The sequence below is a fragment of the Helicoverpa zea genome, chromosome 1 (genome assembly GCF_022581195.2).
Source record: "Helicoverpa zea isolate HzStark_Cry1AcR chromosome 1, ilHelZeax1.1, whole genome shotgun sequence".
Taxonomy (NCBI): Eukaryota; Metazoa; Arthropoda; class Insecta; order Lepidoptera; family Noctuidae; genus Helicoverpa; species Helicoverpa zea.
Window position 1 is genome coordinate 15,088,161 of NC_061452.1, and position 144,179 is coordinate 15,232,339.

The 144,179-nt window shown below is 38.4% G+C and overlaps 1 protein-coding gene across 1 annotated transcript; it reads right to left on the reverse strand.

Annotated features, from left to right (window-relative positions):
* Positions 1–1,372: 1,372 nt before the first annotated feature.
* On the reverse strand, positions 1,373–116,325 carry LOC124629657 (Down syndrome cell adhesion molecule-like protein Dscam2). Its single transcript, XM_047163170.1, has 31 exons — positions 115,773–116,325; positions 77,394–77,562; positions 41,537–41,679; positions 29,544–29,705; positions 22,021–22,170; positions 21,562–21,679; positions 20,922–21,132; positions 18,138–18,348; positions 8,884–9,037; positions 8,189–8,337; positions 7,931–8,021; positions 7,279–7,460; positions 7,025–7,170; positions 6,801–6,936; positions 6,594–6,713; positions 6,331–6,507; positions 6,111–6,255; positions 5,869–6,017; positions 5,479–5,686; positions 5,191–5,342; positions 5,044–5,114; positions 4,600–4,837; positions 4,355–4,482; positions 4,099–4,267; positions 3,848–3,974; positions 3,523–3,695; positions 3,221–3,403; positions 2,236–2,424; positions 1,879–2,067; positions 1,601–1,787; positions 1,373–1,412 (listed from the first exon to the last, which is right to left on the reverse strand). The coding sequence occupies exons 1-31, from the start codon at positions 116,323–116,325 to the stop codon at positions 1,373–1,375; spliced, it is 5,220 nt and encodes a 1,739-aa protein (XP_047019126.1).
* Between the last annotated feature and the right edge of the window lie 27,854 nt (positions 116,326–144,179).

Sequence of the window (144,179 nt, forward strand, 5' to 3'; positions counted from 1 at the left end):
AACTACGTGTAATATAACCCACGGCCGGTGTGTCGCTTTTTTTGCTCGAACTTGGCGGACACACTGCCGTGTATCTAGATTATTTACATTATTGATTAAAATGAAAATGTAGATAAGTTTATAGCTTATTATCATTTACTTGCACAAGCACTGTAGCCGATGTACCATAGTGGGTACTGTGGGCATGCCCAATACCCTAAACTTCTTTTTTATGTACTCCTTAGCCCCTTATGTACTTCTGCTATGTACTTCCTTCTATACTCCTTTATACATATACTCCCTTATGTCGGTGCTTATGTACCACCTCACTATAGTGCTTTATGTAGTCCCCTGTCTACTTATGTACTCTCCCCATATACCTACTTCTTCATGTATTACCATTAGGTTCATCGCACTTTGAAAATTGGTGCGAGAACCAGATATTGGATGGTGATAGTGATCGCAATATTTGACTCTTTTCTAGTTCCAAAAAATTACATATTTAGTAATTAATTATTAGGTATCGAGGTATGTAGGTACCTGCGTGTTCATGATGCAAATGATGATGCGGCGGCGCGGCCTGCAGCGGCGCGGGCTCGGCGCGGCCGAACATGCGCAGCGTGCCTCCCGCGCCCGCCGCCGCCGCGCCCTCCTCCCCACCCGCGCCTGGCCCTGTCGCGCCACCCGACATGCTGAACGTAGCGTAGGGGCTTATCTCGTACATCTCTGGAAGAGCCGTCATGTTCATCAGATTATTATATGTTACATATACAAAAGTATGGAAGGAGATGCTGCGCCGACCCCAAATAAAATTCTGATAAGGGCAGGAGCATGATGATGATGAAGTTCATCAGATCATTATAACTATTATGACGATGTGTAAATAGTAAGAAATCTATGTAAATGCATGCAGCTACCTACATGCTGCCGACCATCTACCAACCATCATGAAAACTTTAAAGTTCATAAGAAGTAAATAAACTCAAAAACGTTTATTCAAATTAGGCTGATAAATCAGCACTTTTCTAACGTCAAAATATGTACCTTGTTGGTCTTTCTTCCCAATAGGATGTTTGATAGGCGATGAGGTATATACTTGCTGACAGTTGCGTCGGTTGTCTCTCTTCTCTACTGATTTGTCTTCCTCTTCTGAAATGTCTCCCTGCTCGTAGCCTTTTCTGAAGCATGTTGTTGATGGACTGAAACAGCATGTATTACTTTGACTTTTCCAATTCATTTTCACCGAGCAGTTATAATATTTTAGCAGAACTCTTTGAAAGTTAAATATTATAACTACCTTCGTTTATAAGCAAGTGCGGCTAATAAAAGTAGCGCAGCCAGTAGACCACAAGCTGCCGCCACCAGCACAGCAGTCGCTCTCTCTTCGCCTTCTTCACCGCCTGGTGGAAAATGAGCTGGTGCTGGTATACGGTCTGGAAGACAAACAAAATAACTTAGGACCTAAAGAGTTCCCAATACAAATAAATTGCAGAAGTTTACTAAAACTTTTAAACACTTGCCTCCTTCTTCAGTCAATGTCGAAAAATAATAATTTCCCAATGTAGTCCCAGCAGCGCTTGTAGCCACCACTTTCAAATGGTACCAGGTCGCTACTGCTAACCCACACATGACTGTAGGTTGTGCAGCCGGAGATACCGTCTGAGTGACCCACGAGGACTCTTCAAAACTCCTCACGGAAACCGCGAATTGGGTGAGAGGACAGCCATTGCTGTCCCAGGTTAGTAGATTAAGACGGACGCAGGAACTATTGGTTGTGATCAGATCCTTTTCTGTTGAAGCCTTTGATGCTGTAATCATACAAATAAGATAGCCGTTATAATAAAAATCCAAGACTTACTAATTAGTTATTTTTTATGAGTTATTTTTATTTCTACTTACGTCCTCCTTTGGTGGAAACTATCAGCTCTTCGCTTGCTGGAGAGGATCCCACCGCGTTATATGCAGTCAGTCTTATCTTGTATAAGGTTCCACATGCTAATCGTTCCAAGGTGTGCGTTCGGGAATCGGCTGGTAACCGTGTCGAGTGCCACTTTGTTTCGTCCGACCGGGAGTATTCTATTAGATAGCCTGGAATTGAATGCAGATTGTGCAGATTATGGTCATGTTGACTAAACGACCTCAACAGCTTGCAGCTTGTGGTCAAGCTTTTCTGACAGTTATGTAAGATTCTTATGCTAATTTCTTCTTCTAAGCTGACCCTGTCTGGCGGGTGTCAAGTATAAAAGGCGCAATTACCGTGTAAGCTAGATCCTCCAGTATGCGGCTTGTCCCATGCCAGCGTGAGTCTGGCAGGCGCCGCAGCAGCGAGGCGCAGGCGCGGGCGCGCGGGCGGCGCCAGCACGCGCAATTGCCACGCCGCGCGCTCCTCGCCCCACGGGTTGCGTACCGTGCACGTGTAGTTGTCCTCCGAACGAGCGTCCACCGCTGAGGAGATATAATGATTAATGTTATATGGACTGTGTGAGGAACGACTTGTGGTGCAGGGGAAAGTTGAAGGCACAAGAGGCAGATCACCGATGCGTTGGGTTGACCAAATAAAGACGGCACTCCACGGTCCACTTCACATGAAGTGGACCATTGAGTGTCGTCGTGCCTTGTGCATTTGCGCAAGGAGAGCTACAGTGCGAGAAGAGTGGCAACGAATTGTGAAGCTTGCTACCACCCCTTTTTTTTTATTTTTTTTTTGTTGTCGCTGGGCTAAAAATGCTATTACGCTAAAAATGCTATTACGACCACGACCACTCTGTCAAGAGTGTGACTACAAAGAAGAACATACGAACTATCCATTTGGGTAGGTTTGCAATATAATAATAATGTCGGGACACCTTTTTCACACACGGTCGGTTAGCCCCATGGTAAGTTATTAATTAACTTGTGCTATGGGTGCTAACACAACTGATAAACTACATATAGCTACATATATACATATTTATAAATACATATAGTAACACCCAGACCACGGCTAACAAGCATGCTCATCACACACATGTCAACCGAGCCGGGAATCGAACCCGGGACCTCAGGTTCGGCAGTCCGGCATGGTGACCATTGCGCCATCGAGGTCGTCAAATATCCATTCGTTTCCCACGAAATATAACAGTATCAAAGCAGTATGCCAAGATAATTGCATCGTTATCTCACCTGACCTGTTGCGTGAAATCCAGGTGACAGAATATGGACGGTTGCTTTTCAAGCAAATACATCAGAAGGCGTTACTTACCCAATATGACGAGGTATGATCCATCAATGAGATAGTTGTCGTCATGCGCGAGTGGTGGCGCGGGGCGGCGTCGCGCCCAGGCGCGGTGCGGCGCGGGTGCTCCTGCGGCACCGCAGCGTAAGCGCGCGCGAGACCCGGCTTTTACTTCTACACGACGACCGAATGATGTTATCTTTGCGGGCGCTGGAAAATTAAACAATAATATCACTTAATTTTCTCAAACAGTCTTCATATTCGTGTCCGAAGCTATGAAAGGACATCTGAGCCTCAATCAACTGTTACAGTTATTATGTAATATTCACCTCTGGCATTAGGCTTCCTCGCCACAATAGCACTCATTTCTCCTTCTCCTGAAGCGGTGGCAGCCGTCACCCAGAACTCGTACACCTGGTGCTCCTGCAACCCTCGGACCTCCACCTGGTACTCCTCATCTTCATCTTTGTGGAGTACGGTCATCTGGGAGTGTTGGCCTGTCCTGTTAATTTTAACACGTCAAATATATCGTAGTTAAAATAAAGGAAGACCAATTACACAACAGAAATCAGGAAGGAATGTATTGAACCACTTCATGTGAACATTGCAAGGGTCAGATGGCCCTCAAAACAATAGAAAGTAAGTCGGAGTTACCTCTGCGGTCTATTGTAGACGGTGTAGTGTTTGATCTTGCCGTTTTTCTGCAGTGGAGCTAACCAACTCACAATCACTGTGTCTTCAGAGTTCGCAGCTGCTTTGATGTCCATTGGAGGTCCTGGGACTGGAAATATTTTGAACACAATTAGAATATGTCCATGAACTGATCAAAACAGTATTGCCGATAAAATTAAGAAAAGTTGTTACAACATGTATGTATTTCATCAAGATTACTGTGAATTACTCACTATCTTCGTGTGTGATGCAGTAAACTGGTTCAGAAGTAGGTCCCGTCCCGGCAGCAGTTCTGGCGCGTACGGCTATACTATAGTTGGCGGCTCTCTGTAACGCCTGCAATACTGTCTCCATGCCTCCCGAGCGACGGGTCTCCACCTGGCTTTCTAGTTCATCTACGGTCTGTGAAGACCAAATAGTTTAATTAGTAAGTTTGATAGAATATGGCTAAAGGACCATAAAGGGCACTTCCTGTAATTCTAAACTTGCCTCATAAAGCACTTCATAGCCCAGCAGTACTCCTCCCCTCAGTGCTGGCGGTGGTGGCTCCCACCACACGCGTATGGACTGTGCTGATAGTGCCTCGCAACGAACACGCTCTGGTGGAGCCTCCGGAGCTGGAACATAATATGGTAAATGATAACAATTTGTTGTTTGAAAGCCTGCCTTCCCTGAGAAAGATCGAAGACAACATAAAATGTGTGTTTCAAAAATATTATCCAGCTTAAGCTTACCTCCTTCTAACGTAGTGGCAGTGAGCGGCGAGCTCGGTGGTCCGGCGCCCACAGCATTGAACGCGCGCACGCGCACCTCATACTGCACGTGCGTGCGCAGCGCGACCAGCACGGCGTGCGACGCGCCCCACCCTGCCGCCGTCAGCGCTGACGTCTTGTTGTCTGCCACCATGGACGCCTCGTGCCAGGTCACCACGTAGCCTAGGAGCTCGCCGTTCCAGGATTCTTGGGGAGGTGCCTGTTCAAATATAAGTTCTAAATTGGGTGTTGGGATGACTATGGGTCAGTAAACCAGACTTAGAAAGAAAGCAGACTTAATGCATATACTATCGCTTAGAGGTACCAGTAATGTTGCGGTACTAGAGCCAGTGGAACTGGACTGCTGAACATGGACTCCAATGGCTCTATTAAAACTACACTACCACTTTTAGAACTATATATCACCTGCCATTTGACGAGCAATTCTCCTGGGGCAGTCGCTTGCACTTGTACGTTATGGGGTGGTTCGGATGGAGCTGAAAATAATTTCCTCGTTATTTTGCTTTATTAGTTGAATATTTGAATAAAGTCTAAAGTTTATTTTATACTAACCTTCTTCTAAAGTCTGTACAATGACAGGATCAGAGTAATCACTGTCACCAATAGCATTGACCGCAGCCAGTCTCAAGGCATATGCAGTGGCTGGCCTCAAGCCTTCCACTCGATACTCCAGATGAACCTCTGTTGTAGAATCTAGGTCATGTCTGTAATCATAAATTGTCATCAATGATGCTTGTAGGACTTTGAAGGTGAATTTATTGTTATCGCTGTGCCAGAATGTACAAAAAGTAAATAACTTAGAGTCTAGATTTCTAAGTCTAACAAACAAATTCGTCTCACCTCTCAAGCACCCTGTCAACAGGCACATCCCTCGTAGGTGCATCTGCCCAGTCCCCCGCATCAGGTCGCCTCGCGTCCCCTACAACTCGATACTGCAGGCGATACAATAGTACTCGCGCGTTGCCGTCGTATCCGCGCCGCCAGGATAGCGACGCGCCGCGACCTGAACGCCTGGATACATGCAGTCCTAGGGGAGCCTCAGGGTACTCTGGAAAAAAAATAAAATAGATGAAGAATACAGAAAATTATAAACAAATTCAAGTAACTAGCAAATATATTATGATGAACGTGTGTACGCACGAAAACATTTACACCATACAGGTACACAAGTCACATAACATAATATGTCACACAATATGTTCAAGACGTCACATATGTAATCGACATTACCTTGAACGGCCAGATAAATAAGAAGCTCGTCTCTGCCGTACGCGTTTTCAGCACGACACCGATATACTCCCGAGTCATGACGCTCAGCGTGTGCTATGCTCAACTGCGAGCTCACTCCACTTTCTGACCGCTTTTCTGATACTGATACCCTGGAACAGGACATTCATTTGTGATTACCTTGCTGATTGATTAATTGAATATTTTTGCGTTTGTAATCAGTCCAGACATTTAAAGTCAAGTACCTGTATGTGGTCAGGTCCACTCTTTTCATGTTATGTGTCCACTGTAGCTGTATGGGAGGGTCGCCACGAGCATCGCACTGAAGTGTCGCCTGCGCAGTCCGTTTCACCGTCATGTTGCGCGACGAGAACTCGAAGTGTGCTGGTTCTGTTAATAAGTGAAATTGTAAGTGATTCATTTTTTCTGGTTGCGCTCTCTTTAGGTGAATTCCATCTTACCTACCATTGACAGAAACTGCAATAATCTTGGACAACCCTCTTCCTATCCCGTTCTCTGATCGACACATGTATTGACCCTCATGATGATGAGCAGCCGGAGCTATGCTGAGAGACCCATTGGGAAGCATGGAGAACTGAAGGTCCAAGTTTGATACTGGTCTAAAATCACTAACTCCCGAACCTGAAAGTGGTTGTAAAATCGTATTCTTATAAAAATCATCAGCAGCACCAGAATTGAGGACATATTGAGGACAAAATAAAACTTACCATGGCCTTTAAGCCAGGAAACTCTTGGTTCAGGGTATCCTTTCGTAGCACAGTGTACCAAGATTTGAGTTCCTAAGAGAGCTGATACGTCTTGAGGCTCATATACCCATGATGGGGCCACTGGAATTTAATGACCAAGACTGGGTTAACACCACACCTTATGAAAAGACGAAACCTTAAGAATTAAATATAAAACTTGGAATTTACCTTTCACCGCCAATCTGGCTGTATGATTGACTTCTGCAGCAGAATTACTCGCAACACAGGTGTAGTCTCCACTATGCTTTGACGTTACATGAGAAAATATCAAGAAACTGAACTCATCGAGGGATTTTTCCTGAACCTGAAAAATAAGGAAAAAGGGGGTGGTCCAACTTTGGTGAAAATCATAAAATTCTTCCCAGTGAACCACTAAACTAGGAGTTCCTCACCTGTAAACCAGTAGGGATATGTTGGCCATCTTTTAGCCAAGAGAAGTAGACTGGTTTGTCACCTGACGTTATTCCACATAATACTTGTATCGAACTGCCTTCAACCAAGTCAAGTGGAAACGAAAACCCCGCTATTTTTGGTGGATCTGAAACCGATTATTCCTCATGTTTATCAAAAATTAACTATTACCTAGATGAGTCTTCAACGTTTTGAGTTAGGCAAGGTCAGATCAAAACGACGTTTTCTTGCTTACTTCTGACAAATATCTGGACATCCTTCTGGGCGTACTGCCCTGAAGGCGCAGTGACCCTGCAGGAGTAGACCCCTGCATCAGCGGGCTCAGCAGGCCACAGCAGCAGCTCACCACCAACTCCTGATAGCGCGCGCCCGCCGGTCGAGCTCACGTCCATGCCTCCGCGCTGCCAGCGAATCTCACTGGGGAAATGTAATAGTAATTTTATGATGTTGCTAGTTTTCTACTTTTTTGGTTATTAAACTAAAGATTTTTTTTCATGATTTCTTTTTTCTCTTTTTTATTTAATAATCTTAATTTATACATAATTTTCCAATTATATGGGTAACCGCCGGTTTCAACTGATTCCCGGGGGCACTACTTCCAGCTCAAAACCTATAACCGTCTCTATTGTTGTTACTATTGTTTCAGTCATTTTACCACGAAAACATTAGATATAGAAACACACTTTCGCATTATAAGTAGCAATGTCATATTCATGAAGATCGATAGTTGTTTTGAGAAGAAAATGTAGAGTAGGGAAACACTACAAGAAGAAAAATAATACTACAAGTCATAACGTTGAAGTTACGGACACAATTAAATTTCAAACTACGAAAACAAAACAAAAATGAAACTTATAATTTTACTAAGCAAATGCACCTCCATCAACCTGATTGGAAATCCGGAGAATGGGCAGTAGATGGTGGTGTTCACGCCCGCCACCACGCGGATGGGCCCGATGCTCCGTATCGATGGAGGTCCTAGAAAATGCGACAAATAGCATTAATCCCCATATACATACATATGTCCTAGAAGAAACAGTCATAGAAACAAGCAATCGAACCAAAGTGATTAATACATGAAATAAGGATAACAGCAAAAGTTCAATAAGTGTCCTCGTTAAGGGATGGCGGATGCTTATGCTTACCATAAACGTTAAGCCTGGTAGAATGTTCGACAGCGCCCCTGGAGTTGTGTGCCCTGCAGGTGTAGCGGCCTCCGTCCTCAGGCCGCACTGACGTCAGATTCATGTAGCTCACCACGTCGCCGTTTGAGTTCATGAACTGGGATATACTCCTGAAAACAAAACATTTAAAACTTGAGGAAAAAGATTTTTGATGTAAAAAGACCGTTGGAGAGGTCAAAAGCAATACTTAAATTAGCATCTTTAACTTCCACGTAAACAAATATTATTCCAACAAAGACTAGCAATGCCAACAACAACATAACAGAATAACATGTAATGTAATTTTATGCCCAAATAGGAAAGTTAAAAACCCTGGGGAAGCGTTCTGCGAAAATTGAAAGAACTTTTTATGTACGAACCTTTACTTAGATTTGTTTTTCCAATATGTTGTGTGCCTATGATTCAAATATTTCTGGCTTCAATTGATTTGATTATACCATTGAATTGTTTGCTGATATTCATAAAGGAGGTATCAATATAAAGATCCTTTTCTTCCACAGTCCTGGCCGAGACATAAATCAATTATCCCCATAAGTTGATCACAAGGACATACACAGCAAGACTGATAAGCTATCCCGGTCTTTTGAGTATTGACCTATTAGACTCAATATTAAGGTCCCATTTACTAGTAAAATTATCCTTATGGTCCTACTGACCTTTGCGGCGTGTTATGCTCCTCAACAGCCTGTCCGTCCAGCAGCCAGGTGAACCTGGGCGGCGGGCTGCCCGACGCAGCGCAGTGCAGCGCCAGCGACGGCCCCGGGTGTAGCGCCTGCTCGATGAACGTGTAGTGCAGTTCCGGTGCCGTGTCTGGAATTATAGAATGGAGAAGATTTTGTAAATATATATGAGATGCTCAAAAAAAATTAAAAATTGACTATCAAAAGATATTTGAACATTAAATGTGACTCGGGTGAACCTTAGTGCATTTTTAGTTTGTTTTATATGTCTTTAAACCTTACCCTAAGTATCTTGTAAACTAGTTCCCCTGTTTTTTCATCAATCTTCACAACACCACATGGTTTGCTCTTATGCGTAGATGAAAAATCAAGATGCCACGTTCAGATGCGTTTCTCTATTTGTTATCCTGATAGCCGCACAGGCTTATAATAAGTAGCAAACTAATATAATGGCCACAAACAAGTCTTCCATCACAACAGAATCCAATCAGTGTGGTCGGAAATGTATGGCGGTAGTTTGTCACGGATCATAACGGGTATCAGCCATTAGCGCGGATTTATCGCACTCGTGACGCTCACACATCATTGTTTATGTTATATGTTCCATACACACCATGTACTGGACCAACGGGACTCCCAAGTAATCATTTGATTGTAGTAAATATTTGACCGTATAGTCTCTAGATCATAAATATAGCACCAAACATATCTACTTGTTAAGCATGATACAGCGGCAGATGCGTCGATCTACTCAGTTCGTTTTATAATGTTTCGTGTTTATAGTTGTAACAATTTTACGGGAGTCGTAACAGCGAGTATTAAACGTTAAGAGGGTAGTTAATGGAATGCACTAACCGCGTGCATTACTAATACCCGAGCTGCAGTTAGCTCCCCGGCCACGAACAAACTGTAATGTTGGGGAGTGGGCTCGTAACATAGACTGGTATTCGAGACGCCACTTGGTGTGAACATGTTTTTAATTCCTTATGGTTTGTGCATGTTTCAGGTAGATAAGGCTATAGATGATAACCTTCAGCGTATAATAATTGTTGTTAGAAAGAAACAAACGTTAAGACAAAATATATTTTGCAAAAGGCATAATAAGCACAAACAATAATGATCACCTATCATAATTATTTTACCTCGTGAAACAAATATTCATACGAAAATAATCTACAAATGTTCAAACAATTATTGCGATAATTAAATTCTTAACAACGGCTGTTATAACAGTCTCTGAATCCCATTTAAATATAAACCTTCATATTACTTCAAAACCCAAATTATAATTTGAGCAAGGAGTAGCCATTACAAAGCTCCGTTAATCTGGCTGCATCCAGCTTCCAAAACATTTCACTAAGCCCCGCAGTCCGCATCCAGTCATAAATCTTGGCAAATAAATTCAATTAGCCGCAACACTAACATAATAACGAATGAATACAATGGCTGGCGGAATTATGAGGGTCTAAATTGTGAGCGGCCAGCGTTTCTGAGAGCTTTATTACAGGCCGTACCGGACGCCGTGACAGACAATATGTCAGCCGGTGGCGCAACGCTCTAGACACAGCGGGGGCTCGGTCACTAAGTGGGGAATGTGATGAATTGGACTAGGCGCCATTGAGCGAAGTTAGTGTTAAAGGCTAAATGAAATGGAAGTAATGGTCAAGTGTATGTTAGACAGCGAAGATAAAGTTAATATTTTGTACAATTCAAATTTATGATTATGGTTATCCACACAATTCTACTGCACTTTTGGCAGCGTTGAGTCAAATTACTAACCCCTTGATACAGTAATCTATTACCAATGACCACGTTACCAAAACAAAAGACAGCCCCCAAAACGCCCGCCCTTCCCCACTTCCTATGTGTTTTTGCTGGGAAGAAAAGTGGCGCAACAAACTCCCCAACCTATTTAAACTTAACAATGAATCTTACATACTTGTGTAACATCCTAACCTATAGGTTTAGTATCAATTAATTTCGCAATCACCATTAAGTTGAGCAAGCTCGCTACCGCTGATCACTCAGACCACAGCCAGTTGGCAGAGCGCCCGCTCACAATGCTAGCTCTTGTAAACGTTGCATCGTTTTGCGCGAATTTATATCAGATGCCGCTGATAGTCGGCTAATTGTATAATTGTGTGCGACGCGCTTATCTGCCGCCCGCTGGACGCCGAGCCTTATGTGTCCGGATGGGATAATGTACGGCCGTTTACACGTTATTGTATCGTTTTTAGGTAAGCCTTTTAATACACTGGTTATGGGAATTAACGTGTATTGTGGGCCTTTTATTGAGATTGGATTAAGTGACTTATTTTGGTAACTGAACATTTATAAACCGACCATTTGACATATTATAATAAATAAATAAATAAATAAAAAAAAAATAAAAAAGCCCTTTATTCCGAAAATAATAATACTAATATACATTGAGTTTTTCTTATAATATATCCCTGACTTCGGCGTGCCTATTGGCAAAGGCCTCCTCCAACAATTTCCACTGTTGCCTGTCCTGAGTAACCCTTCTCCAGTAAGGACCTGCGGTCCTCTTAAGCTCATCTTCCCATCTAGAGTTCTGTCTTCCTCGGTTTCTCTTACCATCTCTCGGATACCACTCCGTTACCTTCCTGCTCCATTTTCCTAGTTTATCACGCATCATATGCCCTGTCCACCTCCACTTCTGTTGGTCGACTCGTGTTAGTACGTCCGTGAGTTTTGTTATTGACCTTAGGTCGTTATTTCTTATCTTATCCTGTCGTTTATAACCGGTCAGGCTTCTCTCCATTGCTCTCTGTGCTACTGCCAGTTTTTCTCTTAGTGCTTTTGTGAGGGTCCAGGTTTCGCATCCGTAAGTTAGGCAGGGAAGTATACAGGAGTTGAATGTCTTTCTCTTCATTGAGATTCCCAATTCTTTAGATTTCATTATTTCTTTCAGCGCCCAGTATTTCTTCCATCCGCTGGCTATTCGGAGGTTGATTTCTTTTGTCATTTGGTCTTTAGTCGAAATGACTTGACCCAGGTAGATATAGTCTTCAACATATTCCAGGGCACTGTTATTCACTGTTATGGTGACCTTTGCAGTGTTTGTCATTACTTTGGTCTTACTGGTGTTCATTTTAAGCCCTACTTTAATGCTTTCTTCGTTCAAGCTGTTTATCATACTTTCGAGGTTTTTAGGATGTTCGTCGAGTAGAATGAGATCATCCGCGAATCTTAGGTGAGAAACCTTTTCTGAAGCCAGCTTGTTCAACTGGTTGTTGGTCATCTAGTAGTGCGCTGATTCTTTCCAGTATTATTTTCGCAAAAACTTTGTAAACATTTGACATCAGGCTTATCGGTCTGTAATTTTCTATGTTTTCTTTGTCCCCTTTTTTGTGAATTAAAATGATGTGGGATTTTGTCCATTGTTCTGGAATATGTCCGCTTAGTAAAATTTCGTTAAAGATGGTTGTTAGGATTTTAGTAAGTTCTTCTAATGTTCCTCTCATCAGTTCGTTAGTAATTTTATCCGGTCCCGGAGACTTTTCTGTTTTTTGACTCCTGATTGCCTTTTCAACTTCGCACTGTAGAATGGCAGCTACTGGTTCATAGGTTGCTCGGTTAGTCTGTTCCTTAGCAATTTCGTTGTAGTGTCTCGTTGTTTCGGTATCTTGTTTAGAATAAAGTTGGCGGTAAAAATTTGTAGCTAGGTCATTGATGTTCTGCCGTATCGCTGTAGTTTTCAACCTTTTTTTGAGCTTGGGTATCCATTCTTTGCCTGATTCTCGTAGTTCTTTAAGTGCTTTTTTCACGCCACCTGTTTTCTGGATGTGGTACTCTAATGTTTTCAACCTTTTTACTTTGCGATCTTTTCTTATGCTTTCTCGATTTTTTTTGCTAAGGTCTGAGATCAAGTTTCTGTTTTCCTTTCTAGATTGGTTGGTCATAAGCTTTTTTCTTTCGTTGATTTGTTGCCGGGTATGTTCACTGAATTGAGGTTTATTGCCTTTCATATTGTTGCTACTTCGGGTATTAAGGTATTGTAATTCTTTTTCTAGAATTTCGTATTTCTGTGTAGTGTTTAGTTGTGCATTGTTAATTTGGTTTTCGACTTCCTTCAATATAATATTATTAGACTTATTCGGGCAGGGTTGCCTTGGTTGGTGATTTATATTTGTTTTAATATGATAACGTGACATTTTTGGTTGGCTTACTCTAAGAGAGCAGCGGACCATACGGTGGTTTGTATTAAAATTGAGATTACTTATGACAGTAGTGTCGGTAATAGTTTTTGGGAAGTTGCTCATTGTGTAGTCGATTTCGTTTTTGGTTGAGCCATCAGGGGAAATCCAAGTCCATTTGTTTCTTTGGTTCTTTTTAAAAAAAGAGTTTAATGCTGATAAGTTGTGCTCCATTAAGAATTCAACCAACTTCTGTCCGTTGCGACTTCTCTTTCCATACCCGAACTTGCCCAGTACATACTCATGTATATTTTGCCTCGTTCCAATCTGGGCATTGAAATCTCCCATCAGGATTATATGGTTATCGGCGTTGCTTTTTATAGCCAGTGATAGTTCCTCGTAAAAAGCTTCAAGCACAGGTAGATCAGCTTGTTCGGTTGGTGCATATGCCTGTATTATAGCCCATGGCTTTTTGTACCCTGGTAGTTTTATGTTCAATATGGCCAATCTGTCAGAGATTCCTATAAGTTCTTGTATGTATTTCTTTAAGGGTTGCTTTATAAGGAACCCTACGCCTCTGTGACCGGCAATTTCCCCTTCAAAGGGGAAGGGGAAATTTGACATATTAATAATGTCTAGATATATCAATAATTCCCTTGCAAAGACAGCGACTATCCCTATGAAACCCCGGAAGATGGTAGAACCGAAGCCTTAGTAACGAGAGGTCTGGATTGCGTCTTGCGAGGTTGAAAATTATTATCGTTCAGCAAACCTGCATCCAACTTTTCTGTCAAGCCATAGAAACTCTAATACGTTCATTTTACCTGAAATATTTTTTGTGTTTATTTACTTTACAATAAAAGTCTCATTTTATGGGAGTTAAAAAGCAAAAGAAGTTCATAAACGCATTTTAATAACTACAATAATTATTCGAAAGTTTAAACAATCCAGGTTATAATATCACAGAAAAAGCGAAAGCGATTATATGTTCTCAAACGAGTTTAATTTTAAGTAGATTTCAGAAGCTTGAAGCTGTTGCCAAACTCAAGCTTCAGTTTGGGTGAAAATATTTAAAACAGGGCCTCGCGAAGTTTTCGCGCGAGAAACTATCCGGCGCGAATGTAGCTCTTTCTCAAGAATTAACGGCAGCTTAGCTGCAAGCTCTGCTGCAGATTCTATATAATGAGTTTATTTATATCATGTTATAATTAGGGATATATATTTTTTGGTTTAGTTTGATGAAATGTAAATTGCAAAACTTGTTTGTCAGTGTATTTTTGTTTTACATGAAATTGTTATAACAACGTTACAACACCCACAAAACTATTGGTAGGTAGGTATATAATATGTATGTATAGTATACACCAGACTAAATTCCAACTAAATGGTTAGAGAATTGTATTACATTCAATCCGGTCTACACCAATGTATTCCGAATATTGTGTGGAGTGTAAACCAGACCATAGTTATTTTAATCCTTTAAAAAGCTTCACTATGTACATACAATTCAACAAAAACAATAAAACAAAATAACTAACTCTATAGCTGTGATACTAATCCGGGCAGTAGGTAAAATATATGAAGTCATAGATCGTCTCTATTATTCCATTAGAGCTATCGGGATTATCCCACAGTTTGACTTACGGGCTGTCCGCGACATTATGGCGCGAGTTATGGCGACCATAACCGCGCAGTGGGCGGTCTACTTAGCTATACGTAAGTTGAGGTTCCTGCGATAGGAAAATGTTGAAGGCGATTAGATGTCAGATGAACAAAGACTCGAAAAGTATTTGTGATCTTGGTCATGAATAGGACTCGTCTGTGACAATTTGCGAGATCACATACAAAGATTTTACATGTAAACACTTAAAAGATTTGTCGATTTGCTTCGTACAACATTTCAACCAAATCGTGGCAGACGAAACAAAAGATGCTATTCAGTAGCATACAGACTTTTGTATATCAAGCTTCTGACTTTAAGTTAAACCTAAAGTTATTTTACTCTCAAAATATTCTGAAGCAGTTTTACCCACTGTGCATTTTCGTTTGCAAGCGAATGACAAAATTCCAACAAAATAAGACCGTTTGCACAGTGTGTAGTTTTCCTTACATTTCATTAGAATACACAGTAGCAGTATTGTAGAGTAGTTCGGTGCACAGAGGAGGTTTTACTTAACTAAAGGCTTAGAATGTCTTAGTTTTATGCACTCTTTTCCTTTATATGAAGAGAGCGCGAGAACTGAGTACGTACTCGCTAAAGATGTAGCCTAGAATGAAGCTATGTTACTAAGATTTTGTAGCGGAGCAAAAAGGTTTTTGATCTTAAAGGAGTTCTTTTGCTAACGCGGCTTTTGCAGTCATAATTGCCTTTCTTCTGTGTGAAAGGAAATAGGATTTTTGTGTGGGTACGCTAAGCGTCACACAGAATATTACTACCACAGCCGATGAAATATAGATACTGTGTAGAGCAGTTTATGAAAAAAATGTGGTCACTATTTTACGAAAAGGAAAGCTCATTTGGCACAGTTTCAGAAATTAATATGGGACAACAATAAAAAACTGAAATTCTTATTCAACAAAATCTTGTTCATTTGTAAAAATGTATTCCTATATGATGTAGTAAAGATATGTTTATGTCTTTTAACGTAATATTTCCATCAGTAATATTCATAAACAGCGAAGTCGCAAAGTTTTTGAAGCAAGGCTTGAATAGGATTATAGGCCCGGGCCGCGCGTATATTTCTTACTTTGTGGTATTAACTCTGTCACGCTGCGTATTTATGATATCGGCTATTTTTTCCTGTTGCTGAATATTTTACAGCTGCTTCACGAACATAAGCCAACATCATGATAATGTACGGTTAAGGGTTGAAGGTTTGCACAAAAAAACTTATCCGCTTCATTGTAAAGCATTTTAAGGTGATGAAGTTAATGACCTACATATTTCTATCGCAGTTCGGAATTACTGCTATAAAAAAGACTAATTAATTTGTTTGAGATTAGTCTTTTCTGTTTGTTTGCATCTAAAAGACGATTCCCAGATTTTACCAATTTACTTTGATGTGTCGAAAACTTTATCCTGTATGACCTAGTTTGTGTAAATTCTCAGGATTCAGGTATGTTCTAGTATGGACTATGTCTTTGTACAAACATGTTTGATGCCGGCTATCTATAGCCAAGAGAAGTGAACCGTATCAAGTTATAACCCAGAAGAGGCATTTCTATAGCCATTCAACTGTAGACGTGTAATGGAAAACCTAGAGTATTATTGCCAGTTTAACAGGTTTTTTCGGTGTTTTCTAGATTTTTAATGAATTTCTTATTAGTTTTGTAAAAGAAAATCAAAAAGAAATGTTACTGCATATGTCTGTGTTGAAATGCTATTGACTTAAAAATCTCTTCTGATCGATGATCAAAATCGCAGAAATAAAACGTCTTTAATAGGCCACCGTACCAAACTCACATGCGGCAACAGCAGCGGCAGTCAGGCCAGTCATTACAGCTGTCGTTAATCAATAACCCACGACACACGACTGCACCGCACTGCATCGCGCTGCACTCCGCAGAATTACACCAGTTGTAATTACACGGCAAGTGGCCAATCGACTCTCAAAGGACGTTAATCGACCAATCAGAGACCAATTTTCGATTCGAGAAACGAATTTTTTGTTGTTGCGCTCTGTGCGGTATTTTGATTTGTGACATTTGCAGGGGTTGCAATTGCTCTGCCTTTAGTGTGGAAATGGCGTTAGCTACCATAGAAGTATTGAGAGAAAAATTGCTGAAGTACGGAAATAAGCAGTTTACTTGTAAAGATAAACTGATTCATGTGAACTCGATTAGTTGTTCGGGTCGCTTTTACTGGTATCAGGAGATGGTGAAACTTACTACCATATGAAAGAACACAACATTTCCATTAAAGATACACTCACCGAAATCATAATATATATTAGGTAATATCCAATCTATCTTCTTATACTACTAATACAAAAATAGAAATAAAAGTGATCTGGTTATCCCAAAAATACAATACCAAAACTGGCAAGTCCTAAATAAATACGTGAGCATAGCCTTGAACCGTCCATTAATTCCAAATGGACCCTCGGCATGGGGCTAAACATTTGTTGAAGGGAATTAATTCCGTAAGGACTATCGAGTTTTTCTGGGACGAAGATAAAATAAATAAAGCTGTTACGGATATCGACCTTTTGTATTTGCTCTCGAAGAGTACTTAACACATGTTTCTTTTAGTTCCAAAGTAAGTCATATAAATATATTTTAGGTACCAAAACAGCCCTTACTTTTGTTAAAAGAAACTAAATACATAAACAAATATTACCATTGAAATAAAAATACACAAAACTGATGATTGTAACGTAGGTCGTCGGAAATTGAGACTTCATAATATCAACGTGACTAAAAGAGGTTTTGAACGAATTTCAAACTGCGAAGATAAAATAAATAGACTATTTCTTGCTGAGTCAAGAGTGCTCGTAGAGGTGCGCGCGAACAAAAACATTTCAAGTGGAATTAACACTTTATGAGGAGGCCTAACAATGAATGATAGAATTGGGGCGAAACTGATTAGGGTACAGGTGTACATAGCCTTCTAGATGTTTCTAACTGGGTTTATATTTTTATCCAAAAAATCAATCAAGTATCACAAATTGGTGAAGCATGAGTGACGGGTATTGTCACGATTATGACGGGATTTTATGACCAAAATATAAAAAGCTTTTAACTCGATTTGTGCTTTCAATGACCTCATTTATTTGGAATCTATATTAGGATCTAATATTACCTAGAAAGGCAGTTAATACAACTACAAATATTTTGTCTCCTTTTTGTTAAATCCTGTCTACTTTCCCTATTTCCAAATCCTGAAAGTACTCGAGGACTTGTAATAATATATTGTTTTAGTTTAGTGGCTTGGTCAGTGTGTACACACGTACACACTGACCAAGCCACTCCTACGCACACAAAGTTCCAACAAAGTGCTCTCGAGATACTCACAGCTGTTCCATCGAAGGGTACTATATACTAAGTGTTTTTCCTTAAATATTTCCTTACCTCCGAGTCTCAGTTCAGCAGCAGCCTGAGCGCTGTCCAGGTCCCTCTCAGCGAAGCACTGGTACATGCCGCGATGTGCCCTCACCACGCCGTGCACTCTGAGGACTCGCTCCCCTCCCCCCACCGGCACTCCGTCATGCAACCACCTCACACGAGCATCACCACCTTCCACTGAGCAGTTGAACGTTACTGAGCTCCCTGAGTTTGCTACCTGTAGAAGATTAAATACATATTTCAGAAAAATAATACAAATAAATTTTGTCTTTCTCTAAATGGAGGCTGTGAGATTAATTCTGACTACAAAAATACATAAAAACCCTGCTCCTGTATTCGATCCAGACCCAAAACAATTCAAATATTCCACCTGCATTGTATATCCGGGTCAAGCCAATAGTCCACGCCCGTAGCGACAGGTGACAAAAAAGACGAATTAACCCAATTACCCCAACTGTTGGAACTCGATAAACACGCGACAAATACGAGCGAGTTCAAGACGATCCTTCGTGTTCGACTTCATGAATAATTCAGCAGGACATCACCTAGTGACTACGTCACGCGGCGTGTCGGCTCAAACTGGATTATTAGGGCTGCTAGCAAATGGTAGGGGCACGTGCCAAACTCTTTGATGCGTTGTTGGATTACTTAGATTCAATTATTTTTCGTTTTGTTGAGATATTTTGCTGGGTATGTAACTTACTTCTACTTTCTTGGCACGAGGTATTTAAGTACTTTTAGATAAGCATTCAAATAAATAACATTGTTAAGTCAAGCATACTGTGCCACATCTAGGTTAGTTTGAAAAGTATTTCTGTGAGCTTTGAATGTGATTTCGTATTTCTTGTGTAAATGTCCTACTATTGTTGTTTAGGGTTGGTATATTTTTTCGTAACGACCTATTCTTATACAGTATCATGGAAGTATATTGTAGTAGGTATATATCAACATAGTCTGGTTCCTGAGGATGCAAGAGAATGGCTTACTCTGTGCCGGGGCACGGCAATAAGGAAGTGAACAGGGAAGTCATAGTATAGCCTACCGATAGTTAAGAAAATCTCTCAGTTCCAAAGGTTTGTATCCCTGTGCCGATTGTGTCGGTGACAGCCCTGCGACCGGGATATTGGCTGGGAACGCTATTCAACATAGTACGTGAATAATTTATTGTTATGGTCAAACATATATACGTTACATACTCTGGGGCTTAGTAGCCTGGGTAAACTTAGTAGCAATATGAGATATACGACGGACACACTTACTATTAATAAAAACAGAAAGAGAACTGTTAAGTTAGTAGTAATATTTATTTATGCTTTGTAGTAAGAATATGCATAGTTTGTAAAGTTATGCTACAGTTACTTACCCTAATCAAGTGAAGTTCGGTTGTTTTAAGTTCATCAATTTCTGAGCCGAGAGCTATTACCAAACTTTTGATCTGAGATAAACTAATGAAAACACTTTTGTTGAGTTCTTAATCAAATTATGTACAAGCAATATTTACTTGTGAATTAAATTACACGAATCAAGCTTGTTTTATTAAATTTGATGGGCTGCGTACCCAGACTTAATTAAAATCCAGAGTAAACGTTTTATATCTGAAACAATACTCTATGGACTGTCTGCTAAGATATTGAAGTGTAATTGTTGTTCTGACTTGTGTTTACATCATATAGTTTTAAAGTTGCTTCGATTATTTAATTAATTAAAATTCAAGTTTCTTCTTGAAAATACCAAATATGACTTTCAAAGCCTCAGACATTTTAGTTTTTGGTATTGTTAAAAATATTCGCGAGTGCATTGAAACTGCCCGTATTGTTCAATACTATTGTCTGTCAGTCGTTCAATGTTCTAGTTAACAGTTTTACATTTTTTCCATACAACGCATTCCCAGAACATTAAAAATAGACGAGTAAATCGCGTCATTCAATCCGAGCGCTTGCAGCGAGCCGTCCGTAGTGGAACATACAAACATTTTAAATATCCTCTGTATTTTATATCGAACAGAGAATCGCCCGAAATCTAATAAATGTTAACGAATTTTACATGGAATATTAATTAATGTTCTACAATTTCCACGTTTTATGCAGCGGTTAATTCGAAAAAAGAATGATGCTGTTGAAATTCAGTTATTTCAACGTATAATTCCACTTTGAATTGGTTCAGAGTCTAGGCAATTTCGATCAAAATGTTTTTTTTTTTATTCATGTGCAATGCAAGTAAACTAAACCGATTAATAAATGAATGCAAAAGATTGATTTTCAACAGATAAAACTAGTAGAATTGAAAACAGTGTTCCGCTTGCACAAACAGTGCGGGCAACTTGTCTATATTCGATGAGCGAGCGCGCCGGGATCACATCGCGCTATGTGTCTCGTCTGCTCTGTGATCTGAATACTTATTTTTCAATTTTTGCAACGTCACCCGCCGCTGACGGGAATTTAGCTCCTCCAAATACAGATGCTGGGACGTTCGGGACAATTGTGTTTTCTGTTAGCCATCCTTATGTAATAAAAGGAAATATTCAGAGGTTATTCTTGGCCTGAAACGTACGCTATTTATTTTCTGACAAGTCGGTATAATGCGATAGAACTGTGCGAATTGGTCAGGTTCTAAACGTAGAATGTCTGAACATGATGTGAAAGTATTGGCGGATTAGTATATTAACTAATAGGTATATTAGTATATTAGTATATATTTTAGCACTAAGTTCTATTCAGTTAAACGTAAGTACGTGAGAGACGGTGACAGAAAAAGAAAATTCAGTGGTATATTTCACAGTTCGAAGCTTACCTGCAGCTGAGGATGCACACTAACAACCAGCCTCGACCGAACCCTCAGCCTGGCATCCCGCCGCTGTTCCCCGAACTGATTGTGAGCCCTGCACGTCCACACGCCGCCGTCAGACAGCTGGGCTCGACGGATGATCAGTACCTGGTCTGACACCGATATCCTGATGCTATTGGAAACGGGGCTTAGACGACCGTTTGAGTGGCGGAACCAGCTGAAAATAAAGTATACCGTGACTATCAAATATTTATTTATAAAACAACAAAAATGTTGTCACAATAAACAGTAGGTTAGTAGGTTAGGTAGGCTATGAGTTTAGGTAAGCAGTTTATCTTTTAAGTAATCAAACACGTGGAAAAAATTTTTGTGCTCTGTTGAAAGTCGTATTTTAGTAATACATTTATTCTATGCTGCCTAAACAGCTGCCCGTCGGGTGGGAATCACGTCAAGTAGGGTTTCTGACTACGGCAATCTTTCACGAAACATTTTCCTTTATAGATGAATGATTTCCATTTGATCAATGTAATACATTCGTTGGCTTTTGCACAATGAAACACACTTCAAATTATTGTTGGTCAGCTGTCTAAGCTACGATTCTTACTTTGCTTAATAAAGTTTAGTTTCTCGATTCAATATGACTTACCTATAAGTTGGAGGAGGACTTCCGATTGCACAGCACACTAGTCGGATGTCACCACCTTGGGGAACCATTTCGTCTTCAGAAACCGAGAGCATTCGCGGTGCCATACTTGATGAGGCATCTGGAAGAATTTCAAAATTTGTCCATTTACATGCCCATAGCTAATAACGTAACTTACTACTTAGCTAATATATTTGATAAATAAAATACAACATATCATGATTCATGAACATTTACAGTGACTAAAGAAAGATTATAATGAAAAAAATGTCCAAAAGCAGGTGATGTCTGCGATTTAAAAAAATATAGGTATATACCATGGATCAAACTCTATATTGAGTTCCAAAGTTTCATAACCATTTCACCATTGATGGCCTTCAAGGTGAGCTCAAAGACCCTCTTCCCTATAGTTCCTCCTGATGAACAACCATATCTACTTGAGCATATTTCCTCTGTACTCACGTGACACGGTGACCATAGCCGAGGGACTCCGCCGCTTGTCTCCAGTGAGTGCGTGCTGCGCCTCACAGGAGTACGAGCTGACGTCATCAGGCCGCGCGTCCCGCACCACCAGGATGTCGCTGCGACTGCCTCCCACGATGTACTGACCACCTAAGGACAAGAGTAACTGGTGTCGGTGACTTTAGCGATGTTTACAGTATGAAGCTGTTCATGTCTATTCCATGGTTATTTTATCTGACTGAAATCGGTGGGTTATAGACGGTATATTGTGCAAGGATGAGGTGTTTTTCAAGATGTATTAAATCTCGAACAGAATGCTAGTTTATCAGTAAGATGCAGTGTATAAAATCACGCATCTCGTAAAATATACGACAAACAGAGTCAATAGCTATAGAAAGTAGGTACTGTCTCGTGATAAAAATTCTGCAGCAAACATTGCAGCAACCTTTCAAATCGTTAAGACCAACAGCATTTATACTCCATTCATTTCGTGGATTGCATCAGATATTTAGAAATGTTCTAAGTTTCCGGGTGAACAAATTGAACAAAAGGGCAATCGCTGCTTATACGCCGTCCATCTGTTTGTCCGGATAACAACGTGCGGGTCAAAGCACGGCGCACACAAACAAGCTTTCTATTTGATTAAACTGCAGCATTCGCTTTCGATACATCCATCAACATCCTACTACCGCTACTACTGGGAACTGGAAATGACATACAATAGACACGGATTCCAGGAATGGACGACGTACATTGTACATACATAGGTACTTTGAAAGTAACATTGTGCAGAAGGAACACTTCGGAAAAATGTACCAATTTCGTTGGTTCTTAAGATAACGCATTTTTTTTCTATCTTAGGTTCCTTTATTTTGTCCTTAGTTGCATATAGGTAATCGGTTTAGCCGTTAAAGTTGTATTGCTCTCATATCATTTTCTTTATCAATAGCCGTAGTTCTGTTATATGATTATAGATTCGATGAAGTACCATTGTTTGGTATGCAGCTTGAACGAAGTGCATCTAACTATAAAATTAAAGATACCTATCTAAACTTGAAGTTCCCCTTTATCCTTTCATTCGTTTCTCCGTTCAAACGAATTAGATGGCGCAAGTTTATGACGGAGGAGCTTCTGAAACCGTTTTATGTATAAGGTAGTAAAACGCTCATGACTTTGAAATTAGGAGACAACTTCGATCGAGTGCACTTACCCATTTATAGCGCGGGGTGACACCATTTGACCGACGCGACGTACCCTCGTGACGGACACTCGCACACAAATGCCTTTGTGAGTTACAACGTATAATATACCCGAAGGTGTGTAATATACATATAGATAGAAAGCGCTTTCTGGTGCCGTGAAATGAAACTTAGGATGTTTCGGGAGAGCAAAGGAGAACAACGGACGGTCATGTTTATAAAGCGATGTTTTACGTAAAATGAGTGGTTGAATGAAACTAGGATTATTTTTGGAAGTAAGTAGGAACATACTTGAATAGTATATCAGAGTTTTTAGTCGTTTACAGTCTATTACATTCTTAAAATAAATTCTCAGAATATTTGTGGGTTTACAAGATGTTATTACATTATAAGAATTAATATTTAATTAATTATTTCAAATACAACATTTTTTTTATGAATTTACTCACAAGTTGCAACAATTTATGAGTCCATTATTTCTGACTATAAACTAAAAATAAATCACAGTGATTATTTTAATTCAACCCACCTTTAAAAACAAATTGTCAGTAAAGTGACCTCTAGCGCCGGGTCGCGAGCACTTGTGTGCCGGAGCGTACGGCATCTCGGCGCGCCGTTTACGATCAGATAAGTTTGAAGCGAGACTTTTTCAATGAATTCTAAATGCGCGACTACCTCGGCCATCCCTTCGCTCGAGCGCTTTGTTTCACCATTGTACTTGTTAACTGATCCAGTCGATACTATTGTTACTCTGTTTGGCTTTTTAGTTTTTAAATGAAGTTTTTTTTTTGTATTTATAATTTGTTTTGAAGTTGGAGCTTAGAACAAAGGTTGGAGTTAGTTATGATAAGTTTTCTGGTACCTACGCATTTCCAACTTTTTTTGTCAGCTGATTCAGATAAGTTTGCGGAGAAATTACAATAATTTGAAGTACCAAAAGCAACAATCGTGTCACAAGATAAACAAGTACCTACCTATTTTATTTTTTACCCAAAAAAAGTAAAATGTATTATGTTCCAACAATGCCTTAATTACAACGTGTCAAAAAGAAAGCAAGTGCCTCCTTCAAAATTATATAAAAATAATTGCTTGGTTCCCGTTCCTGAGTACAATTGTATCAGTGCTTACCTTGTGACGTCACAATGCATGACGTCACCTTGTCCGGCGGCGCGGAACAGTATAACGAAGTTTTAATTAACGCGCCCTTTTGAGCCCTTTGTTTGTAAATATTATTGATTGTCAGTACAATAAAATAAACTCGTAACTGTGCTGTGTGAATGGAGAATATTCGTATTTTTGTTTATAAAATGTTTTAATTGAACTTGCAATTGTTTTACATTTCATACGCAAAGGGAATATAGGTAGTAAGTGAATGTTAAAAAGTTATTATCTCATACAAATAAAGGGAAACTCGGAGCGTAAATGTTTGATTTCACCAATTATGGTTTTTAAGATTAGGTAAATTAATAGATTGAACCGCTACAAACTTTATCAACTGAAGTAAGAAAATTAAACTTTAGCGGACTGGAAAAATAACATCAAGTAAGTAACAAAAGCGAGTAGATTTATTGTAATTGTTTAACTTTCAATAACTCTTTCTTGTATAAACATTTCGATTTAACTTTAATCAACTTAGGATAACTTGCAGATAAGGCAAGTTATTATCTTGGGAACATTGTATTCATGGTATCTGACACTCGTTTTGAAGAAATTACTTTTTTATACTAAAGGAGAGTCATGAATATCAATTTATTATATAAATTAGTTTCTTTGAAGAAATTTAATTAAGCAGAGACAGAAGTGGGCCATGAACAACAAGAAAACTCACTCTTGAATAAAATAAGAAAGTCCTGATTTACTTTTAATTTCGTTCTGCAACTTGTTAAATTACTTTTAAGAGAATAATTTTATGGTAAATTTTGTAAAGTGTCTGTCTCGGTGGGCGATGTCGCTCTACTGTTTAAACGTTTCTGTCACAATTTATTTTCAACTGTTGGCTACTTTAAAATATTTTTAGTTCTAATTAATTAAATTAATGAAGTTAAAATATTTTATACAGTAATAACGCAGGTCTAACAGTGCGTAACGCTCCAAAATATATTTCTTCGAAAAAGAAAACAATAACTTTTTCTTAAGGAAACACTAAACCATCACCCCATAATGGATAAACAGCATCCATATCGTCAGTAATCGAGCATCTCATACATTTTCCTTGATAACCCGAACGATCCGCAACGGCCTCAAACACACAACTTCGTCCAGAAATTAACTGATCCTTTATCGCAGTCTTAACTTGTTTTATGTTCACTTTACGTACGGTACGTCATTCAAATAACCATAAAAGTGAATGTCTGAGCTGTTAAATGAATGTATATAGTTGTCTGAAGGAGACGCGATGGGTTACGCGAGATAAGCCGGAGCGTCTGCTACAACTCGATAAGGCCACAAAAAATACACTAAAAGCCAAGATGTTACCTTTTTAATTTGATTTATGTAAACTTCGCGGTTTATGGCACTTGAGGGGAATATTTAATAGGTTTTGAATTTTTATAATTAAGGATTAAGGTTTTAAGAAAATCTTTAAGATTAGGATGAAAAAGCTGGTGATGGAAATACGATTAGGTTATATTGCACATTGGCAAAAGTGAATAGTCTTTTTTTTTATTTATTTTTTTCTGTAGATACGTAAATACTCCCCAAATCCCTACTATTCTAACGCACAAAAATTCGTCCAAAGTAGCAATACATAGAATACATTGGCTGTTTATTTTGCGGAAAGTAGTAAAACTGAGGGAGATGTGTTAAATGACGCTTGTACTAAACGAGCTCACTCATCATGTATTGTAGAGATTAAACCACGCGGCTCACTGAATCAGGCTTCATCTCAAATAATTGAAGCAACATTTCGTTAAGTAAATATAATTATGTACCTAAGCGTATTTTATGTGGCATAATGCTAAGCATCTATCAATACCAATATTATTCGCAGGCAATTGGATCTATAGCTATCTATGCTAACCTAACAAAGCAGTGCCTGAACTTTCAAGTTCCAACAATCTGAAACTTCATCACAGCAAACAAGCCAAAATTCCGGCACAATATCTCAGACTCACCGGTAACCCGAGACAATTATTCAAACCCGCAGTTGACAAACAATAAATAAATGTGAAGAATGGCGCGTGCCGTGTCCCGGTGAGTTCTCCAAGTGGCGGATATTAAATCAGGCGCGCGGCTAATCTGCATAAACGCCCGGCACTCGCTGCATCTGTCACGCCTCACTAGATGCGGCAAATTAGCCTTTTTTTGTTTTACTCCTACAAGTTTCTACTAAGTGCTGCTAAGATATATAAGATTAAGTTTGAGAAAAAATATGGAGTAGAGCTAGAATGAAGATAAAAACTACTTCATTTTAATTGCCATATTTTCAAGGCGTTAGTAAATGTGCCGTGATATTCAAGTTGTCTGTTAAGCGTCTAGTGCCGTAACCAAAATTTACTAATTAACTTAAAGTCCCGCACAAAATGGATCATTAAGCAAATCGCTTCCAGCAGAAGCTGCACAATTTTATCTGTTTAAGCAAAGAGTAGTAATTCGTCGCAACTGCATCAAAAGCGAACATTAAACTTGCATTAGCGGCGCTTAACTTTTACGTAAAGTTTGAATCTTATTGCGCCGCGCACCGACTATTGAGAAAAGTTCTCTATTCAATTTGTACTGTTCTTCTTTATTAACGGACTGTGCAAAGAATTCAGTAGAACCGTGGAATGCTAATGTGCAGTAACTGCTGGCTGACACAATGAATTCCTTTGCTTTATATGAGACTTAATATCTACGCAAATCTTCAACGAGACAAGAAAAAATGTACAAGTATATTTTATTGCTTTGATACGTTCTTTTGTTGAAGACAAAGGACTGAAAACGTAAACAATGTTTAATGAAACACTCGGAGCCCATTAACGAAAAGTAGGTGACTTTGTTCTGCTTACTGATTCTCGGAAGAGATGTTAAGTTATCGGCTCTCGGGAGACGGATTAGCAGTCAGTGTTTACTGAACAGACAAGTTTGTTATTATTGGAAAGGTCTTTGTCTCGACATTACATTGGATGAAACTAATTATATGTGATGATAAATAGGGGATATATAACGTCATACTTAAGTGTACTTGATTAGGTAATAACCATAAACTGTACGCTTCAAATATTCTTCTTTTTTGCCACCATAATCGACTAAAAGAGTTCTTGCGTTGGAAAGTAAAATGTCCTTAAAGTTTTAAGAATTTACATTAAGAAGGCATTCCTGGATTCTGATGGTTTCAGACTCAAACTGTATGCCTAATTAAGTATAGTCTTCTTATCATTGATTGATGCTACTTCCTACAGTTTCCCTCATCCCGCTGTATCATCCTGAAGGACTGTTGAGTTCAGTGAGCCGCACTGATACCACACATATTAATTAGCGTTATCTTTTGCACGATTATTAGTTCAGTAGACAATACCAACCGCTAGGATAATCCTATAATATTCACTGATTGTGGGAAAATTATGTTATCCGATTTTGAGAAGCAGTTGACGTGACTAAAGATTTTGATACGGGGACGAGCCCGCTTAATTTTGTTTTTGGATAGGAAATATCGATCTGGTATAATATCTTCAGACAATAAGTTTAACCGGTAATCATTTAGGTATATAATAGTAATAAATTAAAGCTATTTCAACGCTACCTATATCACACGATCTTAAGAGCCGTCATATTAATTAAGATATTTGGGCCAAAGACGGACTTAGTCGATAATTGTGTAACGCAGCACGCCGGTGTCGACCCTTATCGTGCGCAGTCGGCTAAATGGACATTTTAGTGGCCTTTTTGTGAAACTGTTTGTGTTTCGCTGCTCGTCGAGATAAAGCCGAGATGCTGTCTATTTAGATTTAAAGATTGCTTACGCTTCGTTATTATCTCGCGGAAGTTGTAACAGTTTACAGAAGGAGATTGTTTACATTTATAACAGTGCACTCGACAGATAAGCGGAAAAAACAATGTTAATTGCTTTCGGCCCTTCTTAATGGAAAATATTGTAAACTAAAGTTAAGAGCTTTTCCTTTTAAAGATAACAGAGATTATGTAAACGCAGCATGAATAAAAATAAGCAGGAAAGATGAACACAAAATGCCGAAACCGCAGAACATTAACAAAAGTTCGTGAACAAATATAACTTGATCTCAAAAAACAATCTCCCGGAAAAATGTCCAAGAAGTTGAATGAGTCATTACCTCGAGGAGTAATCGAAAAAGAGCGGAAGCGTCCGTAAATGAAAACATTAATCGAATTTTCTGGTTCTAATCGAGAAGTCGGAACTCATAAAGCAAGTTCAAGTCCCTTGTTCCTGTCGCCGGCAGCCGCGCTACACTCGGATTAACGAAAAATTCTTAATTTTCTCCTTTCGAAAGCAATAATCGGCCGTTTGGCCCGCTCGCTGAAATTAATTTCGATTTTATAAGGTCCACGTCGCTATTGTTGGAAACTTTCCAGACGAACGTATCTGCTGGGAGTAGTGGACGCTGCTATTGGGAAACATGTTTGACAGCAATGAATTCCCTTGTTTGGAATCAATAAAAACGTTCTTGGATTGTAAATAAACATAAAAACTTTGGCGCCTATTACTCAATTCATTTATATTTGGTTCTGATGAAAATAAAAAGTTTTATCGAATTCTGAATCATATTTGATGGGCTGCTGAAGTTCTTCAGATTTATGATTACAATAACAGAACTCAAATACTTTTGTTGATGATTGAAATTCACGAATCCCTTGTGTTCAATGTTACTTTCTCTATATTTACAGAGAATAGTTTGGTTAGTCAAATTTATATCACTGATAATTTAAAACTTTCTATTTCAGCTATAATTTATACAGTATAATTTTAACTGTGTAACAAAATTTGTTTTATAACTTCTATAATCTATGTACTAGAGAGTTAAGATGTAGTTGAATGAAATAAACACGCATATTTTAACGTTTTTCTACATTTATAGATACATAGGTTTTAAAATTTTCAACGTTTTCAACCTGCCGACGAACTTTACTATGTATGTTAGAATTTTAACACGGAATAAAACTTATAGTAGATATTCAATTTTTACTTAAAGCAGAATAAGGGCACATGCACAAGTAGTTACTAAACGAAGTCTAAACTTAAACTTGATATAAAACTATATAGGAAATCACTACTCAATCTTTACTGCCGCAATAATCTGTATACTTCATCATCTCAATATTGCTTTCTTCAGCTACATTACAAGCACAAACTTTAGCTATTTATCCACTTACCAGCCTCAGCAGCTAGTGGCTCCAGCACCACGCCGTCCTTGAACCAGCGGGAGACGCTAACGTGATTCCTCACGATGGACGGCACGGTGCAGGTGAGGAGTGCCGCCCCTCCCGCCACGCCGTGAGAAGACTGCACCCGCACGTCCCACGGGATGTCCATTACTGGAAGATAAGGAGATGGTTAGAGGATGCTGGTGGAGAAGTAGCAATGTAATGTGATAGAAAGTAGGTAGGTTTCGAGCGGGGCCCACCAGGGCCAAATACATAAAAAGCCTAAGAAGGAACATGAAGGGTTCGCTGCTAACCCATGGCGGGGTAACCCACGCTGCTAACCCATCATTGATGATTTTCCGTAAAAAAAAAGTAGGAATATTTTGATCATTGTAAAACTGAATGGCGTCCAGCGATGTTTTATGGGCGTTTTTGAATACCACAGTGTGTACGAAAATTGAGAAAAAATATTTATTTTTTAATTTCAGTGCAGCCATGATGAGTTTTACTGCACAATTTACTGTCAAACTATTTATTATGAAAATATTGCATGTGATAAAGTGCTGCCAAAATTTCCATCATAATTGCCTCATTTGTAAAAACAATCCTGATAATAAACCAAACAGAATCGGTAATTAATGTCTGGGAACAGCCGATCAGTTCATTAGCGTCATGCGTATGTATGTGTGTGTGTGTTACGTCACAACCAATGCACGTTGCAGGTTAGGTTACGTGACCGAGTACACAGAATTGTTGTAATTACTGAGATATGCCAGAATTCAGGCCAAATGAGATGCTCTTAGCTAAGTAAACAATGGAGTTGGAAAATAGGGGTTGGTTACTTGGATTAGTTCTCGAATGCTTAATTGGTTTTTGAACCTCGTAGCTAGCTCGCTCGATGAAGAATAAACTTTATTTTTCAAATCTGGTAAAAACATTAGCCACATGTCAACTGTATGATGGTAAAAGCTACAACAAAGGTTCAGCCTAACACTTATGGGCCAAGTGTTGTCGCGTTACGTCACAAACGCAAACTCTATCAGCATAATCCTTTGATAGCTCTCATAGATCAGTGTGTCACTCATTATCCGACGCTCCCCCCCCCCCCGGCCCGCACCGCCCCCTCCCCCCGTAACGATGACATGACATCGAGTGACGTCATTAATTAAACGCGGCCCACGTCCAGTGGAATTGGGTTAGCGGTTACTGCATGCATCAATTATGTGTAGTTTGGACGCCCATTGTACGGTAGGCTTCCGAGTTTACGTAGGACCTAGTTACTTTATTGTTTAATAGTTCATAATGGGCTACGGTGTTATTTGGTGGTGAATAGACTACTTTGGAACACTTTGGAAGTTTGGAAATGGCAAAAAAAGTTTTTTTTTGCATATATTCATAGCACTCGCACTAGCACTATTTTGTGATGACGTCTGTACTATCTTTAAAAAATCGTGGTGGCCTAGTGGGTAAAGGACCAACCTCTCAAGTATGAGGGCGCGGGTTCGATTCCAGGTCAGGCAAGTACCAATGCAACTTTTCTAAGTTTGTATGTACTTTCTAAGTATATGTTAGACACCATTGACTGTGATTCGGATGGCACGTTAAACTGTAGGTCCCGGCTGTCACTGAACATCCTAGGCAGTCGTTACGGGTAGTCAGAAGCCAGTAAGTCTGACACCAGTCTAACCAAGGGGTATTGGGTTGCCCGGGTAATTGGGTTGAGGAGGTCAGATAGGCAGTCGCTTCTTGTAAAGCACTGGTACCCAGCTGAATCCGGTTGGACTGGAAGCCGACCCCAACATAATTGGGAAAAAGGCTCAGAGGATGATGATGATGTCTGTACTATCTTTAAAAAAAACATGTTCACGACGAAAAAAGAAAAAAAGTTTCTCTGAAAATAAAATTCTCATTTTGATGAAAAAGTTTCAGCAAAAAGACTAGTAAAATATTCTTTTAAACGATATGTAATGTTATTTAACACATTGTCAGTTTCAAACACACCATTCGTATCCAATGTTTTATTTTGTGAATTGCCTGAGACGAAGTAATATTTTTCAATAGATTAAACACATTTACTTGTGTGATATAATTTATAAATAAACTGTACCTACATTCTTACAAACATTAGTCAAAAAAATAAATTGATGTAACAAAAGAAATACCACTTGGTTTTACAAGAATAAATATAATAGTTCTAGTAGCTGACAGAGGTCCTAAACCCTGAAAATAAATATTTATATCTGTTTGGAGAGCAGGAATATTAGTCACGTATCAACAAGAAAGTTTAGCCTCGTTGCGGGAAACAAGACAGATGGCTCTCACCTGATAACTGACGGAGTTGTTTCTCACCAAAATGAAATGATAAAAACGTATTTACTATTTCTTATGATTTCTCGTAAATAACACTAAATTCCATATTATCGGATCCAGCAATATTAGAATCTTCACGACTTATCGTTCGACTTTAAAATATTCTTTATGTAACAGAGGCGGTTATATTGAAACACATACACACATGCCACTGACAGTCAAATAAAAACTCGTCGACCATTCACATAGCAAAACAAATAATAAAGTACTATAGAAGTACTATTACTGTGTGTACCTAATATCAAACTCTTTAGCAAAAAGTATCGCTAATACGATTATGTAAGTAATAAAAATAGTTTTCTCAGCATCAATCTTACTTTATGAACAGACAGACATATTAAGCTGTTGGAATATTTTTTTGCGTCTATATTTCTCTTGAACTTATAGATTTTCGTTTACTGTTAGAAAAGGTATAAAGAAGTGTTAACGTTTGCTTTGAAGTGGTATTAGAAAAATCTGTAACTGTGTGTAATCGGATTGCTCCGGCGGTTCCATACTAATCCAATTATGGAGACTGGAGGTGAGGCGGCGCGCCGGGAATTCTGTTTTGCTGTCTGTCCTGACTTCAGTCATCATACAGATGTTAGTTACGTTTGGTTGTGGCTATCTTACCAATATTTTAGGTAGGTATCTGATTTTAAAGTACGGCACGTAGTACTAATTTCCCACAAGTTTATGATACACATTCTGAAACATTTAAGTATTAAGGTAATCCTGATCATCAAATGACCTGATCTGACGTTATAAGTAAAAATAACAAAAAAGTATATTATGTAGCATTTTCTTGATATGTTATTAGTATTATATGTAGTGTACATATTTATATAGTTATATATATACATATATATTATTATTAATTTAATTGTGTATTGTAATATATGGAGGTTTATGTTTCATACTAGTTTTTCGGATTTGTTTGCACCTACCAACGCTTTCTCTCCGCCACCCAAAGGTAGACTGGTAGAGAACGCCTAAGGCGTTAAGTCCGCCATTGTACTATTTGTGCAAGAAGTATTTAAAAAAAATAAATAAAATAAATACATTGTTTACAAGATTCGAAATCGCAGCAGCATCAAACTGGCAACAACTCAAGGAAACAGATAAGACATTGTCTCACCGTCTGTCAGTCAGGCTATAATCAGCTTACCCCAATTCGTCGTCAGCAGTGCGGAAACCATGAAATTAATTAAAACTCCAAATTGAAACAGAAGCAAGTAATGCGTGGGTGAGGTGACAGCAATCAGGTAGCACATTAGTGGAGGATCCAAGGAATTACCCTCCTCACGCCGTGGGTGCCAAGAGATGTGACAGACAATTATTTATATTGTTTCTACAATTTCTTGTTTGCTGAAAAGGCATTTGTTTGTTGTTTGGCTTTGATTTACTGTTATCTATAGGTTTTTTCATGTAAACATTTAAATAGGTATATATTCATCTTTTCTTTAACATTAGAAATTTTGCCTCGAGCAATGCATTCTTATCTGTAAAAGTTACTGAGATTATTAAAATTAAAATACTTGAGTTAAGTGCAAAAAATAGTTATCAGATAAAGAGGACACTGTGTCAACATTTCCCTTAATCCTGCATCATCCTTCACATGCCCAATTAAGGCCGCATAAACAAAGCAGTCAGTCAAAAATAATAAGATGTCACGGCCCACTCGCGGGAGATCCGGCGGTAATGAAATCCGCGGCGAGTCCGCCTTGAATAATAAACATCCACCGGACTGTGATTTCCCTCGCCGCCGATGCTTGCAAACAAAATGTTGCTTAACTGAAGCATTAGTCTGTCAAGCAAATGAGTATGATACTGTATCGCGCAGCCAATTATCGCTGCGGTGGAACTCCAGCTGTTTCGTTTTACGAGGTAGATCTCTGGGCGGTCGTTACGAACTGTATCTACATACAGTGGTGGAAGATACAATTTAAATTGTCTGTTCTGTATTAAGGTGCGTTATAAACTTGATGTATGGACTGCTGAATGATGTTATTAGAATATGTTGGTGTATTATATCCACCTTTAATGTGATTTATCGTTTGATAAAATTAATTGATGTTTAGGATAATTTTAAAATAAGATGCATATTCTATTTTCGATGACTATATAAAAAGTAATTTCGGGACCTTTGGGCAACAAACAGTACTTAGTTGAATTTTTTCTCCATAAAAATTGTATTTGTAGATATATGGCTATGATATACAAACATCACAATTATAGACATAAAAGCTTACGACTTAAAAATACCTTTTCTGATCGCGTGCACATTTTTATCTCGGGCCAGTCAAAGTACTATGACTTTTATGGATAAAGGAAAAGGGTGAAGACGGAATTATTTCTTACGAAAACAGATGCTTCAAAACGACTTTTATCCGTGAAATGAGCAAGGAATCTTTTGCTACAAGGACCCATCAATTGATTGGATTACGAATTGTGGAAACGAGTGTTAATCTTTTTCTAACCGAGTTTGAATAAACATTGAAATGCCGCCAGAAAAAAACGAACAGATTTGAAATTGGAATTTTCTGTAATCGGCTCTTCGCGATTTATTCTTACCGGATAAAAATTCAATACTTCATTTCCTGAATGGGCGCTTGTGAAATCGGTTTCTTTAATTAATTTCTTTTTGTGCGACATCAAAGCCGCCTAGTTGTTTGTAAATTAAAAACGTGTTTTCTGCCGTTCTCCGAGGATTTACTCCATAAACAAACTCGATTAATTTTTGTATAAGAAATAAATAGATTTTATAAGACCAGTTTTCTTCCTGCAAAGGAGCAACGCTTTTTTTAATTATTCATAATATTTATTGGGTTCTGTTTCGGGAAAACAATAGGGCTGAAGGAAATTGAAATTGTGGTGGGCGGAGAGACGCTAGCGCGGTGAAGGCGTTTACTTGTACATGTTTTATTTCGAGGCGTTATGTGAGCCGGGATTATAAGATGTCTTAACAAAACATATTACGGCTATTAGAAAACGTGTCTAAACTTACAACGAGAGTACGTACATGACATGTACTATACGTTATAAAGTTATTTCCGTAATATGAAAGCTATGCATATCTCCATGCCTCGCCCCTATAATCTTATGGGTTTGTAAACGTTTATAGCGCAGTCCCCCCCTCACTTACCGCGGGTACTCCATTACGATACGGGGCCATTAAGGTTGCTAACGATAAAAGTTCTATTATAAAACGCTTAGCTATTTGTGGATAATGCGCGAACAAATAACTACGGAATATTGCTCGGCACAAGTTGAACAATTCTTGATAATGGTCGGCTAAGTAACTAAGTTATAAATTATCTTACTGCAATCGAATTTAAATAAGTAATATAAAGTTTGAACTGCTATAGAAGATATCTTATTTTCAAATCAGGCTACGTCGCGTCGATTACAAAAACATTCAGAATTGGAAATAGTTTAAGTCCTCATTTGTATATAATAGTATTGTCCCCCGCACAACGATCAGAGAACCATAACTGCCTCATACATATTCAAACACTATACAAACGAAATCCCAAAAGGTTTCCTCATATTTTTACGACATGGCGACGCGTAGCTGCATACAAATACTATAATCATAACTACAAAAGCCGAAATAAGGTGCTATACAGACAATAGTAGGTTTCACCTCAAAACTCGGCGGACATCGTAATGTATGTAAAGCGAGCGGCAATAAGGAACATCTGGCGGGGCATTACAGCGGACCGTCGACTTTCCGACTAATTAACTTTTCTCGAGGAAATGTTACAAAAACTCCACTTAACATTCTAATCACATTTTTTTCAGTGAAGAATAAATTTGGTTAAGTTCAATACGAAGTTGAAATGTGCGGTCAGTGAGTTAGGACTGGTTTACAGATGCTTTTTTCTCGTAACAATAACTTGGTAATGGCTGTTTCGGAATTGTTTATTACCTGACCTTTGGATGGAACTTCGCGGAATAATAAATTGTATTATGAATACATGTATTACTTTTGTGAACTGTATTTGGCATTTTCGTTTCAGTCATAACAAACTTTTGCGTTTAATAATTTGTTTGCTACCAGGTATATGGCTACCAGATATTTTACCTAAGTACATAGGTACATACTTCGTTTATCATCATATATGTATATCTATTTTCCTCGCAGACTACAACTACAAACACAACATTGCTAACCATTGCAGCTGCTTTATGTGAACGATATCAAAATGTGATCAGCATTCCTCTGTCGAGAGTGGTGTTCGCTGTAACAGCTTATCGTATAAACTATACTAGCTTAAATAATTTATTTCACTGGGTTTCTATGAAGTGTTTGCAGCCATTGATTGAAGTGAACGAGGTTCTCAAGTTTTGCTATTTCACTTTTAAGAAATAAACAGTATCTTCATCAAATAGATAGGTTTCACAATTACGATTCACACATTGCCTCATACTCGTAAAACTAGGGCAGTCTCATTAAATCCTTACTCTCATACAATCTCGAAATGACTCCTCCCCGCAGCGTGACTCCGCCACACACACAGCTACACACAGCTAGACAGGGCGCACATCAGCCCTCAGCCCTTACGTGACAGTTGCTTAGTGCGCGCACCCTTCAGGCCACGGAACAAAAGCCCTTTTTACTGAACAGCAGCTGGAGGGCCATTAATTCCACTCCCAGCAGAAGGACTTTTGGAAAATGCTCAACTTCATTTGTTTAGTCCCAGTTATAAAGCGGGATTATGTTTTGTGTAATTTCAATAAAGTCCCAAGTATAGAGCGCTTTGATTTACTAAACCATTATTCGGATATCATTTCAGTAGTGTCAATAAAATTGTTCTCAAACGATTCAAAGATTGTTCATTACATTCGTTTCTTAGATATTAATTTGAATAGCATTCAGGTTTTCGTTTGCTCTCTTCTGTAATAGATGTTTAATATAAAGCTTTTGCTTGCTTTCAAATACCTTTAGGTTGCTGAGGTAATTAAAATTAATTAAATATTCGTTACGGTATCTCCAAGCTCAGAGGTTTGCTTGAAAGAACTGCTTTAGTTCAGACGAACTTATATAAATAAGGTTAGCAATAAAACGTAATTCAAGCTGCTATCGCGTTTAAATTAAGATTTTTGCTAAATATTCAATATACTGAAAAGAAATCCGGCAGTGAAATCGGCACACACGACAAAACAGCGTTCAATCTCCGCTGGTTGGCGTAAAGCGGGGCTTACACCGTATCGCTATAGTGGCCGGGCATTGTTCGCGGAGCAAAAAGAGCCGTCGAGTGGTCGTCGAGATACCGCGAGTGGCAAATCGGCTGATACAAGAGCGGCCGATAAGTGTTGCGAGAAAGCTGACGATGGAGATTGTGTACCGGCGCGGCCGGCCGTATTGTGCGCAAGTAATGGTTAATAGCTGATGGATTTACTACACTGATTAGTGATTGAGTGTGATGAATGACTGTAGTAGTTTATAGCTGTTTCTCGATATTAGTTGATCAATGAACAGTTCAAAGTTAATGCTCTGTGTTTCAAAAAATATGTTGAGCAAATCTTTAAATCTCAGAAGTGGCAATATTTTACTAACAAAACATTTGTAAATTTTCCGCCATACGAGTTAGGATCTATCCGCTTACCAACATAAGCCATTATCTCCATCCCATCAACAAAAAATCGACTGCTGACCCAAATCTCGATCCCGCCTAATTCCTATACCTTAACATCAAAAAAATCCCGACGAAAATTGGACTTTCAAGCACCGTCCGTATTTCGCGGGCCTTATTCCATTAACGGACCTTTTTCGCGCCTTGCACAAAGCGGGGATATTGAGGGGCACAGACCTCAATCTCGGAGGTTTACGGCGGCCCTCCAGACCTCCTCCATAAAGAATTGTATTTGCATTCCGAAGGCAGAGAGATTGATCCCGACTTTACCATGTCAATACTAGAGGTCAAGGGCTGCAATTTACAGCGGAATTAAAACCGTATTAGCTAGCGGTAAAGCTCTTATTTCAGTGATAAGTGATATAGGCCAGTGTTTGAGATCGTTTGTAGGCACTGGCTCTTAGCTCAAATGTTTGATGGTAATGTTCTTGAGAAAAAAGGTGGTCTTTGTGGAGTTTTAAATTCTGAGTAAAAAGCTAGCTGTTTCTATTTACACACGATTTTAAAGTACTAGGTTGAAAATACGTGGAAATTATACTCTTAGTTATTAAAGCGCGCTCCGCGTCCGGCTTTTGTAGCTAAACTTAAGAAAAGCGTTGTCTATCGTGTTGGGAACAAAGTTGCGCGTCATATCGCGAACAAGCCACAAGTCGGACAAAGTTGCGATGGCTGCAGGAATCGCTCGGCGTCTCCGAGCGCCCCCGATGTCGCGACTTCGTTTCACATTCCACGCGGTCCCTTCAGCCGTTAGATTGAATATAAACATACAAGTCACGTCGCTACGTGTTTTTCTACGCGACAAAGGAAGGTCTTAGCCGTTTAGTGCACGTAATCAAATATATAAATTGAAGGGTGCTGATTCGATAATACTTCGGGAATTGTGTCGACTTTTTATAGGGAATCTCATGGGACGCTTATATGCGCTATAGTCGTTCGTAAAGCGATGGGGCGGGTGTAATGGCTTCTATAGTTTTGTGTGTTTTCGATGGTTCTATTTTCCTTATGACGTTATAAAATGGCGATTTAAGTCGCGTTTAAGTTTAGAAATTGAATTATAGTTTAACAGTAACGCTTAATGGCGTTTTGACAACATTTTTCAATCAATATGCGTAGCTTACATTAACAGATTAACATACAACCAGCAACCAAACTCCTAGTAAATATTAAATTCCATTACGGAGTCCACTGGTGTTTTTTTCATCGGCATCTATAATCGTTGAGCTGTATAACCGGCAATGTAATGTTGAACAAAACAACTGGGATAGCGTTGAGCAACACGTCCTGAATACATTAGAACATCTTATAGTACGCTTTGCTATCGACTTCACTTATTCAGCATTCTTATAACGATTTCTACTTATATATTATTTACACTACATTGTCGTTGAAAGAATTAAGTTTAGTCCTTTATGTGTATTTTATGTTTGATTATTATAGATGAAAAATAACACCACCATTTCTCATTTTTGTCAGCCCTATTTCATTAAATCACCGGGTATCTCTATTCTATCAAGAATTTTCAACTTCCTCTGTGGAACCTTGATCCCTGTCGGAAATTAAACAATAAAGTTTTTCAGGAGCAACGCAATTTACCGGCGATGTGGCTCTAAACTTGCTTAAGTGCTTATTGCCAGAAAAACCCCGCTAATGGAATAAAGGGTGACGTCATGATGGCATCGTGACGTAGACTAAACAGATTAATGGTGCCTATTTTTACACGCTTTTTATTAGCTTCACCTGTATGTTTGTATGTTTGTATGTTTGTAGGTTTGTAACCGACTTCTTTGGGCGCGATTTTGACCCACTTTAAACGGCCAGATTTCGTTCAAACTTTGTAGATTATCGAAATGAAAATCACTGTACTCATATCTGTCAATAAAATATTTAGAACTATTGACACCATGCACCCCACGCTTTTTTTAAACATTTTTTTTTGTATTCACACTATTATTAATTTATATTCATTGAAATTTTTAACACTGTTTTCTTAATTTAAATCCATTAAAATTTATTTACTAATTTTTAGTTCGTTTTTCTATAAAAAGCGTGTTTTTTAGTTTTTTTTTAAACTATTATTTATTTTTTGTAGAATTTTTATTTTTGACAGAGAAAAAATATATTTGAAACACTCCTTAGAGAAAGCATAGTAAAGGAAATGATAAATATGATATGCCAAGAAATAGTAAAGCAGCCTTTATGTATCAGTCAATAAATACTAGCAATCCAGATTTGCCAAAACAGATTTAAATTATGCATGTATGAAGTCATCAAGTTGGAATTGAGTGAAATTACGTAGGTATAGATCGAGTTGAGTCGTGTCACGTCTGCCGCATAATCTGTGCGGTGAGATTTCGCGGAGCGTTCGGCGCGCTTGGCGTCAGATTACACGCGTTGTGGAGTGACGCGCGGTGACGGCAAGAGACGCTATTTTATAGGATTAACACAAGTTGTTCTATACTGGAGTTTTCTTATGTTGGGAAATTGAAAACACTTTAAAGCTGACCTCACATTCTGATGAAGTTATAGAGTGTCACATAGGTGTATAACGCTTCTAGTACTTCTCATATGAGACTACGGCTTCCATCACTAAGACGCTCTCCTTGTCGACAGAATAAAAACATTCAAAACTAACTAAACTGTGTTTCAACTGCACATTTTACTTTCACTAACAAAGAAAGTTGTGACCTCAAACAAAGGGAGCAAAAAACGCAGCATTGAATAAAACATAGGCAATGTATCGCATAGCATCCGTGCGGCTGACCGCAAGCGACCTACATGTCTCTAAGCATAGCTGCATGATTTGTTGCGAACGGCCTGCTAGTCTAACTGGGCTTAAACCTGCTAAATGTTATTGTTAAATTGTTTGTATATATACTTTTACATTCACTAATAAACCTTTTGCAGGAGCCTGGATCATGATGGCGTTTACACGTCTTACCAATGTAAGCGGGGTAGTTTCTTCGGGATCCGGGTGGAACCGAAGGCAAAATCTAACTTCGTCCTGAAATTTCACCAAAAACGAAAAAACCGCGCTTGATTTATCTCGTTTCACCGGCATTTCTATTTGTCGATTCAATTGTTCGCTGATACATAGTTTGGACGCGAAACACGAATTCTGGCTTTTTCAAGCGGTTTTTCACTCACACCTACAAAATATATGGAATAAAAATGAAGCCTAGTCATAATATTTTGTTATGAATTTAGGTCATGGTCTGTTATGTGCCAAACTAGAAACACATTAATTCTTCTGTTATATCTAGATTTAATTATTTTACATCGACTACAAGACGTTAACATAGCATAATAAGGAAGGATTGGTTGAATTCAAGCAAGAAAGTTGTCTGAATCTGGGCATATGCACTTTGCCTCTTCTTCTTTTCACTTCTCATCAAACATGATACCTAAATACTCTATCATTTTATTGTCGAATATACGTACAGTAACAATTGATGAATTCACTTGTCAACAGAGCATTATTCCGTCGCAGTGCAGCTATGCGTCGCTGCGTTACGCGTTCTATGACGGCTTATGATTTACGACACCCTCTTATTTTATATTTATATGCTATAAACAACGTGCTGTATACGCGTTGTATGGTCCAGAGTATGTTTTATGGCAAGCCATTAATTTTTACAGCCTTTCAACGTCAATCATTTGGACATGGATGGACACTTTCTAATTACTACCACCTACATAATAAAACTGAAGCTATTTTTATCCCTTATTGCATCCATTCTATTACCCCTAATTTTTGTAACATGTTCGTATAAAACCTCCTTTTCCTAGTGGCATTATAATCTTTTGTCAACGCTTGTCAGAAGTCCTGATCGTCATACTGTGTGAATACGACGCGTTTGCGGTCTTCACTATTTCTGTATACGCAACCGCATCTAAACATAATAAGCAATCTTTTTATAAGTGCTGAGAAACATTTAACTCAACTATGTTCCGTGCTACTCTTAATATTTTTTTGCTAAATCAGTTGGTATAACATAAGGCTATGTGCACACTCACCCGCCTCAAGGCGCATGTCTCGCGACAGTATGGTGCCGGCGGCGCTGGCGGCGCGGCAGCGGTACACCGCCGCGTGCACGTCGCTGCGGTACTGCGCCGCGGAGAACGCGCCCAGCCACAGCGTGCCGTTCGGTAACGCGCTCCTGTTGACAGTGTACACTACGCTTTAGTACGTACAAACTAATATAAGTAACCAAGAGGCAAAATTCGATGGCAACTTTGTATGTGACGGCTTAGCCGTTGAACTACACCTTACTTCTTATAATGAATCCCATAAAGAAAATCGATGCATTGAGATCGATATTGCTGCTTATAAATAAAATAATAATAATAAATAATCGTTTATTTGCATTAAAAATGGTATACAAAGGTGTTCAATAAGAATATAGTAGGTACAAGCCTGTTTAGCTAAGATGAACATAAGCACTTAACTTAGCATACCTTAGCACGCAAAAATTTTAGGTAAACTGAACTAAACTATTTAAGGCATTAACATTTATAATATTAATGCCATACATTCTTTTAAATTAATTTAACCATTTTTTTTTTTTTTATTAATTTAACCATTTATATAATGCAATCTTCAATAATCTTATATTTAATACTTTAAAATGACTTGGCATCTTATTATGTATTCGCTCACATGTTGCAAGACAATTAAAGAAAAAGAACAAATTAACAAATTAAAGTAAAGGATCCCAGCTAAACTCATTCCTTTTAACGCCTAATTTAAGAATTGTAAATCCCAATCATTCTGCGGAATAATTCTTAATTTGACACATATTTTATATGCGATAAAGTAAAACTTAGGCGTAGCCTGCTTCAAACATTAAAACGATGTGTCTTAGTCATTCCTTGATTCTATTATTATTATCCTTTTTAGCTCTATTAGACGCGTAATAGAGGCGTATACATCATTTCTGTTCACTAGGAATTATTGAGCAAGGTTGGTTCCAAAAACTGCACTAGATGGCGTTGTACTGGAGAGGGCATTTTCTGTATCGGGGTGTTAAGATTCTCCGGCGTTGAATGGCATTGCTCTGCAATGTTTCTTCTCTTCACTCAGGAACGTACACCAATTGGTGCTAAATAATTATTGAAAACCCCTCGTTAAAGGGACTAGTATCCTACTTAAAGACCTTTTTTTAATATGTTTTTCGTCAGTTTTGCACAAGTAGTTTGAAGAATGTTTATAAGATTTATCTATATATACATATAAAAGAAAGTCGTGTTTGTTACTCCACTTATAACTCAAGAACGGCTGAACCGATTGAGCTGAAAATTGGCGGAGAGGTAGTTTAGAGCCAGGAGAAGGACATAAGATTTTTGTCACCATCCGGCTGCGGGAAGCAGTTATCTCGGAACGCGGGTGAAACCGCGGGCGGAAAGCTAGTTTCAAATTCTTCTTCTCTGTCAATTCGCTCTTGGCAGAGCGGTCGTGGTCACGTAGAGGCCTCCACATTAGAGGCGGACACAGCTCTTTTGACGATTTAAAGTTTTAAAGTTTCAAATAATTAAAGATTATTAAGCCAAGAGGAGTATTACGGGTGAAAAATTCGCAAGAAATACGTAATATGTGATTTTAAAACTCAGAAATACAAAAAAAAAAAAAATTCTCATGATTTCTGAATGAAGGGGTTGTTAAAAGGGTTGAAACTTTAAATATAAGCGTAAATAAAGCTTATAAACAATATTTATTCTATCTATTTAGTTACTGTATGTAGTTTTTTTTTCATTTCATTGACAACAAGCCTGCAACAACGTGCGCCTCCACCATCAAGCACATGTAAGTCCTTTTTCTGTCTGCAACTACTTACCTAGCTCCTATCATACTGTGTCCCGGTTCGCCTAATCGCTGACCAATTTGTTTTCCCGCACCCGCTATGGTTCTACGGTATAGCCATACGGTGGTCTTCCAACTACCACACCGTCAGTCAATATCCACATAAAAGGAAAGTTACGAATAATGTAAGCCCAAACATGGTAAAACATACTGTTGCGGAGTTAATTCAACTTTCTCTTGTCTCCATCATCAGTTCAACTCTAAACTTTCAATATTTTATAGTGTTATTAGACATACGTCTGTATCGAACTTCGCAGGAATTGATTTGTAACCTCACGTGCACATAAACAGCCAATCTCTGGATTGTCGTGACTAATCTAGTTAAAAGTTTAGAATTGGAAACTTAAGAAGCGTTGCGTGTTGAGCAGTAAGAAATATACTGGTGGTACAATATCGTCACCTGTTGCACTTGCCTCTGTTTAACTTAATATAAAACTTGTGCGGGCTAGTTGCGAACGTGTTCTTCGTTCCATTTGCTTGTTATTACGTAAACTACTCTATCTAAGGATCGGTATCTTTTTAAGAACATCTGCGTTTAAAATAATAGCATTCCCGTTAAGTTCTATTGAATCGTCTGCAAATGATTTGCTTAACAACTTTCATGGTGCAAATGACGACGCATCATTAATAAATTATCGTAATATTGACGATGGATTATTATAAACATTTTCCCGAATATGTAACAAAATAGATGGGTAGTTGATAGATTGATCCGTGGGAAACTATCCTTTGATGTTAACATGAATAACAACGTCGATTTAACTGTAACCGCAATGGTTACGCTATAACATATTTCATCACAAAATATATTATTAATATCGTTTAAAATAATGAAGGTAATATATCCGTTGGACAAATTGTAATTATATTGTTCGTATGTAGGTAGGTATATAATGTACGTTTATTTGAATTTTGTTAATAGCTCGATGATCACGATCTAATCGTTATATTGAAATTAAATTAATTTGCTTTGTTAAACGCAGTTATACGTACCTACAAGTATAAATTTTATAATAAAAAATATGTCACACGGGCAGTTTTATGATGAACACGCATACCTACATACAGTTTTACACTCTGGAAATCAATTCTATAAAGTATATGCATATGCATAAGCATAAAAGCCAGAAATTAAAAGTCTAAATTCTAATAATTAGTAAAATGAACTGAGTCATAAGTCGCGTGACTTACCGCTAAATATAACACCGTCATGAACGACTTGTCAACTTTACAGCTCTTTTACGATCACAATCTACATTTTGCAGTAAAAAGGCTTAATTCTGTTAACGATGCCCTCCTTCACGGACCGGCGCCCATTGTGACACGAATGAAAAGAATTTCAAAAAATATTTGTAAAAGGAACTATTTTCGAAACGTTAAAGTTAAGATTTCCTGCAAGTTATCTTCTTTGAAGTATCGCGGCTGTTGGGAACAATGTCGCCGACTTCAGTCAACAAACTAACTGTTACTTACTTGTTATACTTCGCTTTGACTTTGTTTGATAAATATAGAAAGTTGTACCGTGATTGGCTAATGTAGCGCTCGGTAAACACTTATAAGTTCTTGTTATAGGAAATTGCATAATTTGTTTGGATTGTGTAAATTTAAAGACGATAGTCAAACAGTCCTGACCATTTTTCTCGAAGAAAGACTTTCAGTATAATAGAGCCTTTTAGACCCAATACGAAAAATAACTTATTTAAGGCTTTTCACTCGTTTGAACCTAAAACTCGTTTCTAAGCCAGCAATACAAAATTTACGAGAGATAAAAAAAGGTTATTCGGTACCGGGTCAGGTGAAGGTTCCTCAATCATGGGTTTAACGGCTCTCATCGACTTTTGAGGTCCAAAAGAGAGTTACGATAGACCTTATTTTACGTAATAACTTGCGATCAGTTTGGCTCACTGCGGTACGCTTACTCATAAAAGGTGTCATCAATGTTTATAGGTTTCATGTTAAGCTTCGACCCATATCGTTATTTTACATTTCACAAAATTGAGCTTCATGCTGTATACCGTATTTCACCCTCGGAATTATTTAATTAGAGCAAATACTTTACGAAAAGATTTATTTACGGAAGTTTATGTAGAGTAAGAGTTATTATTAATCAAATAATCCGCAGTCAACTCAACCGCATTGTATATCAAATCAAGTCAGATGCAGACTCATCCCGGCTTGACTCGAAGATTGCTTTTACTTGTTTACTAGATGTGACATACCAAGCGCAGTATTCATAAAGTCACAGCAACCTTATGCATTGACATCATGATGGTGTAAGATATAATTATATTGTAATCTCTTTACAAAATTGATCTAAGAAGCAGTTCCGAAATAAGTAACTAAAGTCACTCAGTAATTATTCTAAAGATTCTTTTCAACACTTGAATTATTCAAATTCAAAACGATTTTTCTTAGCAGCCTTCAAACACAGTCCTATTCATAGTGTCCACAAGTCCAAACTTTTCATTGAATAATCTCTTTGAATACAAATGACAAGTTGAAACAAAACACTCACTTTTGTGACCGTCTTCGTAATTAATCACGCAGATACTGTTCCTTTCCATTCCGATTCAATTCCTTGGCGTTTTTGAATAAGAAAATATTTTTAATAGAATCCGCGGGTTTGTGAATAAGATAAATGAGCCACGATTTTTGGTTTGGATAAAAAATGTCGGTGAATGTAAGAAAAATAACGTTTGAATGGAAGTCGGGTCGGACTGTGGTTCGCGCCATTTATAACCGTCGCGTTTAAAACGATAGTGTACGTTATGCTGGCCCGCCATAGATCCAGCGCTGGATTTATTGCAGCTCTTACATTTTGAGCTTATTAAAAATATTCCTGAAGGAAAAGTTATTCCGTTTTGGAGTAAATCAAATAAAAGTTAATGGCTGTTTAAGTATAAAGCGGCTTGAACCCATCGCCTCTTATTGATATTGATTAACGTTACTTGATTGACTACGCGGGAAATATTCATTACGCGCTTAAATATTTAATAAGTATTAAAAATTACTTCACTAAACAAGGAAGTAGGAAAATATTATTTGATTTTATAAGCTTAAGTAACTCTTCAGATATAATTGAAAAAAGTCTTCTATAATATTAGAAATAGAATATCTTCGTTCGCAACTAATTTATTCCGTGAATGTTATTCACAATAGCCGTCCAAATCCACCCGCTTATTACTGGATCCCCAAAAGGAATTGACAATATTTTCAATTCCCAATTTGCGTCAATTGTAAGCATTTCCAGCCGATATTGATAAAATCGAACACTAATGATGTTGAATTTTATTTTGAAACATATTTCTGAGAAATTGTGAAGATTTCTATCTGTAAAGTCTTCCATACTTTATAACGACAAAAAACTGAGTTGTTCTATAAATCTTATAAGCTCGCTCTAAGCTGTATTAATTAACAAGCAATTAACATGCACAGAGTTAATAGTCGAGTGATAGAGAGGGCACTCGTATCACGCTGGGTTTATTAAACATTATTGACATCGAGAGCGTCATCAATTACCAATTACACTAATTTCAAAATGGATTTCATTTAATTTTGGCCATTAATTTATATATCACTCTAATTGTTAATTTGACTAAGAGCGCGCACACACTACATAGATTTAGTCGGCCTATAGATGATTTTTGCTTATAATTTGCAGTATGAAAGTGAATGAAAGAAGGCACACACATACAACGTATTTCTTCGGTATCAGACCGTCTCAAAACTGATTGAATTCACGATTTTCTAAAAAAAATATTTTTCTCACCAAGGGCCAACTAAATAGTCTACAGTGTGTGCGTAGGCCAAAGACAAAGGCTAGCAGATATATAACCACAAAAGTATGGCCAAGATATAAATCTAGATGTACATCACCAGTTGAAGGTCAAGTGTGTAGTAACAAAGTGTGTGTACGTCATTCTCCCGGCGCAGGAGTCGTGAGCCGCCAATAAGAGTGGGGTCACAATAAAATAATCATGGCGGTGTTTACGTGACTCATACCGCATGAATATTGCATGGACACGGAATATGTCGCGAGCACGGAGCTACGAATCAAGGTGGATATGACACGAGAACTGAGATGGATATCTCAAATCAATATAGATGTGTGAGTAAATATAAGACTAAGTTTCTTCGTTCATGATTATAAAAAAAAAAAAAAAAAAAAAAAAAAAAAAACTTTATTTATCAAAATACACACATCAAAAGTGTCTAGGGATCAAGCATTTTTATGCGGATTTCTTGAGATTGAGATGTGGCTTTGTAATAAATTTATGATTTTATAAATTTATATGGATCCTTTTTGGTGCATTTCATAATTTGAATCAGGAACTGTGAATCAAATTCGAGTAAAAGATGAAAATCAGCTGTCAATATTTTCCCTATAAACACATACAACGCATTGAAGACATTATTAGTGCTACTGTTTCCCTACTACTGATTAAAACCAACGTTATTATGGAGCGGCGACGTCATTTAAGCAGGGAAGAAATGCTCAGAGCCGTGGGAATGATAGAAGCTGGTTCCCGGCAACGTACTGTGGCTTTAGCTCTGAATACAAGTCAGAGTGTTATCAGTCGACTTTGGACACGTTACCGAAGCACTGGTACCGTAGCTGAGCGCCATGGAGGACGGTATCGCTGCACCACACGGAGACAAGACCGATACATTCAAATCTTAACTCGAAGAGCTCCAACAATAACCGCCATGATGTTAGCCGTGAGGCTTCATCACTCTTCAGGGAACTTAATTAGCGACCAAACAGTCAGAAACCGCTTGCATGAAGTGAACCTTCATTCCCGAAGACCGCTACGGGTACCACCTATAGCAATGCACAATCGTAGGATTCGATATCAATGGGCTCTTGAACACAGAAATTGGGCAGAAGAACAATGGCGTTTCGTGTGCTTTTCTGATGAGTCTCGTTTTGGTATGAGACCGGATACAAGACGTATACGACACTGGAGAACCCCTGGACGCCAACAGCGATTAAAATCCTGCCAGGAAGTCCATCCTTATAGTGGTGGAACCATCATGGTATGGGCGGGTATTTGGATCGGCGGAAGAACTGAGTTGATTTGGATCAGAAGCAACCTCAACGCTCAAATTTATGCTGAGACGATTGTATCAGACGTCATCGTTCCTCTACAAGTGCAAATCGGTCCCTTATTTCAGTTAATGCATGATAATGCACGACCGCACACCGCAAGAGTTGTAAGACAGACTCTCGCGGCAGCTAACATCAATGTCCTGCCCTGGCCTGCTCAGTCGCCAGACTTGAACCCGATTGAGCATGCATGGGATATGCTACAGAGAAGAGCTCTGCCGAATATGGAGGGTATCCAGTCGCAAGAAGACCTTTTTTTGTTGTTGCAACGAACATGGGCGGCCATTCCACATCGTGATTTGGATGAACTCATTTTGAGTATGCCAAACCGATGTTCTTGTGTTGTTAGTGTTCGCGGTAGAAACACGGATTATTAATTGTTTAAGTTACCCAATAAACTTTTAAAGAAAACTGTTATTTCAGTCTTTTTTTTCGAACTTTTGTGTTAGTGTTTCAAATGTCAAAAATCCCTTTATTAGGAAAATGGCAAATTTCTTTATTAGTGCAAAGGTGACTTGGTTTATCGTTACTGTGACAAACGAAAACACTTTATTTGATGAATCCTTAAAGAAAATTTTAATTAATATCAATCAGGAGAAAAGTTATTGCAAAAATATATGTTGATCCCTAGACACTTTTGATGTGTGTAGTTACAGAAATGTACACAGGTAGGTATATAAAGAGTAGACTTTATGTTACAGTGTGTTGCAAAAATTTCTGTACATAATTATAGTAACCCTGCCACTTAAACTCGGCTAACCTGTATTTTAAGAGACAGTGTCTAGCTTATAAATTTGCCAATTTTTTTTTTTTTTTTTTTTTTTTTTTTTATACAACAGTGGACAGTGTCGATCTACCATTTACATTTGACAGCAGTAATAGCTTTGCGTGTACAGGTAATATGTGAAGCAGATGTGTAGTAGTGTGGTGTGGTGTGTGCTTGTTTGTTTGTTTGTGTGTGTGTGTGTGTGTGTATGTGTGTGTGTGTGTGTGTGTGTGTGTGTGTGTGTGAATATAGGGGTGAGAGTGTGTGGATGTATATCGGGTGTGTCATTCATAATCACATTAAATGAAATGCGTTAATATACTGGTTAAAACATGTCGATTAACACAAAGATAAAAGAAAAATACGTAAAAATAAAAAAGTGTGCAAAAATTAGAACACCATATAAAAGTCAGTCATTACAAACAACTGAAATTCTCCCTTGAAAACTGACAGCTGTCAACTGATCAAAACATACGATACTCCTAACTTTATCTCAGCTTTACACATGATGTTGTAAATTATGAAAACGAAAAATGACTCCTGTGGTTAAACCACTGAATGGATTAGGTTATTTTTTTTACAATTCGCCATAGAATATCATAAAGTATATGCGATATGATTTAATGTGATTGTGAACGACACACCCGATATATGAGTATGTTTTGAATTGTGCGTTCTTTTATTTAGGCGATGTAAGTGAGTAAAGACTCCGTGTATGTGTAGTCTTTCTGTAGTAGCCACTCTGTTACTGTTTGTGTTAGTTTGAATGAATTTAAATCTAGAATGTTTAGGTGTTTGTGAACTTTTTTGTAAATATGTCCACTCAGGGTATAAAACTGGCGTTTAGCGAAAGCAGTTTTGTGCTGAGTACCTGGGATTAATTATCGTATTTAAATAATTTTGTACACGTAAATTCACTTTAACTAAGAAAAAATCAACTCGACTAACAATTAAGTAAATTATGTAGGTGAAAGAGAGCAAAAAAAAACGTTGGATACACATAATGTCATATCTATTTTGATTCCTAAATGAAGGTCTCGCTAGTATCGCTCACGATGCGACTTTTTATGTGTCACGTAACGTTCGTGTGACGAATGTATGCGGTTTTCATTACGCTGTCAGCATTTGCTAACATTCAGTAGGTACCCACAATGCTTGGTATTGCCGTGTCCCTGAATAACTTGCAAAGCCTCCACAGCGCTCATATTGAGCTGCTCCTCACATTGTTCAATTGTTTTTTTGAGCAGAGCAAAAACAAAAGTAGTGGGTTGCATTCAAATCTGTCTATGTTGGGTAACCAGTTGTGGGCGGAATTTCTGCGACCGTTGAGTTTGACTCAATTATCAACTAAGTAATAGGTCAAGAAAGTTATTTTGAACTTTCTCGACAACTTAACTTTTCTTTTCATTAGATTAAATAGTTTATTTTTGTGGTGTTCTCATTCATTTAAATCAATATTTTAAATTCAATTTACGAAGATTTTATAGGTATAACTTGACTATAAACCAAAATAGCTATTCTAATTTAATTATTCCTCCATTAATGTCTAGATCCTGCCTAAAATAGTTTGTAAATGTTACTTATCTCCCACCGTCATCATACATAACTAAGCTGTATATAAATGAAAGCGCACACATACAGGGTGCTACTAATGACGTGCCGCGTGTGAGCCGCGCCGCGCCGCGCCGACACCGATACGCCGATACCGGAATATTCCACATAAGGCCCAGAACATACAAACGCTTTAATGATACTAATAACACGTGTACCTGAGAGCCTAACATATTATTATCATGAACTAGGCACCATTTGATGGGAAAATAATTTACTGAATTCGGAAAATAATGATAATTTTCAGCTTCAGTTAGTGACATGATTGATGACGGCAATAACTATTTATTTTTCAATTTTGAAGTCGTTATATATAAATAATGAGCGTCGACCCCAAATAAATTAGGATAAGGACAGGAGGATGATGATGATATATACATAAATGATAATGTCCATGTCAAGAATAAAGTTCCCATGTCACGCATGTAAAACATAAACTAACAAAAAAAAACTGAACTAACTTAGAAGGTAAAATGTTGTTCAACTTAAATACATCTGCAGATAGTTCTGCAAATAGTTTCCATTGCATTGACTTTACGAAACATTGTTTAAATAAAGAGATACACAAATGTGTAGGTATATTCAGAGTTATAAAATCTTGTGAACACAGAATAAACAGAAGATAAATAGGCATGATGACAGTAATCAAAAATCATTAAAATAATATATTTATTAAATTAAACTTGAAGCTTGGAATATAAAACGCGCATTGTTTTCTTTATTAATAATGTGATTAATATGTATTTTTATAAAATAAAATTACGAAATAAGGCAATCCGCCATGATATCTTGAACACCAATCAGAGCTCGTGACGTCATCTCTGAAAACAACTCGCGCGAAAGCGCGCGAACGTCACATTTCGTTACTGTGAACTTCCACTGCGATCTTTGTTTTTAATTAATTAATTGTTTATAACACGAGTTATGGAGCCCGGATTTATCAAGGCAAACAGCGCTAATTTGCCTAGAATTGATATCATAATGCTGGGAAAGTTTTTGGCATCAAATAAAGATTTTTGTTCAGCTGAATTTAGAAATGTTAAAACTTCCATGTAAGTATACTAGTTTAATTAAAAAACAATGAGAGATGAAACCTAACCTCGAAATAGTTATTTACATTATAAACTATGCTAGAATCTAGAGAACTATGTAATAACTTACATCAAAGTGATCTTCACAAAAATAAAGTTGTACCCTGGGCAATATTGCTTTTGAATCTCGCTTTGCAAGTTTAAGCCACTTGTTTCGTATTTTTTTATTGTGAGGAACGTTAAGGCGGCCAACTTTCCGAAAACTGAATGCGGGACTTAACCTTTCGGGAAAAAAAAGGGGGGGGGGGCATTGAAAAATGATCGGACGGAACTGATAAAATAAAACCGTAAGCAAAAAGCTATAATTTAACCTATCAATATCGTGTCACAGCGTGCACTAATGTCTTATTTTCAAAATCATTAGGCCTCACGAGTTCAGTAGAAATAAAGAGAACGAGATTATATTATAGGTAATCTGTGTTCCTGCACTGCTGAGCGTGCGCGCAGGTGGGTGTTGTGTAGAAGTGTGGTAGAAAAATATGGATGCGGGACATGCGGGACACATACAACGTTTTGCGGGACTATTTTACTAATAATTTCAAAACGGGATTTCGTCAAGCATTGCGGGACGGTCCCGCAGAATGCGGGACGGTTGGCCGCCTTAAGGAACGTACACAAATAACTTATCAGGAGTTGTTTTGGATGTGTTCTTACACTGGGGGACCCCACAACACCTATGCCCTCTCGAATTCATATTTAATAACACAAAAAACTTAATTATTGCACGAGCGTTGTTCACTTGCGTCTTGTAATTTCAGTTGTGACGTCACAAGTGACGACATGACACTGACAAGCGTTTTCGCGCCGGATTCAAAGTGGACAGAGAAAAATGCAATTATTTGATAAAAAAACTTCGCATTTTCTTAAAATTAATAATTTTTCATATAAAATAGACGTATACCTACATCATACAAAGGAATTTAAAAATTTGTCATCATGCCTATTCTCGAGTAGTGACGTGAAGCGCAGCACTTCTGCTTAACATTAAGTACATCCCAATTAGCGCGCGTCAAAGTAACCGAGACTTAGTGTCACTAACGCTCCGGAGGCTTTGATACACACGCTGACTAGCTCAAGCTGCGAGCTTTGCTAATCATTTACATACGACATACACCTGGCGTATCACCAAAATGCCGCATTGTTTAGCGAATTTCCACTCTGGAACTCCAGCGAGAACTTTAAAGTCTAATGGCATAATTTGTGTATAGCTGATACGGTCGCTCTCAATTTTAATTCCTGCCTGTTCAAAAGTTGCTGTCTACACGCTACGAAAATTGCTACGCCGTAGTAGCCTACTACGCGTATTCGTAGCAAGTCGTTATTTTCCTACGGGTTTTAGGTTGCTGAGTCGTCATTACGCAAGTACATTTTTGTTATTGTTTTTTTCAGTTTTACGTTTTGTGTTGTTGTAATAGACTTACCGTAATGTAGGTAATGTATGTATGAGATCCTCTAATTATATATCCAAGTAATTTAATGCTAATTTAATCCATTTATTCAGGCAACAATTTGTCAGGAAGGCATAACAATAATAGTGTTTACCAATTCATATATACGTAAGCTGTGATCCCTGTATATTTGCAATTGTAATTCGCTTGAGAAGGGGAAATAAAATCTGATGTACATCCTAATCGTATGTCGGTAATACATGAATAATTCAGGGCGGAATATTGAATACGGCGCGACGCCCGAGCTTGCGTTACAACGGAATTAAGGGATTAGAGGACCGGAATTAGGATCCTTCTTCAGTGTTGAGGAGCCTCTAGATTCCAAGATAGTTTAATAAATGGGCTCGCAGCTTAACGGGTATTCATAAGATAGTGGACTTGATTTGTAGGTAGTATCCATTACCACTATTATGCCATTGTCTCATATAATGTTTCATCAGTCGCTAATAGATTATGAATGTTGTTCTGGCAATTCGGATAAAGTATGTTATCTTTCGTTTTTTTTTTCTTTTTAGAAACAGACACTTTTTTATAAATTATATACATATACATAGCTGCGACTTGTAATACTATTTAAACCTACGTCACACGTCATCCTACTGCTGGACACTACGCCTCCCAGGCGTGACACACAAGCGGCTAATCATGTCTTAAGCCTCATCATGGCAAGTTATCCTCTTGAAGGAAGCCTGACAATGAGGAGGTATGATGAGCGTCAGGGCACACACACACTCACACATATACGAGACTTCATTGCTAAAACGTGCATTAAGAATGTTCATTAACGATCAGTTAAGAAAGTGAACTATTGAATATGGCTCATAGATTGTGTTTTCATGGTCAATAAGCTACAGTTACATTTTGTCATGGAAACGTTGTTTTTAGTTAAGTAGTTCTTTGAAATATGACAATAACTATCCATATTTTCATAAGCTGAAACATAACTTCTATGTGAACTGGCCCTTAAAATCTCAGTAAACAAAGCCTACAATTCGTCGAAACTATAAAATAAATAAAACATATTTGACCCTTCACATACGAAGTCAAACACCGGCCTTTATTCAGATCGTCCCGAAAGTTGTTAATGCGGCGTGACGGCGCGCCCGCACACATTCATCAGGGGTATCAATCGCTGTAACGAGGGCGAGGCTGCCCGGCAACGTGCGGCGACGTGCGACAACGTGTGGCAACGTGCGGCAACGTGCGGCAACGTGTAGGCAACCCCCCGCAGCCCGCACGGCGCCGGCGCCCGCAAATATTTGACGGAACTCGGGCAAAGCGTGTTTGTTAGGCGACCGAGTTTGATGGCCGACGATTGGTTATCGGTAGTGTGAGATTGTGTTTGAGTAGCCAATGTCTACTATAAAGAATGATATACAAAGAGAGGGGGATAAGCGTAACTACATATTAAAATATATTTATAACGTTCCTAGAAGTAGTGAAACTCTCGGAATAGTAAAGTACTTTACAGTACCTGCACACAAAACAGGCCTTAAATGTTTTTAATAATTTGTACTATTATTTGGTTGATTAAGAGGCGCTTGTGACTTGCACCATCGTGGAACAGTTCCGATACACATAATGTAGGTAGTGCGTAGGACTCACTGAGGAGGCCGGTTTTACGAGCGGACCCAAAGGGCCGATTGTTTGCTCGACAAGCGCGCACGAAACAATTCTATGTAAAGCCAACATTATTAATATTAGCAGGAGTTTATCGAGTGTACACCCGGCTTAGTACGTCAGCGTTCACGATAATCCCGAGATTATTGTATGCCTTCAAGGTTGTCGAGTGTTGCGACAACTTGATCTTAGTTTATATTCTTTGTTTGTGTTTTGAAGCACACGTACTCATATACATGATAATCTGTGCTTACAATAATATATGTAAATCAAAATGAGATATAAATTGAATATTTTTGTAAAATGTATTTGCAATAAAATATCTGCAGACTGGTAAAGGTTACGAGTAAAATAATAAAAAACATTTTCTGTAATCCTATGTGAAATGGGATTGCTAAATTTGGTACCACGCGTATGGTGCAAAAAGGCTTCCAGAACCGACACCCACGCACATTGTACTTCAAATCAAATAAGTTAGTTTAGACGGAAATAAATGACTGTAATCTATAATAAAAATAGCGGTTATTTGCCAAGCCCACGTGTACCGGTGAAATAAATTCCTATTTATAAAAGTTCTGAAATAACATACACAATGATAAGAGAGGATCATACACCTTTAATACCGAATTGAAAGAGATAATATTGAAGCTTTGAGTTTTGTTAACGACCTTTAAACCCGATACATATTTCGAAAAATTGAAAATATCGGTATTTATTTCACGGAAAATTAAATATTTCAACAACATTAATATTTGTGTTTCACATATGGATATTTTTAAAACCATTTACAATATATGTATGAAAATGTAAGTACATAAATATTATTTTATAAAGTGAAATTCTTTTTGAATGTGAACAATTTGGCCACGGACAAAGGAATGTCGACGTTGAAACGAGGGGTTGCTACCGCAAGACATTATTTTTAACAAACCCAAATCTGGTGCCGAGCCCTGGCCACTTCATAGCAATCAACCTACTCACACACACACAAACACCTTTCAACAATGACGTCTTTTACCCACACTAAGATTACTTTTGTTTATGCTAACATCTACCACACGTTCATGTCTTCAAACGTGTCTCAGTGTATATCACTGACATCCTGTAAACTCTTTCAGTGTGTGTTCCTAAATGGTCACCTTTCGAAAACGTTACGCGTGTGTGAGTGGCATTCCTCGCATCACAAGTACGAAATGAGACACGGACGGTTATCCTCCGATGCCTTTTGTCCGCACAATTTTCCATCAGGCTCCCTGGGGTACACCCACCATTTCGTAGATACTAGGATAACGACTGCAAACACTTGCAAAGTATTTGAGGCACTGCCTCGTAATGAGAAGCAACCCACCTTCATAAAAAAGATTAGTTTGAGCTAATTTTAATGGAGAAATATCTTTTGTTGGTACAACAATATTTCTAGATTACGTGACAACGTTTGCAAAGAAGTCGAGAGATAAGAAAAAGTAAAAGAATTTTTACTAAGGTTTTAGCGAAGGACAATATTGTGATTATTTGGCCTTGTGTTCCTTTATTACGAATACAATTATGCATAAAACGCGGAGATAAGCAATTTATAGGAGAAAAAGAAACCAGATTAGAAAAGGGATTGTGAAGCAAACCATGGATAATAACATGTTTAAAACCGAAGATGGTTTGATACTAACCTCCCCACTCAGAGTCATTTAATGGTTACTTAAGCCATTCCTTAGTGAAGGATTTGTATGACATTCCGTCACTAAGGAGTCACTTAAGTAATCATTAAATGTCTCTGAGTGGGGAGGTTAGACGCGGATTTGTGACTCATAAAGTAGCAAAATACAAAATTGCAGCGGAGAATAAAGCGTAATGCAATAAAATCTTTTCTCATAGAAAAATCAAAGTGGAAATCCTTTTATTACGCTCGCGAAGTTTCTCAGTTTTACAGCAGTTCAGTGGCGATTTTCATTACTTCGACTATTGCTCACGACTTTCTAAGACTGCTGAGCAAATCACGTTTACATAATAATCGACAATGTAGTCCCACGTCGCATGAAGAATGAGGAAGTTAGTACTTTAGGTTGAGGTTTTTTTAGTACGAATAGTTTTGTAAATGTAAAAACCACCATACATCCCTTTTTTTTTCCAGTTTATAAGTAACTAGTAACTACACAAACCTATCACCAACAGCCTCAAGCAGACCAGTGAACAAACATTCCCTCATACAAGTTATATTGCGTCTCAAAAACTCGGCGTCACAGTAATTTAAACCAAAACAAAAATGTGAAAGGCTGCCAAGTTCGATAATATGGAAATCCTTCGCCTATAAAAGAAGTGAGATCTGAATAAGTATCAAGTTCCATACACATACCTCAGTTAAAAATAGTTACTTTTTAATGATGTTACTTGGCAAGTTTTCACACACCTTCTTATAAACCTACTAAACGCAATGAATCAAGTATTTAATTTTCTATTAAAACTTGCCAAGTAACATTATTAAAAAGTAACTATTTTTAACTGAGGTATGTGTATGGAACTTGGTACTTATTCAGATCTCACTTCTTTTATAGGCGAAGGATTTCCATATTATCGAACTTATCAGCCTTTCACATTTTTGTTTTGGGTGGGATTTCATTTATTTTTGTAAGGTTGTTTATTTTATTTTTTTCTTATGATTAAGTTAGTTAAGGAAATGTCTCATTTATACTATCTTTCAGATTTTTGAATATGCACTATGCTTCTTACAAAGAAATGAACTAGATTAACTAAATGGACTAGATTTACCAACTGACTGACATGACATGTTATCATATATTATGTTCGTGGATCAAAGTTACACATTCGTTATTTTCGAAAGTGACTCACACTTGGCCGTTTTCAGATTTTTACTTTGACTAAATACAAACCTTTGTAACAAATTTCAGATCGGTACGACCATTCGAAGGTATATTATATAAATATAGATAAATTTAGTTCGTTTTAGTTCCTTAGGGGTATTTTACACTGGGTATTTTACACCTTCATTATTTTGAAACCGACTCACACTTGGCCATTTTCAGATTTTTCCCTTTACCTTGACATAAAGACCTACCTCCATGCCAAATTTCAAGTCAATACGACCATTGGAAGTGGTCTAGGTTTTTGATGAGTGAGTCAGTCAGTGAGTGTATAGTAAAAATAGCGATTTTCTGACGTCAATATCTCAAGACCTACAATAGGTATATTAATGAAATTTTGTATTTTAGATAAGTGAGGGGGTCTCAACAGATACTAGAAATTTGAAATGTGTAAATAAAATAGATTTTGAGTTATAGGGGGGTCGAATTTGGCCCGAAATGGTTCGTGTAATATAACCCACGGCCGGTGTGTCGCTTTTTTGCTCGAACTTGGCGGACACACTGCCGTGTGTCTAGATGTAAGCAAATAACAAACGAAGCCCGCATGAATTACACGCAGGAACAAATTTCACAACTGAAATTAAGGCTCGGCACACAGAATAAAAGTTAAATTAGAGGTCCAAACAATCGCTGTCTGTCTATAGCGACTCGACGCTAGGAGTTATGTCTCGCTAGTCAATGGAGATGCATTCATTTGCTCTCGGAGATTGTATGAATTTGCTAATTAATTTCACATAAACTAAAACTATTCCTAATTGAATAAAGTCCATTAGGGAGATCAATTCAAACTAAAGTTTCTCATCGAAATATTTTAAAATCAAATGGCAAATTGACTGGAATTAAAGTCCATTCATTAAGCAAAGTTTATCACAACCTAGCTTAAACATTAACGCTTAAACGATAACACAAATTGATCTCGTACTTTCCAGGATTACCTCGAACACAAAGTTGTTGATGATTTTACATAGGTATTATAAATAGCCCAAGGATTAGCCGAACTAAGTCCACGACGCGCCGCTAGAGCCTCTCTCACTTCGTAAATGGGTAATATTTAGCGAACAATATTTACTCGCTATAGAAACTAATGAGAGTACCTACTATAACTTTTCTAATAAACGGCCACATGCAATTTTCACTGTAAATGAACATAGTGAGAAGTCGTAAAAATGCGCTTTGAAATGTTGTGAATGCTTAGAATAGGTCACACGTTCATGATTTAATGTTTATTTTAATAAATAAAAAAAAATGTTTTTTCGTCAGTACTTAAAGTACGCGAAGAAGTTGTCGCATACGCGAATTCACTAAACAAACACACGTAGGTACTTCTTGTATTTTAATATCACAAAATAAAATAATCAAATAATACGAGAAACAAGTGTACTGTAAACGAAAATACCGACAGTCGACATTCGTAATATTCCATAGTGGAACTTTGTTTTGTGGTTTATAAACATAAACTCAAAATACGCGAAAACTTTTAACTATATTCGCGGAATGTTCGCGAAACTTTACAGGCAAGGTTTAGTACAGTGCTCAACAGTCGGGAAGATACTTTTGTCTACGGTACACATGAATATTTTGTATTCTGTGATATATCCACGCAGTTAATGCTGTCTGCAGAAAAGCAGCTGAGTCACAATTACCAGATAAAGCAATGACAGACAAAACTAATAAATGCGTTCATATCTTATTAACAACGAAAAATCGCGATTATGTTATTTGAAATCAAATACGTACACAAATAAAATGTATGAAGGCATGCACATATCATATCAGTACAGTGCACATAGTGCAGGCAGATATATATTTTTTGTGGAAGGATTTCTAAAAGCTGAGGTCAACTAACGCGAGGCAGGAACAAATGTATTGGGCCGGAAGAGTGACGGTGTTGCCGAGTTTTTCCAAAACTGAATTCCCAGTCTATACGTCGTTCAATTTCAGGGGACTTTTGGAGTCAACGTAAAAAAATATGCTTGGAGAATATCTATCTATATTTGGCTTGATTAGCTAATTTGTTCATTAAATAGTTGTGAACAGAATTAGCGTCGTATATAAAGGAGCTTTATAATCTGTTCGGACGGGGCGTTCAAATGAAACAAGCGAACAGCAATCGGTTATCAGTCGCCGGCGCGTGACAGAGATATATGAGGCCAGTGACGTCACGGGACACACTCGTGTTATATTAATGACGTCACAAGTTATACGCGCTACTGCTATGATTGATCGTCCGACCCACTGCCGCTAATTTGTTCCTAGACTTGCTTTACATTGTATCATCGCTATATCAAGTCATAATTTTTGTTTTATGGTATAAAGAATTGGAGTAAAATATAATCCCACCCAAAACAAAAATGTGAAAGACTGCCAAGTTCGATAATATGGGAATGCTTTGCCTATAAAAGAAGTGAGATCTGAATAAGTACCAAGTTCCATACACATACCTCAGTTAAAAATAGTTACTTTTTATGATGTTACTTGGCAAGTTTTCATACACCTTGTTATAAACCTACTAAACGCAATGAATCAAGTATTTAATTTTCTATTAAAACTTGCCAAGTAATCATCATTAAAAAGTAACTATTTTTAACTGAGGTATGTGTATGGAACTTGGTACTTATTCAGATCTCACTTCTTTTATAGGCAAAGCATTCCCATATTATCGAACTTGGCAGTCTTTCACATTTTTGTTTTGGGTGGGATTTCATTTATTTTTGTAAGGTTGTTTATTTTATTTTTTTCTTATGATGAAGTTAGTTAAAGAAATGTCTCATTTATACTATCTTTTAGATTTTTTAATATGCACTATGTTTCTTACAAAGAAATGAACTAGATTAACTATGACTAGATTTACCAACTGACTGACATGACATGTTATCATATATTATGTTCGTGGATCAAAGTTACACATTCGTTATTTTCTAAAGTGATTCACACTTGGCCGTTTTCAGATTTTTACTTTACTTTGACTAAATACAAACCTTTGTACCATTCGAAGATATATTATATAAATATAGATAAATTTAGTTCGTTTTAGTTCCTTAGGGGTATAAATTTACACCGGGTATAAAACACCTTCATTATTTTGAAACCGACTCACACTTGGCCATTTTCAGATTTTTTCCTTTACCTTGACATAAAGACCTACCTCCATGCCAAATTTCAAGTCAATACGACCATTGGAAGTGGTCTAGGTTTTTGATGAGTGAGTCAGTCAGTGAGTGTATAGTAAAAATAGCGATTTTCTGACGTCAATATCTCAAGACCTACAATAGGTATATTAATGAAATTTTGTATTTTAGATAAGTGAGGGGGTCTCAACAGATACTAGAAATTTGATATGCGTAAATAAAATAGATTTTGAGTTACAGGGGGGTCGAATTTGGCCCGAAATGGTTCGTGTAATATAACCCACGGCCGGTGTGTCGCCTTTTTTGCTCGAACTTGGCGGACACACTGCCGTGTGTCTAGATGAGTGTAATATGTATACCTTTAAAGATATGGAACTCTTTATTTTTACAAACAAATCGAATTACATTTTGCAGGCATAAAGCCAATACTCAACTATTGTAAACAAATAATACTATGGAACAAAACAGTATCTGGCCAGTTAGGACTGCTGACGAAGAGGTTTGGGATCGCATGCAGACAATATCATAACGTTACTACATAGGTAGATACTAGAGTGCTCCCCACGCCAGCCGAGCGAGAACCGACTCGTGGGACTGTTGCGACAATACGCTTATTATGGAACCTAATTGAGGAATATCCCTTCAAAAATTAGACTTCAAGAAAGATGGAAAGATATAGTTCTGAAATAATTTCAAAGAAGTCGATATTTTTGGCAATAGCATCTGTGTGAAATTCAAATAATTCAAAATGGCGCTCGGAAAAAAGCGTGGAACACTGAATGTCGTGTGACGTCACAGCACAGCACTGTCCGGCGCGCGTCCGGCGTCCGCACCGATAATTGTGCACACGCGTCACCGGACGCCAATTTTCATGTAAATTGTAAAAATTCATCCGACGATCGAACCGAACCGACTTACTGTCGACAAAGAGCCGCAGCTGCAGCATGCGAGCTATAGGTGCTATCGGCTCATATCGTAGAAATATTGATGACTAGCACACACCAGCTGATTGTTTTTTCGGTTGAATGTGCAATTGGCTTTGTTTTTTCATGTTCCAGTATTTACACTGACAACTGTACTGCGAAAATATTCAATCATTACTTTGTTATGTCGAGCTAACCAATTTCCAATTTTCGTTTTTATTTTCTCGCGTTAAAATAACGAATAAGTTTGAATTCATTTAATATTGTTGAATTTTGAAATGGATTTCAATGGAGCATACACGATAATGTTATAAGATGCGGGATCATCGATAATACTCACTTTAAGCTGAGAGAGATCCGTCTGACGAGACTAAGCCCTTGTGTTGAAAGATTTTCACAAACCTACGATAAATAAATCGTTAAGTAAAAGATAGTATTTTATTCAAAATATTTCTGTTAACGATTGCCATAGCAACAGTGTTACCTTTGTCCAATTATTTAGTGGCATGATTTAAATAATTTTGTAGCAGATAAAATTAACAGAGATATAAAATTACATAAAATAACTTTGTAACAATATTTTTTCAAAACAGAGTAGAGGTTGTTATAGAGTTTAATAAAATAATATAATAATAAATCAAGTGTTGCAAAGCAGATGTGTTAGAAGATATTTCATTCGGTTGGGCGGCGATCTTGTTAAGATTGAGGGTCAGACGTGACGTTTATGTATCACTAGCTTGTGCCCCTACTGTTCCTGCACAAGCAGTCTGTTGTTACTGACATAATATGGATATTATCAAGTAAACAGTTTGAAATAAATCGTTTTGGTGTTTATATCAAATCTTCAAAGAAGTAGTACCTAAGTTTTAAATGGTACTATGGCTAGAATGCTCCACATTGGCCGTAGTTTGATAACGATATCACAGAGTTCCCTTGACGATAAACATGAATCATTTTCATGCAAAACAATAACTTTTCCGTACAACAATCCAATTAATTCAACATACATGTTATCATAGATTCCGTCATACATATGAATGATTTACACATGTATGGTAATTCCGCGTGGCTTCTTCCAAAGCTCGTAAAATGTTTTATTGAATGCGGCCTCTATGGCGTGGCGTCATCGAATGACACATCTATGTGCTTTATGACCCCTGCTCGAGTATGTGTATTGGCCACAATAGGGCAAAGGTCATTTATTCAACAATATATTTATTATTATATGTTTGTATCACTCGAAGTCTCATATTTTGAATGTTACTACATATCTGCCACTTTCTGTAGATGAATGGCTATCGTTTCGCTGGATTTCCAAGAAGAGTTTATTTGAGTATGATAAACACCCTAACTCTCACATCAATGGCTGTGTGCGATAGGTTATTGCCCTCGTTAATTCGGTATGAATTTGTAAATTGAATTCTCTCTGCCACGCACGAATTCTAATGCGAATATATTTTATAAATCTTATGGTATTTGAAATTACATAATATGATATGCTTATAAATACGCCATTATAATTCTACTAACATAAACCTAATTAATGATATTCAAGGTATCTTCGGTAGTCCTTAAGAACCACGGTAACATTTTGTTCGGCAAGTGTCTGCGCGTAGTGAGACGTCGACCTTATCGCCTTCACGCCTCAATAGCGCCCATCGCTGAAATATGACGGTCCCCACCTCATTACCACACACACACTCCCCGACAACTAAAAATGAACCCTATTACAACACCAATAAATACCTTAACGAATGCAAAACATAAAGTTGTCAGGTCCGTGACTTTGAAAGTTTGTTTTGTGAATACGATTAAATTTTGTCGGTACTTGCAAATCAACTCGAAATTATTGATAAGTGAATTGTTCCTTTGAAGGTTTACTTTGTTGAACTGGCAAATGGTTTTTAGGAAACTTTGTGACTTTGGAACCTTTACCTCAAATATACGATTGTTTTAGAGTTGTTCATCGAAAGGATTAAATACCGCAAATTGACTTGTCGCTACCACTATTCGACTTCCCAGAAACTATTTTACCTGTCTCTCTGACTTATACTAAAAATGAGGTCAATGTTTAAATTATTTATTGCAGTAAAAACTGATGAACTATTCCAGTAATTGCAAATTTTTAAAAGTCGTTATTCGATTTAAGTTTCCCGTAATTCTATATTCTTTAACGCTCACCGAGTGATGATGATGATGTCCTCCTAGCCGATTATCGGCTACGGCGGCTGTTCTCATGTAAGGAGATTAGCCAACTGCGCAGGACATATTATAGTGAACAAGCATTTGCGCAGACACAGGTGCACTCCCTATTCCTTCACTCTCATAGCCCGATGGGACGGCAATCCGACACGACCGGAGAGAGATCAGGCGCAGGACCGACATTTACGTGCTCTCTGATGCACGGGTGTATCAATCACCAACTTCCAGGCTCCGGGCTGCTTTGTGAAAGTCTTCTAAAACCCACAAAGCGATTTCGGCCCGACTCGGGAATCGAACCCGAGACCTCGTGCTCAGCAGCCGCACTTGCGACAACTAGACCAACGAGGCAGTTAAAAAGCTCACCGAGTACAATTACTACAAAAAGCGAATAATTTAGCGAAACGGTTATAATAAATCCAATATATTTTCACCAGTCCAAATTTAAATTGTAAAAATCATATGAAAAACGCAAATGAAAAACATTACGAAGTACCATTCCGACTTAATTTAGCCGGATATGTTTGGTAAGTGAATATATTACCGCAGTAATGTTAGCGTTGGTTTAAAGGATAATGAGCTTTACTCCGTTGTAATAGGGGATGTTAGAGGTGAGTGAGTGTTGTGGTTAGTGGGTAAATACATCATCCACAATTATTGGCGCTAGCACATTATTAGAGGAACGAAGATAAACGAGAGCGGTACGTGGCCCGCCGGGCTTAGTTCCGACGCTGGCAACTGTTCTACACGCCGAACTCGTACCAGCTATTATGACGGTAATTCCACCGCAAGAAACAAATAGTCAATGAGCACTGCAATTTATTGTGTTTTGCTATCATACTTCATTTGTTGTGCAATCGTTCACTTTATCTTGAGCTTAGTAGTTATCAGAGGGATATAAAATCATTCTTCACTTGACTTTAATAAAAATCAAAATAATAACCCATTCTTTCTGAAGACTGTTAAGTTAGGTGGTTTATTACTATATATTTTCACAAAAAGTTTAATCTTTCAAGAAAGTTGTTCTATTTCGAATTTCTCCAACATAAGGTCCACCATAATTACCTAAGTGTCATGATATTTTCGGTGCGACAGCTAATACCACTAAATATCCTGTGCGCGTGACATCAGCTGACGCGGTATTCCGGAGACGTCACGAGGTTATTACGTCAGAAGGTTATTACGTTAACGAAGACAAACGGTCGTCCTGACGCGAATATGAACTGCATGCGGAGAGCCACAAGGCATCGGAGACAGCGGCTATACGTGGGGTCGTGATTCATGGCAAATTCACGTCGTTTATCACTGCTTTATTATTAAAATCACTGATGTAATCATCATCATCTTCAATGTCAGTAAATTGCTTGAATAATAAGGTAAGAATGTGACCATGTCGATTACCATTATGAACGAAATGCAGTGTTTTTTATCTTCGTTTATAACCACTTGTAACCACTGGCAAGTGCAAAGAAGAGACCCATCTTATTAGATTTACTTATCTATGAGTAACCCGCTGTTCGCTCACTACTTTCAAGCGTGGCTTCGCACCGTTCATATACATAATTTATCAATCATTTATCACGCAGCCAGTGCGTCCCTCCAGCGTTGCGCCAAATTGCCCGGACGCTAATGAAAATTGAAAATTGCTTCAGAAACCCGATCAGCTTGCTCACTGATGACTGTGTCATTCGAATTATGTGTCAAATTGATTTTTCCTGTTTTGATTGATAAACCGTTTATGGCTCAAACAACCCTAACATCGAAACGTTAGAAAAGCATTTAAAGGCTTTATTTATAACTTCTCATAGAAAACTTTTTGAGCCCAGCTGTCAATTTTATGAGGCTCATAAAATAGTATTGGCAGTGCACACATGACAACGATCGGGTATCTCAACTACGTCAGTCTGCAGTATGCATAAATCAATTGCCACGTATTCACAACGTAACAAGGTGCTTTACAAACAGAAACTTCAAACCAATAATTTTACCATTTAAAGAAGATGTCACACACTATGTAGTACTAGTAATGAATAAACAGTTCTTGGAAACATGTATGAGGAGTTGAGCAGCACATTTTGTTCAGAGTTCAGTGGAGCGGTGCGTAAGTGACGGCGCACGGCCCATTGAGCAGCGCGCGGGACCCTGTGTCGCGATACTGTTGCTGCTCATGTTCCTGCCAAATACTTCACCAATACTATATTGAACGGAGCTCATATAAACTTCGTTAAGTTTTTATTGTGAAGTTCTGCTGCTGTATACCAGTAATGTAGGTCGTGTTTCAATTAATGGAGTACAGAGGCAAGTTGACACTCAAAACATAATTTATTAACAAATCCCTGTGGCACATGACACATTTATAATTACGTTCAAACAACAAAATTCCAGCCTCCATTTTTAAACCTTAACAAATTCAAACAAGGCCTTATCTGAAAAACGTTCGCTTGAGGCAGCTCGGCTAAGCCCATCGGTCAGGCACCGGACGGCAGAGCCGATGTGAGTATTAATCTGGCCCGCAGGATTACACCGACTGAACGCTAAGCGACTACCACACGGAATGAGATATGACGTCAGCTTCTGATATCTGAGCCCTCTTTGTGACGTCATCGCATTCCGGTTTTAATTCCGTTTCAAATGGGATTCGTTTGTTGAGTGCTGATAAAAAATTTTTTATACATTTTTTGGGTTTCCTGTGAAAGATGGAAATAACCAGATTTCATGATATTATCGACGTTCAAAGCTTTGCGTAAATATCTAAAGCTTTGAATGTTGTTTTGTGCCTTTTGGTATTGAAAATGACATCAAATGGAACGTCGTATTATCCCTTCTGCATGGGTTCAGATGGATGTGATGACACCGCTAATGTATCAATAGAGCAGGAGTTTATCTCGGGGAACAAATGAGGCATCGTGCGCCATCCGTCACGCAGTATTCACGCGCCGCTGCGTCCGTACGGAGTCGTTGCTGGTCGCACAAGCATCACGCTAATCCGAGCCGGAGGCAGGCATTAATTCATTCAGAACCAATGACGCGGAAGGGTCAGACAAGATTAACGACCTATAAATTTGGGGTTTAAACCGTTTGTATAGAGATGACCGGTCGGCTTAGTGGCGTTCGCCTTCCTCTGTCAACTACACTTTACGCTCAAGGAATTTTCAAATGCATTTTGGCTTAACACAATCTCGTCACTGCTGCACCGTAGAAGTTTGTGTTCGTTCTTGATTTCAACTAATATAATAATAATAATATAATAATAAACATTTTATTTCGGAATAAATTCCATATTTGTTAGTAATAGTACAAACTTATAAACTAGTGTTAGTAACATTATTTATCTAACCTACAAGCGTGAGGCTCGCCGACCCTGGGAATGTCTACTTGACTGCATGCAGTCGTATCCACCGCCCCAAGATCGGAGAGTCCCACCTCTCAGCCAACGTTCCGGGAATGATGTTGGTGCTGGCGCGAAACCGGCGAAGCAGAGATGCACATCACTTCCGCATGATCGCCGAGAAACTATCAACGTCTGCGTCGGCAAACATGCCGGACGCGCTACAAAATCGCGGCAGCCCCAACAACACCCGGAAAGCGTTGTTGTATTGGATGCGCAGGTCACTATATGCCTTCTGCGTGTAGTTCACCCATAGGCTGCACGTGTAAAAAGATTGGTAGAAGGCTTTAAAAAGTGTTACTTTAACTCGTGCAGTACATCGAGCGAACCTACGGGCCAGCATACAGCATCGGACAGCCAGCGATCTGCGCTCCCTTTCCACATCTAAGTTATGCTTGAGATCATCACACACCCAGTGGCCCAAGTACTTAAATTTTGTAACTCTTTTTAGTGGTACTCCGTCTAGTGTGATGAGTGGTACTTTAGAGTAGCTTTTGTTAATCGATTTAAAAACCATGAGTTCCCTTTGAGTGCATTGTACTTGAGCCCATGGGCCCTGGCATAGGATTCACAAATACTTAGCATCCTTCTCATTGCTCCCACCGAAGGACTCAGCAGCACCATATCGTCGGCGTAACTGATATTATTAATACAAGTGCCATCAATATGACATCCGATCTTGGTGCTGCTGAGCTCCTCGATCAGACTATTCATGTACAGGTTAAAGAGCGCTGGTGAGGTTAAACCCCCTTGTCTAACTCCGCACTCCAACCTGTACTCTTCCGATAAAGAGTCCACCCACCTTACATGGTTCACTTGGTTTCCATACCAAAATTTAAAAATACTACCTATCACTTCAGGTGGTACCGAAGTTTCCCTAATTAATTTATCCCACAATATATTGTATGACACTAGGTCACTAGGCCTTTGACAAATCCAGGTAACAGGCGTATACTGGTGTCTTTCTTGCTGTGTAGTACTGAACAGTCTGCTTGAGGCATAGGATAGCACTTTCAGTGGACAGGCCAGGTCTAAAGCCGAATTGAGCGTCATTGATTTTTAAACGCTTGTCCAACTGGCGTCCAAGCAGACTGTCCAGAACTTAAGCAATTACAGTCGCGAGAGAACTCGGTCTATAATTTGACACATTAGAAGCGTCACTGGTTTTGTTTTTAATAATCGGAACTACAATAGTACGCATCAACCTTTCCGGTAGGTAAGAATGGCATAGACACAAGTTAAAAAACATGGACATTATTCTAGGCAAATGAACTCCAGCATGCTGTAGGTGCTCGATACTGAGACTATCGTGCCCTGGAGATTTGCCTCTAACCATATTTCTAATTATATCAGCCACTTGTTTCACGGTGAATGACACACTGCGCTCAGAGCAGACCATCTCAGAATCGAGCATCTGCAGCGGCGGCGTCACTCCTGTCAGGGGTGATTCGACACGGAAGTGTTGTCGGAACAGGTCCGCTATCTGACCGGTATCATGCTCGCCCTCAACGCTCACCGGGAGGCTTGGTTTACAATTAAGCTTATTAGTTGTTTTCCAAAATTCGTGGTGGAGAAAAGTCGTGGTGGCCTAGTGGGTAAAGGACCAATCTCTCAAGTATGAGGGCGCGGGTTCGATCCCAGGTCAGGCAAGTACCAATGCAACTTTTCTAAGTCTGTATGTACTTTCTAAGTATATCTTAGACACCATTGGCTGTGTTTCGGATGGCACGTTAAACTGTAGGTCCCGGCTGTCATTGAACATCCTTGGCAGTCGTTACGGGTAGTCAGAAGCCAGTAAGTCTGACACCAGTCTAACCAAGGGGTATCGGGTTGCCCGGGTAACTGGGTTGAGGAGGTCAGATAGGCAGTCGCTTCTTGTAAAGCACTGGTACTCAGCTGAATCCGGTTAGACTGGAAGCCGACCCCAACATGATTGGGAAAAAGGCTCGGAGGATGATGAGTTGTTTTCCAAAATTTACTGAAGTCTTTGTTTGCATGGTGCTTTGCAATGATGTCCATTTTAATTTGATTTTGGTGAGCTTGGCACCATTTCAACTTATTTTTAAATAGCTTCCGTGACTCAAACATGTCTTGGTGAGTTCTACCGGCGCTAGGCTTACCGTTCAGTAACCACATATTGTAACAAAGCCGCGCCCTGGCATGAGCGTCGCGAACGTGCATGTTCCATCCAGTAATATATCTAAATTTTCTTAACTTTTTACTTTGTAACTATATTCAGCAGCTTCTGATAGTATACATTCAAAGTTTCGATACATTTCATCCAACAGATGCAAATGATTACTATCACAGCACATCTTATCACAACATTGACTCAATTCTAAGGGAAAATCTATTTCTTTAAGACATGAATGACAGTAACTGTGATATTCACTAATTTGCTCGGCATCGCGATCACCCCACACAACCCGGTTAATCTGTTTGTTTTGTTTTAAAATCGTAGCATTAATAACATTAAAATCACATTCCAACAAAACAGGTAAGTGGTCGGACCAGTATGAGTCATGCATAACAGACACCCGCGTGACAGTGCTAAGCGCCGCCTCGGTCACAATACAATGATCGAGCCAGCGCAAACACCCGTGTGCATCACTTACAAAGGTATAGGTATCTAACGGAAGGTTACAAATATCCACGCATGTCCATGTCTGTTCCGCACAAAACGATAACAACTCTTTCGCAAACAATTCACCTGGATGCGCGTTGTAGTCACCTATCATAATTACAGTTTCAACATTATTGTTCTCAATTATTGCATTAATTTCGCTCAGACATTCAGTAAATTCTAGTAAATTATCGTTACAATCTGTAGGCATGTACTCTGATATCACTAAGAACGACCTGTCAACCAGTGTTACTTTAATTGCCGCAAGGCGCACACTATCACACGTAATCACTGACACTTCAGGGAACGCACTTTTTCGCCAGAGAATCGCGACACCTCCGTGTGGTCGCCCTCGCAGTACGCCAGCCGACGAAGACATCGCAGAGGTGCCCGTAAAGGCAAAGTTGTCATCAATGGTTCCCAAAAACGGCAGATCATGTGGAAACAACCATGTCTCCTGTAGCGCTATTATGTCCGTCTTTTGACAAAGTCGTCTTATGCAATCCACTGATCTTACAACGTTCTTACAATTAAAAGTTGCTATTCTAGTAGAAGTCATTAAGTATTGATTCCTTTATGCTCGCTCGCCCGTAAGGCGCTCGTACGGTTATTTCTATAGCCAAAATTAACAAATCGACGATAGGCAATACCGACCGGCCAAAAATCATCTTGTATAAATAAATCCACATTCTCTTTAGGAACAAATATTTTATAGGAGTACTCCTATAAAATATTTCTCTTTCCACTTTCATGCTCATTTGTTCCACAGTTACATTTAATTTTGATTTACGTTACGTATTTAGTAATGTCACACATTGATACATCCTTCACCACATTACAATAGGTACCTTGATTTCAGCAGCCTTAAAGTTCACGTTCGTATCTACCTCAGCTTTTCCTCTATTTACAGCAAAACGATTTCTGTGCCTTCTCCTTTGTACCTGGATCCACTCGTCACCCTCAGTTTCCTTCTTCCATTCACCTTCCTTCACAATGTCCGCCATCGTTTTTTTAGGATTTGCAGATGTCGCACTTAACATACAATCCGTGTGTTTCGATATATAGGTCACATTGTCTTCAATCAGCTGAGAAGCATGACTCTGATGAAGAAGTAGTGGTAGCAACGTTATACAACTGTGCAGAATTTAGAACCTTATTGCTGTTAGAATGCGGATTAGTTTTGCACTTGTACAGAACACTTGCTTGTTTCGCATCATTTATTTCACTATGCTCGGAAAGCAACGGTTGCACATTCATATTCGATATTGCACTTATACTACCCTCAGATCCAACACAACCGCGGCTGCTTAGGCACCCCATTACTCGCGGTCGACGTAACAAGAAAAATAAGATAAAAACATCATTTATGACATTTGGCGCATGGAACGTACGTACATTAATCGATAATGACGGAAACCTTTGCCCGGAGCGTAAAACTACTGTCGTAGCACGTGAACTTGCTCGATACAATGTAGACGTGGCAGCTTTAAGCGAAACACGCTTAGCTGACCAAGGCGAACTTGAGGAAATCGGCGGTGGTTATACATTCTTCTGGAAAGGAAGACCCCAAAGTGAACGAAGGTTAGCTGGCGTAGGGTTTGCCATCAAATCCACCATCGTAAAAAAGCTGCCAGAATGTCCACAATACATCTCGGACCGCATTATCACATTACGCCTTCACCTACCAAACGACAACTACCTGAATGATAAGCGTATACGCACCAACAATGAGTAACGAGGACAGTGTCAAAGATCAGTTTTATGTAGAACTTTGCCAATGCCTTACCAGCATACGTTCAAGCGAACAAATACTGCTGCTAGGCGATTTCAACGCGAGGGTTGGCAGAGATTCTGAGTCGTGGCCGGGCGTGATTGGAAATAACGGTGTGGGCAATATGAATAGTAACGGACAATTACTACTCACACTCTGTGCCCAATTCGACCTCACCATCACAAACACTCTGTTTAGGCTTCGCGACAAATTCAAAACCACCTGGATGCACCCGCGTTCTAAACACTGGCACCTCCTCGATTACGCGATAACTCGACGAAGGGACATCTCCCGGAGCATATCACACGCGTTATGCGTGGCGCGCACTGCTGGATAGACCACAGGCTTTTGGTAACTAAGTTGAGACTCCGCCTTCGTGAACCACGAAGACCCTGCAGGACTAAACCAATATCTCTCAACTTAGATCGACTGGATTGTAAAGATCTTCAAGAAAAATACCAGAAAGGCCTAACAGATGCGCTAGATGTGTTTGATGCCCAGCAAGGTGACTTAATATCAAAATGGAAACAGATCTCATCCACCGTACTGACTGTGGCTACGGAAACCATAGGATACAAAAAACGAAACAACGAGGACTGGTTTGACCAGAATGATAGGGCCCTAACTGAAGCATTCAAACAGCATCGTGCACTCATAAAGCGTAATGAAGGAAATCATAAATCCAGTCAAGAAGTCCGAAGTAGTGGTGATTCCTTAAGGAAATTAACGAGGAAGATGAAAGATAGATGGTGGCTTGAAAAGGCAAAAAAGATACAGTGGCTTGCAGATACCCACCAACTAGGCGCTTTCTATGAAGAAATGCGTAAGTTGATTGGCGTTTCCATAAAAAACTGCACTCCGTTAAGATCCCTAGATGGTTCCCAAAAGCTCACTGCAAAGCAGGATATACTTGATCGTTGGGCAGAGCACTTTAATCACCTGCTCAATGTAGATCGATCAGCAGATCTTGAGCATATAAGGCGTATCCATCCTCTGCCGCCGAATGAGTCGCTTGCTGAACCACTAACTTTTGCTGAAGTTGTTCAAGCCATCAAAGAGCAGAAAAATAAAAAAGCAGTTGGCGTTGACAACATCGCCGGAGAACTGCTGAAATACGGAGGGGAGCAACTTCATACTTACATCTGGCAAATTTTTGATCGCATTTGGAACGAGGAAACAATACCACCTGAATTTAAAATATCCCGTATACAGACACTGTATAAAAACAAAGGAGACCGTTCCGACTGCAACTCCTACCGGGGTATATCGCTCCTCTCTGTCCCTGGGAAGATATTTGCCAGAGTTCTTCTCAACCGGCTTTTACCAGTCTCCGAGGCCATATTGCCAGAAACTCAGTTTGGGTTTCGACCTAACAGGGGCACCGGCGAAGCCATCTTTTCCATCAGGCAACTCCAGGAAAAAAGCTGAGAACAAGGCCAACCTTTGTGTATGTGCTTCGTGGACTTAGAAAAAGCTTTTGACTGCGTGCCGAGGGAAGCCCTCTGGACTTTACTGGCAAAATTAGGTTGTCCTGAGAAGTTTGTGAGAATGATTCGCCTTCTGCACGACGAGATGACCTGCTGTGTTACCTATAATGGTGACCAGTCAGAGTTCTTTCCTGTCACCTGTGGGGTCAAACAAGGTTGTGTGCTTGCGCCAACACTGTTTGCTCTCTACTTTTCTGTCGTTGTCAGTGAAGCGCTCAAACAAACTTCTGCTGGAATCAAAATACGTTTCAGGACTGATGGGGGACTTTTCAACCTGGCCAGATTAAAAGCATATACTAAAGTATCTCATGCTCTTATAACGGAGATCATGTACGCTGATGATCTGTGTTTTGTTACCAACTCTGCACAAGAGCTCCAGAACCTGATGACTAACCTTCAGGGAGTCTGTTGTCGTTTCGGTCTAAAAATCAGTGTTAAGAAAACTGAGGTAATGGCAAGCGACTCTCAAGGAGCTACAGAACCTGTCAAGGTAAACATTGGCGATACTGAGCTGAAGCAAGTGAATACCTTCAAATATCTGGGCAGCACAATTACATCCAAGTGTGACCTTGATACCGAAATAAACCATCGCATTGGCGCTGCATCAGCTGCTTTCGGTAAATTACGAGCCAAGGTCTTACACACACATGATTTGAAGCTTTCGACAAAAATCTCCGTTTACAAGGCCATAGTCCTCCCAAATCTTTTATACTCGGCTGAAACATGGGTCCTCTATCGGAAACATATACGGGCGCTGGACCGATTTCATCTAAAGTGCATAAGAGACATTCTGAAAATCAAATGGTCGGATCGGATTAGAAATACCGAAGTGCTACGACGCGCGAATGTCTGCGGCATAGAAGCGTACCTGATGCGGCGACAGCTCAGATGGTGCGGTCATGTTTTACGCATGGATGATGATAGGGTGGCCAAGCGCATCTTCTTTTCTGAACTTAGACATAAGAACATGCTCATGCTACCTACTTCCCGTATGACATTACATTCAAATAGTCCATATGTAATGGCAATAAAAATATATAATAAATTACCAAATGCTATAAAAAACGAACCAAAGTATAATGTATATGTAAATAAAATTAAGGAAATCCTAACTAAAAAGGCATACTATACAATTCAAGAATACATGAACGACAAAATAAATATTAGTCATACATAAACAATATACACACTACAATACACTAAAATAGCTAATATCTAAATAATTTCCTAATATATATTTATACAAATATAAAGAAATATAATATATAACTTTAATTGTAAATTAACTATTCCTATTATACCTAATGTTTAAAACTACCGCCATAATAATTAAGAATTAGTTTTAAGTATTTTAAATGTACTGGCATTAAATGCCAAATGTTGCTGTGCCCTAACAGGGTCCACAAATGTACGTAGCTGTAAGCTTTTATAACACCATGTGAAACTTGTGGAACGCAATAAATGATATGAATATAAATATGAATATGAACTCCAGAACGGCAGACGGAAACAAGGTGGCCAGTTCTTACGCTTCAAGGATGTTCAGAAAAGACACATGAAAAGGTGCAACATTGATCCTCAGAACTGGGAGACAAAAGCCATTTGCCGCCCTGAATGGAGAGGCCTACTTAAAAATGCAATCAAAGATTTCGAAGAGCAAAGGAAATCCGCACTGGATGCGAAGCGTGATGCTCTTAAGGCTAAAACACCAGTAGCCATTCATTATAACTACGTGGACGGTATCCTAACGTGCAGCCAATGCTCGCGCACGTTTACACATAAAATAGGGTACTGCAGCCATCAAAGGGCGCATAGAAGAGCTGATCATCCTAGTTCTTCTCTCAATGATAACTGAAAGCAGTCACCATAGCCGAAATCGGCAGGGAAGTAAGTAGTACCCTCAGATCGATAATTATCACGCACAATTTCACGATAAACGGTTTCTGGCGATGAAATTATTCTATTCTATTCTATTTTTGTATATGGCAATCCGTGTCGATGTCAATTTCGACGATTCTGCCAATGACAAGTGGGATGAGAAGCAAGAAGTGCTTTTGATTAAAATAAATTAAAATATATATATATGTCGGATAGGCGGCGAAACACATCAGAATGGCACTATCGTCCGACATCAGTTAGGGTAATCAAGCAAAGAGATAACTCAAAGAAACTCAAAACTCAAACGTTTATTCAAATTAGTCAGAACAAAAGACAGCCCCCAAAACGCCCGCCCTTCGCCACTTCCTATGTGTTTTGGCTTGGGGAGAAGAAGTGGCGGAACAAACTCCCCAGCAACACATGTCTGTCTGTTAGGTTAGAAGAACCTTTACACTTTAATTTCAAAAGACACTTTACACACTTTACAATATGGATCTACAACGGTACTAGAACACTAGGAAATAACACTAAGTACACTAGACGTGACGTAGGGCAGTTTCGAGATGTGTGCCGCACGACGACTCAACGAAGACTGAGCTCCGCGGACGCCACGCCGACCACCACGACTCTGCCAAGCGCGCCAAATTGTTGTTTCATCGGAAACGCCACCAGAGGGCGCGCTTGCGTGACGTTTAGTGTCCGTACTATTGACAGTCTCCGACATATATACAATGTGTCCCGGGGATAAGTGACCGCCCGAAATTTTTTGAATATTTGTACAAAATTAAGGATAATTTCCTTTATATTTGGGACTTACCGCCTTTGGTTTTTTTTAATGATTTTTTTAATTTTTTTAGTAAATACTGTGACGTGCTGCAGTTTTTTTAAGATATTTCCTAAGTTTTTACATCTTTTTAAATTCTTTTTTCTTTATTGACTAGCCGACATCATAGTTTATCAATTAAAATTATCAAACATAACAAAAATGTAATAAAACATTTATTAGAACAAAAAGAAAATAAAAATTCAAAGAAAATAACGCCTTTTTTTCAGTTTTTTCAAAATAAGTCCAATAAATGCCCCCTTAATATCACTTTCTTTTAATTTATTAATAAACTACATGATATTTCCTACAATAGCTCAGAACAATGTTTGCTGCTATTTCAAACAAATGCAAAAATACAGTCAGTTGAAATTTGAAAAAAAAAGAGCAAAGCCTGTTATTAACAGGCCTGACAATAAATTTTTTTTAATGATTTTTTTCAAAAATGTAAAAGAAATTATCCTTAATTTTGTACAAATATTCAACAAATTTCGGGCGGTCACTTATCCCCGGGACACATTGTATATATATTGATTTAAGATGGTGCTGTGGCCGATCTTGTGTAACTTAATGTGTTATTATGCATAGTATTCGTGCTTATTTCACCCCTGGGATGTTGCATTTGGTCACCATCACCATCTAAGCTCTCCAATAAACATGCTCCACGTCTGTTGTTTACATTATGTCCATAGTTATTGACCAACGAACTTTGCTTCAATATATCAAACTCACGTTGTAGCATCTCCAGCTGTTCAATCGTAGCATATTGTTGCTTTATAACACTTATATCTTGTTGAATTAGTAACAAATCCTTCAGTATTTTCGTTACATCGACGTGATCAAAAAGAATCGGGGGCAGTTTGTGCAGCTCCCGGGCGACAATAATTCGTATTTCTTTCGGATCTGTCTCCTTAAGGGTGCAAATGATGTCGTCAATGTTTCGAAATGTCTTTCCGTCTCCTCTCCTCGTTTTTTTCTTCTTTGTTGCTGCAGGGATAGACTGAAACAGTAGGTTCTTGGCATCCACTATATCGTTCTCAGAAAAAGCACTGATACATATTCTACTTATACTCTCCTCGTCCATAACATCCAATTTATTGTTCACAAAAGCTAACACCTCGTTTATCACAATGTTACATTTTAAACATTTCACAAGATTCGCAGCCATATTCGCTAACGCCCGTTATGCGCAACCGAACGGAACCGAGGCGTGGGCGCGACTGATAATATGATCATATTTTGTGTATAACGAAAAGTTACAATGGTGACTACACTTACCTCAGTCCAGGCACATCAGACACCGGCGCTCCGTCTTCAGTGAGCCAGGATATGACGGGCGCGGGCGAGCCGTGCGCCGCGCAGGACACGCGCGCGCCCGTGCTGTTGGAGAACGACAGCCGCGGCGGCGGCTCCATCAGGAACAGCAGCTGGCACGACGATGGTGATGCTGGGGACAAAGGGGAGACAGTCAGTAAAGAGAACCATTGGGTATATATTTGGTGCTTTTGGTTAATGATGACGCAATACAAGAACGTGAGCAATATTGCGAAATAGGCCTAACATGCTCATCAATGAGGGTTTCTCGTATACGGGGATGAGAGATAGATACGTGTATTTCAGGGGATTAACCAGGCTAAGCTATTAATGCAATATTGGTGCCTACTCACAAGGCTAAATCAAATTACCTCTAAAATCGTTACGGTAAGCCTCCTCAGGCTACATTATGAGTTATTACTCATCGTACACATAATTAAGATCGACAAGGCCAAGAATAAAATTGAATGTTTAGATAATATTAAATCAGTATTATTTTAATCTTGGCACGTCCCGGGTGATTTAATAAAGCCAGCCCAAAGTTTTATTTTATGCAAACATGAATAAGCTTTCCAAAAATAAGTTTCTTTGTATTACACCAATTTTCCGCAACAGGGTGACGCCGGGTGATCACACGATTACTTGAAACTTATCACGACATTACAAACACTTACAAACGCTTATAACCCAGCTGTAATTATGAGTCTTCATCTCAATTTTGGTGATTAAAAAGGCCCTTAAACACCAACACAATTAACTCTAAGGCTGTCAATAATTTTCTTAATTATTTGTCTGGAAATCATTAACTCGTACGTCTCAAACGTTTCATTTAGCAAAATAAAAGGGTTTCTCAAACGGTAAGTCAATTAATGTGAGCCGAACGGCGTAAACAATTAGCCGCGCGGAGACGCGACGCGGCGCGGCGCGGTGTGACACGGTGCGGTGCGGCGCGACGCGAGCTCTTCAGCATCAGCATGTGTCTGTCGCCGACTGTACGTAATTAGCAGCTGCCTACCTACTCGTATGAGTTATTGGATGTGCCTTTTGATTACGGAGTCAAAGGGAGTCGCGGGAACATTCACGCACGCTGCGGTTCATTAGGATGTCACTATGAAATAGCGCTCTGTTAATAAGTGCTCGCGTATAAGTATAATCACTGCTATGATTTAATGACTGCCATATATCTTGTCAAAACAAGTCGGAAATGAATTCCATAAAGGTTGCTGGAAGCTTCCATTCAGGTGCGCGTTAACCTCACGATTTTCAGATAGAATACAAATGTTTTATCCTCAAATACTTCTTTTACGTAGGTATAATTACAAGACACATAATTCAGGCGGCACGGCAACACCTGGCCTGAACATTTCGGCTTACAGATTTATGAGTGTCGCGTGCACAGAACCGCACCTTAATCTCACGACAGGGCGACACGAGACGCGCGGCATCCCCGCTATTCGTTACTCCGTGTTAGGGCGCTTTATTAAAATTCCAGTGTTGCGTCAGTTTGTCGTGTGACCGCGCTAATTGTCGCAAGTCGCACAACAATTCGCGACGGAATCTCCTTTGACGCAACTCCTTTGATGTTCACTTATTATTGTAAGACGTCGTGTAAATTAGTTACACTTGATATTATTTCTACGTTAAACATAGCCGTGTGCTTAAATTAAGTTTGTTGGTGTTCAGGGATGTACCAGCTGGTGCTGTTTCTATTTGGGTTTATCTTGCAACATGTGTTAAACCAAATTAAATTAGGATACGGAGATACTAGTCGCTACATAAAAAGAAATAACAACATTACATTAACCCCGGAAACTTATATTGGCTGCTCAGTAACAGCAATAGTTATGGCGAAAACGAGGTCTTCGCTAAGAATTTCGCTAGTCCCCATAAATAGTAGACAACAAACCGGCAACAAATAACACTACAATAACTAACATCCATATCAAGAGGCTGACTTTAATATAGTGCGAGAGAGGAACTTAATAAAACGAAATTACACGTAGTGCGGCTTACAGCGGCTTAGGCCAGCCACCACTCAAATTTACTGGCCGTCTCCGCGACTATAAAAAGAGCATTTGAGCGTGTTACGCGGACGTAAAATATACGAGCTCCTGGCCTAGCGCCCTGCTAGTGATGCGGTTAATAAGATCGATGTTCTGTTAGTGGCTTCAATGAATTTATGATTTCAAATTAATATTATATAACGTTTAATTGTGACGAAAGCCATTGTTTAAAAACTAGTAAGTACCTAAACTAGTAATAATGTGTTTTACTTTGCTTTTATGGCTAGTTTGGAAAGAATGCTTTTAATAGTTTTATTATTTGTCTATCCCGTACCGTGAAAACTTTAAAGCAAGGTACATATGTATAACATAATTCCATCAAAATTCGATTATAGAACACAAATCGATAACTATTCGCCACATCACTAGACACAATGCCAGGTGTTCGGATATTGTTTTATGGCAGTTCCAGTTTGAGGCAAATTGCACAAGTTGGCTCACCTATGTGTTTATCGATGGCTCTGATAAAAACTCGAGATCAGCGTCATTGGAGCCGTTCCTTTTGGATCGTATTTACGCGTTCCACGGTAACGATGGCGTGGGTACTTCGGTTTATACCTCATTTCGTGTTACAGCCTGCGACGATCTGATACTATATTTGTGAACGCTACACCTGGAGTGATAAAGCGAGGAATTTACGTACTCGGTATCTGCTGTTCTTTACTGGAAGTTACGTCAAGAAGTTATCGACTGTACTGTACCTAGGTATATTAAGTAGAGTATGGTGATTATTGGTAATATTATGAACATTTCTCCAACGACATTCCTAAATAGAAAAGTAACTTTTGTGTTCATGTTTGTCATTCAGACAATAATCTCAAATCCTTGAAAAAGAACTTGGCATTTCAAACAATTCGTCACAGATTTTCGTCCCTAATTTGTGTCGTTTAAGAAATTCTCTTAATAAAGATTTTTCTGAACATTGAAAGCACCACGAATTCGCTGGGACATTTCTTTTTTGTTAATAAAAGTGTCGAAAACAAGTGAAGTTCGTCTTTGTCAGTGTCCCTAATAGAAGTAGACAAAAGACAGGCCGCCATACTACTGCGCCTCCCGGATGCGGTTCTAGTGAAAACTTTTTAAGTACTTGTTTTCAGTTCGCGGCTTTTTGCTCTAGTCGCGAGGGCTCAAAGTGGTTTTTATCAAATTTGGCTTAGGGCTTTTAGACACGAGAGTGATGCATTGATGATAGTCGAGCATAACTCTCAAAGGCAGTGCTGCAAATGCTAGGCTAAAAATTTTACTTTTTAGTAAAACATGTTTTGCTAAGCTACACCAATGTCGAAGTAAATAATGAAAATCATTAAACAAGTATTTATTCGTATTTAATTTCTGACAAACCCAACTCAAGTTTAATTCCGTAAACATAAACATGTTATGTTAGATTCGTGGTGTGGACCCTAATGAGTTCGGGATTAATTCAGCTGTAAAAGAGTTTCGGCCAGAGGTCATTGTGATATCCATATAGTTAAGTTTAATCCGCAGCAGCTCATTAATAACTACGTAATCCATTCGGGCGGCGTTTAACCCTTTCAGACCCTAAACAAGGCTGTAACTTCAGACCGGCCGTGATGGTGTGTGGTACAAGTGATGAATAGAACTAAGAAGTGTTAATTAAATTTAAGTATCTTGAACAAAGTCATTAAGAGGACGCATTGGAAATTTTGGCGCCAATTATCTCAATTTTTCTCAGTAAATACATAACGGATCAAAATACAACTTGGTTACCTGAAAGTTCACGATAAAAACCTTATTTTGTTAGTTTTCAAAACGTGATTAGGTAACTTTTTTAACAGAGAAAAATATATCAAACATACCTCTTTTTAAACAGAGATTCACATATTATGGGCAAACGGGACCGATTTAAGCCTTTTGTCTTTTTTCGCAGTTGAGTATATACATACTCTTTAAAATTGTAAAAAGAATATTTATCAAATTATCATTTCTAAATAATAAAATTACAAAACCATTTTGTCGCTTACTTCTTTTAGTTATAAGCTAGCACGCGTATTGTAATCCTCGCCCCGCTCAGACGCTCCGTTCCCTCTTGGCCTCTTAGGTGCGCGTGCCGGTTATGGAATTATTGTTTACCAATTCGTCGCCTTAAGAATCAGGATATTTTTTAGTTTATTGATTAAATGTCATATTTATTACCTATTTTTGCGTAAAATATCTTTTACACCGTTGTTTTAACACTTGACTTTTCTAGAATTACACCTAGAATTTGATTCCATAAATAAAGTATTTACTAGGAATACGAAATAGCTTCACTTATAATTCACATAATATAATTTTCACACCTTTTGTTTTAAAACATCGCTGACGCTTATAACTTGGTCCATACCAAAAAAGGTCTTTGATATGCCAATATGCATGCACGACAGACTTCTCGAGGCAAATTGAAATTTGCCAAGACCCACCTCCATTGGGTCACCGGCCTGCTGAGCTTGGCGCAAAACGGTTATTGTCAGTACGATCGCTTTCATTGCACCCCATGAATGGAACATACCCCAGTATTGTGATTATGCAAATCCAATGTTTACTGTTGCTATGGGAGAAACCTTTCCAGGAGCGTTGTTTTTATTTCGTGTAATCGAGGTAATCGAGTTTTTAAAATGTATTGCTATAACGTTTTTCATGGTGTTTTAATCTGGCAATTGGCACAAAACCTGACTTACAAGAGATTAAACTCAACTTCAACAAACGAAAAACGTTCTCACAGTCACTAAATATGAATTAAACATGCACTCTTTGAATGTTTTTCAATAAAAAAGTAAGCAGTGTAAAAAGCTAGAAAGTTGGCAACTCCGACTATGTACAAAACAAGAACGTTTGTCCGTCCTCACAACTGGGTCAGCTCATATAGCGACACTTCGAGAACTAGCTAAACAAATTAATAAACGAGTTTCATATTATTTGATGTTTGCACTTGACACCTTAAAAATATCTAATTTTTATAGGAAACACACTATGTTTTAAGCTGAAAAATTAAGCTATTTAAGCAGCAGAGGGCGGAAAAATAAAAATCTGTGTATCCACTACATATAGCAAATTATTTGTCTACAAATCTCGACCATTTTCTAGCGTCTTTAACATCTCCAAGAATTTTCACACATAAATTCTCCAACGGCTTTACAATGCAGCAGAAATTTAAATCGAAAGTCTATTAAATCATCTTTAGTATTTGTTGGCGACAGTTTTTTCTCTCGTTAAGTGGATCATTAAGAGCGCCGTGGCTCGTGGCTCGTGGCTAAGTGTTCAGGCGCCTGTCAGTTAATGACTGAAGCGAGTTAAGCTTCAACTAAGTTGACCAACAACCCAGAGCGGTATTTCTTGTATTAGTTTCAGTTTTTGGAACTTTTCAAGTCATTAGAGTGAACTGATCGATGGTTTGTGTGTTTTTGTCAAACTTGTATAAAACAGAAATAACTATTTAATTACTCGTATTTGAGGTAGTTACAATTAATGATTGAATCTCCTACTAACTAAGTACGTGTGCAATGCAGAATCAATTATCGTTACTGTATCTGTTGCGGTAGATACTAAATTCCTTTTCCGCATCCCCTCTTCTTCTTTCGAGTCGATGACAAGTCATATGAGACTACACTATGTCAGCCCAATATTCCGCCACAGCGAGAGCACGGCCGGATGCGCTCATTAAGTCCTCCCGCGAGCAGGTTTCAGGGCACAGTGGACATGCGATTAGGTGGGACATCGTCTGCACGGCAGCCCCGCACTCGCCCCAAGGTCCGCCCCGCCCGCGAAACCCCACCTGGATCGATTATCTTTGCTCCGGCCTACCTGTGTTCGGAGTCTGTTTAGAGACTGCCAGACTCTTCTCGGGAGATCGTGTCCAGGAGGGAGACTTTCTAAGACCGGGACAAACGGGGAGGGCAGTAAACTCCTCGATCGCCAAAGATCCCGTCTGGCACGAGAGGCCTCACCATCGACAGGAGCAACGGTTTTGTAGAAATCCCTGCGGCTTTTAAGCCGTTGTGGCACAGAGGTGTAATTGTGCATGGGGTGTCGTTGGTCTGTTTCGAGTTTGGCTCTCTCGATGCCAGAGGCTACGCTTCTGCGAACATCTGGTGGGGCAATGCCGGCCAGTGGGTGCAGCATTTGTAACGGGGTCGGCTTGAGGCAGCCAGTTATAATGCGGCACGTTTCGTTCAGTGCTACATCCACCTGCCCAGCGTGAACGGAACGACTCCACACTGGGCACGCATATTCGCCCGCGGAGTAGCAGAGTGCCAGGCCATCCCCTCTGCACATGGATTACCTCAGTCCTCGGATCATCGGAGGATGATGATCTGTTGCGGTAGATACTAAATTCCTTTTCCGCATCCCCTCTGCACATGGATTACCTCAGTCCTCGGTAACGTCCATTATTTAAATAATAACACTTATAAAAAGTGTCAGAGTGTATTACTCTCGCAGCGTGGCAGTAAAACGGAACGTAACAGCTACAGCGCCATAAAACGCCCATACGTTTAAACGCTGAGCAGTAAAGCGGGTGTTCGCTCGTCGATACCACGGATATTAAATTAGTTTATGCCCCCTTATATTGGATAAATACTGTCTGAATGGGAGACACGCCTTGATGGCCTTTAAAATGTAGCGTTATGTCGCGTCATATACGTACATACACGTCAAACGTAACGTACCTACTCACGCGTATATTCACTCGACATCACATTTATGAGACGCGTTTCGCGTTGACTACAATCATAATTCCAATGTAATTTCCATTATTCTATCTAAATAACATTTCAATTTTTCTATTACACGATCATTGTTTTCGTCAGGCAGGACAAAGATTTCCAACTACAAACTTTGACTACTCATAAAATGTTAATGATGGTTCGGTATCGTTCAGGCTGTAATATTGAAGTAACGTCCGGACACGAGATGACCTCATTTTATGATCAATTTTACCATTCACACGTCATGATAGAGGACGTTAATAACCCTTAGTTCGAAGGGCTCACACACAACGTAATTGGATAGAGATATTTCACGACATTATATACCTATAGAAAATTGACATTTCGTCGCGGGTATGTTACTTAACCATAATCCCGAAGACGTAGTTATCCTATCATACGCTTAGACACACAATGCCCACATACCTAATCAGTAAATCATTATCCAAACAACTTACACAAGTACATACATATAGCATTAATACATAATGTTTGCACGAGACTATACCACAGACTCTATAGTTAATACCACAGCTGCTATATACCAGGTGCGCAGTGTTGCGGACTCGACGGAATGTCTTAAACGTTCGCGTCTGCGGCGAGTGTTCACTGATACCGTGCTGTTGCAGTCGGCGGATTAGATCATCAGCGTGGCTCAGACTGTTGGTTATTTGTGACAGTACATAAAATCGTAATTAGTTTAGAGTTAGTAATCTACATACTTGTTTGCTTTATAAATTCTACTTTTTAGAGTTTTTTAAGTTTATGGAGACGTCCACATCCGAAGAAACTATATCCTGCGTCTTCATAAAAAGTAGGTTATCTTTGTTTCCATAAAAATTATCTCAGGAACTACTGGTCCGATTTGAACAATTCTTTCAGTGTTAGACAGCCCATTTATCGAGGAAGGCTATAGGCTACTATACGGGTTCGTGCAGAGGTCCCACGGGATGCGGGTGAAACCGCTGGCAGAAGCTAGTATTACAATAATGTTTTACAATAATATTTGAACAACGTTTTGAGAGATGATTTGAAAGACCAACGTCTTTGACCTCAAAACATTCACCCGTTTTAGAGTAAAAGCGTAACGAACATAAAGACTTTCATTTTAAACTCAATTGTTTCAGTTAAGTTTCTATGTACATCTGTAATATACCTGCTACCAATGTGGGATTATGTTATTTATTGGAATGTTTGTGTAACATAAACCAGTGCAGCAAGACATCGGTAACAGATGGTCGGTGTCGCTCGTAATTAACACTACTTAGCATCTATACTACGCTTTACCTGATTGAAAGAGTAGATCAATTCTATAGATGCTTGCATTGTTATTATACCACGAAATTTCATTAATCGGTTAACGTAACAAATAATTTAAAATTTTAAAGCACATTCTGCCTCAGTATAGAGATTGAAAATAAAAATAACCATTACATAAATCAACTCACCGATCAACATTACAATTAACTTTAGTTTAAACGCTACCTGGAGAGCATTTAAACAGTCGGAACATTGGGAAGATTTCCCCCGGGGTCAATGACCTGGCCCGATAATTGCGCGTCGCAATTACACTTGCATTTAATTACGCGCCGCCAGAGGTCGCCGGCCGCGCCGCGTCACTTCCGCAGTCGCGCCGGAAGCTGCGCACACTGCCGCTTTGTTCCCGCTCACATTGTGCCGCTATGTATTATGTGGTGTGTGCTTGTGTGGGTAGCGAGTTCGGTAGGCTTCTATCATTTTACGGAATTATTTGAAAAATAACACATCACAGTTAAACAAATAAAATTAAACGTGCACCGGGAAAGCTATGTTAAATCAGCACAACAAGCAGCAGTGTAGTCACATCTGCGTAGGTGCAGAACTGCGTAGGCGCATGATAGCGTAGCTCGTAGCAGCGTAGCGTATGCACGTAGCCACGTAACAGTAGCCGTGTAGCAAAGGAACATTACATTGAAGTTTACAACAGCTTTGTAGTTAGCGTCAACGTAATATATACTTTACGTATATACGTATAATACTTTACATACAAAATTATAATGATATATGTAAAACACGTCATCACAGAACTCAGCCTCAGCTAGAATACATTACATTAGCTACAATTGGAATAACACAAACGAAAATCCTCAAACTTTCTAAACAGAACGAAGCTTGTCGTATGTTTTTCATTAACAAAATACGGTAGTTGAACAAAACAGGCGTGTATCTGGAGGCTCCATTGTGCTCTGTCCACATACCGCTGTAGGCATGCAGTACGACGTACACTGCGTTGACAAAAATCCGGGCGCACTTTCAAACGAATAAGTATTCAAAATAAAAATGTTTTCCGTGCACACTTTACAGGCACTTTGCTCGAGCCTACTGGCTCGGAATGTTGATTACTGAGAGTAAAGCGCCAAGTTTACAATTTATTACGTATTAAAATATCAGATTTATTTGTAATTGTGTATTTTAATAATTGCGTTTTACCAATGTGGTTATCAGTAGTGGTAACATGGGCCATTACAAATTAAAACCTCGAAATACAATATTTGATTAATCAAATTACTTACGAAATGATTCGTTAAACTACGTATACCTTAACTATGATGGCTAGGTATCATATAACATTGTATATTGGTGCACAATTTCGCTGCATAACCAGGCCAAAAGAATTTGGTTGTTTTAATCTGCTCGCCTGCAGGTACACAAAACAGTCTCGTAAGCAGGAATGTGAGCAATGCCAACAATTATTTGAAAACCAGCAAATTGTTTCACATACCTAGTTGTTTCACCAGACAGTTATAGGGATATTAATAAAAACATTGAAATATTTGAACAAATGAATCGTTCGAGTAAACATTTGCATTGGATTTGTGATGTAAGTGTTATTTGTTACAGCAGTTTAATTTTTTCGTGTAACGTCACGTAGACGTATATTTTTTGTTAGTATTTACTATACGCAATCCTATTTCAAAACAGGCAGTTCTTCGAAATAAATAATAATGGGTGATCAAACATAAAAAAATACAAACATCCGAATTGAAGTCGAATAAAAATAGTTTTTCGTTTAAAAAATCGGTTGTAATAAATTGGCTGTTAATGAATTAGTGCTAGAAATTATTACCGTCCGTAATTCAACACAAGAAAACTTAAAAAAGTTCAAAGAAGAAATCTGAGCTTAGCATAATATTTCACAATGCCTTGTTACCGCCTTCATTATATTTTCATTACGTTTTACCGCCAAAAGCGGCTTGCAGTATGAAGCTATAATAGCACGTGCAATATCTGCTTCGATGCAGTTAGAACCGGCTCAAGTCGGTTGGAGCTAGTCTCAGGCGACGCATACAAACGAAGACAGCACTTGTATGTACTGACGAGAGATCTCATTGCCATTCAAATTGCTGCGTCGGGTGTAGCTGCATGGCTCATGAGGAAATTGGTGATAGGTTATTGGAAGTGTTAAAGTTAACCGTGTGACAGGTGTTTAAAATAAGTCTCAAAAACGTGCTAAACGTCTGTCTTACTTTTATGTAAAACACGATGTCTTTTAAGTTCAACCATATAAAACAGCACTGACACAAAAAAAAAAACCATTATATTATTTTTTTATTTTTGGATACTGAGTTTTACAAAATCTTTACAAAAAAAAAAATCTTTACAAAATCTTTATTTATGTTTTAAGAGGTTTAACATAGTTGGTGATAGGAGCCTCCTTTTAAGCAAATAATGCCTGTATTAGGACACTCCGCTCTTCTACATCAATATGCTATAAATAAAATAAAAAACTTAGATTTAAACTGCACGCTTGTGTATGTACATGTGTCTGTGCATGTGTGTGTGTGTGTGTGTGTGTGTGTGTGTGTGTGTGTGTGTGTGTGTGTGTGTGTGTGTGTGTGTGTGTGTGTGTAAATATAAGTGTGTGTGTATGCGTATGTTTGTTTCATTTTGTGTGTTGTAATAGTGCCTCAGTGTCTTCGTAATTTAGTGTTTTTATCCAATTAGTTATAATTTTTTTACATTCGTGTAAATGTTTATTGTGTACAAATATCTTCTTATTTATTCTATTATAAAGTTGACATGAGCGTGTACTGTACTGAATGGCGGCAAATTTAGTTCTTGTTTGTGGAACCTGTGCTATGAGATATTTCCGTCTTCTTGTTGTGGTACCTGGATCATATGGCAGATTTTTGTGTTTTTTTAGAAAAGTTTGTAAAATATATAGTTTTCTAACAGAAAGAAGTTCACTGTCTTGATACAGCATTTCAGTAGGGTATCTCATCCTTTTGAAGTACATTATTTTTATCACGGCACGTTGTCCTCGTTCAACATGTATAAAACTAGATTTTGCAGCCCCGCCCCATACTGTGATGCAATAAGATATAACGGATTGTGCTAGAGAGATATATATTTCATTTAGTATATTTCTGTGAGAGCCAGATTTCCTTTTGATGTTTGTCGGTACTATGTGTCTCAATGTTTTAAAAATCCATCCCAATTTCCTAATTCTTCCAGTAACATGTTCAACATGAGAGTACCACGATAATCTGTGGTCAATAATTACGCCTAGGTATTTTGTATCTACCACTTTGGTTACCGAGGGGCAGGTACAATTACCAGGTGAAGCTGTATCACATGAGTGGACTTTAATGTTGAAAGATTCATCAGGTTGTGATTTTTTGTAGATGGAGAAGCATATGTAGTTGGTTTTCGCGGTATTTAACGTGAGGAGGTTGTTAACGAGCCAAGCCGCAATTTGGGACATACCTTTCTCTGCCTTACTTTTCACATCTGACCAACTGTGCCCGTGGAAAACTACGGCAGTGTCATCAGCGTATGAAAATATCTTTGCATTTTCAACTTTAAGGTTACAGAGATCGTTAATATAGGCTAAAAATAGCGTGGGGCCCAATACACTACCCTGCGGCACACCAAATAACACATCCGCATCATCACTAATATATCCTCCGATCCGCACCCTCTGTTTCCTGTTTGTTAGGTAGTCTGCAAGAAAATTGAGAGGCGGTCCCCTTATCCCGAGTTTTTCTAGTTTGCTCACCAAGGTGGGAACGGAAACGGTGTCAAAAGCTTTTTTTAGGTCTAAAAATACAGTCAGGCATTTCCTCCCTCTATCTAAATGGTCAGTAACTAAAGAGGTGAGGGCCTCAACTGCATCCTCAGTAGAAATTCCCCTTCTAAAGCCGAACTGTGCTGGGGATAAAATATTAAACTTATTTAAGTAATTCACTAATCTGGTGTTGGTTAATTTTTCTATTACTTTAGACAGGGCTGGCAACACCGAGATGGGTCTGTAATTATTGACATCGCTTCCGTCCCCTCCCTTGTGAACAGGAGTAATAACAGATTGTTTCAGGGGGTCCGGGAATACTCCGTGTCTGAAGCAGATGTTAGCCAGATGGGCTATAACAGGGGCGAGTTCTTTGGTAAAGTATTTTAGAAATCTTGTTGAGATACCATCCCAGCCAGGTGCACTATCAGACTTCAAGTTCCTTATTATTATTTCCACTTCCTCTGTGTCGGTATCCAAAAGCACGAATGAATTTATTTGTGTGTTTAGATTGAGTTGTTGGTGATCAGGTCTGGTAATGATTCTAGGTTGTATTTGTTGAGCTAATTCTTTTCCTATGTTCGCAAAGTATTTATTTACGTAATTAACTGACTCAGACGCAGTAGGTTTAATATTTAGTAATTCTGCACTTTGATTTTTTGATTTATTTGTATAAGTAAGTGTTTTTATATTTTTCCATAGTAATTTTGTGTTTGTTATTGATTCAGCTAGCAATTCTCTTTCATATTTCCTTTTAATTTTTTTGATGAGGCTATTGCAATAGTTTCTGTACCGGGTGTACGTGATTTTTAGAATTTCGTTGTGTGGGTCAGAACGTGAGTTTAGTTGTAGTTTGTTGCGATTCTTTATACACCGTAGTATTCCCGGTGTTATCCACGGTTTAATGATGCGTTTGCTATTGGGAATATTTTTAGTTGTAGTATTACTTTGAATAGTATCAGTAAGTATTTCTATAAGTAGTTCGGTCAGTACATTAGGATCATCACAGAACAATAATTTGTTAATATTTTTTTCTTTTAGATAGTTAAAAGCTTGTTCTAAATTCAACAGGGTAACGCTTTTATTTTTAATCTCACTGGTTTTTATTTTTGATATTGACAAAAATGTGGTAAAATGATCGGTGATAGAAGTCTGTAGAACTGCTATGAATGCACAAGTTTTTTTCATGTTGATTCGCAACATGAAATGATCTAGACAATTCTGTTCTCTGGTAGGTAGGATATGTCCAGGTAAAATGGCGTAGGTTGAGAGGGTATTAAGATAATTTAAGCGGTTATTTTTCTCAGTAGGCGCTTCAGTCTCCTTAGGTCTAATATTAATATTTATGTCACCAGCTATGACTAGGTTTTTACTTGAGTCTATAATGTCCAAATGAGAGCTGAGTGAGTCTAGGAAATTACTAATATTTGTATTTGCTGGAGATCGATATATGCATAGAACCGTGGTATTCAATATGTCTACCTGGAGACATGAGGCCTGGGATAATTTGATTTCCTTAATTTTAGGTTTTAATGTACTTTTTACATACACGACAACTCCATCATTTTGGTTGTACTGACGCGATGTGACATAAGAATGATAATTGGCGAGTTGTGGTGTAGGTTTATTAATATTTAATCTACATTCTGTCAAGATGATTAAGTCTGTTTCAAATTTAAGTGAAGATAAAGTAATAATAAAATCATCAAAATTGCAGTAAATACTCCTAATGTTCTGAGAAATTATAGATAAGTCATTTTTCTTAACACATATATGATTAGAAAGATTCGAGGGATGGCATTCAATAGAACGTGAAATTTTAATTGTATCTAGCTCATTAACTGTTTGGACTGTGTTACTCATAAAGAATGCTTTTAAGTAGAGTTATAGTCACAAATAGAACGTTGTAAATATCACTGGTTACCAAGCGTAGAGTTTATAATAAAGTTATGCTAACTCGCGGCTATTTATTTCATTTTGGTTTTTATATACACGGCATTTTAGTAACAGTAGGTATAATATCAAATTGTATTGTTAATTTGAAGCAAGCCTTCTCCCTCTCAACCTAGTTACAACTAGTTATCTATCCTGCCTGCATTACATATGACACACATGTAGTTCTCAGATTTTAGTTGAAAGTGCTAATTTGCTGAAGTTGCTCGACGCTGCGAGTGCATAATATTTGTATTTTATATGCAAGTACTTGTACTGATGCGCTCATTACTGAACTAATTCAGTCTGCTTTATAGTGTCAGTGATTATATTGATACAGGGTTTTATAATGTCTTCACTAATCGATTCTGTTCAATACCTAATTTGTTTAAGTTAGGTAAAGTTTTCCATCAAACACAAAGTTTTTACTTGTTACGGTTTTTTTATGGACACTAGGAGACATTTAATTCTAGAAATACCTCTTTAGTCGATTCTACCTATTACCCTGCTTATAGATTTGTCAATAACCAATTTTTTGTCTATCCCTTCCTCTGAAGTGTAATTAAAATAATCAAAGTAATCAAATCGTTGTTTAAAATATAAAAGTACTAAATATTCACAGATATCACCAGGCGTGCGTATAACCCAGCTAACACTAGCACAGCGTAATTTCCGAGAATCACTAACATGTCACATAATCTCAAATACTCATAAAGTGATCCTAACTGAGGGGGGGAGGTTCGCCTACTTCCGGATCCGGAAACGCGCTAGCGACCGTTATTAACGACGCCCGGACGACGGCAATTAATAACTTGTGCGATTTATATGCGTTTAACTTTAATCCTAAATATATTGTAGGGAAAAGCTGTAGTTTTGAGTAGTGAATAATGGTAATTCAACTAAGTATTGAAAAATGTTGTTAAGAATCCGATAAGCCATGAAGATAATAACAAAGTTTCAAAAGTTATAATCCAACTGTACCTACTTCTATATAAATCTAAAAATATTTCGATAAAACAAACAAAACAATGCTAAAATTAAAAAAAAACATCTATTGTCGTTGAACGCAAACTGGTCGGAACTTAGCGACAAATAAAACGCTAACATAACGTGCATACGTTGTATGCTGTATGTATGTACATTGCTCTCTACATCAGCCTCCAGTAAGTAGCTCTGCATACTTGACATTGCACGCGGAATTGTTTGCAAGTGCTATAAGTATGTACTTGCTTTTGATTGCTTTTCTACTACTTGATTTTCATTATTTGGAGCCTTTTATCAAATTAAATAAGAAACTTACAGTAAAAGCTTCGGTAATATGTAATTACATCATCATCATCAGCCTATAGCAGTCCACTGCTGGACATAGGCCTCTCCAAGTGCACGCCACTGAGATCGATTTTCGGCTGCTCGCATCCAGCTCCTGCCAGCCGTCTTGCGCAAGTCATCACTCCACCGTGCCTGAGGACGTCCTACACTACAAATCACATATTATCAATACATATTACAATTACATATTACAATTACATATTATCTGTATTAACTATTTTTTGTAGTATTTAGTAATACCTTCTATTAAATGAAATTAATTAATAACAATAGAATAGTGATACCTAACGTACATATCAAAAACCTTAATATACTTACCACTAAATAATAAAATTGTTTTTTTTTTTTAGTTTTAATAGTTGATTTACAACTAAAACTACATAATTGGAAGAAAAGTACATAATTGGAAATCGATTGATCCCTCAGTCCTGAAACAAACACCCATCACAACAGTTAGAGCTAATAAAGAAACAGTTTCGATTCACTTAGAGAGCTCAAAGACCTAGTTCCAGCAAACAATATAAGATGCAAAGCGAGTTAGAGCATCGCCCGCATTAGCATTGCAAACTGCGGCCACTGGGCGCCGGCCTAATGTCACGCAATGTGGGGGCTGGGAACTGAGCACTTTGAACACTGAGATACTGTTGATGGACTCGGGATAGATCTACAGTTAACAGATAACAAAGGGAATATTGTACAAGTCCTTAATTTGATTTTCACTTATGTGAAGGCCACTTTGCTTTCAAATGCTATCTACATATCAGCCCTTCCCTTTTCTAAATATTTATAATTTATTATAATTTATTCTTTCTAAATACAAATAACAAAACAAATATTCGCTATTTTCAGCATAGCTGCAGCTAGGAAGCATCCTATAGGTATACGGTCTGTTATAGTGACATCGATAACTTTATTTGCTTCAGAGACAAAAACACTTAATTAACTTATCTATTGAGCATTACCTTTGTCATCGTTGTTTCATTCGACGTGTAATAACATTCAACTTCCTTTTACCAACAAGGAAAACTGTTTCAATTGCAACAAAAAGCGCTTGACGTAAATCTAAATTCTGTGCCGGGGAAATGACATCTGAGCGTACGTGAGCGACTGGAAGCGGCAACAAGCGGTCACAAAGCGAACAACGGCATTACAATAGAAAGGTTCTTTATGTCGCCGACGAATTCCGTGTGTCAAACACAAGCCGCGCCCTTGACGTCACAGCCACGCTCCAAGGAAACAATATAAATAGACCGTACTTGATGTATTGTATTGTTACCAACCGTTCAAACACGAAAAGCCGGTAGGATCAACTTTAAACTTTCGAAAGCACAATACCATACGTGACCAACAATAAGCCAATATTAGCAGTATTAAAATTCAGCGGCATGAAACGTTACTATAGCCCAGTACATTGCGACGACGTTATAGCTTTTCACGCACATCACTAATTTAATTGAAAGCCAAAATTGTACCGCTTACGTGGGAAGTACGCCGCTAACAGTAATTCGATCTCTCGCTAATCAAGCTCAGCGAGAAGCTTCACTTGAACTACTTACTGAGAGTAGTCCGCCGAGTAGATGGGTAGACGAGTAGACGAGTAGACTGCACCACGCTCGGCAAAGGGCTCCAACTTGGGATCCTCGGCTTAAGTGCAAAGTTATGATTGCTAAGCCGTGGCCGCGTTACAGTTATTTAACTTAGTTATTAGCTCGGCATTGATATAGTGTTCCGCTTCCTGACCTCAGTCGCTCCAAGTGGAAAGATTTTTGCTGTGAGAAGAATTTCTGGAGTAAGGTTTTAATCATCTCTTATGCTAGTTATTATGTAACAAAATGACTTTAAGATATAGTTTTTGTAATCAGTCACATTTCTCAATGCTTCATTAACACACCATAGCATTTTTTGTGCGAAATATTGTACCTATATCTTCGATTATTATGATAAGTATATGGTACTCCAGTCGCGACAAGTCGCTGGCATTTAGCCCCTCGCCACTACACAACTCCCCAACTCTTCAAATACTATATTCAAATAGAGTAGCTGATACGTCAGCACTAAAACCGCTTATCCTAATACACGTAGGTAATCCTTGAACAATCAATCCGTACGGGGCAAGTCGCGAGCCAGCTGAGCGCCAAATTAATCCGGTCGCAGGTACAATGCGCGCATTGTTCGCCTACAATTGTTTTCCCCACACGTTGCGTCCCGGCCTTAATAACGCTCGGTTTATGAAAAACTCTCGTTGTTTAATGTTCGCGGCGGGTTCCCGTTGTGTCGCTTTGGGCTCTGCGACAGCATATTGTGTTCCAGGTTTCGCGGTTTCAAAGATTATCTAGACACACGGCAGTGTGTCCGCCAAGTTCGAGCAAAAAAAGCGACACACCGGCCGTGGGTTATATTATACGAACCATTTCGGGCCAAATTCGACCCCCCTGTAACTCAAAATCTATTTTATTTACGCATATCAAACTTCTAGTATTTGTTGAGACCCCCTCACTTATCTAAAATACAAAATTTCATTAATATACCTATTGTAGGTCTTGAGATATTGACGTCAGAAAATCGCTATTTTTACTATACACTCACTGACTGACTGACTGACTCACTCATCAAAAACCTAAACCACTTCCAATGGTCGTATTGACTTGAAATTTGGCATGGAGGTAGGTCTTTATGTCAAGGTGAAGGGAAAAATCTGAAAATGGCCAAGTGTGAGTCGGTTTCAAAATAATGAAGGTGTTTTATACCCGGTGTAAATTTATACCCCTAAGGAACTAAAACGAACTAAATTTATCTATATTTATATAATATATCTTCGAATGGTCGTACCGATCTGAAATTCGTTACAAAGGTTTGTATTTAGTCAAAGTAAAGTAAAAATCTGGAAACGGCCAAGTGTGAATCACTTTCGAAAATAACGAATGTGTAACTTTGATCCACGAACATAATATATGATAACATGTCATGTCAGTCAGTTGGTAGATCTAGTCCATTTAGTTAATCTAGTTCATTTCTTTGTAAGAAACATCGTGCATATTAAAAAATCTGAAAGATAGTATAAATGAGACATTTCTTTAACTAACTTCATCGTAAGAAAAAAATAAAATAAACAACCTTACAAAAATAAATGAAATCCCACCCAAAACAAAAATGTGAAAGACTGCCAAGTTCGATAATATGGGAATGCTTCGCCTATAAAAGAAGTGAGATCTGAATAAGTACCAAGTTCCATACACATACCTCAGTTAAAAATAGTTACTTTTTAATGATGTTACTTGGCAAGTTTTAATAGAAAATTAAATACTTGATTCATGCGTTTAGTAGGTTTATAACAAGGTGTGTGAAAACTTGCCAAGTAACATCATTAAAAAGTAACTATTTTTAACTGAGGTATGTGTATGGAACTTGGTACTTATTCAGATCTCACTTCTTTTATAGGCGAAGCATTCCCATATTATCGAACTTGGCAGTCCTTCACATTTTTGTTTTGGGTGGTTTATATTTTCTACTACCTATAACGTTTCATTTAATAAAGTTTCAAGAAGCTAACTGTGAGCCTTTGTTGGTGATTTTCTTGTTAACAATCCTGTTGATTATGCCTACTTTGTATTTACATTTACTAACCCATAAAACACAAACTGCTGATAAAGCTCGTTTCTCGCTAAGTAACAGAAGTAAATACAAAACAGTGTACACTTAGGTTCAATAAAATCGAGCAGTCTGTAAACACGAGAGCAAATTAATGCGAGCTATCTCAAATCCGAGTCGTTTCCTTAATGACTGGAGAATTGCCACTAAGCGGTACTAGTAAGTGCCAACTAAGGACGACTGCCGGAAAATGTACATCACTGATAATGTACCGACTGCTGGAATTTGTGTTGGCGGCTTGGCTAGCCTCGAGGACTACTGAGAAGATCTTAGCCTAGGCTTGAAATGTTTGCAATAGGAAAGAGACAGTCGTGTATGTTTGCGTTAACTGTTTCTGGGAGAAGCATCATCGTCTATGAAGCGAGTAATATTTCTCGTGTAATATTTCAGCAAGAAGATTATAAAAATTAATCACAATTAAAATAAAGAACTTTTTATTTCTGAATGTACAATTAAATTAGGTTTCAATGGTTTGAAAGTGTTTCGTGCCAATTAATCAAGCGAAGTTAAATTTTCAATTCGAAACTATTTCGTGCGTCTGGGCAAAGTCATTACTTTCATTGTAAGGCGGCAAGTTAATTAAAAGTTTCTAGTTTGTTAACTGAAACTCCTTCCTTCTACCGTTATTGTTGCGTTAATTCAAGTGGCGAAAATTTAATTTAGAAAAAATCACGAAAGTTTCTGAAGCAAAAGGGAAATATCGCCAACTTATTTGATGACAGTGTCGAACTTAAAATCTTAGATTCTATCTCAACATTATAGCAGTAACTACAAGAAATACATAAATTGCATTATAATAAGCTGATCATCACTTCTTCAGCTTCATAACCTATTGCCCTACTTTGACACTCAAAGCTGCTTTGCATAGAATGTATATCACGTCCATTAGGGAAGCTGTTACAGTATTAGTAAAACACAAGCACAACACATACTTAAGTAACTGTTGCTAAGCCAGCACACGAGGGTATCAGGCGGAACAGTCTAGAACAAGCTGGAACAGTCTCGAACATTCTGGAACATTCTGGAGCAAAGCGGATTCAAATTCCAAAGCCGATAGTTCTTTTGTTTCGTTTCATTGGAATCGTGTGCACAAAAAGACAATGACACATTAGCTGCTTAGCTAACCGCACACTTGCGTAACTGTGCTTGTTTACTGACGGTAGTCGGAATAAAATCACTGAGTTTAAAAGTAGCTAGTGTAGAGTTTAAAATGATAATGTAGTTAAAGCTCTGCCGCTGTAATAAAAACTGAAAATTATAATTAGATAAACCAGAACCAATAAGAGAAAGGTTATTTATAGTTTGATGGGTTATTTTTGTAATTGTCAACCATATTAAGTCTACACAGTACACATTTATGTCATAATAATATTTCGCTTTATTGGCAACTGTCGCGAACGGTGCCAAATTCGATACAGCAATAATTTGGTTAGGCTAATCATACTAGGACATTCTAAAAGCCACTTAGAACTAAATATAGAACTCTCGGTCGCTTTCTAATTACTTCTGTTTCGGGAGTAAAAAGCACATACATAGGTACTACTATCAGATGGGAGGACATATTATTGTTTTGAATGTCAACCATTATGCCTAATTACAATAACAATTAATGAAACAGTAACACCAATAGTTCGGTACAGCATCTATATAGGCAATTAGAATGTATTCGAGTCTTCTGTGTTCGAGTCGAGCGGCTCTTGTTCTCGTGACGTCATTAATTAGTGGCTAAGCGGCGACACTACTAACGAACTGCATGCCCATTGACGGATTAGTTCGAGCGGTAGACGATGCCCGTCTAATGGATGGCGCAATGTATCTTAACGTGACATTAAACTAGTAGATAACCAAGATAAGTTTCACACAAATGTGTAGGTTTCGACATGGGACCCTTTGTTCGAGTAATTGCATATGGCTCTCTGTTTGATTCCCAGTTACTCTGTTTGTCTTTGAGGGAGGTCTCAGTGATGGCCAAGAGTTAATATCTGTGTATGTTTACAGTAGTGTAGTCGACCTCTTTTGTAGGTGAGTTAAGCCAACACTTTTAAAAACGTCATAGTCATATTCACTTCTAACAAACTTCTAGCTAATTAGCTACTTACAGTTCCAACTAGTAAACCCCCACCACAAATCAGTTCAAAACACAAACTCACAATGTTTAGAACTACAAACACAGAAAGAACACGCGCAACTAGGTTAGTTGGCAACTGTGTATCCACACGCGGCGCGACAATAGTTCAACTGTTAGAATTTGTCGAGTTCAAGGTGTCGAGTTCAGTTGCGGCCGCGTTAACACGAACCTCTTAATTGCTGCTACTAATGTTGCCATACTGACTCGATTGTTTGATTGGTTTAAGTTTCACAATAAAACAATAAAGGTATATCGGTTTAGTAATGAGAGTAAAAAAGAAAATAAAAGTAGTTTGAGATATATTTGAACAATTCAAACTAAACACTGTTTTAAAACTAACAGATCCAAAAACGAAGAAAATAAATATAAAATATTTGCACAGACTTTTCAAATCCGAATAAGAGTAATGTAATTTGTTATTTATTTTTCAGTACCGTAGGCAAAGTATACAGCAAAACAAAATTCTCAGTTTCACAAATTACGTAGGATTTAAAGTGAACCCTCCCCCGCAGCCAGCCGGTCGTGATGGGCTCACTTGCCCAAAAAATTGGCAAATATTAAAGGATTTGCCGCGAGCCGCGACCAGAGGCACCGCGCACACAACTCAATTTGTTATGTTTACACACCGTGCTTGTTTGTGCTCAGTATATTTATATAAAACACTGTTTAATATTGTTGAACATTATCCTTTATTTTACTTTATTGAACCAGTAAAATACACTTGAATAAAACCGTGGCTATTAACGGAATTTCGTCTGTCCATGTGTGTCCTGTGTTTAATAAATCGACACGAGGGATCATGGTAAGGAGATGCCATAAACACAGTGCGCTCGGGTAGATTGATGACGGCAGTTGGCTGCCGCTTAATACGTTCATATAATAGCCGCTCCTTACTGCACCCGGGGGCACTGGCCGGCACCAGTGTAGCCGAAACTCAATGCTCACAGAATACCGTAACTCGGCAATTTGTTTCCTACTTTATTGTTTAATTTTTGCTTCGTGCTTCGTAAATAATGTACCTCCAGAGCGCTCCACTCAGAGACAAAGACGGATATTTCTCATAAAGTTTCGTCTCCCTATCTCATTGACGATGAATTTTCAAACAAGCATCAATTTAAACTTTGTCGAAGTTTTTGCTCTGTACATTATAACTGAAAATTTAAATTATTCTATGAAACTTACTGTCAAACAGGGCTGCACTAACTTAATAAGGTAAAGCGAACAATTATTAACGACTTGTAACCGCGAGCTGTAGTTCGGTATACATTGTCGGCGTAACGGTATAATATTCACATTCGGGTTATAGCCAGCCGGCATTATTACTGCAACATTGTTAGATTTATCGCTCGCCAGCAACATTGAAGTTAATTGCTGGTCGACTAGTTTAAAAATTATGAAAGTGTTGCTCATGTAGTACGGAGCCACGAGGCTTTGTATAATGTAATCTGAATTCTGGTTTCATTGTTTTACAAATTCTAAGACTGAGTTATTAAAATCCTCTCATTTACCCGTTTAGTATAAAGTAGTTAATATGTAACTTATCATATAAGTGTAATTTATATCAACAACTGAAAAGCAACAAAATCTACCCTTTTCCATCGCACCGTGGCGACAAAACTTACAACACATTACTTCGTCACATCCCCCTATAATTAGCAGCCTACAGGCTGAGGGCGAGCCTGCATTTAGCACGTAACTAACAATCACCCCCCCCCCCACTCCCCTCCAGTAGGGCTCCGCTAGAGGCACCCACCGGCGACCACTTCACGGGTCATTACATCTATTACAAGTTGTAGGGTCACTACACGACAGACAACTTTCGGGGATTAACTTTACGGACTTTCCAAAAACATTTGAATTTGTTTTGATAAGTTGAGTTTGATTTCTGATGTCTTGTTTCTGAAAACTTTTCTTGCGTTTAGTTCTAAATAAACCGTTTAGATTTCAGTGGAATACAGCCCCTTTTACATCAGTTTAATATATAACTCACATTGGCTAAATGCAAATATAAAACCCACCCTGCCGTAGCTACTAAAACTTTAATTAATTATTGAAAGAGCTCCATTGTACTGGACGGAAGCAAATTTATTCAAATCCTACAGTGTGATAATATTTGGCGCATAAATGTTACATGTGGAACGTATAAAAAGCGGGTATTAACATGCAATTATTCAGCAGTCCAAACATTCCGCGCCGACGAAGTGGAAACTACAAAGAAACTATGATCAAAGTGGCACATTTCACGACCCGGGGGACACGCATCCCCGCCGGGGCACCGCGGGGGTGCGGGGCGCCGGGGCGGAGGGGGGAGGGAGACACGTACTCTACTCAGTTACTTTTAATTCATCCGGTGATTTGTTTAGGGAAGCTTGAAGAGAAATTAAGCTGGCTTTTGTATAACAATGCAAATCTGAAACTGTTGAACATAAAATCTGCAATAGGACAAAAATGTGAAATGAGCAAAACGTGCTTATATCATTGAATACATACAAGCTACATTACTTCACACATAACCCTACTTTTATATTGAAAGCTCTCACTATCTAAATCAAAGTCATTTATTCAGAGTAGAGTAGTTTGAAGGTCAAGTTTACGAAAGACCTTCCTATGTGTTTTTGCTGGGAAGAAGAAATGGTGGAACAAACTCCTCAGTAACGCAATACTCCACTGACAAGATACGTCTAAGTTTTAAGTGCAAATAGGATCAGTATTCTAAAGTTTTCATTTAAGGTTACTGATAGCTCCGTATCAAAGAAGTAGGTGGTCAATGAAAATGCTTATAATACTTCAGGTAAGTTTGACATATTCTAGAGAATAGGAACAGTTCATCTATCCCATGACACATGATAGAGAAAGACGTTAAAAATGTAATCAAGCCGTCTTGTGTCGTGACATAAACGTTAACGGTTTAACTATCGGCCGGAGCACGTGTCGGAGGATCAGTGCTCACAAACTGACGACGTTACTGCCTCGCTACGTCACCCGGGCAGGCAGGGTAACTAGATTATACAAAGCTAGATATTATTCATACACTACAAATACACTAACGGCTAAAACTCAATATGAACTGAAAACTTACGTGATACAAAGATGGGCAAAAAGAAATTGAAAACCTACCCATGAGGTTTGGTTATAAATAACACAACATGCTAACAATAATATTTGTTATTATTACGGTTAACACAATTACTTAATCCAGATAGAGACAAACAGACACTATTATCTTCTACTACAAGCCAAGAATGTCGAACCTATTGATAAACAAGAGCGCTACAAATACTTGAGAAGTAAATATTTCATTTATCTGAGCTGCTCGGAGCGGTGAGGTATGGCCGCTGGTCTCCGCGGCCGGGAGAAAAATGTCTGTCGGCCGCAGTCGCAGCCACAATACCGATCATATTTGTTGTACTCCAACGGTCAAATATTTTTAAAACAATCTTTTCTGCAACTTAAATGGCTGTGGAACCTGGCTTTGGTTCATTTAAAACTAGCTGTTGCACGTAGTTTCACCTGCGTCTCCAGGCCGTCGGATAAAAGTAGGTGTATTTCGTGTCTTATGCTCTAGCTTGATATACAGACAGATTGGAGCTATTCTCGCATTAAAAACCCCCGACCCAAAAAACTACGCAATTAAACCCTATAAAAAGCAAAAAATAACTTTAAACACTACGTAAGTACCAACTAAAGCATGTCAGACTAAACTAAATGTTGTCGTGTCGGGGGACCGCTCTAATTTATTAGCCTAACGTTAGAAGTAATTATATACTACTACATTATATATACTACTTATAACTTTGTATATAATTGTGTTTACATACGTGTTTTTTTATACGAATGTTAGGTAGGTAATTAGGTAGGTATCATTTGATTTATGTAAGTATTTTTAAAGGTAAAAAGCGGTCCCCCGACACGTCAAAATTTAGTTTAGTCTGACATGCTTTAGTTGGTACTTACGTAGTGTTTAAAGTTATTTTTTGCTTTTTATAGGGTTTAATTGCGTAGTTTTTTGGGTCGGGGGTTTTTTTAAATTTATAATTTAATTTTATTTCACGCTTTTTGAAGGAGCTCCTTAATTTTTCCTTCTTTCATTTAATTTGATCTCGGCCAAAGGAAGCTGTTTAACAATCCTCATGACAAACTGGCTCTGGGAGAATTGCACAGATTGAGAAACAATAAAGACTAACCTTTGGTCATACTAGATTTTCAGCAAAAATATAAATCGGTTTATCCGTTTCATTCCGGCATTCCAGGGTTTCATCCGTCACATCCCATTTCCAGCATCAGGTACTCGTCAATTAGAAACATGAAGAGGACTCGTCAAGACAAATTCAACGAGCCCAAACTCGATGCGTTTACTAAAAGGCAGTTCAGGGTTACGTCTCCTATCTTCGTGCCCTAACAGCAGACCAGCTCAGTGGTTCCAGAAGACATTAGTGTTTCAAATTTCAGATCCCACATATGCTTGCAAGTAACTGAGCGTGTAACATTCCTATCACACCTATCAAACGAGCTGATGACCTTGAAGACCTGAACCGATTTCCACCAAACATAGCTAAGAACACTCCCGAATGACATTCCTTTCAAACAAAAAAAACCGCATTACAATCGGATCATCCGTTTGGGAGCTACGATGCCACATACACACACACACACACACACACACACACACACACACACAGACACGTCAAACTTATAACACCCCGTCGTTTTTGCGTCGGGGGTTAAAAATATGAATCCTTAACATTGTTGACAAGCATAAAATTATATGTATAGGGCTGTGTTTGGTCGGAAATATTTTGGGATTTATTTTTGTGCATTATATTCTAAATCAAGCAGGTTTTCCCAACTGTTTTAATATTCAGATAGCGAGTGTATGTGATGGCAGCAGTACGTTAATTACGAGTATGTCGGTGACACATCGGCAGTTCATTAGCGCGCCACGAGGCGCACTCATTACGAGGACTGCACTTCTTTAATTTAGGTGACTTCGCCATGAATGCAGGTTGCAACTGCAACCAAGATATATGCGCGAGACATATTTGTGGGATTTTTATTTTGTTATGGAAATGGAACAGAATATTTTCGTAGCCACATAGAAATAAAAAAAAAATACGTGTGGCACTCGGGGACTGCCGCGGTAAAGCTATTGCATAGCGTTCTGTATCAACTTATGCAATTATAATTATTTATTTATACCGTTCACTGTTGTAGATAAATACTTATACACCTATATACTTTCTCACAAACAGCTGATTATGTATTCGACTGATTTCGGAGCAGCTCGTCTCGATTCGGGCGAGTTCCGTAAAGTCGTACAATACGTCTAATCGCACGACACACAGCGCCGTGTCGAAGACTGCCGAACTGACACGACGTTAGACGATGCACGGCCTTCAAGCCACACCTCCGTGCCCATCGGAGTGGGGAGCGTGAGGTTTTTTCGTTACGGAATTTCTGGATTTGGTCCCCGCGCTCAAGGCCTGCGATAGAAGCTATGCAATAGCTTAAAATTAAGCTAAAATTTTTTTACAGTTTCATATGCTAAGAAGTCTATCATTTGTGTATCTTCTCACCAAACAATCATAATAATTAAATATGTTATTACCCGATCCTGCCAAAAAAGCTATTTTATTTTTTTTAACAGTGTGACGTGTATCGTGAAACACTAATTTAATTATATTAGCACATTTCCAGTTCAGCGGGCTCACGCTTGGCAATATTCGCGAAATATATTGTACTATACGTAGGTACAGTCGGCGCCCACAAACTCGGCCGCACAAATTATCAGGTCACAATATACTTGCGGCACAAATGGGCCCGCGCTGCAAGCGGCACCGAAGCACCTGTGTACCTATAACACGATATTATGTGTGTGTATGTACATATATACTCGTACAATGTAGCCCTAATGACACAGTCTCATAAACTGCTAAAATGTTAACGACTGCACTCTAGGCAAATATATTTTCCTCTAGCAATGGTTTGATAAAAACGAAATAATACGGTCTTCCCAAACAGTGGTACTCAGCATATTAGCTATCTACGAACTCTGAATAGACCTCATTTATTAATCGGAATTTTAAACGCCAGCTTGAATTTAGGTCATAATCTATTTTGTAAGTCAAAGTCATTTGATGGGTTTCTTCATATTCAATATTAAAATTTTTAATTATTATCCAAACAATAAATATATTTTATTTGAACCGTTCAAATAAAGAAAATATTTTTGAAAACATTTTGCACAATAATAATAAGTATTAGATTGTTAGTGATGAAACTTCACTAGATAAACAACAAGTCTATAAGATAACAAAACAAAGTCAATATTCAGAAACTTAGACACAACAACTAAGTTAGTCAAAATTAAGATAAATGTGTTTAATAAAGTTCACGCCACTAATATATTCAGAGGTCGCTTCCATATAATTACAAGTATAAATTTAGTGGAAGCGTTAACTTGGTTTTAAATAAATATTAAACCACAGCTTAGCGCCAACTTTAATAAAGGGAGCTTAAATCTTTATTAAAGGGAACAAATTTTAAAGATCGTTCGAACTGCAGAAATATTTCACAAGAATTTGTTAATTAACTCGTCATATTTCGCGAGACTTTCCACTTTCATCAACTTGATGTTTCATTAACTGCCTGTATACACTGCTTCTGACATATTGAATAATACTGATTTGTTTATTCAATAAAGGTAATAATCATGTTTTCTTGGTTTCGTGAATTGTTTTGGTAAGTTAATACAAGTCAGGTAGTGGTGAGGTGCAATGTTTCGCGTCAGACATAAATCTTATAAGCATGACGTTGTATCTCATCTGCAAGTAACATTAGTGCGGCACCGGGCGCGCTGGGCGGCGCTGGGCGGCGGGAGTTCATTTGATTTGACAGCTGATCTCAGCGCTCTCACTGCCTCGCTGCCATCCTGCCACGCCGCCACGCTGCCAGACTGCCACGCTGCCACGTTACGCTGCGCCCGGAAATTGGACAAGTAACGTTTTTGTAGTAAACGAATTACATTCATTTACTGAAGAATTCTTATTTGCATTCTCTTCTTCATTAGGTGTAGGAGAGAGCGCCATTTATTTTTATTACTCTATAACTGTATGTTCTGAAGCTGTTAACTTTTAAGTAAACATCGCAACTTGAAGTGCTCAAACATTTACTGGAGCTGAAGTTACGTTTATTTAACTTCATATAACAAACACTAAACAATTACCAGCTAAGTTGAGCACGTTACGTGGAAATAATAGAAATAGTGCCATTTGTTCTCCGTCAACTTAGTTGGTGTAAAATCATCAAATGTAATATAGTTGATTTATTCTCAGTATCTTGGGCAAGTTAAGGACTTGGGTAAACACAAACTGTGTTCATAAATCTCTCGCGAGTCACATTAAGCGCGCTGGGCTCCCGGCGGCGGCGGTGCGCGGTTCATTTGACAGCTGATCTCGCTGCCACCTCCTGCGTCAGGGTATCGTCATTACTGTTACACTGACAACGTAATTGGACAGCCAACGTCTTGCCATTACCGGGTAACCTCACTTGACAGATCCAAGAAATTATTATGTAGGTATTATTTCCGTTTCTACACCTAGGTTGCTTTATTTCGACATATTATACCTACTAGTTTGTTACAAACTGAACTCATACCAATCACAGCAAACAAATGTTTATCTAATTCCAGAGGTATCCGTTTGCAAGGAAGCTTGTCAAACTCATCAGAAGTTAATGGCAAAACATGGTGTAAGAACCACAAGATTGAAACTATTGTTTGTAGTGTGTACCTCAAGAACAGCACAAAGTTCCGATAGTATTAATCTGGTCGGCACAGATGCCGTGCGACGTCGCGACACAATGCGGCGACGCTATCGAGCCTCGCGCCGCCGACGGAACACTCCCGGCCTATCTGATGCCGCTGACAGACGCTAAGACACCTCCATATCTTGCGAGCTATTCAGTTAATAACTTAACGCACACTCACAACTTCAACATTTTGCTGCAAGGAAGATATAAAGAAATAAGCAGGCCAAGAAAATTTTAAGTACAACAAAAATAACGTCTGAAATTGTGGGAGTAAGCATTACGGTTTACGATTCTTCTACAGACTTTTAATTAAAAACAGAAATGCCTTCAGCTATGTCTATATTAAAATGTATCCCAAATGCCACCGAAATAGTAACAACAAAATATTGTAGATATAAATAAAACGAAATTTTGAACCGCCATTAAATTAATATCCCCTAAAGTGTCGCGCGCACGCTCTTTTTGATCTTGAAGGGGTATCGAGGGTCTCCCGAACTTAGTCTCTCGGCTGAATATATCCGCATAAGTGGCGGATAAATCCTTTGTTAAAACAAAACACGGCGGCCATTGTTCCTCCCGGTGGTCGGAGGTTCCGGCGGGAAGTATCTCAGACGATTATCTTTAATAGGATCGGCTACTTCGACGACTTTGTTGCGCATACTCACTCACGCGGATACTTCTCAATGGAATGTTATGTTGTTCTCAGTTAAGTATATCAACGATATCGAGATATAACAGTACGTAAACTAATTTATTCTTGCGGCCAGATTTAATCGTACCAGCTATGTGTAAACCTTTGTTGATATATTATGTTGATGTCAATAAAACATATAGCATTTAATTAAAAAATCCAATTACTGAAATCCCAATTAGTTGATACGAATAATTGTTGTCATTTTGATGAATTTATAGTTTATAAATGGCATTTCAATTAGAAATCTGACGTTATGAATCTGTTATCATTTTCAATTATTGTATTGACTCGTGAATTTGCTTGTACCTCTAAATAAATGATGGCTCGTGATAATGTTAAATCGAATCATAATTTAATACCTACTACTAATTACAGGATTTGTTTTTAATTTTTAAATTCAAAGACGACATTTACAAGTATAATTTTGAACATATGTAGGTACTATCTATGCCATTACTTTATTCAAATTTTAAAACAAAAGTTCTCCAGTATATTTCTCGAGTCAACAATAAATAGATCTAATCATATTATGTTCAAGAACTTCTTCCATTTCCGCTCCATTACAGGTAACAGATCCCGTGTTTCATAATACCAATTATCATAAATTGCAACAAGAAACCGAGTTATATTGCTATTTACTCGTGCTCAGTGTAACAGTGCGACCAGTCGACGATGGCACGCTTGCACGTACAGGTACAGTACGACCGACAATTTGTTCCAATTCGTGCACCGGGGTCACCGCACGTTATCAAAATTTCACATCACAAATAGCGCGCGCAGCCAACATTGAACAGATTAAATTCAAATGAGATGTCAAATACCAACAGTTGCTTTGAAATGTTAACAATGGAATCCAAATAGAAACTCAGCTCCTATCGCTTGTTCAAATTGTGTCCCGATAAAGTATTAACGTGGTGACTTTTAAATGTTTACACACTCTATTGAATATTTAATGTTTCAAAGGGTTTGTTTGAATAAAAACAAGGAATGCCTAATCTAAGACGTTATTATCATTACCTGCTCTAAAGTATTTATTTATCTGAGTCTTTGTAAATTATTGAATGGGTATTCAATCACGTCACTGTCAACACAATGGGTTTATTCAAGAAACTGTAGTATTGTGATCAACAGCAATTCAAAAGCCACAACTCGTCCAAGTGTAAACAACGCTTGAGAAAACTTGAAGCACAATACAGATGTTAATTGTAGCGTTGTTTAACGACATCGTGTGTCGAGAGCTCTCGTCCGTCTGTCTGATGCAAATGTGAGGCAAGCCGCGGCTCCTCAACTATCGGAGCCTTCGGGAATTCGGCCACGTCTCGTCTCTCGTTCACTAATGAAGCACAAGTTTTGTGCGCCGCTATGTGCTCTCGTGGTTAACTTTGAGAAACTTCAAATCTGAATAGTTACATGTTTTTGGTTTGCGACTCACATGGTTTTGAATTTCAGTCAACATTATATTTAGAACATTTTATTTGAGTCTTATCTGAATGTGAAATGTTTCTACAGAGTTATTGTTATTCCGTAAAAAGTTGATCTCCTGTAGTGGGCACGGTGTCGGCACGTAGCTACCGTGACAGGGGCACGTCGGAGGCGTGCACGTCACTGCAACATGGCGGGCACGCCGGGAGCAAGCGCGCGGCACGCGGAGGCCACGCACGTCTCACGCTAACTGAGACAAATACGCGCTCGCTTGTTTACTACACAAACTGTCGCTGCGAGGCACGTGTGCGCGAGAGATTGCCCCCCCCCCCCCCCCCCCAATATAAATCGACACTCTACGTACCTTAATGCCGGAATTGACCACTTTATCACGCGAATAGATATAGTTAAGGTTTGATATACTGATGTTACAGTAGTAGAGAATTAGATAAACCATAATTTGTGGAGCTTCATCTTTAAATCTTTTGGTATTTTTCGACAAGTGTTATGAACTTTTTAATTAAAACTCGGTTTACTTCTATAGGTACTCACACAATTTTTAAATTCAATTATAAAGATGTTACTTACAAACTTAATTAAAATCTTCTATCATGCTTAGCACTAAAGGCTAAAATTTCCAGTAAGGAAAGTGTGAGTATGATAGCGCGATCGCAAGATATCGCGCAAACTTAGGGAGTTAGTTTAATGACATGTCTTGCATCCATTACTCAGGCGGTAGGCGAGCTCGTGAAGCCTGGCAGTGCGGCGCGCAGTGGAGTGTGTCTGCGGATGGCGGCACGATTAGCAATTCCGATGCGCCAGTGTTTACTGCTCTTCAGTCGCACTCCGCACGTCTTGCCGGCATCGAGCCGCAGCCGTGCATTCCTCCGCATCTATCTCATATATGAGTGGTGTAGGTGTAGGTAGGTATCGTATATCTTATAGTTTACCAAACATAGGGTGGTGACGTGAAGCTTTGTATTTTTTTAGCTTTTTGTGTTTGCATTATAGGCAGCTCCCTACTTAGACGGGAACTACTTGGCCTACTTTATCGTATGTGACATTTGTAGTACTCACGAATACTTGTGTTTGAATGCAACTGCATTAGATTTTGCTTTCCATCGTAGTAGTGGCTGCAGTCTAGTTTTCCGGAGCGATGGCCACGCGTCTCCTAATTAGTGTTGTAATTATAACGCGTGTGTCAGTTCGGGCTCCTTTGCGAAGTAATTGAAGCTTCAAATCTTTTGAAAAGTCGTCAGATGAGAAATGTCAGAACTGAATAAAGTGAGACGGTAGTGTAGTGAGTTTCATTGTATAATAGCTGTATATTTTGTACAGAGCAACTCATTTTTCTCAGTCAAGTCTCGCCAGCTCGGAGGTAAGCTTTTAATTAAACTTACTGAGTATATACGCGAGACTGTACCCACTGATACTGTGAGAATGGGTCACAATCCGTATGTAACATGAAACTGATTTCACAAATAATCGCAAAACGTATAAAATTAATGTTCTTTGAAATCATATTGTATCGTAAATGTTGAACGGAATAACCGACAAATTGAATTATGTTGTGACAGCCTCCGAACAATGCACATTTAGATTTTGATATTTATTTATTGTATGTGTTAGTTATGTTTTATTATATGTTCTTTGTTTCATTTGAATGAATAACTAGTTTTGGCACATGATCCATATTCTGTGAATTAGAATGAAAATCTTTAGTGAAATGCTTAGAAAAGCATATATAAACGCGTAAATGTTTAGCATATGATATGATCGGCAGCTCACATGCATATTAGCTGCACGTGTGAGGCAGCGATGCACGACGCGCTGTGATCTGCGGCGCGGCACTCCGCCTGATTGATTCATTAGTATCTGCATACAGCGATACTAATCACAACCAACCACTATCCGCTCAAATTGCCTGTATTGCCAACTATTCATGTTTTTACCTAAGCTTCAATATTGATCTTCCATATTTAGGTCATGCAAACCTATCCCCCTAAAATAATGTTACACATAGGTACAATAAGGCAACTAGTTTTTTCTCTTACAGAAAGAAAACGATTAAGGATCCTTCTCTTGAATATTCCAAAACCATTTGACTGTAGCAGACAGTTTCTTTTAGTGGGTAGTATCATAATTACCAACATCTCGTAATAGAGTTTATGACTTGGTAAGAAGGTGTACACGTCCTCAATAAACTGAACATTACAACGGCGCCCGGAGCCAACGGATATAACAAACCATTTTTACTGGCAGCTATACACTGAACAGCTGGTAGGCGCGCTCCCTATTGTCGTAGGAGCCGAGCGCGCAATGTATCGCGCAGAAGTCGCCTCGTGCAACATTGATGAGAGCTCAGCGGACGGCGCCTGCAACTTTGATGCCGATGACAAATGAATTATGTATCCACTCGAATGAGAGGTTTTTCCTGAACGTTCTACTTACTGACCGAGAGCTTCCACAACCTTTTGGGATATCGTACCGTGCTTAGGGTATTGAATGTGTAATGAATAGTTAAAGTAATAATGTAATGTAATCTTATTTTTTTTATTCAGATTTACCGTTAATTTTAACAAAGTTAAGACACAAATGGAAGCGCTCCATTTAAAAAAATCACAGCATGTTCTACTTGTACAAAATCTCTAATTAAAAAACATATTTTCGGGCAACGTACACGGAATGACTCAATTACTCGCTAAGCCGCACATTTCCCCGCGACGGCGTCACTACACTGGAGTATTACACTGTAGTGCAGGTGGGGAACAGCTTCACTTGCGTGCACCGCACCGGGCGCGCGGAAACCTATTAGAACAACTGAGACGTGTAATGAGTGACGCGACGCCGCGCGATGCGTCGCCGCCGCCGCACCGCTGCGTTACACTATGACGAGTGCACCCCAAAATTTACTAATTTGCTCCCTTACCTATGTATGGAATCCACATCTTATCACTTTTAATTATTTATGATAACAAGTCATAATTTTTTCAACAATTCTGCTATTATATAATTTAGAAGTGTACTTACTACAAACCTCCCCCGTAGTTAAACCATCACTGACCAAAGATCAACTTCAACTGTATATCCATTAGTTTCCCCCGAGGGTGGTCGCAGGCGTGTTGGTTTAGCAATCAATTTCCCAAAAGAAGCGAGAGGCAGAGGGTCAAGTATGGAAATTGCGGCCCGACTCGAGCTGACCGCGTTTAGCTACGAGATGGTTTAATCCACCCCCAACACTTCAGATTGGGGTTAACACGAATATTTGCTCTCCGAACTACTTCCATAAAGTTGAATTGAAAAAGCGTGATGTGTACGAAATTATTCAGTACCGACGAGGCTAACGAACGGTTTAGTATTATAACTGATGTATTGTAACAACTGTTGACAGTACACACGATGTTATCAAAACCAAACCGCATCAGAGAGCTTATAACAAAGCATCAAATTGCTGCATAAACTATTGGAGTGCGGTCGTTCTTCGTAAAACAAATGAGGAATAATTCCACGTACTAAGGCATGCTTCAGTTTATTCCAAATATCGCGCTCATTATAGAGCTCGCAATTAACATAGCGTAATGATATTTATTTATTTATTATATTTGGGAAAACAAACAGTAGTACATTAAGGGTAGACAATAGTCTTAACTTTAAACTTAACAAATATACTACCCACAACATTTTCCACAGATTACTATACTACATAATAAAAAAAAACAAACTGTAAGCAAACGTTAGCTGCAACAGGGCTAAGAAAAATTACTTGCGTATATAAAAAAAAAAAGGTATTAACAATATTTTATCAAATGGTAGGAAAGATTACAAATACAGGTATGCAGGTCTACATATATACTACGATAAAGAAAATCAAGAAAATCTTAGTTATTAATAGAGCCTACTGCCGATCCTTAAGAATTTCAATTACACTATTTTTAAATTTACTTCTGCTAACGAACAATATATCTATTGTACTAAAGCGCGAATTGTAAGTGTCGACTAACCGAAATAAAGGCGAGCGCACACCAGCGTTGGATTTGCAAAAGCCAGTGGCAAACAATCGTCTTGTGCGAGTCTCCCGCCCGTGAACTGTTCGAGGGACCAGGTAACACAAACCAGCCACCAGGTCAGGACAATCAAACTTGTTGCGGCATACACTAAATAAGGTCATTGCCTCAAGGAGGACGCGTCTCGACCGCAATGTTAGCAGGTCATATTCCTTTAGGAGCGATTGATATGTTTTTTTTCTCCGAAAGCATCTAAATTGCAGAGCGCGAAGGTACTTACGTTGGATTAATTCAATAACTTCGATATATTTCACATAATAAGGATTCCAGATCGCTACTGCGTATTCTAATTGCGGCCTAACTAAGGATTTATATAGGTGCAAGAACGTGGACGGACGATGAAAATCTCTAGATGCTCTCATTACAAAGCCAAACATTCGATAAGCCATGTTGACAATGTTCTCAACATGAATATCCAGATGAAGTTTCGAGTCTAGTTGCACACCAAGATCACGAACGCTGCTAACTTTTTTAATAACACTATCAGCAAGACGGTAATTGTAATGGATGATATTTTTCTTTTTAGTGAACGTTATAAAATGACACTTCGGTAAGCTAAGGTATAGTTTATTATAGGAGCAGTATTCCGAGAAACGATCTAGATCGCGCTGGAATGCTACACAATCTTGTTCATTTGAAATTTGTTTAAAAACTTTTAAGTCATCAGCGTATAATAGAAATTTTGAATTTTGAAAGCAATATTTTATATCATTAATAAACAGTATAAATAATAAGGGTCCTAAAATTGAGCCTTGAGGCACTCCTGATGTCACCTGAATGCAGCCAGACTCGAAACCATTGATCACAACCTTCTGGGTTCTATTAGTTATATAGGAGACAAACCAGCGCAAGAGGTCCCCTCTGATACCGTTATATGCGATTTTATTGAGCAGTAATCTATGATCCACTTTATCGAATGCCTTTTGAAAATCGGTATATACCGTGTCCGTTTGCTTTCTATTATCTATATTTTCAAAAAGTTGCGTTGTAAATACTAAAAGATTACTTATGCACGACCTATCCTTGACGAAACCATGTTGCTCCTTAATTAAGATATGGCGAATAATAGGATAAATCTCAGCATGAACAAGCTTTTCAAAGAGCTTCGACAGTGCCGATAATATTGGAATAGGACGATACATCTCCACATTGTTCTTTGACCCACTTTTGTGTACGGGTACTATATTAGCCCTTTTCCAAATATCCGGAAAGACTCCAGACGTAATACATTTATTAAATATTATGTATAACGGATAGCATACTGTACTGTGAGTATTTTTTAAGAATACAGCAGGTATACCGTCTGGACCAGGACCTTTAGTAGAAAACAAAAGTTTTAGTTCTCTACGAATATTTTCTAATGGGAAGTACAATTTACACAGATTCACATCATGATCAGCACTTGCAGGTGGAGGTACCCATGAATCTGAATTAAATGTGGATGGTTCGTACACTGAGTGAAAAAAGGAAGAGAATAAATTACACACTGTAGTAGGATCACTGGCTGAATTTTCTCTGAAATGTATTGTGCTAGGAATTCTATTCGCGGTTTTACGAGTGGAGATGTAAGACCAAAAAGCTTTGATATTGGTAGCAATGTTATCCTCAACTGTCATCATGTACCGTTTATAGCAAGTATCAGCTTCTTTTTTGAACCTTGTTCTAATGAGAGAAAACTTTTCATAGTCACTTAAATTGCCACGTTTTTTCCACTTTACCCAGGCACATGTTTTATTTTTAAAAGTACGTATGAGAGAACTCGTGAACCAGATGGGAAAATTGGAATTCCTCTGTTTGCGTGAAGGTGTGTGAGATCTAATTATTTCGAATATTTTTTCATAGAAAGTAGACACAGCTTCTTCAGGTGTCAACCCTTCAAGTAAACCACTCCAATCAACATTACTAATATCCTTATTTATTTCGTAGTAATCAGCTTTGTAAAAGTTGAGCGGACTCGGAATTTTGCATTTCGAGGTACGTGCTGAATATTTGAATGGTACGTGGACATAAAAGGCAGGATGGTATGTGTCGATGGGCAACAGGGGAACATCAGAAGTGAAAGTTACGCAATGTGCATTACTGAAAAATAAATCCAATATCCGATCGTTGCAATTGGTCAAGTGATTATATTGTTTCATATTATGTTGCGAGCACATGTTTAACAGCTGACGAGTTACGTTAGACGAAGTGTTTGCAGCACATTCCATGAATGAAGTCTTTTTAATCCAGTTTAATTGTGGCATGTTGAAGTCGCCTGCTAAAATTATATTGTCAACATGGGGATCATCAAACATAGCTGAAAGCGAAATAAGGAAATTAATATATATTTCTTCCGACGTATTCGGTGGTATATAAGAAACACATATTAAATTATAACTGTCGCGATAGGAAGGTATTTTAATTATTTTATGCTCAGGCAAAGTTAAGGGGGGTGAAAGTGAGAGGCAAGACGGTCGTAACTCTCTAGAGACTGCTAAAAGGACACCACCGCCGTCTTTTTTCCTGGCAACAATACGGTCACGGTCACATCTAAATACTAGATATCGTTGGTCAATAAACTCGTTATCTAAAATATCAGGCGTCAGCCAAGTCTCGGTGAAAACAATAATATCATATGCATTCGCCAGGATATTCAAATACAATGTATTCATCTTCGTCCTGATCCCTCGACAGTTCTGGTAATAAATAGACACATGACCATTAGCCATTAATTGAGTATATAAATACAAAAGTAATAATTATAAGCAATATTGGCCAGATGAATAAAAAGCGACACATTACGAGCATAGCAATGTAGAACATAGGCAACGCGTCTAGTATGGCATCTGTAAAGGTATTAATATAAGCATAGATATAATTATAATTAAACATTAACAATATAATATGGATCGGCGGCAGCAGCATTAAACTTATTTTTACGCTTAGTTTAACAAATTCACATATAGGACAATTTAAGTAAACAAGAATATGCACTGTAGAAGACAGGTTATTACAATTTATAATAATAACAACAACAGAAAATGCTTCTACGATAAAAACACTATTTAAAACTGGTTTAATTGTTAGTGATATTCTGAGAATTATTCGTTGAGATTTTGTTTGATATGTCGGATTCCGAGCGAATAGCAAAAGTAGCCGAGTCATCCGTTTTTTTGACCAAGACGGTCGCATTCCTAATCCATACAAACTTGAATTTATTGGCATTGGCTGCTTCACGACATTTTCGAAATAAATTCTTATTTCGAAGTGTTAAGTGCTCATTAATGTAAATACGGCATGGTGCACCTGAGAGTCCAATGCGATCGGATGTTAGCCCCTTGGATAGACGGTAAGCGCTTAGTAAATTATCGCGAAGCAAGCGGGACGCAAACTTCATAACAATATTCTTCGGGCGATTATTTTGCGCGTGCGCGTGAGGAACACGATGAATCGCGACCACATCGTTCCTTGCTATAGATATATTTATTGCCGATGCAATTGACTCCAGCACTGTAATCAGGTTTTCACCCCGCTTTTCAGGAATGTTCCCCAGCTCAACGTTACACTGCCTCGCCTGCTGCTCCAGCACGTCTATTTTACTTTCAAGCAGAGACACCGACGACGCCGCTGAGTTCTTGATGCTCATATTTAGATCCGCGATGCACTTCGCATTGTCGACGCAGTTAGCAGAGTTAAAATTTACAGTTGACTTGAGCTCTGACACGACACGAGACAGATCATCATGCTTAGCACTCAGACTTGATATTTCTAATTTTGCTGTAGAATAGTCTGTTCGCAATTCTTTCAATTCACTCTGTATTTGTGAATAGGATGTTGATAGGATATTAAACTCGTCTCTTAAGTTACCAATAGTCTCGCTAATTTTTGAAAACTTATTATTTATATCGGTGCGCAAGTCGCTAATGGTTTTTTTTAGCTCGGCAGATAGATCAGCAATAGCCAGCGTCAGCTCGCAGTCAGGTTGTTTCCTTTTTCTTTGCGTGACATTAGCAACGGTACTAGAGTCTTCTTCTGCGTGCAGATTCGGATTCGACTGGCTTTTATTTGGTGAGCGAAACATATTGGCAAAGTTATTATTTACGTACCCAGACGAGACTATACCGACTTAATTATTCAACGGGTATACACCAAAACGGCGACAGGACAACAGGTATGACACGTCGTAGTACACGTAGATAGCAGTGCGGTAATTCGCCGCGGGGCGTTCAAGTTGCGCTGGCTAAGCGGCTTCACGTGCTACACCTCGCGACGGGCGACCTCAGGTTCGAACCCCAGCGCACACACCTCTTTTTCCGAATCCTCAAACTTGGCCCGTGCAGCTGCGGCCAGCCACTGGACGAAACGAGAGGGACACTGCTCTACAAGTTCCAAGATGGCGCAGACACCATATGGCACACCCCGCAAGATAGCAAGAGAGGCACCGAATATATCAAACGCGTAGAACAAAAATACTTCCAAATAATTTAAATTATAAATTAACTCAGCCCCGACACGACCATGCAGATCAGAACAGCACGTCTGCTCACAGCAAGCAAATGAACTGAACTGAAATATATTTCTGAAGTTGATCCGCTTTCAAAAGTAAAATGTTGTTTGCGCTGCAATTTTAAAACAACGTTGGAGTGGAGACAAGAATTAACATGTAAACTGGAAATACATATTTTTGATGAATCTCCTGGATGAAAGTTTTTACGATGGAAAATATTAACGATACTGGGATTTTAGTTTCAGGTCGAACTATATATACCGCAGAATATGAATAAGAAATACAAATTGTATTATTTATGTCACCTAGTACAAGTTTTTTATCGATTTATTCTTGTACAAGTAGAATATGAAAACGTCAAACTCCATACGAGACTGATATTGAAATGGCAAAAAACGTGGCATGCAACAAAGCAGTGCGCTCGGCTACTTGAGAACAAGCCGACCACTGCACTTGATCGCATAGCCCGAGTCACACGCGAAAGCGATTCCAATAATTAATGTAACCACCGCACCTTGATGAATTCATGTAAATTCCGAGTTTTGCACAGAATACTGTGTTTGTATATTACTGTGTACTACATCGAGATGATATCAAATTAATTTTCTTTGGACAGGCAAACTAATGAAGTAATTAAAATTGTTTCGTGTGGTTCCGAATCTTCAAAAAGTCACTTGTATTTTTGCTTCTACTTCTATCGGTTGTTGACAGTCGACAGTGCTTGGCTAGCTATTCCAAAAAAATATATTTTTCAAAGTTATAGTTCTGAAATATATATTTTTCAATATTAAAGGAGTTTTTTGATTCATTGTACCGTGAAGAGACGCAATAAAAAACAAAGCTACACCTGTTTGTGCAGTATCGCTGTTATGGCACAAATTGCCCACTTTGCTCGAACCATTACATTTTTGAGTGGCTTTAATTGCTTCCGAAGCTGGTGTCGTAATTATAACACAGTTACTTTACACTGCACTGAACTGCAGGATGCTATTCACCCATGAATTTAATGGGGAGCGAAATACACGTTGCTAAAAAAGTAAATATTCAATGCATATTTTTCTGATGTCTAATTTTTATGTGTGGTATTTGCGGTTCTTCTGTGCTTATTATATTTTTCTACATATAATTAATGATAATAAATATGATGATAATAGTCTTTATAAAAAATGAATATTTTTTACAACATTCTCTCATGACTGAAAAATTACGTAAAAGGAAAAATCATTTCGCCAACCATTAAGATCTCTCTCAGACACTGAAATAAAAAAAACATTGACTCATACCTCTAAATGTAACAAAAGTGATACTATAGCACAACATATACATCTGAGGTACAAGTGTAGAGCGGACGGCGGTTTCCGTGGCGCCGAGCGTTGCGCCCATTATACGTTTGAGTGGCTCTAATTGCTTTCCAAGAGGCTCGGAGGCTGGCTCGCGTTAGTTGCACGTTCAGCTATCTACTGCTGAAATTACTCGCCTGTTTATGTACCCTTTGATGATACATGCCCATGATTTTACTCATCGCTCAGCTGATAACGTGGTTAGATACTTATGGTTGGTTGTTTGTTAGCTTTTTCTTTCAAGTTGTATTGTTTTTGGTGGAATTAAAAAACGTAGAAAAGAAAAATATTAAATTAGGTAATTTCTGTGAGGCTGGTAATGAGTGGAGACTGTAGCTAGTCATCGGTATGAGATGTATGTAATGACGTTTTTAGAAGGTTATGTATTCGCAAAAAATACATCTAACTAATATGCACGCAAATGTAAGTACGCAAATGGTGCCTTAGGTAATAGAAACAGCTCGCGATTTTTGACTTTCGTATACAAACTTAATAACCTTGACTAAAATAGTTTAAGTCAAATGATTTCAAGTTATAATAGTAGGTAGTAAATATGTCATGTTGTATTAGCGCGGGAACAGTGAGACGATGAACACGTCAGCACAATTATATCGCGCGGCGACACCCGCATGATTTATAACTGAACTTAACTTACGCACATTTGCATATATTCGTACGCTAATGTATGCGACCCGGAGGCGGCCCCGTAATATGCTTCACAACAATTTTGATGTAGTAAGAAATAAAGATCAACAATTTCAATATGTGACATGAGTTGGTTTACGAGTCTTCCGATCGATTTGGTTTTGTTTTTTCTCGAGGTATAGTTAGATAACTGTGTATTCTAAGCAGATATTTACTTGCGAGATTTACTGGAACGTCAATAAGATAACAAGGCGTTAAGTCCGCCTTTGTACATTGTTTTTTTTGTAAAATGTGTGCAAAAAGTATAATAAATAAAAATAAAATAAAAATAAAAAATAAATAACATCATGTATTCCAAGATTCTCGCCAGTAATCTAGTAATTAACTTTATTATAAAAAATAAAATGCAAATTGTATAATTTATGACTGTAGTATATTTCGGTGTAAAGCCATAAAGCCATGTAATGAGACGCGCTCGGCCGGGAGCTCCTGCGGCTTAAATATTATCATACAAATCGGGCTCAGCTTGTTAACTACACTGCACTTTAAAGGCACCAATAGTGCGTAAGTAATGTGTATTTGCTAGGCCGCCGCCCACACTACTGACCTACTTGCCTAAATTAAACATTATTTCGCAACAACTGGATAGTTCAAAACCGATTTGTTAAGAAAAGGTAACGTGTATGCTTATCATAATTATTAAAGTTAATAACATAGTATTTTCCATTCATAGTAAAAAAAAAAACATGAGATTACTTAAAGCACAAGAAAATATCTCTTAAAACTTCATATGACGAATACGATCTAATGTTTTAACGATGCATGCTTACTATCGACGGTACACAAGTCATAATTCCCCACAAAGTGTACTGTCAACTAAGCCGCTGAGTAGCAGCCATGAGTCGCATTCAAAAAAAGTGCTGTAAAGCGCACTAGTGCTGTAATAACTCTGAACACGGTGTAACAAGCCGTTCTGACCAATAACAGAACGTCTGCCGCTCTAATAAAGGTATAACGTCCGATGGAATCAGAAGCGGCCCATGTTGTAACCGACAGCGGGGACGGCTAACAGCGCCATAACTGAACTCACAACTGGATAGAAGTTGCTTAATGTGGTAATAAGAAAAGCTTAATTAGGATGACGGTTATTGTAATAGCATGTAATGATCATTTTAAAAATCTAAGGTCTGTTTCACAATTTTGCGATAGAATTATTTGATAGTTAATCGGTACGTCGCCGTCGTTTTATGTCATTGTTAAATTGATACGATAGTTAGGTAATCAGGAGCCAATAATAATGAAGTTAAACTATCATCCGATATTTGTATTCTGTCTTGGCTTCAAGTAAAAAGAAAATAATCATGGCATCCTTATACAGCATGATCTGAACTATTAAGATGGTCATTAGTATAATTGGAATCGTTAATCGCTCTCATTTGCTCCGTGTACCAGCCGACACTCCCTTTATACCGCACGTAGTGATAGAAATTGAGTAGTGTTGCGTAATTGGTGCTCCCAGTAATTACAGACCGGGGCTACCGTTAAATATTACGCGTTGTACGCACTGTGTACCTCCACTCGGTATAACAGGAGGCGTCGAACAACGCTAAAGGTGGGACGAAAAATGCGTGAAAGGAGGTCAAAATATTAATGGCCGATTTATTGGTCAGTTGGGCGAACGTTTAAGCAGTATTAAGGCCGATATTGCTTTTTAGATTTATTCAATGGGATATAATGCCGGACGCCCGCCTCGCTGATGGTGTAACACAACGTGGAAATATCGAAAATGTTATTTTTATTCTTTCTAAATTGTTTCTAAATCCTTCTGCAGTGCGAGTTGGTGACTCGACATTGTGGAGTCGACGCGAAGTTTTAATACATGTTGATAGTTATAGTTGCGCTTGTGTATGCTCGCTGACTTTAAACTACTTTGATGTGGAAGTATTACTTGTTCCCTACTAAATAATGCACGAACAAAATTTAGTCCTTTTCGCGGAACAACTATAATCTGGAACGGAAATCAGGGAATAGCACACATGCCTTGTTTATCACAAATTAAATAGGTTCCTTTGAGCTTCACGTGAAGCGGGTAAGTACATCGGCGTGACTGGTAATCTCTTTGCGTTGTCGTCTGGGTGACCTCCGGCCTCCTCAGCCGTACAAATAGGAGCCACAGCGAAAATCCAATTATTTCGCAATAATTCTATTGAGCTTAAGACTTTTGCGCTTCTGACTTTTATGAATGTTCAATATTTTCCAGCTTTGAGTTAAATAATTGTAAAAATAAAATGCGATGGAGACTTCTCAATAGGTATATAGGTAATCTTGTAAGTCGTAAGTCTTTAGAAGGTTTCATATAAATGTTTTCGTATGAAATACCTAGTTCTACAGTCATAATATACAACTTAGCAAACGTATGTATTTTTATATTATATACTATATATACTTCCCTGCCGATTTCGGCTATGGTGACTGCTTTCAGTTATCATTGATGTATTTCTAAGGAATAGTTGTCGTAACTTTGTCACAAAGGCTGTAAATGAAGTTGTGTTCCTGTCAATTTGGCTTGACTTCGTAAATTCCATTGTAAAAAGAAGTATGCGGCCGTGGCACGGGGACGGCACGGCGACGGCACGACTCTGGTCGTTTAATGTAAACGTCAGTCACGGCGGAAATCCGTAATTTATTTTGTCAACAATCGTAGCAGACATGCCCGTTTTCAGATACTCTGGGCTCACTGATTTCTAATTAAATTGTTATTCAAAATATACACAAAGCCTGTGCCTACATGTTTTAGGGAGTCCAATAAAAATACATTTTAAATAATTATTCAGTTTTAATCAAAGTATTTACATACCTATATATTTAAGTTTAGCGATAACTATTATTTCAGCCTGTCATAGCAGTTACCAAACTATAACCCAGAATAATATCATCACATAATTAACACTAAGTTAAGTCGAAGTTGAGCACTGAATCAAGATAGACGGTGTTACGTCGACGTCCCGCGAGCGCCGGCGCCGGCGAGTTCCCAAACTAATTAAAATTATAAACACGGCCGTGTAATCTCGCCGCCAGTGATTTGATTACGTCATAATTCCGGCAAGAAAGGGCTCGCGATGAATTTACTGCACAGCTACAGAACAAGTTTGTCTGAGTTGCGAGTCCTTGTATCAGCGGTGTTGATGTGTTGCGGCGAAGTACGCCAACAAGCCGAACAAGTTTTAAAGCGGGGAAATCTCTAGTGTGTTCTTTTACAGTTGCGATTATTTACTATCGAAAAGTCACAACTAAGCAAAAGTTATAGTAAGTTGTTCCCTCTTATATTTGAACTTATTTTCAATGAGACTTGTGCAACCAGTTAAAAAACATTAGAAGAGTTTTGCGAAATGAAACCATGATTTTACATTTTATGCATAGAAAATGTTCGTACAGCAAAATCAATATTTGATGCATTGTCAGCAGCGATAAGTCTCACAATGGATCGGGCTCCTGCAAACAGAGGAATGGCTTTTTATTTTCACTCTTATTTTTATAAGTGTAGAGTGGAAAATGCCAGAGCAATTAGTTTTAGCGTCCATTATTCTCGCTCGTACAACTGGGAATGTTCCCCAAATGCCCGGCCCGGCACGAATGCGCCAACACGTCAGCTTGGCTTAAATATTTGTTTTAATAACAAAACTGTTTTTTCCCCAGAATTGGACCGAATTTTTGTTCAAATAATATGAATTTTGTAAAGAGATAAATTTTATTTGTAGAAGTTGTGGAAAATATTCGGAAATAGCAAACTAGTTTTTACTATTAAATTGCGCAAACGTTAAAATTCATCCGTTCCATATTAAGCATAAAGGAATTTGAAACTTAAACGATACGAACTTTATTTGTGTAGCGTGTGGTTATCGACGTCGCTTCGCGTCGTCACTAGTGGCTGCGTGCCGGGGGCCCATTACTCTTCGTCGCGTCGTGACGGAGGACACTGGACCCTCTGTAAATCCTTATTATAATTTGGACTTCGTGGTGACAATATAAATGGAAGTTTATAAGTCGCACAAAATGTCTTCTTTTATATGGTTGTAAATACAAGTTATGCATTTTTAGGAGCACAGGAAAAAAAAATTAATGGGATCTTTTCGCGCATATTGAAAAAGTTTGTTGAGAATATAGATGATAGTCGCGGGTGCCAACAGCTCCCCATGGAGTTGATGAAGAGGAGGACGGTCCAATGTGCGCTCTTAAATTCTCTACATTACTTAGGTGTTACTTATTTCATATTTATCACGTAGGTACACTCTATCTCCAAGCGAACTATAAACAATTAAGGCTCAGCTATTGTGAATTTCAGGCAGTTGCTGAGCTGAACAAGATTCGGGCTTGTTAACGTGAAAATAGTCGGGGACATAATACGATTCAAAACTACATCGTAATGGGAGTAAAGTAATTAATGGAAACTAACTCGTAGAATTTAATTAAATTGAAATAATTTAATGTTGACAGAGGCTTTCCAGTGATATAGGTCGCGCTGAACAAAACACAGCTGTAATAATTGGTAGGAATTAATTAAACTGGCGCGCAGTACCTCATTAACATCTCGCAGCTCACCAGTAAATACGTGTGTGCTATCCTCTCTACACGTCGAGCCAGACGTTCTCTGAGTTCGTTCTAACAGTAAACAACAATACTTACACGAATCGACCACGCAAGGCACTAAACTATGACTTTAATCGTTTATTTCTGTGTCAACTTAAGTCACAAGTCGTAAGGACCTCTTCGGGTATCCAGATAAAAAAACACGTACCCCGTCAGTTTCTTTAGGTTCTATACCAAAACCTGCGAAAATGTTTTACTATGAAGATTTCAGACAAGCAAACCCTTCTATACCTATTGCAACTCTATAATTACAACTCAATTTTATAACTACTACTAACTCACTATTTCGAGCCTATTGTTATAATGTTTTACATTAAGTTATGCCAAAACAACCTTCAGGCGCCCGGAGGAAGCCTACCAATTTAATATTCGAAATTATTTTGGCTCAAATACATTTAGTTATTACCCTAAAGGCATCGACTCTTTTACCTTTCACATTCGTACTCGTAAAGTTTAATATTGGAAAGCAAACGAAAAATCTCCCGCGAAACGCGGAGAAATCTGGCATATTAAGAATTCACCATCAAATTTCGCGCATTCCCGGCCTGCCCAATACCCGACCGCTTTAGCGTCTAGACCTATCATTCCATTCCGCCCGAAATTCCACTTAAAATCCTAATATATCGCACAATGGTTTTGGCATAACTCTAGGATTCCAGCAGAACAATTTAAAGTTAAACAGAGCCAGTAATATTATATGACAGCGGGCGCGAGTGGTAGCGTCGCCGCGTAGGCTGGCGGGACCGCGCTCAACACTTACTTTTCATTTACCACGGGCTAATTACTTCAAACATCTTTTAGATTTTTTCTTAATTAATAATAATATTAAGAAAATTACTCATTAATAAGGGTCCTTGAAGAAGTAAATTTGGATTTAATGGAAAGCCTTTTACATTTTACCTGCTTAACCTGTTATGTATAATCTATTGAGGCATTTGTGAAACGTGCGTCCAATTAAATCCAACGAAATAAAAGAATCAGCTTTATTTGCAATCATTCATGTTATTAATTGATCATATTATTCATGTCAAATGGATCCCATAGAATTTCAATGCAGGAATATAGGTAGCGAATAGATACATACAATCGGGCAGTTCGGCACAAAACGCGGGGCAATCTGCGGTTACACGGCGGCAGGCGATTAATCGTGCCGGACGCGGGAGCCTCGCAGATATAGGTACAAAACAATGTTTGCCAAATAGATTGTTAGAAAAAAACTTGACGATTTACGCTCACAGTGACGCCTGAGCACGAGATATGCTGGAATGTACCGCCAGTGCTTCACCGGCGGCAGGCAATCTGTGGTTCTACGCTGGTATTAATGATACAAGCTATTTTTTTGAATATTTCAGTTACCTGCACAACAACACAGTACTCAGTAATAAGAAGAAAACTTCGCCAGGCATGAAACTAGTATCAATAGTACGATAGTCTAGTTGAAACGTTTTCATAATCTTGTTAGAAGTGTTGGTTAATGTCGGCAGTTTGGAGCCGGTCGCAGTGTTTAGTGTTTGAACGTCAGCCAAGCAGCGCCACGTGCTCGCATACATTCAGCTGAATGGCACTGACTGACGTAATGACCGCGCGCCGATAGCTGAAGCTAGTGCGAAGCGCTCTACATACTACCTACAGCTAATTTATTATTTGATGAACTATGCTACTTTTGTAATATCTCAAACATTAGGCACTATAGAGAAGCCTACACGTGTTATCTATCAATTATTAGTATACTACTGTTTGAGGAAAATTAAATGATTATTGTTCGAATCTTGGTAGGAACTCACTAAGTCTCTATAGGACTGACTAAAAGTTGAATAGCTTTTTTGCAGTCAGTTATTCGTAAAGATAAAGATACTTTATTTTGTAAAACATGGTACAAAGCATAGGTGTTATAAGTAGTCGTAGCAAAAGTTCTTTCTACATTTATACTGCTTTAGTTTCGAAATCCTTTTGAAACCCATCCACTGCGTTAGTTCGATAGGAAAATATAGCTGAATGTGTGATAGTCGATATGAGTGTAACGCGTCGACATCAGTGGCTGGCATGCACCGCGTCAGTGCGGCGTGAGCGTCTACAAAATGCCAGTCACGGGAGACGCGCTCAGGCACTGCGCTGAGATACTGATGCTGCTGCACCATTTTATGCTTATTACTTTTTCGGTTGGCTTGTCTTTCTACCATATGTATGTTTTGGATAAATAATCTTAATATGTAGGTATCATATGCAATGTTCACAGAACTGCTGAAAATGTAATAGAGCAAGGTATGTTCAATTCTTAACACTTGGTGGTAGGTAAATACAGTAATGCTACACTGCTCTTTAAGTTTCACCAGATCTTAAACCCAAATGCAAGACTAAGCTCTATTGGCAATATGTATATTCCCCCAGTTGTAACGAAACAATTTTGAAGGGACGTATTGACAGAGTTCGTATAATGGCTGATGCTTGTAACTCTTTGAGAGTACACCTGAACAAGTAACAAAACAAGCCATCGCATCGCACAAAACATACATCAACATAATAGCGAGCAAAAACGTTTTCCAAAACAACATTTGTAACAGGCGTGCTCCGCGTCAACAATGCTACAATGGCTTGTAATCTGGCACCCGGTAACACAGTGTCGTATTGTGTTTGCACTTCGGAACGGCGAACCGTTCGCACTGAATTTAATAAAGGAGTAAATCCGACAGACATCGTTAATGTTGGAATGGGAGCCTTGAAAGAGGATTAGAGGTCCATTCACTGCTCTAATTTGACTCCTTGTTATAGACGATTGAAGTGGGACCTGGGATTGGCTCCTCCACCAAAATTATAAGAATTCTCCAGAGAGCTTTCATCCCCGTGTTACTTGTTTTCACAAATCGTCGAGATTTTTTAAACTCGCGTAAAAACAATGTTCACCAATTGATGAATTGATAATAGACAACAATACTTTATCCTGTTACTATATTGCTATTTTACACAATTTTGTAGTTACAAAACAAAACATTAACAAATGGAACAACACTTTTCAAGCAAATGTTTTTTTTAGATATTGAATTTGCATCACTTTGTTTTTGGAATAAATTGACGATAAACATAGATAAATTCTTATTTTTATACTTCTCTCTTATACATATGCCTCTTGACCTATTTCGTTGGGCAAGGTATGCGAAATCAATTTTACTTGAAGGTGTACACTCGTGAGGCTCTTAGAATTTCCTTATTATTACGTTTCCGAGTCACGCGTGTGTAAGAGCCCGAGCGACACCGGAGGAGGACTCACGAGACACGATTATTGGAACTTCGGAAGCATTCGGAAACGCTCGGCTTGGATCGGTTACCGTTACATTTTTAATTCGAAATCCTTTTAGGCAATGCGTTGCGTACGTATGGTATTTGTAATGAATTTTTCATAGGTTTATTTTGGGTTTTCAATGGAATTCGATAAACATTTTTAGCTGAAAATTTAATAAAAGTACTTTTCCCTATCCAGTTACCGGGTATTTAAATTATTCGCACAATTTTAACACTGCCAAACAGTGTATAATATAGGAGATTACTATGTATTTGAGGCTGAAAAAGTATTTTATATATCCGAAACAGACCTGAGGCTTTAACATGGAAGGAGCATTAGCCTCCTGCGATTTGACGATGAAGTAGAAAATGTCTTACTTGTGGTTATAATTAGAGGTATGAACTACTTATATTTTGGATGGAAGCAGACGAATCCATAGCTATCAAGTAAGTGATCAAATTGGAGTGTCGAGCTGATTTCTGTTGACAGAGGTTGCGCAAATAATCACGAATATTATTTCTCATTTGAGACAGACTTAGTCCCAAGTTATTTTTACTCCATTCCTCTTCACTCTTTATTTTTTATAAAAAATATTCCACACCAATATGAGCCCCCACTTCTTTCGTAATTAAATTTCGTCTAAGAAACTGTTCGTGGGGAGGGTATCAAAGCGTCCTCGCCGATCTGGTATTAATGAAGCCGTATCTATCTTCGGGTAATAAAGTTAGATTACAGTCATTGTAAAGCCGCTTTGCTCGGATCCGTACTCAGTTAATATCGAGCCTCTCAGCCTACATGAGCATCGGAAATCGATATAATGTGATAAAAAGTATTATTATTATATTCATGAACTTTTATGGGCTCGTAATCTGAGCAGGTTATTTATTTTGCGAAAAGTCTGTCTTCTTAAAGAAATTCTTAATGAAAAATTCTCGCACATTCGATATGAAAATAAGTTTTTATATATGTAGGTAATCAGTATTTGCATCATTTGGGTGAGCAGCTTTCTTTAGGGAACATAAGTTACACAACCCGAAAAAGGTCTGTAGAAAACAATACAAAATGTAATACGCAGAACAAAGTAAAAAAGAGACGCCAATTAAATGAATTAGAGCCATTATTCCAGAATGAACACGTCACAAGGCTTTATGGAACACCGTTTTTCCGCAGCGAAGCGCAGTAAATGTAAAGTGTGAAATATTTAATAAAATTCGGCGTATCATGTTTGATATTCGAAACGAATGAAAAATACCGGCCATTTTTTCCGGTGACTACCGACGTGTGACAAGGACGGCGTGTGACCGCTAAACAGGTAACACCAGTATACTAACTTGTAAATAAAAGCATATTAAAGAAAACGAATTAAATGTCTAAGATATAACATTTAACTGCTGTTAGCTTCGGAAAAATCTTAGAACACGTTGTCACACTGCGTGAGGTACTTATTGAAAACTCGATGTAAATAATTGTTAAAACTTAAGTAACAACAGAAAGCTGTTGTGCTGGTTTGACATTTAGGCACGCTCAAATTACAAGGTTTAAACTTTTCCAATAAACATGGTTTGGAGGAGTGTACCTTCTGCGTGTGAGTGTTGGCTGTTAGCATGGTAGTGTCGTGGCGCTCGCCGGCGGGAGCTGGCGCGGCGCCAAATCGCGCATTGGCCCATATAGGCCATTACCTACGTACCATTGTCACTAATTGCCTTTATAGCCTGTTGTGACACCCAGCCTACATATAGCTTAACATTTTCAAACGAACAATTAATTTTTAACCGACTTCCCAAAAAGGAGGAGGTTATCAATTCGGCCGGTATGTTTTTTTTTTTTTTTTTTTTCTATGTATGTACATCGATTACTCCGAGGTTTATGGACCGATTTACGTGATTCTTTTTTTGTTCGACTCGGAATAGCTGCCAGTTGGTCCCATAGTCATCAGGTCAGGATCTGATGATGGAAACCCTGAGAAATCGAGGGCAACCTTCGAAAGTTGTAGGCATACATAGGGTAAAAACTTGATACTCAGGTGTACGCCTAAAAGCACTATTCAACAGTGAAGATTTGGAGCTGATCTGATGATGGAAACCAGAGAGGGTCGAGGGAACTCGACAACTGAATATGTAAACTACCTCGTGTTTGGGCTTAAATTATTTGTATTGACAAGACCTTTGCAACAGTGAAGGTTTGAAGCTGACCTGATGATGGAGACCAGAGAAAGTCGAGGGAACTCGACAACTGAATATGTAAAATACCTCGTATTTGGACTTATATTCTTTGTATTGATGAGAACTTCCCACTTGTATGGATAGTGACAACTATACGTATCACTGAAAAGCTTTAAATAAAAAACTTTTTTACAAAAAAATTAAACCGACTTCCCAAAACACTAAAAAGCAAAAAAAAACTATTTTTAGGTGCATCGGCCTAGAAGTCGGTGGCAAAATTAACTTAGTAACATCCATTAGACACCGAATTCTAGGCCGATGCAACTAAAAATAGTTTTTTTTTGCTTTTTAGTGTTTTGGGAAGTCGGTTTAATTTTTTTGTAAAAAAGTTTTTTACTACTGACAATCATTTTATTGGATCACTAGCTGTTGCCCGCGACTTCGTTTGCGTGGGCAATATAGAATTTCCAATTTTCCAATTTCGTTCATTTAATCGATCATTGCTCATCCCCCGTAGGTGATAGCGTGATAATATATAGCCTATGTGTTGAACCGGCCCCCAGGTAATAGTCATGCAAAATTTGATTTAAATCCATGCAGTACTTTTTGAGTTTATCCGGGACAAACATACAGACAAACAGACATACAGACAAAAATTCTAAAAACTACATATTTGGGTTCAGAATCGATTATGGATCACGTGAGACAGATCAAGTATTCTTTAAAAAAAATATTCAATGTACAGTTTTGACTTTCCTATCATTTTATTATATGTATAGATTATGCTTATATTTTCACCTTCACAAAATTTAATATTATTATTCATTTAACCTAGTTCTTAAAACTGCGGTTCGTGACCTTTTAAATTAAAATCCTATCGGACAGTAAATTATGAGCGTGTTTTGTTAAAGCAGTCGCGAGCTCAACAGATCCCACTTGTAGTTTGTAAGGATGTCCCAGATTTACCTCCGAGTACTACAGAAAACGTGGCCTGAATAACTTCTTCTTATTTAACATAATAAAGATTGACATTTCAACTATTTTCCAGTTTCCAACTTAATTAATTCTCTGTTAACAAGAGGTTATGTTCCAAGACGCAATAATTCTCCTGGTGTCTACAAAATGTAAACAAGTCAATAAAAAAAACTCAGTAACCTTAAGAGTAATTTTCAAAGTACATATGATAACTCACGTCACAACCAATATTCAGCTTAACTGAAATAAAAGAAGAATCGTTGAGATGTAAAGTAGTGAGGCTTCTCGAGCAGGTGCTCGTATTGCTCGAGTGGTGGCAGGCAGCTGGTGGCGGCTTGGAGGCGCGCCAACAGCTTAGCGGCTACCAGCAGGAGGAGTAACCAGCCACTGAGCGATGTATAGGGTATATGCCGCGATTGTTGCACACTGTTATGACTCCTTAGACAAATGTTGTTCCTTCAATATCGTTGAAATTCATCTGTTTGCCCTGTATCAGTTGACTTACATTCAACGGTGTGTGTCACCTAATTGTGTGATTAGGATACGCGTTATCATTTCTGGAATAAAACCTGTTTCTGTAGGCGACTCGCAATTAACAATACTCATTGATAATTAGGATCGCTGGGGCACAAAAACAAATTAATTTCCTTTATTTACACAATCCATTCGGAGCGCGTTTCAAATAAGTTAAATCAACATTTTGGAGCCGTGTGACGCTCCCCCCCCCCCTCCCTCCCTCACCGGCAGGTCGCAGGCGTGCGTATGCGAGGCATCCCAATGAACCGACACGTCCCGCTTTCATTAACTGGAAACTGGTGTTTTTTCATACGACACGCCAGGGATTTATCGCTGGAACAAATTAAAACTTCCAATATTTCGATTGATGCCTTCCTGTACAGAACGCTGTTAAATCGAGTTGCCGGAAACGAATTACTCGAGCTGTCGTAAATTTTGGATAATGGTAATTAAGCGCGGCCTCCGGTAATTGCAGTGAATGCAGCAGCTGCAGTATGTTCCGGCACAACTTCACTACGAACAAATCTTTAGTGCGCAAATGTTTGAGCGTTTGTATTTGTACTGTAATCAAATTTTAAAATAAGCTCAAACTAGGGCAAGCGTTTATAAAAACGGACGAAAATGGGTTAACCGAATCACCGGACAATACGCGAATACGCAAAGCTCGAGTGCAGTGAAGTGCGGTCGTAAAGCGGAATGGTACGACACTACGACACTGCTGTATGTTACAGAAATGTCAAAAGTTCCATATTCTACAGACAAGTTTCCAGTTAATCCACTATTTGTATGTAACTTACTACACGTATTTACAAAGAAAGGTTTCACATACATAAATTATTACTAAACTATTTCATACATCGAGAGATCAACACGCATTCTATTTATCTCCTAGGAAATGTCATATAAATTGATAGAGATAATTTTATTTGTCTCATTTAAACAAAAGACTGAACCTTCTACAATAAGCTTGCGGGGTGTCAGCGTCCAGTCGCATCAAAGGGTTTATACGCGGTCCGGTCGGACGTTATTGCCCAGCGGACGGTTTGTGACGTCACAGCCGCACGGAACGTTTGCTCGTTTATCTTTGATACTTGAGGCGGCTCATAAACGGTCACGTCATCATTAGCTCCACCACCAATGGCAACACTGCTACACTGAATCATTTAGAATTTCACATTATAAAGAGAAAAGTGACGACGATTTAGAGTACGCGGTTGTATCCAATTCAGGTATTAAATAAATACATTATTTTAATAAAAAAAATACGTTTTGTGCCATTTTTAATAATATTATTTTAGTATAAGCTCACTATACAATGTGAATTTTACTTGATGATAGAAATGGGATACTTGCTACTGTTGGTCGATTTTATAACTTTCAGAGATTTTAACTCCCCGAAGTACTCATCTGAAACGCGACACACTATTGGGTTTATTGGATACCTCAAAATACTAACAAGTGAATTATAAAATAGTCCAGTTTTCACCGTTACAATCAAGATACAAAACATCGTCTTGTGGTAAATAAATTGTAAGCAAACCGTGCTGTCTCCAGAGTCGCGAATTCCTCTCAGATATCTTCCACAGTCGACACTCGTTGCGTGCCTGACTTCTAAGGCAATATTCTTTTTGATTTCCTTCTATTTTGTTACATTCTTCACAGTAAGTTAACTATCTTAAAAATTGTGATAGAGAGACAAACAAATGCGAAAAAAATCTAGTATGTCATCATCTTATTTGTTTTTACTTGATATTAAGGTATGATACCTGAACATCAGTTGCCCCATGGTATTTGCTTCAGGTTTGTATGATTTTGTGAAGGACTTGCTGTACAGAATCAACAATGATTGCATATTTTGCGAACAAAAATAAATGACCGTTGAAGGGTTTGTTAAGAGTTCTACTCTTACATCTCCATTATAACCGTAAAAACGAAAGATTTACAAATTAAACAGGTCAAGAAAAGAAAACAAGACATCGATCAGCAGCGAAATCCCCAGTAATGAGCGCACAACTTACAGGATTACCGTTGTTCCAGCATTTGTCGCGCGGCACCGAGCCTGCACCGCGCCAACTATCTGCAAACAATCTGACGCCTCCGTACCGGACCTTTACGTTAAGGCTTTATTGGAAATTGTAAATTTTATCGTAATTTGTTTTTGTTTTCTTCTTCACCAATCCTATTCTCTTCGTCGAGTCTCCAGTGTCCTATAGATCTACATCTAGTACCTTAAGAAGTTTAAGATATATACTCTTCCAAAGCAACGTCTAAGATGCATACAGAAGTACCAAAAGACATAAAGTATCTAAATCTCACAAACATCTATGACTTGGTATATGACGATGAAGCTTGAACATTTCCCACAAATCGCTTATAACGTTCTTTGGAAACAAACGACCGCATCACTTTAACAATTTTGTTTACAATCTGTGCGTCTATCGTCTATCGGCAGAGCGAGACGTGTCGATAGGTAATAACGTGTTGATCCCGCAACGCGAGTCTTTGTCGAGGTTTGCATTACCGGGCGACGGCCGGGGACCGGGAAATACCCGGCTTTATCATATGCGGTGCACAAGTGATTGTCGTAGACAGGAATCTAATGAAAACCGCCTTTTATAACGCTTTCTATTGCATTTTGTAACGAAGTCTATACTATACATTATTAATTATTTATTTTTGATTAGCTTCTTAGGAAGGTAATTTCCTCATTATAAACCAATGTTTAGCTGAAACTTGATCATAATTATAAATGATAAGTAGGTATTACATATGTTAAGTAAATTACTACAATCAATCATAATTAACATCTCAACATGGCGCTGATAATGAGATGATATGGCTAATTAATATTAATTTACTCATTAAAAATATGGTGCGAAGTTAAAGCTTCTAGGAAAATGCATGAGCAGTTGTCACGAGTTGGATCTACGCAAATAAAGTTTCTTTTAAGTACCTACACACAATGCTATGTATCATTATGCCTACAATAACGTGAGTAACGTGACAAATTATATTATTCAGGCTGAAGACTACAGTAAAATCTTTCATCTAAATTCTAACCTTTTCCTATTAATCCCAATGTAATTTGAAATAGTCTTGGAGTAAATCTGGCGGGTAGCTGCGACCCGTCGGCGTCGAGCGTGTTAGGGACAAACGGTTTGACGGACATTAGTCGCCGGACAGGTAATAATGGCGCCGTGAGCCCGGTCGCGCGACCCAACATATCTACATTGTACGCCGAAAGGAATGACTTACTGCCTTTAAAGTTTTACGTATATTTCTTACTTGGAATCTAGTAGGTATCCCATTTTCTTTTATTACTTGTTATAAGTTTTATTTTTTCTTTTGGCTACTTTAAAGAAGTTAATTAAAACGCCTATCTATGTATTATTTTATGAACGTGCTTAGATTAAATAATGTCTAAGCTAATTTTAGCTAGCTTAATTATAGATCTCGACCCTATTAGTAAGTTGTTATTAACTTTGTAGAAATACCTTCTCCCTAGAAACAAGTGTAGGTACAGGTATAGAATACTTAAGTCGTCATATCTCACTATTTTACGTCGTCTAAAACGCAACACGATGAGAAACGCCTATCGAATGTAAACGAATCTGTGTTGTCTACTCTTTATCGTGAACGTATTCCGTCTGATTGATCGCAATCCGGTTTGATCCGGCGCCTCACCTCGCCGCCGGTAGCCGGAGCGGCCCGGAACGGCGCGGAACAAACAATTGCTAAAATCCAATCAACAGACAAAGGACAGTTTTTCTCGGAGCACAATTGTATCCGGCGATACCCGCAGGGGTGCTAAGAGATCGCCTTTACTCTCATCGCTTGCTGCTTTATTTGCTGGAATATGTTCTTTCTGTTTTGATTTCTATTCTTCACAGTTATACAGATATAGACCCGTACGTACCATACTCATAGTAACAACATTCAGGCAGGTGTGTTGACCAGGTCAATAATTGTACGATGCCAATTTCAACGAATGCATAGACTTTTCACAGATATCATAATTTCAGTCAAATTATTTTGTTAGATTTTCTACAAGCTATTATATAACTTCTTGCAAGTTCGCTAACCCTGAAATACGTGCAGTCCACAGCAGAGCGCCGCGGTGCCAATTCGTCAAAGGGCGGGTGTGCCGCCGCGTCAGCACTCCACTGCATTTGAATTGCAGCCAGAGGAACATTGCCCAAAGGGTATTGACAGATTTCACTCTCAGGTTATTCCTTTATTGTAAAAGACGACGAAAACTTGCTGTATTTACATTGCAATAGTTTGAAAGCAATTAATTTAGGTATGGTTGGCAAGTGCTTTGTGATATTAATCATAAGTTCGTTCGGCCATTCAGAGAATGCGTTCCTGACACGTCGCGATTGAACTGACGACGTAACTTTGCAATGGCGTTGCAGTTACGATAAAAATATTTTTGCTGGTTGTTTACCGTTTTAACAATTGAGGAGCATTAAAACAACATTATTATATCAATAATCAATGAATGTTATAATTTTGTGCCAAACTGAGTGTCAAATAACTTGGTAAACAATATTTTTCTAAATCTATACTGCGCTATTACAAGGTTATGTCAGCGGTTTATATTTTGTAGTGCTGTGCTAAAAATAACAGGCAAGTATCGTAATCTGTTCTTATACAGTTATAATATAAAATAATACGTTTTGATTTTCTTTTTAAGAATTGGAAAATAATGGACTATAAGACTTAATTATAACGTTTATGAAATATAAAAATAAAACTATGACCAAACCGCATTTTTATACTTAGATTAAAAATGGTAACCCCAAATGGCGTTATGGGCCGCCATTTTGTGACGCTAAAACAGTCGTCCGTTGTCGTTTCGTGCGCATAGACCACGTTTTTCAAGTGTTTTCGATCTGTTTTTATTTGATTACCCGGCTTTTGTTAGACCGAGATATCAGGATTGATTCTGTTATTGATAATAATATAATTATACATGTAGGCGAAGATGATGATGAAGACACCACCTCCTCAAGCAAATCGGAGTCTGATTAATATTCTGTTCGCACATTCAATTCAATGTACTTGTAACAAAGAATAAATAAAACAATTTTATTATATGAATATTACCTTTTTTTGGTTTCCACTTAAATAACTAAAATATAAAACAAATGATTCCGCCAATTTAAAACGAAAATAATCTTAAAATAATGCGGCGGTTCATTTTGAAGGAACGGTAACGAACTCAGTGTTATGTTGTGCCCATCACTAGTCGTGACTAACTGATAGGTGTCAGGAACGCATTCTCTGAACGGCCGAAGTATAAGTTTTCTCAACTTCTACACAAGCGAATTGCGCAAATAAAAAACTTATAAGCACAGCAAAGTTAGAGTTATACCTGCAGCGACAGCGTAAAATATGTATAAAGCGCAAGCGTTACAGTGAATACCGTGCGATCCCATTGTGTGCAACTTTGCGACTAAACAATTTGCAAGCCAGCAGAAGTCGCCGATACAAATGTTGAATGCTGAACACGTAGAGGACGCTGGTCCGCGCTCCTGGCGCATTCAAATGCACTCACAATGCGCACCCGCCGTGTATTGTGCTCCGCTGTGCACTCAAATTGCGGACGTCCTGCGCGCTCCTTGTTGCCGTTTTGTGGACATTTAATATCGTTTAGGTGTCAATACCACGATTTGAAAACGTCTTCAACTTACTCTAATATTCACGTTTTATTGTGTATTTTGGTGGCGGTGTTGTGCTACAGTCTATTGAACTACAGTTTAGATACAAATGTTTCATTCATAATTTGACAGACACTACAATAGCTGATTTATGGCAAATATTATTTAATATACTCGCACATTTTGATCAAATGCCTTTGTTGTATCAGATATATTACGTTGATTAATTAATTTAGTGGATTTACTGCATGCACAGTGACCCGAATAGCGTGCAATCCGCACGTAACACCGCTTTGTAGTACAGATATATGCGTATGGCCGATCCGCAATAATTCCACGTTCGAGTGGGCAGCGCGTTAAACACAGCACTCGCGTGCTTCGAGTGCCCTTATTGATTTTAGATTAATTACCGCGCCACAGACACCCAGATTTGAGCCGCTCGCGATCCTTTTCATTTGTACGTGGACCGCCGATATTTTGATGAAATCTAACCCGTTATGTAATGTTGGATGAACACGTGCTGTATATATGTTACCGTAAGATTACAAACATCGTTAGATTACAATCTATCTCGAGAGATTGTAAACTGTCGAATTATTGTGAACCGTAACATCTGATTGCAATTTAACGCATTATTTTTCGCTATATTATAATCTATCGATGAGAAATTGTCAAATTGTCAACTGTCCGAAAGCTCTCTCTGATTGGTCAGTCTTTTTGTAAGATGGACCAATCACGACCAGCCGTTCTGTTCCCATGGAGTTCCCGTAGAGTTAGGAATGAAATAGAGGTGTCAGTTAAATAAAATAAATGCTCTTCAAAAATTCTTCAAGTATTAAATTTATATAAAAATAACTCTTATAAAAATACAGTTAGGTATTTTGTCTTCAAATACAAACTAATATTTAAAAATAAAATAAAAGGGGTGCTAATTAAACAGGCTTCTTTTTAATATCATTATTCGCCCCCAAAAATGTATGTTGCCTTCTAAATTACTAAGTCAGCCACAATTAATAAAGCGTCGAGCATCTAAATAATACTATCTTAGCCACGAGTTATCTTCCACTCTAAATACAACTCAGCATGATGGTTATTTTTTTGCATCTAAATTTGTAGCATGCATTCTAACAGTAAACTTCTTAAATACTATTAAATGACATCATAAAAATATTTATTTACCTTCTAATTTTTTAACTCGTACCTACTGAGTTTTTTGTTTAAAATATAACACATCCCATATTAATTGACCCAGCATGGAAGTAAGCATGCAACATGCAGCAAGCATAACTTCTGTCACGGCTCCGGCGCTGCGGGGCTCCGGCGGTCCCATGCGAGCTTATCACCGCAGATGGTTTTCACGCTCACCACCGCAGCTTCGGCTTGCTGGCCGGCAGAGCCGGCCAGCCTCAGCCGCGGCGGCGAGCGCTGAAACTACCTGCGCCTCAGCTCGCAGGCCACCTCGCCCCTCCGCGCCTACGCGGTTTTGAATTGCACTCTAGGGGTAGGGCAGACAAGACTACGTGGAGTCGGTTTTGCAGCGATTCGTTTTCGTCACTAACTTCAATTTTTAATACAATTTTTAATTGTGTGTAATTTGAGTCTTAAAAATTAAGTACAATTTTTGATTTTATAAAAAATTAAACCGTCACTTATTTTTGCACGTCAAAGAGCTGTGACACCGGGAGTTGCAAAGAACATTGTCTTTTTTGACGCTCTACCAATCAGCGCGCAAGATGCATTCCGTTCTACGCCAGTTGACAATTTGACCGCTCTACATCGCTCTCGATCTTACAAAAAGACTGACCAATCAGGGAGAGCTTTCGGACAGTTGACAATTTGACAATTTCTCATCGATAGATTATAATATAGCGAAAAATAATGCGTTAAATTGCAATCAGGTGTTACGGTTTACAATAATTCGACAGTTTACAATCTCTCGAGATAGATTGTAATCTAACGATGTTTGTAATCTTACGGTGACATATACATTATGTACATGTGTGACAGGTGTTCGTGTGACAGTAGCGTCCGCACTGGCGCGTGACGTGCTAATGCCGGCTGTGTTGTGCTTACTACATCCTTGTGTTTAGAGATATTATTGCTCACACGGTGGACAGCACACGTTGCGATATAAAGTCCTTTGCTTCAGATGTTATACATATGTAAATACAACTGCAGGCTGGCTAAAACATTTCTATTTAGATACTCGCACTGATAAGAATACATGTTTTTATAGTTATGTTTCCAATACAAAAGGATATAAAATAATCCAAATAACATAAACGAATAGTGTTTTCAGTTCAACATTATTAAACATAATAAAAATTAAGAAACAGTACTGTGAACTATTATTTAATTAAAAGTATAAACACAAGAGCTGTTATAATTACGAAACAGTAGATTGCAAAGCTGTCACTTTATATAATACTTAATAATTGAAGAGAAACAGTTATTCGCCACAAACGTAATACAAGCTGATACCTCGTTTAATTTCGTTATGAAATAATTTATATGCGGGTCGCCGCAAACCATATCTGTGCGAACCACTTGATTTGTATGTTTGTTAATCCGAGCATACTGTATGACGGCGGTTACGCTCATCTACCAGCAAAGTCCGACAGGAGCAAATGTGCCACTGTGCAATCGATAAAATGTTTATCGATATTCTGGTAGTATATTAATTATAATATGTAAACACTCAAAAATAATTTATTATTTTCATCCCCATGTAAAATTTTCCGCTTACATAACAGTTTGATTAGGTTAAACTGTTTCACATTGAAATGTACATAGATTGCGTGCTGAAATCAATAATGAGCTGAATTCTGTACCACATTGTTAATTTGTTCAAACAATACAAACACGATAACAAACTGATTGTTCAATGTTGTTTTATTAAATAATATTATAAACTGGACTAATATTACAACACAAAAATACATTCTGGATAATAATTGAGAATTGGACAATGTTGTTACTGCTGCCGTTACAGTATATTCGAAAAATGCATTTCCAGTCACAGAGAGATGCTGGAAATCAAAGCACAAGTGTACTTGCTAATATGTCTTTAATGAATAAAATAATATTTTTAGTATTATCGCAGTCTGTCTGCAATTAACTAAAACGAAATGAACATTACTCAAGTACCTCTTCTCTCAGTCAGAGACGGGTTAACCGCCTTTTTATTTCATGTAAGCTACAAAGTAGATTTACACATCATAAGCAAATAAAATTATTGTGATAATAATCCTGGTTTTTATGTAAACTTTTTTAATTAATTTGAAATGCTTCGCTTAATATCCCGTGCTTGCCACTTGAAACTTCACTTATTTCCCGAGGGCTACATGCAGTAAAAATAAGAGGAGAACTTACATTTAGTGCATCATATCTACCTGAGAGTACTTAGTAAAAACATCGACTTTTAGTTCAGCACTCTGTTTGAACGTATGCTTCTATAATATTATGATAATTTAAAAGGGAACTCGGTCACTGCGTGTTTTAATTAGTTTCGAGCGGGCAGCCCGCCCAAATGCTGGAGGCTAAAGTTATGAAATAATATCGAAATAGTTTGTCTTAGCTTTTATTTGGAGTTCATACTACGCCACTTTGTAGACCCGTACTCATTTAACATAATTCAAGCGTTACTGAACTGTTCAGTATTAATCAAGTAAGTTAGAATTAGACCGATATAATACACCCAACAACTCAAAAGAGGTAATAACGCCTCTCTCATTTTCCAGTAACATGATTCACCCTAGCAGGCCACATTTGGGCTTGAGTACTGGAAATGGCCCGGCGTGCTGCACGTTCGGTAAGGCATTGTGCACACGAGCGCACGCAGCGTCAGCTGTCATTGTTGCGCGACCCATTGTCCCAGAGCGCCTGCTTATTTTGCCCAGGTTCACTCCTCACGTCTGCTTCCAAACCATCCATGGGCTGCCATGGTACTGTTGCCCGCACATTGTTTCTTTTTAATGATACTGTACAACCGTAGGTAATAAGGTTAATCTCTTAAAAACTTGTTTATTTCTATTTCTTGTAACTCTTAAAACATTTTTGGTTCAATTAAAAACAAAACATTAAAAAAAATATCCAAAATAGCCACGTCGTAGACATGAATAAATCTCTCATGTAGTAATAAAATGTGGTAACAAGAGTGAATGGAGTCCATGGTGCAGCACAATGCAAGTCGTGTTGAACAAGAGTGAGCACTTTTGTCAGCGCGGAGTAATCCGGGTTTGATTGCGCCGGGATCGTTCACATCGCCTCATTAATATCGGCGGCTAGCGTTTTTTATTGCGAGGGACGCCAATATGGGGTATGATGGCTTGTGGACCGTTGCGGTTACCAGATGATGAATGGTTTAGGAACCGTCTATGATTATAATTAAAAGTTGTGATCCATGGTCATTATGATAATTAATGTCGCAAATGATCGAGTCTTGTTTTGAAATTGTTTTCTTATTTGACTTTGGAGCAAAAATGGATTCAGAAATCAGCTCCTAATGATTGGTTAATTGTTGTTGTGTGGTACACTAGTACAGCAATATTAGTGTAAGCGTGCGCCTGCCGCACAATAACATGTACTATACACAGCTTGGCAGCGCCGCGTAGGCTCGTGTTTACTCACTAAACAGTTATACAACACTAAAATAATCTTAATTAATACACAATGTGTATTTGTCTTATTCTGAAGTCTCCATGTTGCTGCAAACGTCCGCAACATTCTCGTAACTTTTGTAATTCATTGGTCGCTTAGTAGTACAAATTATTACGTAGATACGATGAAAACATAAGAACATAATAATATATACATAGAAGATAAACAGTGAAGCCATATTCAGAAAAGTTAAATTGCTGTTACATTCAAAACCGAATCGTTACGATTAGTTAGATTAGTACGAATACTCATAGGAACAGTCCCAATATCTACATAACAGTTCCGCGCCATGATTACCCAACCCTCAATTAGCAACATTTGCGCAAGTTCCACCCTACCGCGCTATCTGCGCCATAACCCGTAACTGGCGCCAGTTTACACGCCACACTCCCAATAAGACAAGTATCTGAGATCGAAGAGGCAGTAATGCACGGATCGCACTCCCGAGGCCAGATATTGTAAAGTTGCCATCAAACTGCTCCCGGTATCAGCAAGTCAAATATTAGGCAGAGCCCACGGTGCCCGAGGAGCGAGCTGCTTTACATAAAGTTAATGTGAGCTCTGCTCAGGGACTGCGAATGGGAACTTATTTACAATCGCGTTGAGATGTATGAATCAAATTGAATGGGGTGTATGGTATAATTTTTGAAACAATGAGGGATTATGCAATTGTTTTTTTTTTGTAGTGGAGGAAAACGATGAACTATTTCCAATAAGCAAACCATCAAAAATGTTTAATATACCAATTAGAGCAGCTGCAGATCAGCCATACATATGTAGATCATTGCAAGATTTACATTACGATCTAAGATCAATCTTGTACTTTCTCAAGTATTTCAGGAACAAGAGTAGAAAGGTAGCTTTAAAAGTTGAGTATTCAAAGCCATCAATTTTAAAATATGCAGAATCAGTTCTTGTAAATCGCTATCAGTGTCACCGCCGCCTCTTCGCGCCGGAGTCCCGGGCGGTCCGCGGGGACGCATCATCGTTACACTTGCCGGAATAATTTCCATTGTAAAGCAAACAGAGCTTACCCGGGGATAACTAATGCGAGTGTGGAGCAACACTGACTGATGCCCTTGTGAGATCTTATATTATAAAGTGTTAATGTGAAGTGGCGGGCCAGCGGCCCCAACTTTGAACTTAATAGGATTAAAATATTGGAGATTGTGTGGAGGAAGACAGCGATGGAAATTGGAATTGATAGGTGGAAACAGTTAGCTTTTTGCAAATGGACTTTGATAATACATTAAAGTTTCATGCTGTTCTTTTGAACTACCTTTTTACTTTGTAATATCCTTTTTTACGTAGCCAATACATGCGATGTTATACTGTAGTCTAATTACCAAAAACAAAATACAATGACACGATGACTTTGATCCTGAACAACAGTATACCCTGTTATCACAAGAGCCTTAACTTACCGACAAGCAATCACAATTAACAACATTATCAAACAGCGGCCGAAGTGCGTCGTCGACGTGATAATCCGGGGCTGGTCTGTCCCCCCCCCTGCCTCCCGGGCCGGTAGTCCGGGTACAAAGCCGGGTGTTCGCAGTCCAGTCACGTGGCACGCTGAATTTCTAATTAATCCACTGATACTAAGGATCATGCTTATTTATTGCTTATGATTGTGTGTCTTGTGTAAGATGTTGGTCTTCGGGATTAATCTTCATTTTCTGCTGAAGTTTTCAATAAGCCCGATTGCTAAACACATTACACGTAGTTATGTCAGTAGGTAATTTTTCAGGCAATTGAAAAGATTCAAAAAGTGTATCAGTGTCAATATAACTTGCCAATACTTTAACCTTTGTTGGTATCATAGACGCAAGTGATGTCTATCAGACCTCATGTCACTTTGTCAATCCAATACATCAACTGCTATTAATGAAGCCCGAGAGACATATCATGTTGTTCCGACTCAAACAACAAAGTTTATAATGTCGCCATCATTTTAATGATGTTAGGACAAACATTATTTATTTATTTATTTATTGCAAATATTCTAACAGGAATCAGCGTGATAATGTTCGTGGACGTGACAGCTGAAGATTCATTAGTTTTACGTAACGTTGGGTAATGTCACGCGCGTGGTGTCCACAGCGTGACGTAATAACATACAGTCGATCCATCGATCACTGTAGCCATCAGCGGGACAAGCTCGTATCTATAGTGTCACTTGTCTGGCTATTCATCATTAACGCTCGGCTTGTCGTACTGCAAGGAATGGATTGTAACTGTGTAGTACCTATATTTTATATGTATTCGTGAACACTGTATTTATATCAAACATTACTATAGATTCAGGAACTGTTAACACAGATGAGAGATTACTCTTCTTTTTCTTTGGAAGATTGTGAATATAACAGATATCTATGGACACTACCAGTGATAACGTGATTGTAGCAAATCGAATCATCCATTACATGTAACATCGTTGCAGAAATGACGTCTGCAGAAAATAGCACTAGCGCAGCAGTTCGTTAAGGACGTCACGGAGGACACGCGAAGTGCCGATAACTACACAATGCATCATGTTATACTTCGGCCGTTCAGAGAATGCGTTCCTGACACCTATCAGTTAGTCACGACTAGTGATGGGCACAACATAACACTGAGTTCGTTACCGTTCCTTCAAAATGAACCGCCGCATTATTTTAAGATTATTTTCGTTTTAAATTGGCGGAATCATTTGTTTTATATTTTAGTTATTTAAGTGGAAACCAAAAAAAGGTAATATTCATATAATAAAATTGTTTTATTTATTCTTTGTTACAAGTACATTGAATTGAATGTGCGAACAGAATATTAATCAGACTCCGATTTGCTTGAGGAGGTGGTGTCTTCATCATCATCTTCGCCTACATGTATAATTATATTATTATCAATAACAGAATCAATCCTGATATCTCGGTCTAACAAAAGCCGGGTAATCAAATAAAAACAGATCGAAAACACTTGAAAAACGTGGTCTATGCGCACGAAACGACAACGGACGACTGTTTTAGCGTCACAAAATGGCGGCCCATAACGCCATTTGGGGTTACCATTTTTAATCTAAGTATAAAAATGCGGTTTGGTCATAGTTTTATTTTTATATTTCATAAAAGTAAAAAGAAAATCAAAAGGTATTATTTTATATTATAACTGTATAAGAACAGATTACGATACTTGCCTGTTATTTTTAGCACAGCACTACAAAATATAAACCGCTGACATAACCTTGTAATAGCGCAGTATAGATTTAGAAAAATATTGTTTACCAAGTTATTTGACACTCAGTTTGGCACAAAATTATAACATTCATTGATTATTGATATAATAATGTTGTTTTAATGCTCCTCAATTGTTAAAACGGTAAACAACCAGCAAAAATATTTTTATCGTAACTGCAACGCCATTGCAAAGTTACGTCGTCAGTTCAATCGCGACGTGTCAGGAACGCATTCTCTGAATGGCCGAACTATATATCCCATGTCCAATTGCCGAGATATTGCTCTTTGTAGTTCGTACATCAAAACTACTGGGAAATATTTTTGAGGTC

What these genes read in the sequence shown, in the direction of transcription:
- LOC124629657 (XM_047163170.1), bottom strand. Translation starts at nt 116,325, where the DNA reads ATGTTTCGCTCACCAAATAAAAGCCAGTCGAATCCGAATCTGCACGCA. An exon ending in GGCTATGGTCACCGTGTCAC is followed by an intron (nt 21,680 to 22,020) that starts GTGAGTACAGAG and finishes AAATTCTTCCAG; the next exon opens with ATGCCTCATCAAGTATGGCA. An exon ending in GAGGAAGCCTAATGCCAGAG is followed by an intron (nt 3,404 to 3,522) that starts GTGAATATTACA and finishes TTAATTTTCCAG; the next exon opens with CGCCCGCAAAGATAACATCA.